The following is a 144,179-nucleotide window of genomic DNA, read 5'->3' as shown; positions in this document are numbered from 1 at the left end:
TTGTGACCTGGATTGCCTGACTACTCTTGATCTTCTGCCCCTGGTTTGACCCTTTGCCTGATACTTGACCACGTCTGTCTGCCGCCTGCCTTGACCCTGCCTGCAACTGGATTACGTCTGCCTGCCGCCTGCCTCGACCTTACGCCTGTACTCCGACTAAACGCCTGCCTGCTGCCTGCCTCGACCTCACGCCTGCCTCTCGACTACGTCTGTCTGCTGCCTGCCCTGACCTTTGCCCGGACCCGGATTACGCTTACTGGATACTCTACACTGAGGTGTTGTTGTTCTTTCAACCACCAGCTGAGATTATCCCAGTAGTGACCTGGTGCACACTAGGCAGCTAAGTCCAGCCTTCCCTTCGGGGTTGTCGGTGAAGACCCGTGGACGCTTAGACCCCACTACTGGGCAACATCTCTTCCTGCGGTGGAAGAATCAACAGCGGCCGAAGATATAACAGATACGAACAGCCAACATGGACACCTCTGGAGTATCAAGTGCTGCGGAACTCTCTCCTATGGATCAGCTATGCCAACAGATTGCTGAACTCAGGATCTCTGTACAACAGGTCCAGCAGGGTTACGTCCAAATGCAGGATCAGATTCAAGCCAGGGCACCTGCTGTCGGCATCCTTCCTCCCGCTACACTACCTGCTCCTGCGCCAGAACCAAGGATCCCGCTGCCCGAGCGTTTCTCGGGGGATCGGGGAAAATTCAGACAATTCAAGAGTGCCTGTCTCCTTCACTTCTCCTTGCTGCCCCGGACTTTTTCGTCTGAGCCAATTAAGGTGGGAACGGTCATCTCCCTTCTGCAAGGAGAGCCTCAGGTCTGGGCTCTGCAGCTGAGAGACCAGCAACATGCATCTCTTAGTACCTTGGAAACATTCTTCACTGCCCTGGCCGAACTGTATGACGATCCAGGACGAGCTGCCTCTGCAGAATCGGCTCTACAATCCCTTCGACAGGGTAGACGCCCTGTGGAGGAGTATGTCACTGACTTCCGCCGTGTGAGTCCTGATACACAGTGGAATGACGCTGCATTAAAATTCCAGTTCCGATTGGGTCTTTGTGATTCTCTTAAAGATGAGCTGGCCCGAGTGGGTATTCCCGAGACTCTTCAAGAGCTTATAAAACTAGCCATTCAAATTGATCGTAGATTAAGGGAGAGACGTTTGGAGAAATCAGGTGTATTCAGATCCGCCTGGAGTCCGTCAGTTCCTGTTATCCCACCAGTTCCGGTGGTTAGTGGTCCTTCCTCTTCATTAGAAGAGCCCGAGCCGATGCAGATTGGGCTTACCCGTTCTCCATTAACTACTGAGGAACGCCAACGTCGACGTACCGCTAACCTATGCCTTTATTGTGGAGCTACCGGTCACTTCCTCCAAGCCTGCCCTGTAAGGCCTCCAAGTAAGTCTACTATAAGTAAGGATTACTTCTCACAGGTCTCTTCAGGATCCTCAGCTCATATCTCCTTATCTCTTTCCCTGCAGGGTCCAGGAGGAGTGATCGTACTTAAAGCCATTGTCGACTCCGGACCATGCTCTTGTTTCATGGATACCAACTTAGCCCAGCAACTACATCTACCAGTTCGAAACAAGAGCCAATGTCTTCCTGTACAATTAGCCGATGGATCGGCCATTAGTTCTGGGCCTATTACACAAGAAACCCTACCTTTACTGGTTACCCTCTCTTCTGAACACCAAGAGTATCTCAGCTTTGATCTGCTCCCATCTCCCTTATTTCCTGTGATTCTGGGTATACCATGGCTGCAGGCACATAATCCCAGCATTGACTGGACAACAGGCAGGATCAACTTCTCATCATCATACTGTGCACAGTTTTGCCTTCCTCAGATGGGACGTCTCTTATGCATTAGTTCAGAGATCAAGTCCACAGTTCCTGCCTGTTACCATGACTTCCTAGACGTCTTTGATGAAAGGGCAGCTGAGACTCTACCCCCACATCGAGTCTATGACTGTCCTATAGAACTTCTCCCAGGTTCAGAAATTCCATTTGGACACATCTTTCCTCTGTCTGACCCTGAAACCAAAGCTTTGAAAGATTATATTGAAGAAAATCTTCGGAAGGGATTTATTCGACATTGTACCTCACCCGCAGGCGCAGGCATATTTTTTGTGGAGAAGAAAGATGGAACTCTTAGGCCGTGTGTTGATTACAGAGCGTTAAATAAAATCACCATTAAGAACAGATATCCTCTGCCCTTGGTACCCGATCTCTTCCAACGTCTTCGTACAGCCAAAGTGTTCTCTAAGTTGGATCTCCGGGGAGCATACAATCTTGTCCGCATCAGGGAAGGAGACGAGTGGAAAACGGCATTCCGGTCTCGCTTCGGACATTATGAGTATCTGGTGATGCCATTCGGCCTGTGCAACGCCCCAGCAACCTTTCAGCACTTCGTGAATGACATCTTTAGGGATTTTCTGGATACTTTTATGATCGTTTATCTGGATGATATTCTTATCTACTCTTCTTCCTTGGAGGAACATCGGAAGCAGGTTAAGAGTGTGCTAGGGCGCCTGAGAGTTCATGGTCTTTTTGCAAAACCTACAAAATGTGAGTTTGAAAGATCAACTGTTCAGTTCCTGGGATTTCATATTTCTCCCGAGGGTATAGCCATGGATCCTCAGAAGATCTCTGCTATTCTTGACTGGCCAGTTCCCACTGATAAGAAGGGAATACAGAGATTCATTGGCTTTGCCAACTTTTACCGGAAGTTTATAAAGGGGTTCTCGGCAGTGGTGGCACCTATCACTCAACTCACGAAGGCTCACATTAGTTTCTGTTGGACTTCTGAGGCACAAAGAGCTTTTGAACAGTTGAAGATTCTGTTTACCTCCGCTCCAATTTTACACCATGCAGATCCTACTCAACCATTTATAGTAGAAGTGGATGCTTCAGAAACTGCGGTTGGTGCAGTTTTATCACAACGCTTTGGACCAAAGAATCTCCTTTACCCAGTGGCTTTCTTTTCCAGGAAATTAAGTGGGGCCGAGAAAAATTATGATATCGGAGATCGAGAACTTTTGGCAATTAAGCTGGCATTAGAGGAGTGGCGCTATCTACTAGAAGGTGCCCAACATCCATTCATTATCTACACCGATCATCGGAATCTGGAATACCTCCGTACTGCTAAACGTCTCCGCCCCAGACAGGCCAGGTGGGCATTATTTTTCTCCAGGTTTGAGTTTCACTTAACCTATCGACCCGGTTCCAAGAATGTTAAAGCAGATGCACTTTCCAGAATGTATCCGGGGGAAGTTGACCTCCGGACATCTGATACAATTCTCTCATCTCGGCACTTCCTCTTAATCCAGACAGATATCATATCTCAAATCAAACAAGTATCAACCTCCTGGCAACCCGATCCTTCTTTAAGTCTTCAGTTTAGGGATGGACTCTTTATGCATGAAGAGAATATTTTTGTTCCTGAACCACTAAGATGCTCGGTTTTGCAGTTATTTCATGACCATAAGATGGCCGGTCATGGTGGTGTGGCCAAAACAGCAGAGTTACTCCAAAGGAACTTCTGGTGGCCCAGTCTGAAGAAAGATTGTTGTGAATATATTTCTTCCTGCTCGACATGTGCTAGGTCTAAGAGTCTGAGGTCAAAACCATGGGGCTTGTTATCTCCACTTCCCATCCCATCCCGCCCTTGGGACATGATCGCGATGGATTTTATTGTAGAATTACCATCTTCCTCTGGTTTCACCGTGATCTTTGTGATCGTGGACCGTCTCACCAAGATGGCTCACTTTATACCATTAAAATCCATTCCAACTGCGGCCATTACAGCTGAGGTCTTCATCAGAGAGGTCGTGAGGCTTCATGGACTTCCTTCTGACGTTGTCACTGATAGAGGGGTGCAGTTCACTTCCAAATTTTGGCAAGAGTTATGCAAGAAACTGGAGATCCGTTCTTCATTGACATCAGGATATCACCCACAATCTAATGGTCAAACGGAAAGAACGAACCAGACTTTAGAACAATACCTTCGTTGCTTTTCTTCAGTAACACAAGATGACTGGTCCTCTTTACTTCCTGTTGCAGAATTTGTTTATAATAACAACATCCACTCTTCTACAGGACAGTCACCATTTCTAGCAAACTATGGTTTTCATCCTACAGTATTCCCAGATGTTAAAGTGCATTCTCAGGTTCCGGAGGTTCAGGCAAGGATGGAATGGCTTGTTGAAAATTTTAAATTACTCCAGGAAAATATTCAGCAAGCTCAGGCAAGAATGAAGACACAGGCTGATAAGAGGAGAAAGGAAAGTCCTGACTTCAAGGTGGGTGATCAAGTCTGGTTATCCACAACTAATCTGAAGATACGATGTCCTTCGAAGAAACTGGGGCCTAAGTATGTTGGTCCTTTCCCTATTATTAAAAAGATTAATGAGGTTGCTTTTAAAGTTGCATTGCCGGATTCAATGAAGATCCATCCTGTTTTTCATGTTTCTTGTTTTAAGGCAGTAGTTCGGGACAAATTTCCTGGAAGGTCGGTCGGTCAGCCTCAGTCGGTCTTGGTTGATGGTGAGGAGGAATTCGAGGTGGAGAGGATTTTGGATTGCAGGAGACGGGGAAGATCGGTTCAGTATCTTATTAAGTGGAAAGGTTTTGGTCCGGAGGAAAACTCTTGGGAACCAGCACGGAACGTTCACGCACCTAGGTTAGTCAATACGTTTCATAGACAGCATCCAGAAAAGCCTTGTCCTGAAGGCATTCGGAGACTGCCCGTAGGGGGGGGGCAGTGTCATACTCACGTGGCTCTGCTCCGTCCTCGGCGTCCTCCGCGTGTTACTTCCGCGTTGCACTGGCGTCCTCTGGTCTCTGTGCGCGCGCGCGTTGCCGGCCGCGGTTTAGCGACGGCTGCCGGGGGCGTGCGTACGTTTGTGCGGAATGGCGTCAGACCTCGCGTACGCATGCGCGGGGTTTTGGCGGACGTTCGTACGCATGCGCAGCGGCCAGGATTACGCGCCAAAGTGCAGCCCTGCCCCTATAAAAGGCCTGCTCTCCCAGCAGTCGGTGCTGTTCGTTCTGACAGCTAGTGTGTGGTTCGCCTGTCTAGCCCTTGAGCTCCGGCCAGCCTTTTACTTGTTTGATCTGCCGTTGTGACCTGGATTGCCTGACTACTCTTGATCTTCTGCCCCTGGTTTGACCCTTTGCCTGATACTTGACCACGTCTGTCTGCCGCCTGCCTTGACCCTGCCTGCAACTGGATTACGTCTGCCTGCCGCCTGCCTCGACCTTACGCCTGTACTCCGACTAAACGCCTGCCTGCTGCCTGCCTCGACCTCACGCCTGCCTCTCGACTACGTCTGTCTGCTGCCTGCCCTGACCTTTGCCCGGACCCGGATTACGCTTACTGAATACTCTACACTGAGGTGTTGTTGTTCTTTCAACCACCAGCTGAGATTATCCCAGTAGTGACCTGGTGCACAGTAGGCAGCTAAGTCCAGCCTTCCCTTCGGGGTTGTCGGTGAAGACCCGTGGACGCTTAGACCCCACTACTGGGCAACATCTCTTCCTGCGGTGGAAGAATCAACAGCGGCCGAAGATATAACAGAGAAAAAGTAAATTGAATAAGGCCCCCAAATACAAATAAATGGATAAATCCACTAGTGGAACAAATGATTATTTTAACCACTTCACTACTGAGGGATTTTTCCCTTTCTGTACCAGAGAAATGTTCACCTTTCAGAGCTCCTTCCATTCATGCACCTACAACTTTATCACTACTTATCACAACGAAACGATCTATATCATGTTTTTTTTCGCCACCAATTAGACTTTCTTTGGGTGGTACATTTTGCTAAGGATTATTTTATTCTAAATGCATTTTAACGGGAAAAATAAGAAAAAAATTGTAAAAAAAAATAATAATTTCTCAGTTTTCGTCTATTATAGTTTTAAAATAGTACATGCTACCGTAATTAAAACCCAAATTATTTCACATTTGTTAGTATAACATTTAAAATATTCCCTAGTTCAATGTATTCTGCCAATATTTAACCACTTCCGGATTCTCGGAGCGTATATACACGCCCCTGAATCCTGAAGTGTATACCATGGAAACGGCCGCTCGTACGAGCGGCCGTTCCATGTCAGCTCACGGAGGGTGTCTCCGTGAACACCCTGCGAGCCGATCGGCGGCTCGCAGGGTAAATGTAAACACACGGGGAAGACCTTCCCCGGTGTTTACATGTATACGGCGCTGCTGCGCAGCAGCGCCGTAGAGGAGATCGGCGATCCCCGGCCTCTGATTGGCCGGGGATCACCGTCATCTGATAGGCTAAAGCCTATCCCATCAGGCGCAGGACGGAAATCCGTCCTGCGCCGCTCACAGGGGGAGGGAGAGCGAGGGAAGGGGAAGGAGGCCAGGAAGCGCTGCGGAGGGGGGCTTTGAAGAGCCCCCCCCGCAAGCGCAAGCAGCCGGCGGCGATCAGACCCCCCCAGCAGGACATCCCCCTAGTGGGGAAAAAAGGGGGGAAGTCTGATCGGCCTGGCTGCTAGCTGATTGGTGCTGCGGGCTGGAGAGCCCACGCAGCACCGATCAGCACAAAATAGCGTGGTAGGGAAGTGGTTAATTTGGAAATAAAGGTGCATTTTTTTAAGTTTTGTGTCCATCAGTAATTACAATCCCATAATTTCAAAAATAACAGTAATATACCCTCTTGACATATATATTAAAAAAAGTTCAGTCCCTAAGGTAAACTATTTATGTATTTTTTTTAATTGTAATTTTTTTTGCAAATATTTTATTTGGGTAACTATGAGAGAGTGTTGGGGGTATGGGGTTAATTGTAATGGTATGTGTGGTTTATGGGTGTATTTAAGAAAAAATGTATATAGGTGTAATCTTACTATTTGGCCACAAGATGTCCTTGCTCATTATTTTCCTGAGTGTGTTACTTCATTAGTTACGATAACTGCAAGCATCTCATTGATGCCAGCGATCGTTGACGCGGCCCATTCATTGATCTCCCCTCTAACGGGTGGTGGCGAGAATGCACACAGGAGCAAGGCCAGGAGTGGCGAGAATGCACACAGCCATCCGCCACAATAGACAAATATCAACATCTCTGGGCAGGAACTGAAGTATTGCGGGATGTAGATATACAGTCTGAAAATGTATCAGTGGTTAAAGTGAACCAGAGACGAAGCACCCTCATGTATATTTAACCATATATATCAGTGGGAACATTAAAGAAAGCACCTACCATGCTTTCCGTTTCATTCTTCACTGCTTAGTCTGCTTGTTAGCAGCCCTGATAAAATCCCCGACTGAGCAGTCAGTCTGGCTTTGCTCAGGAATCATTATAGCTGAGTCATTATAGCAGAGCCAGAAGGGGGCAGGCTTGGGCTTCAAAATACATCAGAGAAGACAGACTCAGCTATAATGATTCCTGAGCAAAGACAGACTCAGCTATAATGATTCCTGAGCAAAGCCAGACTGAATGCTCAGTCGGGAATTTTATCAGGGCTGTTTAGAAGCAAGCTGAGCAGTGAAGAATGAAACAGAAAGCAGGGTAGGTGTTTTCTCTAATGTTCCCACTGATATATATGGTAAACTACATGAGGGTTCTTCGTCTCTGGTTCACTTTAAGATAATAAAAAAAAACTGAATAAAGAATAAAACAATACAACTTTAGAACCCAGAATAAAGAATTAAATGAAAAAAAAACTAAGAGAATTAAAAAAAAAACCTTTTACTGTAAAATGTATGCATTTTGAACTGCTTAAAAAGTCCTTTGCGGTAAATCATAGAATTCATCATCTATTCCAGAGCTTTATAAAGTACAAGAGATGGTATTTCACTGCGTAAATAACATTTGGCAGCATTATGTAACAGACAAAAAGCTTGACTAGACAGCATCCTGGATATTGCTGCGTGCAGTACACTGTATGTCTTTGCAGTCACCGATCTGTCATTATTTATGGGTTCAGTAATATGGATCAGCAGGTTCTGATGATATACTGCACAGCTGAACCATCATTTCACTGTGCCATCCACAAATCCACATTGGATAGAGCAGCCTTTTTGCGCATCAGCAAACACTGCTCTATAGGGGCTACACTTTGTACAATGTCTTAGCTGTGCCTTTCACACAGCTATGGGGAAATGTGAGCAAAGTGAAAAATATGAGCTGAAAATGGAAAAGCACAGAAAAAAATTTGCATTTTGTTGCTATTATCATTATTGTGCATTTATGTATTGCTGAAATCTTCCACTGCACTTCAAAGGGACTTAACCTGTTAACGACCGCTCCACAGCAATTGGCGTGGATGCGGCTTCAGCCCCAGGACCGCTCAACGCTAATTGGCGGGAAGTCCTGGGACAGGGTTTTGCAGGAGGTCGTACGCGCATGATGTGAATAACGGAGCGGTTGAGACTGTTAGAGGGCGAAAAAACACCGTCTATTTACATGGTACAGCGCTGCAATCGATGGCAGCGCTGTACTGGGGACAGCCATGTGACACTGCTGTCCCCTCTGGAGGCAGATAAGCGATCCGCTGACATAGGCTGAAGCCTATGACAGGCGATCTCTGTAATTGGCTGGGGGAAGGGGGGGGAGGGTTAGAAAATTATTTTTTAAAATTGCAAAGTTTATTTAAAAGAAAATCAAATAAATATTTATAAAAAAATAAACACCCCAGCAGCAATTAGAGGGGAGCGGATTTAAAGCCTGCGGTCGTTAAGAGGTTAAGAAAAAAAAAAAACATCTTGTTCTCACGCTTTCCTTCTGAGTCCCTCCGTCCGTCTGCAAAGCTGGCCGGTCGCTGACAATCGTCGGCTACTGCGGATGCGTGTACCCGAGCCACGCGCACCCTGATCATGCTCTCTGCACATGCCAGTAGCTTGTGGGGTTTCGCTGCTGCTGGCCACAGGGACTCAGAAGGGAGGCGAGGGGACAGGATCTTTCTAGTAGTGTTGGGCGAACACCTGGATGTTCGGGTTCGCAAACGTTCGCCGAACATGGCCGCGATGTTCGGGTGTTCGCGCCGAACTCCGAACATAATGGAAGTCAATGGGGACCTGAACTTTCGTGCTTTGTAAAGCCTCTTTACATGCTACATACCCCACATTTACAGGGTATGTGCACCTTGTGAGTGGGTACAAGAGGGAAAAAAAATTAGCAAAAAGAGCTTATAGTTTTTGAGAAAATTGATTTTAAAGTTTCAAAGGGAAAAATGTCTTTAAAATGCGGGAAATGTCTGTTTTCTTTGCACAGGTAGCATGCATTTTGCCGCCATGCAGTCATAAATGTAATAAAGATAAGAGGTTCCATAAACAGGGACCGGCAACGCTAACCCAGCAGCAGCACACGTGATGGAACAGGAGGAGGCGCAGGAGGAGAAGGCCAAGCTTTGAGACACAACAACCCAGGCCTTGCATGAGGACAAGAAGCGTGCGGATAGCATGCATTTTGCCGCCATGCAGTCATAAATGTAATAAAGATAAGAGGTTCCATAAACAGGGACCGGCAACGCTAACCCAGCAGCAGCACACGTGATGGAACAGGAGGAGGCGCAGGAGGAGAAGGCCACGCTTTGAGACACAACAACCCAGGCCTTGCATGAGGACAAGAAGCGTGCGGATAGCATGCTTTTTGCCGCCATGCAGTCATAAATGTAATAAAGATAAGAGGTTCCATAAACAGGGACCGGAAACGCTAACCCAGCAGCAGCACACGTGATGGAACAGAAGGAGGCGCAGGAGGAGAAGGCCATGCTTTCAGACACAACAACCCAGGCCTTGCATGAGGACAAGAAGCGTGCGGATAGCATGCATTTTGCCGCCATGCAGTCATAAATGTAATAAAGATAAGAGGTTCCATAAACAGGGACCGGCAATGCTAACCCAGCAGCAGCACACGTGATGGAACAGGAGGAGGCGCAGGAGGAGAAGGCCACGCTTTGAGACACAACAACCCAGGCCTTGCATGAGGACAAGAAGCGTGCGGATAGCATGCTTTTTGCCGCCATGCAGTCATAAATGTAATAAAGATAAGAGGTTCCATAAACAGGGACCGGAAACGCTAACCCAGCAGCAGCACACGTGATGGAACAGGAGGAGGCGCAGGAGGAGAAGGCCACGCTTTCAGACACAACAACCCAGGCCTTGCATGAGGACAAGAAGCGTGCGGATAGCATGCTTTTTGCCGCCATGCAGTCATAAATGTAATAAAGATAAGAGGTTCCATAAACAGGGACCGGCAACGCTAACCCATCACAGATGGTCATTGTTCATGTTACTTGGTTGGGGTCCAGGAGTGTTGCATAGTCGTTTCCAATCCAGGATTGATTCATTTTAATTTGAGTCAGACGGTCTGCATTTTCTGTGGAGAGGCGGATACGCCGATCTGTGACGATGCCTCCGGCAGCACTGAAACAGCGTTCCGACATAACGCTGGCTGCCAGGCAAGCCTGCACCTCTATTGTGTACATTGCCAGTTCATGCCAGGTGTCTAGCTTCGATACCCAATAGTTGAAGGGTGCAGATGGATTGTTCAACACAGCTACGCCATCTGACATGTAGTCCTTGACCATCTTCTCCAGGCGATCGGTGTTGGAGGTGGATCTGCACGCTTGCTGTTCTGTGGGCTACTGCATGGGTGTCAGAAAATTTTCCCACTCCAAGGACACTGCCGATACCATTCCCTTTTGGGCACTAGCTGCGGGTTGTGTTGTTTGCTGCCCTCCTGGTCGTCCTGGGTTTGCGGAAGTCAGTCTGTCGGCGTACAACTGGCTAGAGGAGGGGGAGGATGTCAATCTCCTCTCTAAAGTCTCCACCAGGGCCTGCTGGTATTGTTCCATTTTGACCTGTCTGACTCTTTCTTCAAGCAGTTTTGGAACATTGTGTTTGTACCGTGGATCCAGAAGGGTATAAACCCAGTAATTGGTGTTGTCCAGAATGCGCACAATGCTTGGGTCGCATTCAATGCAGTCTAGCATGAATTGAGCCATGTGTGCCAGAGTCCTGCCAGAATCCTCATCATCCTCTTGTGAGCGTTGTGATAGTTGTTGTGATGCATCATAGTCGTCACCTTCTTCCTGGTCTGCTTCTGCTGACCATTCGCGCTGAATTGTGGAAGTCCAAGGTGCACCGCTCTGGCCCTCGTCAGTGGTGGCATGAAATTCCTGCTCCAACTCCAGCTGTTCCTCCTCCTCTTCTTTTTTTTCCTGAGGCGGATGGCCTGATGTTGGTACCATCACGCTGATCGTTTTCTCCTTCAGATTCCCCCAGTTGCATCATGACAGCTGTTTCCTTGATTTTCAACATTGACTTCTTCAGTAAACACAGCAGTGGTATGGTAATGCTGACTGAAGAGTTGTCACTGCTCACAAGCAACGTGGATTGCTCAAAATTTTGGAGGACTTGGCAGAGGTCCAACATGTTGGCCCAATCGGATCCACAGAAGCTTGGCAGCTGTCCGGATGCGCCTCGGTACTGCGCCGTCATGTACTGGACCACTGCACTCTTCTGCTCGCAAAAGCGGGCTAGAATGTACAGCGTAGAATTCCAGCGCGTAGGGACATCACACAGCAAGCGATGGTGGGGGAGATTGAAGCGCTCCTGCATCTTGGCGAGTGCCCCCGAAGCAGTACTGGAATTTCTACAATGTTTGGCCACTCGTCGCACCTTCAACAGAAGATCGGCCACGCCTGGGTATGTCCTCAGGAACCGCTGAACTACTAGGTTTATCACGTGTGCCAGGCAAGGGATGTGTGTCAGCTTAGCCAACCTTAAAGCGCGAATGAGATTACTCCCATTATCACACACAACCATGCCCGGTTTCAGGTCCAGCGGTGCCAGCCACAAATCCGTCTGTTCCTTTATTCCCCTCCAAATTTCCTCCCCTGTGTGCTGCTTATCCCCAAGGCAGATCAGCTTCACCAACGCTTGCTGACGCATGCCAACAGCTGTGCTGCACTGCTTCCACGATCCTACTGCTGCTGGGTTAGCGTTTCCGGATGAGGTACAGCTTTGAGATGCGTTGGAGGAGAAGGAGTCAGAGAGGTAGGTGCTGCTGTTGTTATCCAGTGGGAGGGACGGCGGTGCAGCTGTTTGCGGCAAGGGCAACACCCGCGCCGTAGCAGGTGAGGAATCGCTGCCAGGCTCCACAAGGTTCACCCAGTGCACGGTACCGGGGGTCATTTGCTGGCAATTTCCTCTTGCGCTCAAGCATCTCCGAGACAGACAACTGAACCGTAGGGCTGCACACTGAACGGCTGTTGGTTGTTGTGTTTGATGACTGGGAGACCTCAAGAGCACTATTCCGGAAAGTGACAGTGTCAGCGTCGTCTGATGTTTGTGAATGTTGTTGTGAACCACGCAATGGCTGGGCTACTGCTGCTGCTGAGGAGGGTCTGGTGGTGAGTCTGGTGACCCCAAGGGAGGCAGTGTTGCTGCTGGTACCCTGTCCTGGCGGCCACAGAGTGGGATGTTTGGATACCATGTGGCGGGTCATGCTGGTGGTGGAGAGGTTGTTAATATGTTTCCCCCTGCTCAGGCGGGTCTTGCACACCTTGCAAATCACCATGGTACCATCCTCACTGCCGTCTTCAAAGAAAGGCCAGACTTTGGAGCACCTGCCTTGCTGGCGATTTCTGTTTGCGCCTCTGTTTGCGCCTCTTTTTTGTCTCACTTGAACTTCCACGCTTGTGGTGCCTGAAATTTCGCGCTGCCTACCTTGTGGCACAAGTCGAACTCGTGCAGCAGTGGGTTCTTCAACAGACTCATCTGTGCTGCTGCTACGACGGCGATGTTCTCCTTCACATACAAAATCTGGGTCTCTGTCAACATTGTCCATACCCTCCTCCTCCTCTTCCATCTCCTCAAACTCGTCATATGTGATTGTGGGCCGCCGCCGTGGAGTAGAGCTCCCCACAACAACCTCTGCGCAGCACACTCCAACGTTGTCTTCAAGATCTTCTCGGCTGACCTCCTGCAATTGAAACTGCTCCTGCCCAACTTGCTCTGGGATTTGGGTTTCCGAGTCCTCCTCGGACTCGCCTTGCATTTCAGTGCGCGGTGCATTTCCCACAGTCATTGGTTGTGAATCCGGGCACAAAATTTCTGGCAGTTCCATTGACCTTTGAAAGGTGGAAGTTTGTTGGGCTGGGAATAGCTCCTGCGAATACCCCATTGTGTCCTGAGGAAATTCTTCGGACTGGTTATTTGGCAGTTGTGTGCGTGGTGTCGCTGCCGGTTGTGTCTGCTTTGTGCCCACTGGCTCCTTGTAACTGGCTGAGGACTCGGACCTCGTGCGTGATGTGCTGGTGCTGCTTAACCCACTGCTGGACGCTTGAGAGGTCATCCAATTAATTATCTGGTCCTGTTCTTTTGGATTTGTGAGGGTTGATTTCCTGGACAACATGGGCGGTATTGAGTGGGTTTTCTTCGGTGCTCCACTGTGGCCTGTATGTGAACCGTCAGGGGGAACACCTCTTCCCTTGCCCCTCCCTCTTTCACAGGATTTCTTCTTCATTTCACTTATCCGTAAAAGTACACGCTGACTGGCAGCAGTACAGTGGCAGTACAGAAATGCTATACAGTGGCGGGTGAGCGGTGTACTACTATTCCCAGCAGCGACACAGAGCACAATGCTATACAGTGGTGGGTGAGCGGTGTACTACTATTCCCAGCAGCGACACAGAGCACAATGCTATACAGTGGTGAGTGAGCGGTGTACTACTATTCCCAGCAGCGACACAGAGCACAATGCTATACAGTGGTGGGTGAGCGGTGTACTACTATTCCCAGCAGCGACACAGAGCACAATGCTATACAGTGGTGGGTGAGCGGTGTACTACTATTCCCAGCAGCAACACAGAGAACAATGCTATACAGTGGTGGGTGAGCGATGTACTACTGTTCCCAGCAGAGACACAGAGTGGCAGTAAACACAATGCTATATAGTGTGGCTGAGCGGTGTACTACTGTTCCCAGCAGCGACACAGAGCACAATGCTATACAGTGGTGGGTGAGCGGTGTACTACTGTTCCCAGCAGAGACACAGAGTGGCAGTAAACACAATGCTATACAGTGGTGGGTAAGCGATGTACTACTGTTCCCAGCAGCGACACAGAGTGGCAGTAAACACAATGCTATATAGTGTGGCTGAGCGGTGTACTACTATTCCCAGCAGCGACACAGAGCACAATGCTATACAGGGTGAGCGGTGTACTACTGTTCCCAGCAGAGACACAGAGTGGCAGTAAACACAATGCTATACAGTGGTGGGTGAGCGGTGTACTACTGTTCTCAGCAGCGACACAGAGTGGCAGTAAACACAATGCTATATAGTGTGGGTGAGCGGTGTACTACTATTCCCAGCAGCGACACAGAGCACAATGCTATACAGGGTGAGCGGTGTACTACTGTTCCCAGCAGACACAGAGTGGCAGTAAACACAATGCTATATAGTGTGGCTGAGCGGTGTACTACTATTCCCAGCAGCGACACAGAGCACAATGCTATACAGGGTGAGCGGTGTACTACTGTTCCCAGCAGACACACAGAGTGGCAGTAAACACAATGCTATATAGTGTGGCTGAGCGGTGTACTACTATTCCCAGCAGCGACACAGAGCACAATGCTATACAGGGTGAGCGGTGTACTACTGTTCCCAGCAGACACACAGAGTGGCAGTAAACACAATGCTATATAGTGTGGCTGAGCGGTGTACTACTATTCCCAGCAGCGACACAGAGCACAATGCTTTACAGGGTGAGCGGTGTACTACTGTTCCCAGCAGACACACAGGGCTTGATTCACAAAGCGGTGATAACTCAGTTATCACGCCTAAAAGACTTTAGGCGTGATAAGCGGTGCAAAGCTGAGTTATCACCGATTTGTGCTGCTCTTCGCGCGAAGCTCCCGCGCGCAAAGTTTTGCGCGCGTAGCGCACCGCGCTGCGCGCGCAAAGTCCCATAGGGCTCAATGGACGCTGCGCGCGAAGCAGGGCACACTGCGCGCGCAGCGCGGTGCGCTACGCGCGCAAAACTTTGCGCGCGGGAGATCGCGCGAGTTTCTTCTTATCACTCCTAAACTGAGTTTAGGCGTGATAAAGGGCTTTTCACAGGCGTGCAAACACTTTGCACCGCTTTGTGAATCAAGCCCACAGAGTGGCAGTAAACACAATGCTATATAGTGTGGCTGAGCGGTGTACTACTATTCCCAGCAGCGACACAGAGCACAATGCTATACAGGGTGAGCGTTGTACTACCGTTTCCAGCAGACACATAGAGTGGCAGTAAACACAATGCTATATAGTGTTGCTGAGCGGTGTACTACTATTCCCAGCAGCCACAGAGCACAATGCTATACAGGGTGAGCGGTGTACTACTGTTCCCAGCAGACACACAGAGTGGCAGTAAACACAATGCTATATAGTGTGGCTGAGCGGTGTACTACTATTCCCAGCAGCGACACAGAGCACAATGCTATACAGGGTGAGCGGTGTACTACTGTTCCCAGCAGACACACAGAGTGGCAGTAAACACAATGCTATATAGTGTGGCTGAGCGGTGTACTACTATTCCCAGCAGCGACACAGAGCACAATGCTATACAGGGTGAGCGGTGTACTACTGTTCTCAGCAGACACACAGAGTGGCAGTACACACAATGCTATATAGTGTGGCTGAGCGGTATACTACTATTCCCAGCAGCGACACAGAGCACAATGCTATAGAGGGTGAGCGGTGTACTACTGTTCCCAGCAGACACACAGAGTGGCAGTAAACACAATGCTATATAGTGTGGCTGAGCGGTGTACTACTATTCCCAGCAGCGACACAGAGCACAATGCTATACAGGGTGAGCGGTGTACTACTGTTCCCAGCAGACACACAGAGTGGCAGTAAACACAGTGCTATATAGTGTGGCTGAGCGGTGTACTACTATTTCCAGCAGCGACACAATGACCGGGGGACCCTGGCTAGCCTGGCTGGAGAGAGAACTACCCTGCCTGCCTACCCAAAGCTAAACCCACAGACAAATGGCGGAGAAATGACGTGGATCGGGTATTTATTTACCCGAACCACGTGACCCGTTCGGCCAATCAGAGCGCGTTCGGGTCCGAACCACGTGATCCGTTCGGCCAATCACAGCGCTAGCCGAACGTTCGGGTAACGTTCGGCCATGCGCTCTTAGTTCGGCCATATGGCCGAACAGTTTGGCCGAACACCATCAGGTGTTCGGCCGAACTCGAACATCACCCGAACAGGGTGATGTTCTGCAGAACCCGAACAGTGGCGAACACTGTTCGCCCAACACTACTTTCTAAGGGGGCTGTAAGAAGCCCCAGGTAAGTTAAACTCATTTTTTTTGCCCCCTTCATACCCAGAATTGTTAGTTTGCGGGTTTGCCAGTCGGCCACTGAGCCGCACTGTCACGGTCAATACACAAGTCCAGATGAGGCAGCTGGCAGAAACAAATGTCTGCAGGTGTCCTGGTGCAATTAGTCGGATGCCTAGGCATGGAGCCCTGGTGATTTATGCGCACGCGTATTGCGTAACACCAAATATGCCTTGGCGCTGTAAGGCACTGGGGTCGCACTGTGTGCGGTCGTAACCTTCTTGGTCACGTGCCCAGCCATCATCCTAAATGATCCCACTGGTTCCTGTACCAACTCCAGGGCCTGTGGGTGATAAGTCGTAGAAGAGGCTGCGCCCTACATTGTGGTCTCATCTGCTCCACGTACATAGTTATTCTTGTGACACGCATGCAGGCAATATGTCCCAGCAGGAAAACCACACCGTGCCAATTTTGCCCAAAGCTAATGAGGATGTATAAGTCTGAGTCACTGTGTATTTCTGCATTTGAAGGGAACAGGGGTGTGATGTTAGTAAATCTCTCCCTGAGTTTCTGACACTCCAGCCAGTGCCGTAACTAAGGAGCTTGGGGCCCCAGTGTAAATTTTACATTACCTTTTTAATTACAGTACTGTATGCTTGTATGACTGTTGACCCGTTTGAAATAAAATACAATGATAAAAGTCCATAAAAAAGTCAATAGTTCATAGATTTTAGCTCTCAGAGACACAAAAGTCATTGAGCAGTGACAAAACAAATTTACTTTTTTGAGTTTTTAAACATGACATAAAACTGTGAGATATTTAAAAAAAAAGGTCATTTTTAGTAGTAGGATGGGGACACTTGTCTATCTCATCAGTTTATTTTCACTTAAAGGACAACTGAAGTGAGAGGGATAAGGAGGCTGCCATATTAATTTCCTTTTAAACAATGGACTTTGCCTGACTGCCCTGCTGAGCCTCTGCCTCTAATACTTCTAGCCATAGACCCTGAACTAGCATGCAACAGATCAAGTGTTACTGACAAATGCTGCATGCTGCATACACATGTGCGATTCAGACACTACTGCAGCCAAAGAGATGAGCAGGACTGTCAGGCAACTGGTATTGTTAAAAGTAAATAAACATGGCATCCTCTGTGTCCTTCTCACTTCACTTGTCCTTTTAGGTTTACCTCAAGCTATGCAGTATAGAGTATAAACGAAGAATGTTTAAAATATTTATACAATACAATACAATACAATAACATTTCTATAGCGCTTTTCTCCCATAGGACTCAAAGCGCTTAGGCTCTCTCAGATTCAGTAATTAGTAGGATGAAGTATTCACACAACAAAAGTTATATTTCTGCAAATGCCAAACTGAACAGGTGGGTTTTCAGTCTGGATTTAAACACGTCCAGGGATGGAGCTGTCCTGATCTGTTGAGGTAAGGAGTTACAAAACGTAGGGGCAGCATGACAGGAGGCTCTGGGACCAAAAGTTTCCAAGTGGAAACTATTTTTTATAGTGAAGGCTGTTTAAGTACACACAAGATTTGCATGCTTGTTACGTCTATATTATTTGAAATAAGTTTCCCTTACAGCAAATTACTGCATCCTACAGATGGTCTTATACCATTGCTGCCCAACCTGGACCCATCACTTAAGGGCTGTACCCACGACACGCTTTATACAGTGATTTTTCCAAGGACCGGTCATTTTTTGAGCAATGAGCCATCGTTTTCAGAATCTCCCGACGTGGGTAGATGCACATGATTACACGATTGTCATAACAGATCCTCAATGACTCCTGTGCAAACTACCGTGATTGTTTAACCCCTCATTTGCATCTGTTGCGTGCTCGAACCTCATTCGTTGGGAGGCATCGCTGTGAGGTTCCCACGATCCATCTTCAGTTGAGTATTCAGCTTCATACCATGTTGATAACCCACTCTAGTCATTTTGTCACTCCAGGCAAGAAAACCTGTTGCGCCCCCCATGAAAATAATCGGAATGCAGCAGAGTTTCACCAGAAAATAGTTGTAATGCAGCATCGTTTCACCAGAAAATAATCATAATGTGGCAGCGTTTCACCAAAAATAATCGCAATGCGGCAGCGTTTCACCAGAAAATACACATATTGCAGAAGCGTTTCACCAGAAAATAATCATAATGCAGCTGCGTTTCACCAGAAAATACACATATTGCGGAAGCGTTTCACCAGAAAATAATCGTAATGCGGCAGCGTTTCACCAGAAAATACACGTATTGCGGAAGTGTTTCACTAGAAAATAACCGTATTGCGGCAGAATTTCACCAGAAAATCCATGTAATGCGGGCAGCGTTTCAGCAGAAAATACACTTTATGTGTGCAGGGTTACACTAGAAAAACACCTAAGCAGGGCTTCTCTTCCCCCTTCACATTAGTTTCCCTAATAGCCCTGGTACAGTGCTAGTGCTGCTGCATCTGTAAAAGAAAAACATTTACTTACCTGACAGAAGACTACTCTCCCGGCGCGCAGCTCCCCCATTGATCTTGCTGCATCAACTCTGGCTGCAAAACTCCTGCGCTGAAAGGCAGAGCAGGGTCACGTGAAAATGGTGTCGTGTCTAAAGCCCTGCAGTGGAGACTATTTACGTCTCCAGTGCAAGGCTTCAGACGCCATTTTCCCATAGCCCTGCTCTGCCTGCCAGAAACCACAGGTGAACTCTCCCTGCAAGCCAGTTCACCACCTGGGGGGGGGACGGACATACCACCTGGCGGGGGTGGCTGCAGTCTGCCCCGCTCCCCCTCTCCTTACGGCTGCGGTCTGCCCTCGCTCCCCCCTGGACAGCACTTCAGACGACCACCTTTTTGGCCTGGCGCACCAGTCGCCTGTGTGATAACCGGTACCTAAACACAACTAACATGCCCAAGAGCATGTTAATTCCCCCTTCTTCTATAAACTTCCCCCTTCTCAGTTATTTATGGGATCCCAGTGGAGGCAAAAAGGTCTTCTAAAGTCACCATTCTTTTTTCTGATGGGGAATCTCAGTGCTTTTTTCATTTCTCTGAAACCGAGTCTCTCAGCGGTGTTAGACCTCTCACTTCCTTCTCGTATTCTGAAATTGAGCTAATATTGGTTTTAAGCCTCTTCAGAGCCATTTAGGACAATTTTCACATTGGTAAGTGGATTAGTGTTTTGTAGTCTCAGAGAGAATAACGTCTGGCAGGGAGGCAGCCAGAGACATCCATAAAACACATGGCACAACTTGTACATAATTGATGTGGAGAAGAGGGATGTGCTGTTTTTGTGAGAGGTTGCATCAGCGGATGGCCCTTGTCACATTCTGTCACTGGCAGAGCTGGTGATTATCCCTGAGCTGTTGTTTTTAATGTATGTGAAACAGGGAGAGGTTTGCAAATCTCTTAAATAGATTCCATTGTCTGCATATAACACCCCTGCCACATAGGACCATAATACATTCATTCAGACTACAGGGTATACAATGGGTAATGATGATGCAGGTGGGCAGAACCACTGGTATAGTACATTCATCCTGAGACTTAAAGAGAAACCGTAACCGAGAATTGAACTTCATCCCAATCAGAAGCTGATACCCCCTTTCCCATGAGAAATATTTTCCTTTTCTCAAACAGCTCATCGTGGGGGCTCTGTATGGCTGATATTGTGGTAAAACGCCTTCCACAGTATGATGTCAGGACCATGGTCCTGACATTTTCCTGTCTGTGAACCTCATTGCATTGTGGGATATAGCTGTTTACAGCTGTTTCCAACTGCCAAAAAAGCAAGTAGCATCTCCTTCCACTGACATCCCCTGCCAGCAGTAAAAATGTCAGAATGTAAATCAGGGAGAGGAAAGATTTTACAATAGGCAAACACTAACTAAATCATTTATAAATAATTATTGTAAAAATGAAGCATTTTTTTTATTACATTATTTTCACTGGAGTTTCTCTTTAAATGACCACTAGTGTAAAAAAATTTTAAAATTTAAAATAAACTTGAATATATAGAAAATACAACACAAAGGGGGTAACGGTCGGTAAGTACACCTGGCTTTTGAAACCCTTCTGCACTTTATTTGGCCCGTGAAAGTGGCAGTAGAGTATTGTACTGTGCTAGTAATTAGGAAAAGCAAGAATCAGGATGATACTATTTATTGGCTAACTTAAAAAAAATATATAGAAGAGTAACTGTTGTGCCTTCATCAGACTTGAATCCTGTCTGATGAAGGCACAATAGCCAAAAGCTTACTCTTATATTTTTTTTTTAATTTAGCCAATAAATAGTATTATGGCCAGCTTTTAGAGTAAGGAGATTTTTGGGGATAAAACTAAATTTGGGATTACATTTTTTGGTTCTTGAGGACGGGTCAACATTGAGTGTTTTTCATTTTAGGACTATGTTAAAAAGATGTGTTGGGAAAGTAGGTTTAGCTCATGTAAACATGCTAGGCACTGTTTTAGAATAGGGCAGTATTGCTTGTGAACCTTGGCCAAAGTCATTTTCGCATCAAAAATGCAATTTTCGATTTAACCTTTTGCCGACCGTGTCACGCCGATGGGCGTGGCCACGGAGGCAGCCCCAGGACCACCTAACACCGATCGGTGTCCAGTCCTGGGACTGTGCTTTGCAGGAGATCGCGCATGCCAATGCGCACGCATCCCCACTTGGATGACGGAGCTCCGCTCCGTCATCAGTCTTCCAGCGGCGATAAATATCTGTAAAAATAAAGTAAACATCCTGGGAGCAATCATTACCTACCAACAGAAAGCTCTGTTGGTGGGCAGAAAAGGGGAGGGGGGAATCACTTGTGTATTGAGTTGTGCGGCCAGGCCTTAAAGCTGCAGTGGCCTATTTTGTAAAAAATGGCCTGGTCTTTAGGGGGGTTTAAGCCCGTGGTCCTTAAGTGGTTAAAAAAAATTCACTAAAATACATTGTATTTTCACAATTTGGTCACTGAAAAAATGTTTTCTTTGTGATTCGAAAAACAATTATTTCACAAAAAGTATGCAAATCATTTATTTTAGCATGAAAATTCGCAAAAACTGTGAAAAATCACAAACTTATTGCAAAATGACTTTTAATTGCATTTTTGCTCAACAGTCAAATTTTGCATTATTTTTGCGAAAATGAATGTGAAAAGAATATCAACATTTTTGCTCATCACTGGAATAGGGGCTGCCATGGAGGCAGCTAAGATGGGGTTATCTGAAAAGATTATTAAAAAATTGGGCATGAGTGGGAGTCTAATTGATTGTATATTCGTCTACATTGTAATATGTAATTTTAGGAAATAAGATCATCAGGATAGCAGGTCATTGCTTTATCTATTAGGCCCACAGAAAGCTGGAAAAAAATATGTTATTCATCAAATGTTAAGGGACCGTTCACATGACAAACGCGGACGGCCGCGCATGCGAACGCAACGCATGCGAACGCACGCCATCCGCGTTTGTATGTGTTGCGTGGCTGATCCCATCACTGAAAAGTGAATGGGACAGCCGTGCGTTTTTGCAAAATCTGCGTGCAGCATGCGTTCCCGCACCGCACAGGTCCGGAACGCATGCAGTGTGAACATCAGACATTGCACTCTATGCACTGTCTGATGTCGTGCGTGTCGGCCTCCTGCACGCGTTTCCAAAACGCGGCTGGAAACGTGTGCAGTTTGAACGGGCCCTAAATCCTGATTTGTTTTCTGTAATTTGGGAAGGTATATGAGGTTTACAATGGCAGCAGGAACTTATGGCACTTTTGAGAAGCAAGTTCACACCTTATTCACTACCTAAAATTTTAGTTTTAGGAGGGAATGGTATTGGTAAGGTTTAGAGTCAATTTAGGAGGGAACGGTATTGGTTAAACTTATGAGTCTATGGCCCATATGCAATTCACTTTTTCTCCTGAGTTTTCTCCTAGGAAATCATTTTTCATCTTTAATTTAAAATAACTTCTTAGCACTTCACAACGGAAAAAGCTCCAAAAAGTAGGTGAAAAAGTACTGACAAAATTATTCTCAGTATGTGTTTGCATGCTGGGGGTTCAAAAGAATTTTATTTACAAGTTGTGAAAATATCATCTAGAAGAAAACTAACAGGTGAAAAAGTGAATTTCATATGGGCTCTTGTCATAAAATTATTTTTAAACCCCCGGCAAGCAAGAAAATGCGCAAAATGATTTTAATAGTACCTTTTTTTTTAACCAACTTTTGGGTACTTTTTCAATTGTAAAATGCTTAAAAGTTAATTTAAAGAAAATAAGAAGATTATTTCCTAGGAGATAACTCAGGAGAAAACATTAACTGCATATGGGCCAATGTTTCAGATGAAACTTAATTTTTTTCAGTTCCAGATATTCTTTACCAGGGGTTATTTTTTTTAGAAAGTGGACCCAGGCTGGATTCGTTGACATATGAGAAATTAAAGAGAAGACTAAATGTCCAGTTATTAACATTAATGGGATTTTTTACAGGCACAGGGATTTGAAAGGTTGATTGTTAGGCTAATACCATCGAGACGGAGTACATTTGTCTGATGTCGGTCTAAACATTTTCAATTTAGGATTGCAAAATGGCATTGAAATAGCCATGGAATTGGTGGTGCCAGGCCCTTAGCCTGGCTTGTGGGGATTTTATGGGTGTTGGGCTATCTGGGCCGCGGTGGTCGGGCAATTATTATTATATTAATGTACAGTACTGAGTTAAAGTTAATGAAGGTTATTGACTTCTCAAGTGCTATTTATAAAACCAATGGATGGGTCCACAGCCATTTCTTATGCCAAAAGTAAATGGTTTTTGGTCATTTTTGAGTATTAAGAATTGCTGCCTACCATTCTAGAAATTAGGTACTGAGAATCCCCCATAAGAAGATGGACTAGTTTGAAATCCTGTTAGTTTTTTTTACTGTAAGTGACAACAACATAGGTAATTTACAGTGCATTTTAATCTGAGAGAAATATACTTCTTATAAGTATGTGTAAAAATTTATTTTAAAATCTTTCAGGAAGAAAGTGTCATTCGAAGTCATAGCAACGTGAAAGGATTTTTCCTTACATTTCTAAAGGGAAAGAGTAGTCATTTCAATTTTAAATGCAGATTATTTTCAAACAGAGATTTATAAATTTTTCGGCATATATAAAACACTCCGGACTATAAGACGCACCTAGGTTTAGAGGGCAAAAAACAGGGAAAATATGTACTAAACCTGGTGCATCCATGGTCCAGCTGCATCTTGTACATGTTATCCCCCAATTATTGTGCCCCCTCGTACCTCATGTGCCCTCCTGTGTCCCCATGTGTCTTCCTGTGTCCCCCATGTGCCCTCATGTGTGCCTTTCTGTCCCCCATGTGTCCTCCTGTGTTCCCTCCTGTCCCGCATGTCTCCTCCACTCCCCCTGAATAAATACAAGCAGCAGCAGAGACCTCTCCTCTCCCTCACTGCTCCTCTAGTGACAGCTTCTACTGATCGCGTCATCACCAGAAACTGGCACTAGGAGAGCAGTGGGGGAGAGGAGAGGTCTCTGATCACTGCTGGAGCTGCCGGATTAGGTGAGCCGTGCTACTGCTGCTTGCATTTATTCAGTGGGAGCGGAGGAGGACACAAGGCGGGAGTGGGGGACACAGTAATGGGAGTCCCCTTGATCACGGCAGGTTGACAGTTCGTATCAGCGGGCGTTCATAAGTTGGGGACTCCCTGTATTTTGCATATGAGACACAGTGACTTTTGTTCTCCATTTTTGGGCGAGAAACAATGCATTTCATATGTTGAAAAATATGGTAGTCTAATTCTGAAAGCCAGGCACCTAGAGTTCCCCCTTTACCATCACGTTTTGGTGTAGTTACAGTGATTGATGCGCAGTCTTAATATAGTCTACGTTTCCTCCACAGAAATGTGAAGCACTGTCTACTTTTGACATTGGACGAGTGACTTGCGAGATTAGATCACGTTCACCCATCCAGTATGTAATCAAGTATTTTAATTAGAGCTACATATAGTCAATTTAAATGCATATCTAACCCACAGTCAATGCCGTGCATTTTAAATCCCAGTATATCAAGGAGTGAAATATAGTATAACGATTATCTAATCATGTGTATAATAAAATAACCTCATAAATTATTATGTGTTCTAATTTATGTCAGCGCTCCACTTACACGAAGGCTCCTTTTCAATCTGCGCCGGTGGAATAAACCTTTTAAATGAATAATTTTAGTGTCTGCAAAGGTTATGCCAACTGAGCGGTGTTTTTTTGGCACAGCGTGATTTGCAGCTTCACTCCGAGAAAAAAGAGCTTTGAGAAAAGCGCACGGGACAATGGACCTCTAATTATGCAAAAATTCCCATTCTAAACAGCTCCGATCTCACCCACGCAATTACCACTGCAAGACAAAATGTCAAGCTGCAATCCCCGGCCAATGTACCACCAACCTAGATAAGACTGAAGAACCCACAGGGAACGTGGCCTGATCTGCTAGTAATCAGGGGTAGAGGATGGCTCGTGCAAAATGTTCCAATGATTTTATTTCTTATTAGCTAGAAATAGCATAACTTAAAAAAAAATGGGGGGTCCTAGAGGTGCTGCTAAGGTTTTTGTGGCCCCAAGCAGCACATCCTTTGTGGCCCTTCTCCCCCTCCCAGTCAAAGGCTCCATCTTCTGTAATAATAGGTAGCCAAAGGTGCCCCCCCAAATAGGTAGCCATTCAGTATAGGTAGGTAGTCACAGGTCTCCACCAGCAAAAGTAGCAACCCCCAGTAGAGGTAGCCAAGGTTTCACCTCTCCGTGATCCAGCGCTACTATTCTTCCTCCTGCCATCTGGGTGGCATTCTACCCCTATTGCAAGATCGCCCTCTGTTGTCATGTGACAAACGGCAATCTCACATGAGGGCTTGATAGCCTCCGAGGTCTGCAGGAAGACGGGCAGCGAGTGTCCAGATCTCTGGGGAGGTGAGTTACAAATGCCGCTCCACTGCCGGCTTTGCATAGACCTCCCGGCGGCTACCCCGACACAGGCTCAGGTTTAGGGTTCCCTTTTTTTCACCCCGAGCCTGGGACGGGAATACCCCAAAGGAGGTTAAATTGGCCCTAGACTATGATGGACGTAGGACTGTGATAGGGATTAGATTGTGAGCTTCACTGAGGGACAGCTAGTTACAAGACTTTATATACTCTTTAAAATGCTGCGGAAGATGTCATTGTATTGTAAATATCAAATAATAATAATACTCCACCAAGGCTTCCCATTGGTTCATTCATTTGTATTAACGATGCAGAAAATTCAAATAAGCCCCAGCAACGGATTCAGATTTAGATTTCCCACTGACGTTAAATATGGCATTGCTTTAAAGAACACCTAAACTGAGAGGAATATGGACGCTGCCATATAGTGATGATCATAATCTGCTAAGCAGAGCTGCATAAATCTGGATCCGGGAGATACCTGGATAGTTGCTATCCAGATATCTCCCAGTAAACCTGTGCGGGGTGGGCGGGTCAATCTTACCTGTCTGACGTCTTCTTCGTTCGTCTCTCGGCGCCTCCCACGATGTGCGTCACATGATTACAAATACTTCCTCCTTTAACCTGGACAGAGGAAGTGTTTGTAATCACGTGACAGCCGATTGGACCGCATCGTGGGAGGCGCCGAGGGACGGACCGAAGAAGACGTCAGACAGGCAAGATTGACCCCCCCCCCTGCCTACCCCGCACAGGTAACTGGGAGATACCCGTATAGAACTATCCGGATGTCTCCCGCATCCGGATTTGAGTAGCTCTACTGCTAAGTAGTGTTGGGCGAACACCTAGATGTTCGGGTTCGAGAACGTTCGCCGAACATCGCCGCGATGTTCGGGTGTTCGCGCCGAACTCCGAACATAATGGAAGTCAATGGGGACCCGAACTTTCGTGCTTTGTAAAGCTTCCTTACATGCTACATACCCCAAATTAGCAGGGTATGTGCACCTTGGGAGTGGGTACGAGAGGAAAAAAAATATTTGAAAAAGAGCTTATAGTTTTTGAGAAAATTGATTGTAAAGTTTCAAAGGAAAAACTGTCTTTTAAATGTGGAAAATGTCATGTTTCTTTGCACAGGTAACATGCTTTTTGTCGCCATGCAGTCATAAATGTAATACAGAGAAGAGGTTCCAGGAAAAGGGACCGGTAACGCTAACCCAGCAGCAGCAGCAGCACACGTGATGGAACAGGAGGAGGCGCAGGAGGAGAAGGCCACGCTTTGAGACACAACAACCCAGGCCTTGCATGAGGACAAGAAGCGTGCGGATAGCATGCTTTTTACCGCCATGCAGTCATAAATGTAATAAAGAGAAGAGGTTCCATAAACAGGGACCGGTAACGCTAACCCAGCAGCAGCAGCAGCACACGTGATGGAACAGGAGGAGGCGCAGGAGGAGAAGGCCACGCTTTTTGAGACACAACAACCCAGGCCTTGCATGAGGACAAGAAGCGTGCGGATAGCATGCTTTTTACCGCCATGCAGTCATAAATGTAATAAAGAGAAGAGGTTCCATAAACAGGGACCGGTAACGCTAACCCAGCAGCAGCAGCAGCAGCACACGTGATGGAACAGGAGGAGGCGCAGGAGGAGAAGGCCACGCTTTCAGACACAACAACCCAGGCCTTGCATGAGGACAAGAAGCGTGCGGATAGCATGCTTTTTACCGCCATGCAGTCATAAATGTAATAAAGAGAAGAGGTTCCATAAACAGGGACCGGTAACGCTAACCCAGCAGCAGCAGCCGCACACGTGATGGAACAGGAGGAGGCGCAGGAGGAGAAGGCCACGCTTTGAGACACAACAACCCAGGCCTTGCATGAGGACAAGAAGCGTGCGGATAGCATGCTTTTTACCGCCATGCAGTCATAAATGTAATAAAGAGAAGAGGTTCCATAAACAGGGACCGGTAACGCCAACCCAGCAGCAGCAGCACACGTGATGGAACAGGAGGAGGCGCAGGAGGAGAAGGCCACGCTTTGAGACACAACAACCCAGGCCTTGCATGAGGACAAGAAGCGTGCGGATAGCATGCTTTTTACCGCCATGCAGTCATAAATGTAATAAAGAGAAGAGGTTCCATAAACAGGGACCGGTAACGCTAACCCAGCAGCAGCACACGTGATGGAACAGGAGGAGGCGCAGGAGGAGAAGGCCACGCTTTTTGAGACACAACAACCCAGGCCTTGCATGAGGACAAGAAGCGTGCGGATAGCATGCTTTTTACCACCATGCAGTCATAAATGTAATAAAGAAAAGAGGTTCCATAAACAGGGACCAGTAACGCTAACCCAGCAGCAGCAGCAGCACACGTGATGGAACAGGAGGAGGCGCAGGAGGAGAAGGCCACGCTTTGAGACACAACAACCCAGGCCTTGCATGAGGACAAAAAGCGTGCGGATATAGCAATGCTTTTTGCCGCCATGCAGTCATAAGTGTAATACAGATGAGAGGTTCCATAAACAGGGACCGGCAACGCTAACCCAGCAGCAGCAGCACACGTGATGGAACAGGAGGAGGCGCAGTAGGAGAAGGCCACGCTTTTTGAGACACAACAACCCAGGCCTTGCATGAGGACAAGAAGCGTGCGGATAGCATGCTTTTTACCGCCATGCAGTCATAAATGTAATAAAGAGAAGAGGTTCCATAAACAGGGACCGGTAACGCTAACCCAGCAGCAGCAGCAGCACACGTGATGGAACAGGAGGAGGCGCAGGAGGAGAAGGCCACGCTTTGAGACACAACAACCCAGGCCTTGCATGAGGACAAGAAGCGTGCGGATAGCATGCTTTTTACCGCCATGCAGTCATAAATGTAATAAAGAGAAGAGGTTCCATAAACAGGGACCGGTAACGCTAACCCAGCAGCAGCAGCAGCACACGTGATGGAACAGGAGGAGGCGCAGGAGGAGAAGGCCACGCTTTTTGAGACACAACAACCCAGGCCTTGCATGAGGACAAGAAGCGTGCGGATAGCATGCTTTTTACCGCCATGCAGTCATAAATGTAATAAAGAGAAGAGGTTCCATAAACAGGGACCGGTAACGCTAACCCAGCAGCAGCAGCAGCACACGTGATGGAACAGGAGGAGGCGCAGGAGGAGAAGGCCACGCTTTGAGACACAACAACCCAGGCCTTGCATGAGAACAAGAAGCGTGCGGATAGCATGCTTTTTACCGCCATGCAGTCATAAATGTAATAAAGAGAAGAGGTTCCATAAACAGGGACCGGTAACGCTAACCCAGCAGCAGCAGCAGCAGCACACGTGATGGAACAGGAGGAGGCGCAGGAGGAGAAGGCCACGCTTTCAGACACAACAACCCAGGCCTTGCATGAGGACAAGAAGCGTGCGGATAGCATGCTTTTTACCGCCATGCAGTCATAAATGTAATAAAGAGAAGAGGTTCCATAAACAGGGACCGGTAACGCTAACCCAGCAGCAGCAGCAGCAGCACACGTGATGGAACAGGAGGAGGCGCAGGAGGAGAAGGCCACGCTTTGAGACACAACAACCCAGCATGACCCAGTCCTTGCATGAGGACAAGAAGCGTGCGGATAGCATGATTTTTACCGCCATGCAGTCATAAATGTAATAAAGAGAAGAGGTTCCATAAACAGGGACCGGTAACGCTAACCCAGCAGCAGCAGCAGCAGCACACGTGATGGAACAGGAGGAGGCGCAGGAGGAGAAGGCCACGCTTTGAGACACAACAACCCAGGCCTTGCATGAGGACAAGAAGCGTGCGGATAGCATGCTTTTTACCGCCATGCAGTCATAAATGTAATAAAGAGAAGAGGTTCCATAAACAGGGACCGGTAACGCTAACCCAGCAGCAGCAGCAACAGCACACGTGATGGAACAGGAGGAGGCGCAGGAGGAGAAGGCCACGCTTTGAGACACAACAACCCAGGCCTTGCATGAGGACAAGAAGCGTGCGGATAGCATGATTTTTACCGCCATGCAGTCATAAATGTAATAAAGAGAAGAGGTTCCATAAACAGGGACCGGTAACGCTAACCCAGCAGCAGCAGCAGCAGCACACGTGATGGAACAGGAGGAGGCGCAGGAGGAGAAGGCCACGCTTTGAGACACAACAACCCAGGCCTTGCATGAGGACAAAAAGCGTGCGGATATAGCAGCAATGCTTTTTGCCGCCATGCAGTCATAAGTGTAATACAGATGAGAGGTTCCATAAACAGGGACCGGCAACGCTAACCCAGCAGCAGCAGCACACGTGATGGAACAGGAGCAGGCGCAGGAGGAGAAGGCCACGCTTTGAGACACAACAACCCAGGCCTTGCATGAGGACAAGAAGCGTGCGGATAGCATGCTTTTTACCGCCATGCAGTCATAAATGTAATAAAGAGAAGAGGTTCCATAAACAGGGACCCGTAACGCTAACCCAGCAGCAGCAGCAGCACACGTGATGGAACAGGAGGAGGCGCAGGAGGAGAAGGCCACGTTTGAGACACAACAACCCAGGCCTTGCATGAGGACAAAAAGCGTGCGGATATAGCAGCAATGCTTTTTGCCGCCATGCAGTCATAAATGTAATACAGATGAGAGGTTCAATAAACAGGGACCGGAAACGCTAAACCATCCCAGATGTTCATTGGTCATGTTACTTGGTTGGGGTCCTGGAGTGTTGCGTAGTCGTTTCCAATCCAGGATTGATTCATTTTAATTTGAGTCAGACGGTCTGCATTTTCTGTGGAGAGGCGGATACGCCGATCTGTTACGATGCCTCCGGCAGCACTGAAACAGCGTTCCGACATAACGCTGGCTGCCGGGCAAGCCAGCACCTCTATTGCGTACATTGCCAGTTCGTGCCAGGTGTCTAGCTTCGATACCCAATAGTTGAAGGGTGCCGATGGATTGTTAGATACAGCTACGCCATCTGACATGTAGTCCTTGACCATCTTCTCCAGGCGATCGGTGTTGGAGGTGGATCTGCACACTTGCTGTTCTGTGGGCTGCTGCTGCATGGGTGTCAGAAAATTTTCCCACTCCAAGGACACTGCCGATACCATTCCCTTTTGGGCACTAGCTGCGGCTTGTGTTGTTTGCTGCCCTCCTGGTCGTCCTGGGTTTGCGGAAGTCAGTCTGTCGGCGTACAACTGGCTAGAGGAGGGGGAGGATGTCAATCTCCTCTCTAAAGTCTCCACAAGGGCCTGCTGGTATTCTTCCATTTTGACCTGTCTGACTCTTTCTTCAAGCAGTTTTGGAACATTGTGTTTGTACCGTGGATCCAGAAGGGTATAAACCCAGTAATTGGTGTTGTCCAGAATGCGCACAATGCGTGGGTTGCGTTCAATGCAGTCTAGCATGAATTGAGCCATGTGTGCCAGAGTCCTACCAGAATCCTCATCATCCTCTTGTGAGCGTTGTGATAGTTGTTGTGATGCATCATAGTCGTCACCTTCTTCCTGGTCTGCTTCTGCTGACCATTCGCGCTGAATTGTGGAAGTCCAACGTGCACCGCTCTGGCCCTCGTCAGTGGTGGCAGGAAATTCCTGCTCCAACTCCAGCTGTTCCTCCTCTTCTTCTTCATAGCTGCTGGGGCCAGCGTTTCCTGAGGCGGATGGCCTGATGTTGGTACCATCACGCTGATCGTTTTCTCCTTCAGATTCCCCCAGTTGCATCATGACAGCTGTTTCCTTGATTTTCAACATTGACCTCTTCAGTAAACACAGCAGTGGTATGGTAATGCTGACTGAAGAGTTGTCACTGCTCACAAGCAGCGTGGATTGCTCAAAATTTTGGAGGACTTGGCAGAGGTCCAACATGTTGGCCCAATCGGATCCACAGAAGCTTGGCAGCTGTCCGGATGCGCCTCGGTACTGCGCCGTCATGTACTGGACCACTGCACTCTTCTGCTCGCAAAAGCGGGCTAGCATGTGCAGCGTAGAATTCCAGCGCGTAGGGACATCACATAGCAAGCAATGGTGGGGGAGATTGAAGCGCTCCTGCATCTAGGCGAGTGCCCCCGAAGCAGTACTGGAATTTCTGCAATGTTTGGCCACTCGTCGCACCTTCAACAGAAGATCGGCCACGCCTGGGTATGTCCTCAGGAACCTCTGAACTACTAGGTTCATCACGTGCGCCAGGCAAGGGATGTGTGTCAGCTTAGCCAACCTTAAAGCGCGAATGAGATTACTCCCATTATCACACACAACCATGCCCGGTTTCAGGTCCAGCGGTGCCAGCCACAAATCCGTCTGTTCCTTTATTCCCCTCCAAATTTCCTCCCCTGTGTGCTGCTTATCCCCAAGGCAGATCAGCTTCAGCAACGCTTGCTGACGCATGCCAACAGCTGTGCTGCACTGCTTCCACGATCCTACTGCTGCTGGTGCTGGGTTAGTGTTTCCAGATGAGGTACAGCTTTGAGATGCGTTGGAGGAGAAGGAGTCAGAGAGGTAGGTGCTACTGTTGTTATCCAGTGGGAGGGACGGCGGTGCAGCTGTTTGCGGCGTGGGCAACACCCGCGCCGTAGCAGGTGAGGAATCGCTGCCAGGCTCCACAAGGTTCACCCAGTGCGCGGTAAGGGAGATGTATCGACCCTGGCCGAACGCACTCGTCCAGGTGTCAGTGGTGAGGTGAACCTTGCAGGCAACGGCATTCTTCAAGCTTCGGGTTATTTTGCTGACCACGTGCTCATGCAACTCAGGCACTGCAGAGCGCGCAAAGTGGTAGCGGCTGGGAACCACGTAACGTGGGATGGCCACTGACATCATGCCCTTGAAGCTGTTTGTCTCCACCACTCGATATGGCAGCATTTCGCAGGCCAGAAGCTTGGCTATGCTGGCTGTTACTGCCACGGCCCGGGGGTCATTTGCTGGCAATTTCTTCTTGCGCTCAAACATCTCCGAGACAGACAACTGAACCGTAGGGCTGCACACTGAACGGCTGTTGGTTGTTGTGTTTGATGAAGACTGGGAGACCTCAAGAGCACTACTCCGGAAAGTGACAGTGTCAGGGTCGTCTGATGTTTGTGAATGTTGTGAACCACGCAATGGCTGGGCTACTGCTGCTGCTGAGGCGGGTCTGGTGGTGAGTCTGGTGAACCCAAGGGAGGCAGTGTTGCTGGTACCCTGTCCTGTCGAGTTTGCCCACAGAGTGGGATGTTTGGATAGCATGTGGCGGCTCATGCTGGTGGTGGAGAGGTTGTTAATACTTTTCCCCCTGCTCAGGCGGGTCTTGCACACCTTGCAAATCGCCATGGTAACATCCTCAGTGCAGTCTTCAAAGAAAGCCCAGACTTTGGAGCACCTGCCTTGCTGGCGATTTCTGTTTGCACCTCTTTTGCCTCTCACTTGAACTTCCATGCTTGTGGTGCCTGAAATTGCGCGCCACCTACCTTGTGGCACAAAGCGAACTCGTGCAGCAGTGGGTTCTTCAACAGACTCATCTGTGCTGCTGCTACGACGGCGATGTTCTCGTTCACAAACAAAATCTGGGTCTCTGTCCACATTGTCCATACCCTCCTCTTCCATCTCCTCAAACTCGTCATATGTCATTGTGGGGGGCCGCCGCCGTGGAGTAGAGCTCCCCAGAACAACCTCTGCGCAGCTCACTCCAACGTCGTCTTCCAGATCTTCTCGGCCGACCTCCTCGGCCGACCTCCTGCGATTGCAACCCCTCCTGCCCAACTTGCTCTGGGATTTGGGTTTCAAAGTCCTCGGACTCGCCTTGTTGTATTTCAGTGCCCGGTGCATTTCCCACAGTTAATGGTTGTGAATCCGGGCACAACATTTCTGGCTGTTCCTCCATTTAACTTTGAAAGGTGGAAGTTTGTTGGCCTGGGAATAGCTCCTGCGAATACCCCATTGTGTCCTGAGGTAATTCATCGGACTGGTTATCTGGCAGTTGTGTGCGTGGTGTCGCTGCCGGTTGTGTCAGCTTTGTGCCCACTGGCTCCTTGTAACTGGCTGAGGACTCGGACCTCGTGCGTGATGTGCTGGTGCTGCTTAACCCACTGCTGGACACTTGAGAGGTCATCCAAGTAATTTTCTGGTCCTGTTCTTTTGGATCTGTGAGGGTTGTTGTCCTGGACAACATGGGCGGTATTGAGTGGGTTTTCTTGGGTGCTCCCCTGTGGCCTGTACGTGAACCGTCAGGGGAAACACCTCTTCCCTTGCCCCTCCCTCTTTCACCGGATTTCTTCCTCATTTCACTTATCCTTAAAGTACACGCTGACTGGCAGCAGTACAGTGGCAGTACAGAAATGATATACAGTGGTGGGTGAGCGGTGTACCACTATTGCCAGCAGCGACACAGAGCACAATGCTATACAGTGGCGGGTGAGCGGTGTACTACTGTTCCCAGCAGACACAGAGTGGCAGTAAACACAATGCTATATAGTGTGGCTGAGCCGTGTACACACAGTGGCAGTAAACAATGCTATATAGTCTGGCTGAGCCGTGTACACAGAGTGGCAGTACACACAATGCTATATAGTCTGGCTGAGCGGTGTACACACAGTGGCAGTACACACAATGCTATATAGTCTGGCTGAGCGGTGTACACAGAGTGGCAGTAAACAATGCTATATAGTCTGGCTGAGCGGTGTACACAATGCTATATAGTCTGGCTGAGCGGTGTATACAGAGTGGCAGTACACACAATGCTATATAGTCTGGCTGAGCGGTGTACACAGAGTGGCAGTACACACAATGCTATATAGTCTGGCTGAGCGGTGTACACACAGTGGCAGTAAACAATGCTATATAGTCTGGCTGAGCGGTGTACACACAGTGGCAGTACACAAAATGCTATATAGTCTGGCTGAGCGGTGTACACACAGTGGCAGTACACACAATGCTATATAGTCTGGCTGAGCGGTGTACACAGAGTGGCAGTACACACAATGCTATATAGTCTGGCTGAGCGGTGTACACAGAGTGGCAGTACACACAATGCTATATAGTCTGGCTGAGCGGTGTACACAGAGTGGCAGTACACACAATGCTATATAGTCTGGCTGAGCGGTGTACACAGAGTGGCAGTACACACAATGCTATATAGTCTGGCTGAGCGGTGTACACAGAGTGGCAGTAAACAATGCTATATAGTCTGGCTGAGCAGTGTACACAATGCTATATAGTCTGGCTGAGCGGTGTATACAGAGTGGCAGTAAACAATGCTATATAGTCTGGCTGAGCTGTGTACACAGAGTGGCAGTACACACAATGTTATATAGTCTGGCTGAGCGGTGTACACAGAGTGGCAGTACACACAATGCTATATAGTCTGGCTGAGCGGTGTACACAGAGTGGCAGTAAACAATGCTATATAGTCTGGCTGAGCGGTGTACACAGAGTGGCAGTACACACAATGCTATATAGTCTGGCTGAGCGGTGTACACAGAGTGGCAGTACACACAATGCTATATAGTCTGGCTGAGCGGTGTACACAGAGTGGCAGTAAACAATGCTATATAGTCTGGCTGAGCGGTGTACACAGAGTGGCAGTACACACAAAGCTATATAGTCTGGCTGAGCCGTGTACACACAGTGGCAGTAAACAATGCTATATAGTCTGGCTGAGCGGTGTACACAGAGTGGCAGTACACACAATGCTATATAGTCTGGCTGAGCGGTGTACACACAGTGGCAGTACACACAATGCTATATAGTCTGGCTGAGCGGTGTACACAGAGTGGCAGTACACACAATGCTATATAGTCTGGCTGAGCCGTGTACACACAGTGGCAGTAAACAATGCTATATATAGCGTGGCTGAGCGAGGTACACAGTGGCAGTACACACAATGCTATATAGTGTGGCTGAGCGAGCGGTGTACTACTGTTCCCAGCAGCGACACACAATGACTGGGGGGACCCTGGCTAGCGTGGCTGGAGCGCGAACTACCCTGCCTGCCTACCCAAAGCTAAACCCACAGACAAATGGCGGAGATATGACGTGGTTTGGGTATTTATTTACCCGAACCACGTGACCGTTCGGCCAATCAGAGCGCGTTCGGGCCGAACCACGTGACCCGTTCGGCCAATCAGAGCGCGTTCGGGGTCCGAACCACGTGACCCGTTCGGCCAATCACAGCGCTAGCCGAACGTTCGGGGAACGTTCGGCCATGCGCTCTTAGTTCGGCCATGTGGCCGAACGGTTTGGCCGAGCACCATCAGGTGTTCGGCCGAACTCGAACATCACCCGAACAGTGGCGAACACTGTTCGCCCAACACTACTGCTAAGTACGATTATGCTAAATTTTGTGTAATTTTTCGCAATTACGTACTTACGTAATTCCGGTTTGGACATTCAATTGAGTGTGCCTAATCCATTCATAATTTTGCGCAATTAGGCAAAATTTCACTTAATTTTGTGCCAACTTTAGCAGTTAACAGCAATGTCTCTATACATGCTATCGTCACCAAAATTGCTACGTTACCCTTTTTCCTTTGCATATTCAAAATCGATTATCTAAAAAACTACAAGGTCTTTTTGAAAAATTCCTTTTTATCTTGTTTCCACTATTCTGCTTAACATATGTAGCAATTTTAGGGACGATAACATCTATGGCTATTCACTGCTAAACATTCTTGGCTATTCATTGCTAAATTTGTCAAGAAACTATGCAAAAATTATGTGAAATTCTGGTTCCTGATTACGTTTAGATAAAAAACTAATTACAATTTTCCACTAAATTTCGCATTACGATTTTGCATTGCAATTGTGAATTACAATGCAAAATTACGATTATGCGATACTATGGCCATATTTATTTCCTCTTAAACAATACTAGTTGCCTGGCTGTCCTGCTGATCTTTCTGGCTGCCTGAATTACATACCTGAAACAAGCATGCGGCAATTCCAATCAGACTTCAGTCACACATCTGATCTGTATGCTTGTTCAGGGTTTATGGCCAAAACAATTAGAGGCAGAGGATCAGCAGGATAGCCAGGCAATGTGGATTGTTTAGAAGGACACAAGCACGGCAGCTTCCATATCCCTCTCAGGTCAGTTGTCCTTTAAAGGGAACCTGAGATGGGTGATTACCAATAAAATATCCATACCTAGGGCTTCCTCCAACCCCTTCCAGCTTCCCCATGGCATCCTCATCTCCCTTATCGTTCACCTGCAATTGGCCCTGGAAAATCCTCCATTCCTATGCATGCGCTGCCTGGCCGTGCGCGGGTCCCTGCAGTTTTCACGTCACCTGGAGCGTTCTGTGCTTGCGCAGTAGTACTGTGCAGACACAGAATGCTCCCGGCGATGGGAGCAAGATGGGGAGCACGCCTGGCCGGACTGCGCATGTGCCGAATGGCACCGACTGACGGATTTTCTGGGGCCAGTTGCGGGCGAGTGGAGAGGAAGAAGAGGACGGTGAGGGAGCGATCAGGCCGGAAGGGGCTGGAGGAAGCCCAAGGTATGTATATTTTATTGGTAATCACCCATCTCAGGCACACTTTAAAAAGAAACCGTGACCAAGAATTGAACTTCATCCCAATCAGTAGCTGAGACCCCCTTTTACATGAGAAATCTTTACCTTTTCACAAACGGATCATCAGGGGGCTCTGTATGGCTGATATTGTGGTGAAACCCCTCCCACAGAAAACTCTGAGGACCATGGTACTTCTGGCAGTTTCCTGTCTGTGAACCCTGTTGCATTGTGGGAAATAGCTGTTTACAGCTGTTTCCAACTGCCAAAAAAGCAAGCAACATCTCCTTTCACTGACATCACCTGCCAGTAGTGAAAATGTCACCATGTGATAAATGTCAGAATGTAAATCAGGGAAAGGAAAGATATTACAATGAGAAAACACTGACTAAATCATTTATACATAATTATTGTAAAGATGAAGCACTTTTTATTACATTATTTTCACTGGAGTTCCTCTTTAAATAAAAAAGGAGAAATGAAAACCCCGCTGATATGCTGTATCTAACTATACATGGAATATATTTTCCACTCTATATTGATCTTTCCAGGTCTGCATAGCCCCAATGAACAGCACAACTGCATTCAGCCGAAAAAGACGAAACGGCCTATCAGGTTTTTAATAAGTCTGTGGTGTGGGTCTTTAAATATTGAATAAACATAAGACCAGAGAACCTGCATCATCCGTTCATTACATGGCTTAAATAATTTAGGATTAGTCATGGCGTTTAGCTTCAGGAAACTTTAATTTGTATACATTATCCTGTCGAGGAACGTACGCGAGAGAGGGAGCGGTAATTTGTCATTTCTCAGGATTTCACATTCATTACAGGAACGCTTCCATTTATTGTCTTTTATTTCTCTAAATGAGTCAGAGCGATCATAGCGGGGAACGGGAATGTAAGCTGCTAATGCATTTTCCGCTGTTAAGACAGAGAAATGCTGCAATGTATGGCAAGCTTCCCAACGCCACTGTTATATAGGAAGACAGGATAGGAGAAAAACAAGGTCCGTCTTCTTCCCTGATCGGAGTGCAGAAATGGGGCTCTGAGGTTACTGTATAGCTATAATGTCAGCCCCCCATGGGGTAACTGCAAGTAAAGGTGGGCATGGCTGAGAGTCTGTAATTCGTGTTTGGAAAGATTTCCCTGGACTTAAAGTGTATCAGAGATAAATATAAGTAAAAAAATTCATACATACCTGGGGCTTCCTCCAGCCTCCTCCAGCCTGATTGCTCCCTCTGTGCCATTCTCCGCCTCCTCGATCTTCCATAAGGGGTCCCGTTATCTTTGGCCAGTCGAGAATAGTCGGTGCATGGCAGTGCGACTATGTGCGCTCCGCCTCATCTCGCTCCTGTCTCCCACAGCTCATAATTCTTCTTATCTCCGTAAAAAAACAGCCTGTGCCATTGGTTTGTTCCCTTTCTTCTGGGCCCATAACCTGTTGCCATTTTAGATTTAAGAGGTGGGATAACCTGCCTGATGCTGCTTTCTAATCTTATCTTGAGAGATACAGCAGATCTCTGACAGAGGATAAACTGCACACAGACACCATGCTTTGGTTTCTCTTTTCTTTCTTTTCTCTATGCTCTCTAAGTAAACTTTATTTAACACTTCCTTGGTTAACAAACAGACAACATTGTCACATCACTCTAGATCAGTGAATAAGCTGTATAAGGGCATTTGGATCATCACATATCTTAACCATTTTCTTGCAATGCTCCCCATTTTCAGCCTCCTCTTTAACATGTAGCACCTCCCCTTTCATGTTCTGGTGCCTCCTTGGGCTGCAGCTGCCCAAGGTCTAGACATTTTTGGCCTTTCCAGAAATCCAGCACTGCAAGCAAAGCCCCCAGTGACCTGGTGACCAAATTGCGACCATCCCAGTCCACCCCTGGCCACTGGGATCAGGCCCTCTGGCAGCAGATATTTATTTTCAAAACTTTTTATGCATAACCACGGTCAGCTGATCGGCGGGCCTAGGTGTTAAGTGGTTTTACATGGAAACGGCCGCTTGTTCGAGCAATCTTTCCATGTCAGTTCACGGAGGGTGTCTCCGTGAACTGCCTGCGAGCCTCCAATTGTGGCTCGCAGGCGAAATGTAAACACGCGGGGAAGAAATCCCCGCTGTTTACATCATATGGCGCTGCTGCGCAGCAGCGCCGTAAAGAAGATCGGTGATCCCCGGCCTCTGATTGGCCAGGGATCGCCGGCATCTGATAGGCTGAAGCCTATTAGAGGCGGTGCAGGACGGATCTCCGTCCTGCGCCGCCCAGGGGAAAGGGGGGGGGGGGGGGAGGGAAGGACAGGGAGGCCAAAAATCGCGGCGGAGGGGGGCTTTGAGGAGCCCCTCCCGCAAGGCAAAAATAGCCAGCGGCGATCAGACCCCCCTTCAGCAGGACATCCCCCTAGTGGGGAAAAAAGGGGGGAAGTCTGGTCGCCCTGGCTCTATCCTGATCTGTGCTGTGGGCTGGAGAGCCCATGCAGCACAGATCAGGTAAAAATGGCCTGGTCCTTAAGTGGTTAAAGTATGTTTGATCAAATGCCTATAAAAAGCTGTACCTGAGAAGGAGCTGTAATTAAACATTTTACTGCTTACCATTATGCGCCGTCTGACTGGTGGTTTGTCTAGCTGTATTTGTTTTCTTTTTATACTGGTGACACTCACTGACAGGTGCTGCATTATGGGTAGTGATTGTTAGTAAATACACACAGGCATTTTAAGGAAAGGACAATACCAACGCTCAGATGCACCGAATGTTCGACGCATTTCACAGATGCTTTCCCCATTCTTCAGCTGTCAGTCTGCAGTTTTGTCGATGGCATTCTGTGTTGACATAAACACAATATAATGCAAAATGTACATTAGTCCATGAGATCTACTTTCACATTCAAAAATCCTTCAGAAAGATATATTTCAGAAGCAAGAAAAAGCTGAATAATTATGCAGTGATGTGTCTCTGACATATTTCTAGCATCATTTTACTATACTACATACTATACCACAATATACTATATACTATACTAAACTACAATACTAAACAGGTAGTCCACGATTGACTGACGCCCAACTTACAAACAACCTGCCGTTACGAACAACAAGTAAATGGGAACAAGTCAAAACATTTCAATTTTCTATTTTCAGATAGACCTTATAGTTTTTGAGAAAATCAATAAAAATAATCTAAGAAAAATGTTTTTTTTTTTCAAACTCAGTAAAATCACATTTTTCTGTGGTGTACTATACTATATACACTCACCTAAAGGATTATTAGGAACACCTGTTCAATTTCTCAGTAATGCAATTATCTAATCAACCAATCACATGGCAGTTGCTTCAATGCATTTAGGGGTGTGGTCCTGGTCAAGACAATCTCCTGAACTCCAAACTGAATGTCAGAATGGGAAAGAAAGATGATTTAAGCAATTTTGAGCATGGCATGGTTGTTGGTGCCAGATGGGCCGGTCTGAGTATTTCACAATCTGCTCAGTTTCTGGGAACCATTTCTAGTGTTTACAAAGAATGGTGTGAAAAGGGAAAAACATCCAGTATGCAGCAGTCCTGTGGGCAAAAATGCCTTGTTGATGCTCGAGGTCAGAGGAGAATGGGCTGACTGATTCAAGCTGATAGAAGAGCAACGTTGACAGAAATAACCACTCGTTACAACCGAGGTATGCAGCAAAGCATTTGTGAAGTCACAACATGCACACCCTTGAGGCGGATGGGCTACAACAGCAGAAGACTCCAATGGGTACCACTCAACTCCACTACAAATAGGAAAAAGAGGCTACAATTTGCACAAGTTCACCAAAATTGGACAGTTAAAGACTGGAAAAATGTTGCCTGGTGTGATGAGTCTCGATAGAGTCAGAATTTGGCATAAACAGAATAAGAACATGGATCCATCATGCCTTGTTAAACTGTGCAGGCTGGTGGTGGTGGTGTTATGGTGTGGGGGATTTTTTCTTGGCACACCTTAGGCCCCTTAGTGCCAATTGGGCATCGTTTACATGCCACGGGCTACCTGAGCATTGTTTCTGACCATGTCCATGCCTTCATAACCACCATGTACCCATCCTCTGATGGCTACTTCCAGCAGGATAATGCACCATGTCACAAAGCTCGAATCATTTCAAATTGGTTTCTTGAACATGACAATGAGTTCACTGTATTAAAATGGCCCCCACAGTCACCAGATCTCAACCCAATAGAGCATCTTTGTGATGTGATGGAACGGGAGCTTCGTGCCCTGGATGTGCATCCCACAAATCTCCATCAACTGCAAGATGCTATCCTATCCATATGGGCCAGCATTTCTAACGAATGCTTTCAGCACCTTGTTCAATCAATGCCACGTAGAATTAAGGCAGTTCTGAAGGCAAAAGTCAAACACTGTATTAGTATGGTGTTCCACTTCCTAATAATCCTTTAGGTGAGTGTAGAGAGTTCCAAGTTCTACATTCTACACATTTTCCACATTTTAAAACAGATAAGCCCATTTACAGATACGCACAGGATGAATACATATTAAAACAAAACATACATGTTACAAAACCAAAACAAACATACATATTAAAACAAAGCTTAGTCCCTCTGATAACTATTTATGTATTTTTTTTTACATGGCATTTTTTTTTTAAATAAATCTACGTACATTTTTTTTGGGGTGGGGGGGGGGGGGGGGGGACTAGGAGATTGGAGGAGGTAAGGGGTTAATTTTATTTGTAAATGTATTTATTTTTATTTAAATAGTGTATGTAGGTGTAATTTTACTTTTTGGCCACAAGATGTCCCCCACATTACCTTCCTGTGCGTACTAGTAGTACGCTATTAGGAAGTAACACGTGGATGTGTTACTCTTTTTACTGCAATGAACGCAGGCATCCTATTGATGCTGGTGATCATTGATACCGGCAATTAGATCGGTGAATGGGAACTGTGTCCCCATTCACTGATTGGTGTGCTAGCACACCGCTACGGAGGGCGGACGCACTCATTAGAATCAACAGACGAATATCTACGTCCCTGGAACGGGAAAAGTCTTCCTGCAGGGTGTAGATATACTGCGGCAAACGCGGCTAATGGTTAAACAATACCAGTTGCATGGCTGTCCTGCTGAGCTTTCTGATGTCACTAGTGTCTGACTCACACTTCTGAAACTCATGCAGCTAATCTTTTCAGATTTTTGTCACAAACATATGTTCTACTTGCTTGTTCAAGGTCTGTGCCTATATTTATTAGAGGCCCAGAGTCAGCAAGACTGCCAGGCAACTGCCATTGTTTAAAATAAAAAAATGAGGCGAGCAGGATAACTATAGGAACATTACAAATGGTGAAAACAAGTTTTAATGTATGCTGTTATGCCAGACTGTAACTCTGCAACTAACTGTAGTAATTGTAGCATGATGGACAAAAATTATACCTCCAAGAGGTTTCTTTTAAAGGACTACTATTGCGAAAATCATACAATTTTAAATATATATAAACACATACAAATAAGAAGTACATATCTTCCAGAGTAAAATTATTATTGATTTATAAAACATATTCCGTGGAGCTGTACAAAGTAAGAAACAAACATGGGGTACATAATAATACAGACAATGGTGCACACCAAAATACAAGATACATAATTAGTGACAAAATACAAAAATGATACAAAATACAGAATACATAATACAGAATTAGTAATGACAGTGATAAAAGTAACATGATAAATAAAATGTATAATAATTTTCAAGACACAAGACATAAATTAATTTTCCCCTATGTTGCTGTCACCAGGGCCGGTGCTAGACCTTTTGCGAGCCCCCACCTGATGCAAATGTTTCACCTTGCCTCATGAGATAACCGGCCCTGGCTGTTACTTACAGTAGGTAGTAGAAATCTGACAGAACCGACAGGTTTTAGGCTAGTCCATCTATTCATGGGGGATTGTCAGCCTGGCCTTTATTCTTTATAAAGACACTCACTGAAAAGAATTTACACAAAGATGCTGGCCAGCCTCCCTGCTTGCTGCACAATTTTTTTTGGGCAGTTGGACGGAGCAACTGCTATTTACTATGAGCTTTTAAAAATAAAGAAAACCCTGAGAAAACCCCATGAGGGGATAGGCTACTCCCAAACCTGTCGGTTCTGTCAGATTTCTACTACCTACTGTAAGTGACAGCAACATAAGAGAAAAGTAATGTATGGCTCATTTTACTCTGGAAGAAATGTACTTCTTATTTGAATGTGTTTACATGCATTTTAAATTTTACAATTTTCGCGATAGTGGGTCTTTAAGAGTAACTACTTTCTTTCCCAGCAGAAATATCCCATGCAAGGCACATTTTAGATACATTTAAGCGTACGCTCGTGAAGTCACCTCATGTCCCCCATTATAATTGCAGGGAGATGAAACATAACTACGCCACAGACAGGCAGAACTTTTCCACAGCTTGAGTTTATTCTTAATGAAAAATGAATGGCTTTAGAAGCAAATTAGTCAAAAACCATATTGGCACACAGAGAGGAGCAGCGAGTGCTTAATCTTCCTGATAGAGTTTCAGCCTAGGTGTCATTCCTAAATCAAACACTGTCATAGCACCTTATTGCTCCTGCTGAGAAGTAAAGAAGCCAGATAGTGCTGGCTTGCAGTTTATTTGATGAATGTCTTCTACTCCTTTTGACTTAAGAGTGTGACACACATTTCATCTAAGTCACAGAAGGCCAGAATGTGCCAGCCACCTGCTGCAGGCCAGAAGCTCCCATCAGACCCCACCAGGCCGTGTAGACCCGGAGAGTTCACCGACTACATCAGGTATTACTCATACTGAATCATATTTAATGCCTTCCTCCAGGAACCTTGCCCCAAATAATTCTGTGTACTGAAAGGGGATTATTATAATAGCAACTCGGGAGGTAGCTGGATGCTTCAGTTGTAAAAAGGGTTGTTTGAGTTTGCATAGATGTTAACCATGTAAGTACCAGCCCCCTTAAGGACCAGAGACAGCTGGTACATCTCCATGATGGTAGAGTTTCTGTGAGCCGGTCAGGAGCTGCTTTCATTGGCTCATGACTCTGCCTATCAGTGTGAGCCAATGGGAGATGCTTACGTTGATAGACAGGGTCAGAAGCCAATGAAATCAGCTCCTGACCCGCTCACAGGGCTCTGCCGTTTTTCATAGACGGCAGAGCGCGAGTGAGTTGCGGCGGGAAGACAGCGGTGAGATCGTCGAGAGCGACAGAAGCGGCAAGAACGAACGGCGTCAGTGTATTGAAATCTATGCCCTGGCAGCCATCAAAACAGAGCGTAGATTTCAATTAGCGCAGTCCTTAACTAGTTAAAGTAAACTTGTAAGTCAAAAAATGCCCCAGCCCGGGGAAGGGGTGGGGGAGGGGAAACTTACCTTGGGAGGGGGTAGCCTCTGGGTTCTAATGGGGGTTTCCTGTCTCCTTCCACCAGCCCGATCCAGCGCTGGCAGGCGGCCATGATATCTACATCTGCACTCCTACGCAGGCACAGTAACAGCTCTCTGCTTGGGCTCCAGCGGAAATAGCCAAGCCTGATTGTGTCTGCTCTACTGTGCAGGTGCAGATGACTCGCGGCTACACAATAGAGCAGACCCAATCGGGCGCTGCTATTTCCTCCTGGAGTCCAAGCGGAGAGGTGCTACTGTCCATGCACGCACGTCAACAAGCACCAACAAGGAGATCTTAGAAGGGTCTCAGCGCTGGATCCCCCTGCTTCAGAGGATGGGGGAAGCCTCTGGATTCTAGACTGCAGGATATTATGACACGCATTCAAAGGAGCAGAAGAGAAAAAATCGGCACCAGATGCAATGACAGGCAGAAACTTGGAGCGGGTTACTGGGAATTCCTACATGTGCCTCCAGCATACAGCAGCATCCAACAATCCACAGAAGAGGCAAGCCGGGCACCAATAGTTTGCAATTCACCAGTTTATTTCATCCCATCCATAGACATGACACAAGCAACAAATAGCTGGTCTGACAGCCGTTTCGCAAGCTAAAACTGCTTGCTTCCTCAGAGACCAGGGTCTCTGAGGAAGCAAGCAGTTTTAGCTTGCGAAACGGCTGTCAGACCAGCTGTTTGTTGCTTGTGTCATGTCTATGGATGGGATGAAATAAACTGGTGAATTGCAAACTATTGGTGCCCGGCTTGCCTCTTCTGTGGATTGTAGGATATTATGACATATGGTTTTCTTTGGGTTTCTTTCCCCCTACCTTTCATAATACATGTCTGAAGTGTCCTAAAAAAAAAAAAAAAAAAAAGTTAGATACAGTACCTATTGTGCAGGAAGCCTCCTGGCCTTCTCTCTGCGTCCTCATTCACCTGCTCTCCAGCGTTCAAATTTGCTGCGTCCGGGAGTCCTCAGAAGTCTTCAGAAGAACTCATGTCTCCATGCACTTCTGAAGATAGATGGCTCCATACTGCATCCACGTTTGGAAGCACTCGGGCCCCACCAATGCCTAACTCTAACTGATCCCCTAACCGATGCCTAACATAAACTGACCTACCCACTGATGCCTAACCGGCCTCCCACCGATGCCTAACATTAACCAACCCTCCCACTGATGCCTAACCCTAACCGACCTCCCACTGATGCCAATGCCTAAAATTAACCGATCCTCAAATGATGCCTAACCCTAACCGACCTCCAACTGATGCTTAACATTAACTGACCACCCACTAATTCCTAACATTACCCGATCCCCAAATAATGCCTAACCCTAACTGACCCCCCCACTGATGCCTAACCGTAACCGACCACCCACTAATGCCTAACATTACCCGATCCCCAACTGATGCCTAACCCTAACTGACCCCCTACCAATGCCTAACCCTTACCAACCCCCACACTAATGTCTAACCCTAACCACCCTCCCTCACACAAACCTGCTAATAACCGCACTACCTTGACTGCAGTACACAAAAATTAGTGAGCGCCACGCAGTGGCGGACACAGCCAGCAGTGGGCCCCTGTGCAAAATTGTAATTGTGGGCCCCCTATGACCTGCGGCGCGCGTAGTGGATAGAGCCGCGGCAAAAAAATGGGCGTGGCAATGACCGAATGAGGGCGGAGCTAACTGTAACTTAAAGCGAACCCGGGGTGAGGGTTTATTTCCTTTTAAACAATACTAGTTGCCTGGCGGCCCTGCTGATCTATTTGGCTGCAGTAATAAACTGAATTACACCAGCAACAAGCATGCAGCTAATCTTCTCAGTTCTGACAATATTGTCAGAAACCCCTGACCTGCTGCATGCTTGTTCAGGGTCTGTGGTTGAAAGAATAAGAGGCAGAGGACCAGCACGGCAGCCAGGCAACTGGTATTGCTTAAAAGGAGAGAAATATGGCAGCCTCAATATTATTCTCACCTCAGGTTCCCTTGAAAAGTGCAACGCAAAGACAGTGGGCCCAAGTTTGGTGAACCTTTCCCCAGAAAATTCACATAATTGTGCAGGTTTTCTCAAGAAAATACACATATATGCCCAGAAAATACGTGCAATCATGTCGGCAGATATGCCCAGAAAATACGTGCAATCATGTAGGCAGATATGCCCAGAAAATACGTGCAATCAAGTCGGCAGATATGCCCAGAAAATACGTGCAATCAAGTCGGCAGATATGCCCAGAAAATACGTGCAATCAAGTCGGCAGATATGCCCAGAAAATACGTGCAAACAAGTCGGCAGATATGCCCAGAAAATACATGCAATCAAGTCGGCAGATATGCCCAGAAAATACGTGCAAACAAGTCGGCAGATATGCCCAGAAAATACGTGCAATCATGTCGGCAGATATGCCCAGAAAATACATGCAATCATGTGGCAGACCTGCCCAGAACATACACCTGCTAATATAAATAAAACAAAAACATTTACTCACCTGCAGCAGCAGACCTCCTGTCCCAGCCTCCATCCGGCGCGCAGCTCCCATGGGTGGTTGGGTGGATAGGTAGCCTAGTGGGTAGGTGAGTGGGTGGGTGGGTTGGTAGCCTGGTGGGTGGGTGGGTAGGTAGCCTGGTGGGTAGGTAGCCTGGTGGGTGGGTGGGTAGGTAGCCTGGTGGGTGGGTGGGTAACTAGCCCGGTAGGTAGGTAGGTAGCCCGGTGGGTGGGTAGGTAGGTAGCCTGGTGGGTGGGTGGGTAGGTAGGTAGCCTGGTGGGTGGGTTGGTAACTAGCCCGGTAGGTAGCCGGGTGGGTGGTTAGGTAGGTAGCCTGGTGGGTGGGTAGGTAGGTAGCCTGGTGGGTGGGTTGGTAACTAGCCCGGTAGGTAGCCGGGTGGGTGGTTAGGTAGGTAGCCGGGTGGGTGGTTAGGTAGGTAGCCGGGTGGGTGGTTAGGTAGGTAGCCTGGTGGGTGCGTGGGTAGCCGGGTGGGTGGGTAGGTAGCCTGGTGGGTGGGTTGGTAACTAGCCCGGTAGGTAGCCGGGTGGGTGGTTAGGTAGGTAGCCGGGTGGGTGGTTAGGTAGGTAGCCGGGTGGGTAGGTAGGTAGGAAGCCTGGTGGGTGGGTAGCCGGGTGAGTGGGTAGGTAGGTCCCCGGGTGGGTGGTTAGGTAGGTAGCCAGGTGGGTAGGTAGGAAGCCTGGTGGGTGGGTAGGTAGCCGGGTGGGTAGGTAGGTAGCCGGGTGGGTAGGTAGGTAGCCGGGTGGGTAGGTAGGAAGCCTGGTGGGTGGGTAGGTAGCCTGGTGGGTGGGTAGGTAGCCTGGTGGGTGGGTTGGTAACTAGCCCGGTAGGTAGCCGGGTGGGTGGTTAGGTAGGTAGCCGGGTGGGTGGTTAGGTAGGTAGCCAGGTGGGTAGGTAGGTAGGTAGCCTGGTGGGTAGCCGGGTGGGTGGGTAGGTAGCCTGGTGGGTGGGTAACTAGCCCGGTAGGTAGCCGGGTGGGTGGTTAGGTAGGTAGCCGGGTGGGTGGTTAGGTAGGTAGCCGGGTGGGTGGTTAGGTAGGTAGCCGGGTGGGTAGGTAGGTAGGTAGCCGGGTGGGTAGGTAGCCGGGTGGGTAGGTGGGTAGGTAGCCGGGTGGGTGGTTAGGTAGTTGGGTGGGTGGTTAGGTAGGAAGCCTGGTGGGTGGGTAGGTAGCCGGGTGGGTAGGTAGCCTGGTGGGTGGTTAGGTAGTTGGGTGGGTGGTTAGGTAGGAAGCCTGGTGGGTGGGTAGGTAGCCGGGTAGGTAGGTAGGAAGCCTGGTGGGTGGTTAGGTAGTCGGGTGGGTAGGTAGGAAGCCTGGTGGGTGGGTAGGTAGGTAGCCGGGTGGGTAGGTGGTTAGGTAGCCGGGTGGGTAGCTATCCGGGTGGGGGGCCCGACTCCTATCCTCCCTCCCTCCCTCCCTTCCTCACCTCGGGGGGCCCCCCTCCCGATATGCGCGGCGGGAGAGCGAGCGGCAAATGCAGGAAGTCTTCAGGGCTCTCCAGGCATCCGCTAGAGGCCCAGCCGCTGAGTCTCCAATATGTCTCCAACTGGAGACATATTGGAGACTAAGCGGCTGGGCCTCTAGCGGATGCCTGGAGAGCCCTGAAGACTTCCTGCATTTGCCGCTCGCTCTCCCGCCGCGCATATCGGGAGGGGGGCCCCCCGAGGTGAGGGAGGGAGGGAGGATAGGAGTCGGGGGGCCCCCCGGGGGAATAAAATAATAAAAAAAAAAATATAAAAAAAAAAAAAAAATAATGGGCCCCTGAAGAAAACGGAACTTCAGGGGCCCTCGTGCGGCGGCACGGCCTGCACGGCCGTATGTCCGCCACTGCCACCACGGAAGATTGGAGACCTCAGGGGCTCCCATGTTAAAGTTGGCAATTCAGAGAAATTTAGGCACCAGTCGCACCCACTATTTGTAGCCACAGTTTGCATAGTGAGCTGCCCCAGCATCCACCAATTTTTCCTGTGACCCACAGGCTCCCAAATTTCCCTTGACTGCCTAAATTAACATAGATGCCTATGAGGCATCCAAACTTCCATGAACCTCCTGCGCCCAAATTTCCTGTAACCAAATAAAATGTCTGGTTTACTCAGTGCTTTCAGTTGTAGTTTCTAAATAAGTCATCTACTATTTCTCATTAATCTCCTCATCTCCATCTGTTTACTTGTCGATTTCATCAAATAAACACTCAGCTGTTCTCAAAGCCACTTATCAGGGCCCCACGCTGCTGCAGCTCGCTTGCACAGGGTGGAACATTGTTTATCTGAAGCTCCTCTGCCGTCTCTATTTCAGGAGAAAGACGATGGCGTCACCGGGTGACTATGAAAGCGTCTCCTAAAATCTCTGTGGGGGAAGCGATTGTTTCCTCACTTAACTCTGGTGTCAAATAGATAGTTTTTGGCATTGTCAGCTGCATGGTTTTTATTTACAGCAGGTGAACTCCATCTCCATCTCCAAGATTGTAAAGCTGCTCGGAGCTCTCCCGCCTCTGACATTCTGAATGACTTCCTTAGAGATTCCTGACAGTCTGTCACATAGCTGCAGCCGACACCCTGTCTCCTCGCATTTTCTTCGGCCTCCGCCGTCCTCCGTGTTCATTAGCCGGGATGACAACGCAGAAAGCCGCTCGCCTCTCATGCAGATCTTCCACCACGGAAAATAAATAACCTTCTACTCCTGTAGCGCGATCTTTACTGAAACCGCCAAAAGTCTGCACGCTTCTTCAGCCGTCATCATGTAGAGGAGAAAAACAAGTCTGTTAATGGTTTAAAATTGATACCAGAGGGAAAAAATAATTTAACCTTTAAATGTGGGTATCCTCTCTGTTATAAGAAGACCAATGTGAAGGTGTTATTCCTCCTACGTAGCATAAACACCGTTCCACATCACAGCAAGTGCCTGTTAAAAGGAACTCATGCAACCAGAAGTCTCAACTAACCGGCATGCCTGAGGGGATAACAGGGACTGTGTTTTAAGGGGTTTGGGGGGGGGGGGGGTTTGTGGAACATTAAATACTTACTGAGGGTCTGGCACCGTCTTTTAACCATCCATTCTCACTAGGCTGGTCCCCACATGCAAAACGCAATTGGGGATGCTCATTTGGATTTCGCGGAACTGAAATGACTGTATTTCCGATTGGAAATTGAATTTTTCAGTCTGAAAACTGAAATCGGAAATCAGATTTCTGCAGAAATACCACATCACCGCAACTCGGTAACTTTAGCCTGATCACAGAACTCGGAAGCTTTGGACCATCCAGAGAATACAGACTCAACTTATAAGTATCTGGACAATCAGAAAATGCAACAAAATAACCATGAAAAAGACTTCAGAAAATGGAAAATGGATTTCTGCAGAAATACCACATTACCAAAACTCAGTAATTTTAGCTTAATCACAAAACTCATAAGTATTTGACCAATCAGAGGATGCAAAAAAAAAAAAATGACCAAAAAAAAAGACTCCTCGTAAATTTGAAAACAGAAATCGGAAATCCACGCAATTGGTATTCAGCATTGGCGGAGATCAGAAATCCGAAGGAATCGGAAATCGGTATTTCCCACCATCCATAAACACAATACTCCCATTGTTTGATATATACAGAGGTGCCAATCAAGAATAAAATATATTAAAATCAACTTACAAATCGGGGGTATGGGTGGACTTACCTCCCCACACATGACACAACTTATCTTATAATAAAGACAGCAAAACATTTATTTATTCCTTAATGATAATGATAAGATAAGTTGTGCCATTTGTGGGAGATAAGTCCTCCAATACCGCCCATTTTTAAACTGATTTTAATACATTTTATTCTTAAGTTGGCGCTTCTGTAACAAACAATTGAATATCCACCCTGGCGGATGGGTGTTTCTTGCCCTATTTACTTTCCTCTGGAGAGTGACATCTTAGCCTGAGCGAGGACAGGATAATCTCCCCACCTGCACTTACAGTTTTTGCTTTTGGAGGCAACCTATCTTTGTGAGTACATTTTCCAGGTCACGCAGCACAGTATGAGTACAAGGTAATGCTTAGTCAGTCACTGGATGCAGCATGGAGATTAGGCAAGTCGAATTCACTCAGATCCATAGGATAGGTGTACGGTAATGGAGGTGTGTGATCAGGTAGGAGACATAAGGAGGAGGGCCCTGCCCAAAAGCTTACAATCTAGAGATCTGTTTCCGATTTGTTCCCTTTTGTTTTCACAATACTCTCATGTCCGCGTTCTGCCGCTGCTGACTATTTTGCTCCGTCCCAAAGATTGTTGCCCATCAGAAGCATGGGGCTCCCAATAGAATTGCAAAATACCAATAGTAAACCTCTGCAACAGGGAGGATTCTCATTGGTTCATGGAGGACAAATGAAAATCCTCCCTGGTGCTAGGGAGAATTGGTCTGTTGTAAACCAATGGGGAGCCCCAGGGGTGTAACTAGGGGGAAGCAGCCCCTGCGACTGCTGGAGATCCTAGAGGTGTGGGATGCCCCCCTATCTACTGGGGGGACCCGATCTACTAACCTCTCTTTCTCTGATACTCCAGATCAGGGTTTTTATGGCTACACATGTTATGGTTGTGAAGATCCTGATGGCCACACTTGTTACATGAGCCTTGTGAGATGGGCCTCCAGGCCATGAGGGTCACAAAGAAGGTGAGGCAAGGGAAGGGTTGTGAACATTAAGGGACCCCAGTTTTGCTGAGGGTGGCTCTTGATTTGTAGTAACACCCCTGCCCCTGGCAGCCTCCAGTCTGTACCCCCGATTTAGGGGTTGCAAATTGTCCACTTTTGTAGAGAAAAGCAAACAGTTTTTGAACAGTGTGGGATATAAAGAATATGAAATTAGATCTTATATCAATTGTAAAATAGAAAGGGTCATCTATATGATCAAGTGTATCTGCAAATTGAAATATGTCGGTAAAACTAAAAGAATGCTAAAAAGATTGAGTCCTTGAATATTTCAGACTCATAGAGGATAACAATGAAAAGAGTCAGTTATTATGCAAAGTTTCATAAAAGTTCCCTAAAAGATACAAAAGTAAAAGGTAGTGCTTTTAACACTGATTTAAAGGGGCACTATGGTGAAAATGTTTAAATTTAAAATATGTGCAAACATAGACAAATAAGAAGTACTTTTTTTCCAGAGTAAAATGAGCCATAAATTACTTTTCTCCTGTGTTGCTGTCACTTACAGTAAGTAGTAGAAATCTGACAGAAGTGACGGGCTTTGGACTAGTCCATCTCTTCATAGGGTATTCTCAGCATGGCTTCAATTCTTTATAAAGATATTCCCTAAAAAGGATTTAAACAGTGATGCTGGCCAGCTTCCCTGCTCACTACACAGCTTTTTGGCAGTTGGACAGAGCAACTGCCATTCACTAAGTGCTTTTGAAAATAAATAAAACCCTGAGAATCCCCCCATGAAGAGATGGAGTAGTCCAAAACCTGTCGCTTCTGTCAGATTTCTACTACCTACTGTAAATGACAGCAACATAGGAGAAAAGTAATTTATGGCTCATTTTACTCTGGAAAAATGTACTTCTTATTTGTCTATGTTTGCACATATTTAAAATTTTACAATTTTTTGCCATAGTGCCCCTTTAAGCAACTGGCCAGCACATGTACCCGCCTGTGCCGGACCCAGGGCTACATTTCTGGAAAGGCCACAAAGGCCCGGGCCTTGGGCACCTGATCATGAAAAAGGATTTTTACATATGAAAGAGGAGGCTGAAAAGGAGGAGCAACACATGGAAAAGGGAAAGTGATCCCTAAGTGAGCTGTTCATGAAAGAGAGGGGCTGCTGCTATACATGGAAGACACGCATGGAAGAGGGGACGGCACATGGAATGGGAGGGGCGCTGCAGCACGTAAAATGGGAGCCACAACATACTTGGCGTAGGGCACAAAAAGTATCAATCCAGCCTTGGCCAGACCAGAGGTGTTGGTGTCTTTTTCTTCTGTAAAGCCTTAGAAGCTCACCTGACTTACTCCCGCCTGCCAACCTTGCAGTGTTATTTGGGCATTTGGAATTACATCTTTTCCACCACTTAACGTCATGCATAGGTTTATTCTTTTTTAATTCATCATTATAATTTAATGATACACTTTATTGGGAATAGTTTGTTGAATTATTATTTCTTCCAGCCTGACTGACCTAATTATCTCAGACTGTGCTTAAAGGTACTTGAACATCATTTTTCCTTCTCTGTGTAATTGTGTGTGGTGCGGGGCATGGAGTATACTGTACCGCGCATAAGTTATGTTCTCAGACTGCGCTGGGAATTAAACATCTAAAATCTGATCTTCTGCTTCTGCAGCGTTCTGTGATATTCTGATCCCTGTTTTTTGACTGAATAACGTCACACTCACCACAAAAGAAAATGCGGACAAACGGTAGATTCTTGCATAGATACCTGCTGATCTGAATTTTCAGGAACTTTTGTGGTTGGGAATTTTTTCTCCTGTGATATGGAGTACCCAGTAAAAGATATTTAAAGAGACACTATTTGTACTTCTCGGACAGCACACCTTTCCTGCTTCAATGGCCGTGCCAGGTCTAGTCCGTGTGCAGGGGCGCCTCTAGCCATTTTGTCACTCCAGGTGAGAAAACCTGTGGCGCCTCCCCAGGGCTGAGCTCTCGGATTCCGAATTTCGAGTTTGCCATCGGAATTTGGCAGTTCCGAGTAAGCACTCGAAACTCGAAAATTCTGCAATTCCGAGTACCGATTTCGTGTTTACATTGAAGTCAATTGTGCTAAATTCCGTGGTGAATTGTGAAGCCCCCTTACATGCTATCATCACCAAATTTGGCATGTATATTAAGCAGATGAGTACTAACATGGTAAAAATTGTGAAAAGAGCTTATAGTTTTTGAAATAAACGATTTTAAAGTTTCATAGGAAAAATGTTTTTTAAACTGTGTAAAATGACACTGCTGCAGAGCAGGTTACTGCATTCCGAGTTCTGTATACATATTGTATACATTTCATGAAAACAGACAGCGTGGGGTCCCCCCTCCCAAGCCTCCTTAACCCCTTGTCCCCCATGCAGGCTGGGATAGCCAGAATGCGGAGCCCCGGCCACGTGGGGCTTCGCACCCTGAGCTATACCAGCCCGCATGGTCCATGGTATGGGGGGGGCTCTGGAGGAGAGGGGCGGCCAACCTCCCTCTCTCCCCCAGAGCCCTTGTCCAATCCATGGACAAGGGGCTCTTCCCCACCTCCGGTGCCCCAGGGGGAGGTGGGGGCCGCCGACGTCCTGGGGGGTTCATGGTGCCATCCGGGGTTCCCCTTTAACAAGCGGACCCCGGAAGCCGCCCCCTCCCCAGGAGAAATGAGTATAGGGGTACACGGTACCCCTTACCCATTTCAGCAGAGTTAAAAAAAGAAATAAAAACACGACAACGAAAAAAGTCCTTTATTGTTCTAAATTAACCAGGGATACTTACCTTGCAATAATCTCACGCCAGTAACCTCAGGAGTGGTCCCACGCCAGTATCCTCTTAGGACATCTCACCACCCTCCCACACTGACTAACTCCCACCACTGAATGGTCACAGTCAGCCTCTGCATCTGTATAGCAGAGGCTGAGAACACGAAAATTTTGCCTTTAAAACAAGAAATTTCGGCAAACAGTGATGCAATCAAAATGGCCACTGGGAAATCCCCGATCGCTGGAGGCCACACTAGAGTGGCGAAACCAGTGATTTTTCACATAGATGGTGGGTCCAGGTGACCAGAGCAGGAGGTGCCCTAATCCCCTGGACCCACCCATTCATGTGAAATAACGCGTATTCTGACACTCTGAGGTGGCCTCCGGGGAACGGGGATTCCCCAGCAGCCATTTTGTTTATGACACTGTTTGCCGAAAATTCTTGTTTTAGCAAACAATTTTCGTGTTTCTAGTTTATGCAATACAGATTGCAGAGGCTGTCTACAGCCATTCATCCCCAGGAGTTCTGCAGGATCGGCAGGTGTGCGGGACCTCCTAAGAGAATAGAGGGGGGCACAGCGCAGAAAGGTGGGAAAGTGGGCACAGAGTGGCGGGGAGGGGGGGAAGCCTTCCCCAGTCCCTCACCTAGGGTCAACCTTCCGTGCTCCCCGTGCTCCATGGATTGGACAAGGGCTCTGGGGGAGAGGGGGAGGTTGGCCGCCCCTCTCCTCCAGAGCCCCCCATACCATGGACCATGCGGGCTGGTATAGCTCAGGGTGCGAAGCCCCACGTGGCCGGGGCTCCGCATTCTGGCTATCCCAGCCTGCATGGGGGACAAGGGGTTAAGGAGGCTTGGGAGGGGGGACCCCACTTGCTGTCTGTTTTCATGAAATGTATACAATATGTATACAGAACTCGGAATGCAGTAACCTGCTCTGCAGCAGTGTCATTTTACACAGTTTAAAAAACATTTTTCTTATGAAACTTTGAAATCGATTTGCTCAAAAACTATAAGCTCTTTTCACAAAAATTTTTTTACCATGTTCCTACTCATCTGCTTAACATACATGCCAAATTTGGTGATGATAGCATGTACGGGGGCTTTACAATTAACCGCAGAAGTTAACACTATTTAATTCAATAGAAATGCACTCGGAACACCAAAATTCGGAACACGAAACTCGGTTTTCGCATGCGGTACACGAAATTTCGACGAAATCGGAATTCAGCTGTTCCGCTCAGCCCTACGCCTCCCCCCCCCATGAAAATAATCATAATGTGGCAGCGTTCCACCAGGAAATAACCATAATGCGACAATGTTTCACCAGAAAATAATTGTAATGCGGCAGTGGTTCACCAGAAATTACACTTATTGCGGCAGCGTTTCACCAGAGAATACATGTGAGAAAGAAAATACATGTAAGAAAGAAGCCACACAGGGTGACATAGGGAGGCAAAGGGGGACAGAAGGAGGCACAAGGGTCAGAAGAAGTCACAAAGGAGGACAGAAGGAGGCACAAGGGGACAAAAGGAGGCACACGGGGACAGAATGAGGCACAATGGGGGGCAAAAGGAGGCTTAATAGGGGACAGAATGAGACACAAAGGAGGACAGAAGAAGGCACAGGAGGACAGAAGGAGGTACACAGAGGGGCAGTGAGAGGTACAGGGGGACAGAGGAAGGCATGAGGGCCAGAAGGAGGCACAAAAGATGACAGAAGAAGGAACAGGGTGACTGAAGGAGGCACACAGGGGGACAGAAGGAGACACAAAGTGGGGGAGAAGGAGGCACAAAGTGGGACAGGAGGCAGCACAATGGGGACAGATTGAGGCACAAAGAGGGGCAAAAGGAGGCACAGGGGGTGCTGAAGGAGACACACAGGGGACAGAAGGAGGCACAATGGGGGACAGAAGTATGCACAAAGGGGGACAGAAAGAGGCACAAAAGGGGGACAGAAGACAGTAGAGGGGGGTGTAAGGAGGCACAGGGGGACAGAAGGAGGCACAAAGGGGGACAGAAGTATGCACAAAGGGGGACAGAAGGAGGCACAGGGAGACAGTAGGAGGCACAAAGGGGGACAGAAGTATGCACAAAGGGGGACAGAAGGAGGCACAAAAGGGGGACAGAAGACAGTAGAGGGGGGTGTAAGGAGGCACAGGGGGACAGAAGGAGGCATAGGGGGACAGAAAGAGCCACAGGGAGATAGAAGAAGGCACAAAAAGGCACAGAAGGAGGCACAGGGGGACAGAAAAAGGTGCAGGGGACAGAGGTGGCTCATGGAGACAGAAGGAGACACAAAGGGAGACAGAAGGAGGCACAGGAGGACAGAAGGAGGCAGAGTGGGACAGAAGGAGGAAACGGGGGCAGAGGTAGCACCGGGGGACAAATTAAGGCAAAGGGGACATAAGGAGGCACATGGGGACAGAAGGAGGCACAAAGGGGAACAGAAGGAGGCAGAGGTGGCACAGGGGAACTGAAGGAGGCACATGGAGACAGAAGAAGGCACAAAGGGAGACTAAAGGACAAACAGGGGGGGGTCAGACATGGCACAAGGGACTGAAGGAGGTTCAAAAAGAGACAGAAGGAGGCACAAAAGGGGAAAGAAGGATGCACAAAGAAGAAAGAAGCACAGGAGTGGCAGCTGCCTGCAACTTACGCTAAGAAGATGCAACAGAAGCAAGTAATAGAACACCCAATGGGCGGGGCTTGGCCTGGGGGTGGGGCTTAATTCAGCAACATGGCGCCCCCCAGGACCAATGGCACTCCAGGCAATGGCCTGTACTGCCTATGCCTAGAGGCGCCCCTGTCCGTGTGGCTAGCACAGACTTGACATAGACCACAAGAAAAAAATGACCAGCACCATCCATTTCTTAAAAAGCAGGTTGTTTATTCAACAAAAATGTGAACAAAACATCGCCATGACATCCACAAACTTCCTGAATGTAACTATAGCTCAGTTGTAGTAATAGCTCTTTGCTGCATACAGGTGGATGAAGGTCCCCTCAGACATAGGTTATGCCTTCATTGCAGCCAAATCTGCCCACACAACGGATAGTCGCCGTTTCGAATGGATCAACCGATCTTTGTCAAGGGATGCTATCATCGGTGCTGGTCATCATTTTTCTTGTGATTCAAAGAGACACTGTAATGAACCCTCTTCCCATACTTACCTCGGGAGGGGGAAGCCTATGGATCCTAATGAGGCTTACCCCATCCTCTTCTCTCCCTCCGTTCCAGCAAGGGCTGCTCCGAAACCCGGATCAGTGAGTAATGGCGCGCAGCGCCTATGCATAAAAATGGCGCCGCATTCAAAGCTTATCGCTATTTATCGTTAGTACCGCATAATAATGGCGCACAGGGAAAAAAGAAGAAAAACGGCACACAGTAACCTTATTTATCAATAGTGCCGTTCATATGCCAAACAGCAGACGTTATTGCGCACAGTAACGTTATTTCTCAATAGCTAACCTACATAAGCCAAACTGCAGAAGTAATTTAACTGCAAAACAGTGAATGGATTTAATGTAACACTGTCAAGGTTAGGGGTAGGCACCACCAGGGGGGTCTCAGGGTTAGGCACCACCAGGGGAGATTTAGGGTTAGGCACCACCAGGGAGATCTTAGGGTTAGGCACCTCCAGGGGTGTGGTTAGGGTTAGGCACCTCCAGGGGGGTGGTTAGGGTTAAGCACCACCAGAGGGTGGTTAGGGTTAGGCACCACCAGGGGGGTGGTTAGGCACCACCAGGGGGGTGGTTAGGGTTAGGCACCACCAGGGGGGTCTTACGGTTAGGCACCACCAGTGGGGTCTTAGGGTTAGGCACCATCAGGGGGGTAGTTAGGATTATGCACCACCAGGGGGGTCTTAGGGTTAGGCACCAACAGGGGGGTCTTAGGGTTAGGCACCACCAGTGGGGTCTTAGGTTTAGGCACCACCAGGGGGGTGGTTAGGGTTAGGCACCAACAGGGGGATTTAGGGGTTAGGGATAGGTACAGAGAGGGTTCTGTGTGTTAACGCTAAATAACGATAAGGCATTAACACTAAATAACGATAAGGCTTTAACGTTAAAGAGACACTGAAGCGAAAAAAAAAATATGATATATTGAATTGGTTGTGTACTATGAATAATTACTAGAAGATTAGCAGCAAAGAAAATATTCTCACACTTTTATTTTCAGGTATATAGTGTTTTTTCTAACATTGCATCATTCTATAATATGTGCAGATTACACAACACTCGGTATTCAAAATGAGTCTTTCAGAGCAGTCTGTGAAGTAATGAACTCTCCTCTGGCAGAGGAAAAGTAAACAGTTCAATTACAGTTGAGATAATAAAAGTCAGATAACAGCCCTCTCCACGACTAACTTAGTCGGAGAGCTTAATAGCTTTTTTGCATAGAGATAACAACTGGAGTTTCTCAACTCTTCCTGTACTGGAAACAATTAGACTGATGTATCTGATCTTAATGTTTTATTTCTTAGCTGTACTACACATACAAATCATAATATCATCATTTTTTTTTCGCTTCAGTGTCTCTTTAAATAGCGATAAGCGACAAATTGGATTAGTGGCAACACCATGCGCCATTATTCGCAGGTGCCATTTTCAGATGGATCCCCGAAACCAGCAGGCGCTGCTAACATTTACCTTTCCCGGCTCCAGTGCAGGCACAATAGCGACTTTCTTTTCAGGCAGAAATAGCCGAGCTTGATCAGGTCTGCTCTACTGTGCAGATGCAACTCACCCGCGCCTGCGCAGTAGAGCGGACCCAATTGGGCTCAGCTATTTCAGCCAGAGCTAAATGGAAAGCCACTGTGCCTGCGCTGCATTGCGGTAGGTAACTATTTACCTTCCCAGTGTTCCCCAGGTGCTTCAAGTGCTGCAATGGAGGGACGGAGGAGGACAGGGGAAGCCTGATTTGGATCCAGAGACTTCCCCCTCCCGAGGTAAGTACCCCCCAGGTGTGGGCTTTTTTCATTACAGATTTAAAAAAATGTATAAATGAAAGTTCATCCTTCCTACAGATGAAGTAGTGGCATAGTGGACTGGCTAGCACTCTCATCTTGCAGTGCTGGGTCCCCGGCTTGAATTCCAGCCACAGCACTATCTGCAGGGAGCTTGTATGTTCTCCACCATTTCTGCCTGAGTTTCCTCCGGTCACTCAAGTTATCTTCCTCATCTTAATATAGATACGAATAAGTTAAAGAGTACCTAAAGTTTAAAAGACAGAGCTAGTCATACCAGGCAGAATTGGGGGGGGGGGGGGGGGGGGGCTGGGTCAGGGTTAATTACTTACCCGATACGGTGTAATTCAGTTAGTCAGGGGAGCTTTCCGCCCCCTCAGACATTTGACGTGGTGCGTATTTTTCAAACTTCTGCTGAGGCTTTAGCCACCCCCATCTGCGTTGCTGCGGCCCACCCCCAACTCAACAGCTGTGGCCTCATTGGTGGCTGCTGTGCTAAGGGCGGACAGCTAAAATGCAGGTGTAGGTTTCCGAGAAAGCTTTAGACTTCGAAAACATGGCCGTAGCTGCGTTCTCAAGGAGGTGGGAAGAGCGCCACCTGCATCCAAATCATGGCTTTTCAGATGAGTAACTCTGAGAACCTCCATTTCCTCATCATTAAGCTCTGCCTTTTATACCGGAGGTACTCTAAATTGTCCCTATGCTATGATGGACATATGGCTATAGTATTGATTAGGCTGTGAACCCCTCTGTGGGACAGTTAGTGACAAGACTACGTACTACATAAAGCACTGCAGAAGATGTGAGCTGTATATAATAGTAAATAATAATATGAGAATACCAATGTGAAATGCTGTTATCAGCAGAGTGTGAGCAGTGTTTTAGCAGTTAGCACCCTTCCTTGGGGATTGCCATACACTCCTTGGCTAACCTAGTGTGCTTCAGCTCTCCCATGCATGCATAAGGTTTTGGAGCATGTGCTAAAGAGCATGATCGGGGCTGCCTCTAGCCTAACCTCTACAGTGCCTGACTTATTGCGGCCTTAAAGGACTTTCAATGCGAAGTTCAAAATCTATTTTGTACTCACCTGGTGCTTCTTCCAGCCCCAAGCAGCAGTCTCAGTCCCAAGCCGCAGCCCTGGTCCTCTTCGGTGTCCAGCTGGTCACCCGCAATGATGGCGACCTGCCGGCTGGGTTGGCTCTTCTGGGCACATGTGCCCATGCGTTCACGTCATCTGGCACATACTGTGCCTGCACACAATTACTGCACAGGTACAGTACAGGCCAGATGACACGGATGTGTGGGCACGAATGCCTGCGCAGGCGCAGAAGAGCCAACCTCACTGGCGGGTTGCGCTCTTCACGGCTGGCCAACGGGGACACCAAGGAGAACCGAGGTTTAAGGGACTGAGACGGCTGCGAGGGGCTGGAAGAGGCCCCAGGTGAGTAAAAAAATCATTTTTTAACTTTGCATCGGAAGTCCTTTAAGCAATTGCCCAGTTTGACCCTATCGACGCGCCAGCCTTAAATAATCTTAAACTGGTAGAAAAAAAACCTGTGGTCTAATAGGCTTCAGCCAAGCTGGGGGTGGGCTGTGGCAACACAGTGGGGGTGGCAATAGAGCGCCAAACTTCAATGGAGAAACTTCATGTCTGCGCAGGCGGGGAGGGGCAGGAGGCTTACCAGTTATGGTCATATCCCAGAAAAACAGCTGATTTATATTGCCATTCGCCAGACCTGCATTAGAGGACTATAAGGGGAAGGTAAAGTGCTTTTATTTGGTTAATTAATTACACTGGTGGTACTCTTCAAGGACAATAATGATAACTCATGCAAGTCGTAGCGAGGCAAGTAGGGCAGCTGCCCTTTATGATTCCAAAAGGACGTCAAGAAGTGGAGACCCCCTCCACGTTTCCTACATATGACTTCACGCAGGTGTCCCTATCTAACCGTGGATTTTTATTATCCTCGGCAATTCCCTTCTAATAAGTTTTAGTTCCGATGTTCCCTCAGCTGTGCGGCTTCTTCTCCATCTTCATAAATTACCCTCTTGAATGTTCCTGATTTTGACTTCTTAAATAGAAGCCGCTATTTGTATCTGGATGGCGCTAGCAGGCTCTTCTCATTCAGCCTTGTTTCCGTGAATATAAACACAGCACAATGCCATCGCCAACTTCAGAATTCTATGTACCATTAAAGCCCGAGACGAAGATGCTCTTAAGATATGAAAACCCATTACACTCTTAGCAAAACAAAATGATAGCCTAGAAATTCATAAAGAATCCTTTGCATTGCTGACAGCCCCGGCTTTACGGTTATTATTATGTCGGCTGTAATGCACTTAGCGTGGCCCGGACAATGAATCTCTCTTTGCCGTAAATACAGATGATGGCAAGCAGCTGGGACCAATTCGAGGAGCTCATTTTGGTGATAGCACGGAGTTATCAAACGTGAGGAAGAAGAAGAAAAAAACAAAAAACGCATTCTTCACATCTGGCCGGTTATGCAAAGGTCAAAAATAATTAGCTATGTCTGACCCCAATTAGCAGTCGAAGCAGGTGACCTGTGTTTAAAATGCACTTGCAGGAGGAAACTGGGCCGCGCTCCCCGGTGGCTCGTAAGAGTCGGATAGGCCGCTCCGCTGAGGAACAAAAGACTGCATTTATTAAATTTCATGCATTTGACAAACTGTAACTGCCAATTTGCAGCAGTAAATGGAATTCACATCCTCCCTTTAAAAGCTTTCTGATGCACACAGGCTCGGAGTACTACGTGCGCTCTCTAACTAACAACAGGATCAGGCTTAAAAGCTCAGCTTGTGCTCCGTTCACCCCTCTGCCATTTCTGTACGAGTACGCCAAATGGACTCGGTCTGCAAGATGGATTGGCGGCTTTGCTGCTCCACTAAAATAAGAATACTTGATTTCGCCAAGTACAAAGAAAGGGAGTTGTACCCAGAATTGTTTTTGGCACATACAAGTTCTGGAAGAGGGAGGGGGGTTGAATAGTGTGAGTAAAGGGGGGGGGGGGATATCCAAAAGCCGAGGCTGCCATACTATGGCGCCACCAGTCACACTTGTCAATCATTTGTTATCACTAAGGAGACATCGAAGGGGGAGGGTTGACAGAGGGATGCAAAGGTTCAGCAGTGACAGCCCAGAAATCGGCGGTGATGGCTGATGCTGCTGAGGATCCCAATAGCTAACATCTGGCAGTGTTGGCCAACCAAATGTCAGCAATTGGGATCCTCACCCAGCAGCGTCAGCCATTACCGCTGGTTTCTTTCATGAAGAACTAGGCCATCACTGCTGAACCTTTGCTTTCCTCTGCCCTCCTCCCCATTTTTGATGTCTCCTTAGGGATAACAGATGAACAACACTCACTAATAAGTCAAGAAAGAAGGTTCCTCATTAGAAGATCAAACTGATATTATTGTCATGCTCGATAGATATTTTATGTGACTGATGCACAATTATCTATTGATGAATGTCTTTGTTTTGTTTCATCAGATCGTTTCCAACCAACACTAATGAGTTTAGCAGAAATGGTGTATTTTTAATCCATTGGTATCATGATAAAAGCCAATGAGGGAGTGGCACCAGGGACCTCTTTGTCATAATGGACAATTATAGAGCCTTGATAAAGGGGGTCCTGGTGGCTTTTATTATGACATTGATGGATTAGAAATACACTATTTCTGCTGTATTTATGTGTGTGGGCAATAACTGATTCAATCCTGGATGGCTGAACTCTGCCTTGTACCTGCATGATAAACAGTTGTCCTAAAGAGGTCTATGTGCTGGAAGGCTACCCTGTGGGCATATTTGTCTCTTGTCTTGAAGGATCAATCCATTCAAAGTCCAATAGGGGAGGCTAGATATTTCTTGTTTCTAAACAGTTATGCTAAACATATAGTACACTTATAATGTATGATATCAATACACAATTGCAATGTGACATTATTCCCAATCAATAAAGCAGTTATAATGTATTGGCCACAGTCATACGTACACTCACCAGGCGGTTCCCAGATCCCGCTAGGAGGGCACCCCTATGTACGAGTGTGGTGCTGATGAACTGGGCTCTGGTGTTACTTGGGTCAAATACTAAAAGCAGAAATGTTGTAATTGACTGGTTTTGGGGTTCTGTTACTACTTCTAAACTTACCTCAACCTCCTTACCTAGACTTATTTTAAAGAGGAACTATAGTTAAAATAAGTAACGTAAATAATAACATTGTTTATTTATTTTTCTGTACAATATAGATTTATAGATTATTTAGTGAGTATTTGCCCATTGTAAAATCTTTACTCTCCCTGCAGAATGTTGGTTTACTGAGAGGTCTATGTACAGAGGGCGATACTGCTGTCTTGGTCGTTGGAAACACCTGTTATTTCCCACGATGGAACAAGGCTCTCATACAGCAAACTGTCAGGGCCATGGCCCTGACATCACACTGTGGGAGTGGTTTCACCGCAATTTCAGCCACACAGATGTCCCTGATGATCTATTCAAGAAAAGGTAAAGATTTCTCATGGGAAAGAGGGTATCAGTTACTGATTTGGATGAAGTTCAATCCTGGGTTAAAGTTCCTTTTTAACATCACCCTCTTGGCTCATACCTAACACTCCTAAGCTGTGTTTTGTGCTGTGTCTAAGCGACTGAAACTCCTTCATCCCCAAGCATCACCAAGCACTGCAAAAGTGCTCCCAGTGGGTGACAGGCCTAAAAGTCCTTCCTGTGTAGTGGGAGAAAAGCCTGGAAATACTCAAACCCTGAATTCCCTGAGAGGACAGTAACAGGAGAAGAAGAGTATTGCCCACCGTGTCAAAAGCAAATACAAATCAAGGAGAACAAGAAGAGAATAAAAACTGCAGTTAGTAAGTCATTGGTGACTATAAGGTCCATTCTTGTGAAGTGACAGAGACCAAATGGAAGGCGATCAAACAGGAAATTAGCCTTGAGATGCTTCCACAAGTCATAGTAAATGTTAAATTACTTGTATAGCTGACAGTTAACTGGTGGTTGATACTGCTGTATACTGACCACCACAACAAGCCAATAATAGACTTATAAATACACACAACAGATAACATGTGTCACTGTAATTTCTTTATGTGGAGCCAACAATGGCCTCAATTCACTAAGATCATGCTGGAGATAATAAGGCAAGAGAAAACGTACCACCACACAGTGAGAGAGTTATCTTATCTCTTCATTCCTTAAGTTACCTCCTCTGTAGTTAATTTACCTCCTCTGTAGTTATTTTCACATGCAGTTATTTAACAGCCTGTTTTTAACTCTGGAGTTATTTTAAGGATTGAAGAGTTAACTTAAAGCGGATCCGAGATGAAAAACTAAATATAACAAGTGACTTGTCTATATATCTTATCTAAAGTTTAGATAGTTTACACAGCAAATCTATCTTCAAACAGCTTCAACAGTATATTAATATTTTTTCCTGTGATATAATGGGAGCAGACATGTTTTCTGCTTGTCACTATTACACAATTACACACACAGGCAAGCTTATCTGTATCTAGGCATGCTAATCTGCATATTCTGTGAAAACTCCACTCTTATCTCCTCCATTACACAGGCAACTGATCTGTATCTGCACTGCAGCTGTGAAAACTCTGCCTCTGAAATCTATAGCTAGTAACACCTTTTTCACCTGCCCAGACTGAAATCCCACAATCCTTTGCAAGCGCCAAGGCACTCTGGAGAAGCTGTGGGTGTGGTTTGTTTAGTTTATAGGAAATTAGGGTATTAAAACAAAACAAAACAAGTATTTGGCTTGAGGAATGCCCTATAAACTATATGTAAGGAACACAATTATGCAAGGAGTAAAAGTTCATCTCGGATCCACTTTAAAGACAGAAGAGTTAACTTTAGGTTTGCCTGAGGTAAAATGTTTCCTGAATACTACACGCCTTATCACCATGGTGACCACTCTAGAAACGTTATTAAAGACAGGAGATAAGTGTGAGAAAACGCGGAAAAGCCGCCGCTTGCGCTCAGAGCAAGGCGGCTGATTCCGCGTCCAACGCGGCGGTTTGCACGCGTAGGCCTACATCTGCCAGTATGGCTGAACGCAGAGAAACCGCCACATGCTCTTGATAGCGGTGCGGCGGGCTCCGCGTCCAGCGCGGCTGGTGGTACGCAAGACATGTCTGGTGTGGCTGGGACTGATAGTCCACACAGGTTCAGAAGGACGCGCGCGCGTTGAGAGGCAGAACTTTTATGACAACCAGAAGGGAGTCAGCTGACCAAGCCGGTCAGCTGACGATTGTACCAGTTCCCATTGGTCCAGCACTTAGTGGAGGCGCTGGAGAGCGCTGGGCTATATATACTGGGTGCTGGTCATTCACTGGTTGTCTGCCGTTGCGATCACTACGTGGAAGCACTCAGACCTTATTGTCAGAATCTGTGTTATCATTCTGTTATACTTCAGACTAGTTCCAGGGTGTTGATGATCAAGGACCTCACACCCAAGATTAGGAATCTGTGTTATCATTCTGTTATACCTCAGACTAGTTCCAGGGTGTTAATGACCAAGGACCTCACACCCAAGATTAGGAATCTGTGTTATCATTGTGTTATACCTCAGACTAGTTCCAGGGTGTTGATGATCAAGGACCTCACACCCAAGATTAGGAATCTGTGTTATCATTCTGTTATACCTCAGACTAGTTCCAGGGTGTTGATGATCAAGGACCTCACGCCCAAGATTAGGGACTTGTGTTACCATTCTGTTATACTTCAGACTAGTTCCAGGGTGTTGATGATCACGGAGCTCACACCCAAGACTATCTGTTATGACTTTCTGCTTTCCTGACCACTCTTCTGTTCACTGATTTGGTACTTCGCTATATCTGATACTCTGTTGCCAAACCTTGCTTGCCTTTGGATTACCAAATCAGCCTTCTGTCTTTGTACTGTGTATGTCCGTGTGTTGCCGACCTGGCTTGTCCGACCTTGAGAGCTATCTCCCCAGTTAAGAGATAGTTCACAGATCAGTCAGTGACATCCTTCTATTGGTGTCACTCACGCTCTGGTCCTTCCCTCTCCCAGTCTGACTCCTCCCTGCGGGAGAGTCTCGGGCTGCTGAAAGGTACTTACTCTAGCAGTATTCCTTACTGCCTTGTACCTGTCCTCCTGGTATTTATCTCAAAGTATTACTGTTGCACCAAACACTCATATCTCTCAGGTGTCCAGAGGTTAGTAATATATCTGATTATCGGTGATACTGCAGATCATCAATAATCAGGTATATATCTGTATTTTTGGTGATACTGCAGATCACCAATAATCAGATCCTCTCTGTGTTACACCGATCGTGTTACAATAAGCTCAGCGAATTGAGGCCAATGTTGTTTTTTTGAGGTGAGGTTTGGTGAGGTTTTTGAGGTGTTGTGTGCATCCAGTAGTGTTGGGCGAACATCTAGATGTTCGGGTTCGGGCCGAACAGGCCGAACATGGCCGCGATGTTCGGGTGTTCGACCCGAACTCCGAACATAATGGAAGTCAATGGGGACCCGAACTTTTGTGGTTTGTAAAGCCTCCTTACATGCTACATACCCCAAATTTACAGGGTATGTGCACCTTGGGAGTGGGTACAAGAGGGAAAAAAAATTAGCAAAAAGAGCTTATAGTTTTTGAGAAAATCGATTTTAAAGTTTCAAAGGGAAAACTGTCTTTTAAATGCGGGAAATGTCTGTTTTCTTTGCACAGGTAACATGTTTTTTGTCGGCATGCAGTCATAAATGTAATACATATAAGAGGTTCCAGGAAAAGGGACCGGTAACGCTAACCCAGCAGCAGCACACGTGATGGAACAGGAGGAGGGTGGCGCAGGAGGAGAAGAAGGCCACGCTTTGTGAGACACAACAACCCCGGCCTTGCATGAGGGCAAGAAGCGTGCGGATAGCATGCTTTGTACCGCCATGCAGTCATAAATGTAATAAAGATAAGTGGTTCAATAAACAGGGACCACGCGGCAACGCTAACCCAGCAGCAGCAGACGTGATGGAACAGGAGCAGGCGCAGGAGGAGAAGGCCACGCTTTGTGAGACACAACAACCCAGGCCTTGCATGAGGGCAAGAAGCGTGCGGATAGCATGCTTTGTACCGCCATGCAGTCATAAATGTAATAAAGATAAGTGGTTCAATAAACAGGGACCACGCGGCAACGCTAACCCAGCAGCAGCAGACGTGATGGAACAGGAGCAGGCGCAGGAGGAGAAGGCCACGCTTTGTGAGACACAACAACCCAGGCCTTGCATGTGGACAAAAAGCGTGCGGATATAGCAGCAATGCTTTTTGCCGCCATGCAGTCATAAATGTAATACAGATGAAAGGTTCAATAAACAGGGCCCGGAAACGCAACACCATCCCAGATGTTCATTGGTCATGTTACTTGGTTGGGGTCCTGGAGTGTTGCGTAGTCATTTCCAATCCAGGATTGATTCATTTTAATTTGAGTCAGACGGTCTGCATTTTCTGTAGAGAGGCGGATACGCCGATCTGTGACGATGCCTCCGGCAGCACTGAAACAGCGTTCCGACATAACGCTGGCTGCCGGGCAAGCCAGCACCTCTATTGCGTACATTGCCAGTTCGTGCCAGGTGTCTAGCTTCGATACCCAATAGTTGAAGGGTGCAGATGGATGGTTCGACACAGCTACGCCATCTGACATGTAGTCCTTGACCATCTTCTCCAGGCGATCGGTGTTGGAGGTGGATCTGCACGCTTGCTGTTCAGTGGGCTGCGGCTGCATGGGTGTCAGAAAATTTTCCCACTCCAAGGACACTGCCGATACCATTCCCTTTTGGGTACTAGCTGCGGCTTGCGTTGTTTGCTGCCCTCCTGGTCGTCCTGGGTTTGCGGAAGTCAGTCTGTCTGCGTACAACTGGCTAGAGGAGGGGGAGGATGTCAATCTCCTCTCTAAAGTCTCCACAAGGGCCTGCTGGTATTCTTCCATTTTGACCTGTCTGACTCTTTCTTCAAGCAGTTTTGGAACATTGTGTTTGTACCGTGGATCCAGAAGGGTATAAACCCAGTAATTGGTGTTGTCCAGAATGCGCACAATGCGTGGGTCACGTTCAATGCAGTCTAGCATGAATTGAGCCATGTGTGCCAGAGTCCTACCAGAATCCTCATCATCCTCTTGTGAGCGTTGTGATAGTTGTTGTGATGCATCATAGTCGTCACCTTCCTCCTGGTCTGCTTCTGCTGACCATTCGCGTTGAATTGTGGAAGTCCAACGTGCACCGCTCTGGCCCTCGTCAGTGGTGGCATGAAATTCCTGCTCCAACTCCAGCTGTTCCTCCTCCTCTTCTTCGTCATAGCTGCTGGGGCCAGCGTTCCCTGAGGCGGATGGCCTGATGTTGGTACCATCACGCTGATCGTTTTCTCCTTCAGATTCCCCCAGTTGCATCATGACAGCTGTTTCCTTGATTTTTAACATCGACCTCTTCAGTAAACACAGCAGTGGTATGGTAATGCTGACTGAAGAGTTGTCACTGCTCACAAGCAACGTGGATTGCTCAAAATTTTGGAGGACTTGGCAGAGGTCCAACATGTTGGCCCAATCGGATCCACAGAAGCTTGGCAGCTGGCCGGATGCGCCTCGGTACTGCGCCGTCATGTACTGGACCACTGCACTCTTCTGCTCGCAAAAGCGGGCTAGCATGTGCAGCGTAGAATTCCAGCGCGTAGGGACATCACACAGCAAGCGATGGTGGGGGAGATTGAAGCGCTCCTGCATCTTGGCGAGTGCCCCCGAAGCAGTACTGGAATTTCTACAATGTTTGGACACTCGACGCACCTTCAACAGCAGATCGGGCACGCCTGGGTATGTCCTCAGGAACCGCTGAACTACTAGGTTCATCACGTGCGCCAGGCAAGGGATGTGTGTCAGCTTAGCCAACCTTAAAGCGCGAATGAGATTACTCCCATTATCACACACAACCATGCCCGGTTTCAGGTCCAGCGGTGCCAGCCACAAATCCGTCTGTTCCTTTATTCCCCTCCAAATTTCCTCCCCTGTGTGCTGCTTATCCCCAAGGCAGATTAGCTTCAGCAACGCTTGCTGACGCATGCCAACAGCTGTGCTGCACTGCTTCCACGATCCTACTGCTGCTGGGTTAGCGTTTCCGGATGAGGTACAGCTTTGAGATGCGTTGGAGGAGAAGGAGTCAGAGAGGTAGGTGCTGCTGTTATCCAGTGGGAGGGACGGCGGTGCAGCTGTTTGTGGCGTGGGCAACACCCGTGCCGTAGCAGGTGAGGAATCGCTGCCAGGCTCCACAAGGTTCACCCAGTGCGCGGTAAGGGAGATGTATCGACCCTGGCCGAACGCACTCGTCCAGGTGTCAGTGGTGAGGTGAACCTTGCAGGCAACGGCATTCTTCAAGCTTCGGGTTATTTTGCTGACCACGTGCTCATGCAACTCAGGCACTGCAGAGCGTGCAAAGTGGTAGCGGCTGGGAACCACGTAACGTGGGATGGCCACTGACATCATGCCCTTGAAGCTGTTTGTCTCCACCAATCGATATGGCAGCATTTCGCAGGCCAGAAGCTTGGCTATGCTGGCTGTTACTGCCACGGCCCGGGGGTCATTTGCTGGCAATTTCCTCTTGCGCTCAAACATCTCCGACACAGACAACTGAACCGTAGCGCTGCACACGGAAGGGCTGTTGGTTGTTGTGTTTGATGAACACTGGGAGACCTCAAGAGCACTACTCCGGAAAGTGACAGTGTCAGCGTCGTCTGATGTTTGTGAATGTTGTGAACCACGCAATGGCTGGGCTACTGCTGCTGCTGAGGCGGGTCTGGTGAACCCAAGGGAGGCAGTGTTGTTTCTGGTACCCTGTCCTGACGCGTTTGCCCAAAGAGTGGGATGTTTGGATAGCATGTGACGGCTCATGCTGGTGGTGGAGAGGTTGTTAATATTTTTCCCCCTGCTCAGGCGGGTCTTGCACACCTTGCAAATCGCCATGGTAACATCCTCAGTGCAGTCTTCAAAGAAAGCCCAGACTTTGGAGCACCTGCCTCCTTGCTGGCGATTTCTGTTTGCTCCTCTTTTGCCTCTCACTTGAACTTCCACGCTTGTGGTGCCTGAAATTGCGCGCCGCCTACCTTGTGGCACAAGGCGAACTCGTGCAGCAGTGTGTTCTTCAACAGACTCATCTGTGCTGCTGCTACGACGGCGATGTTCTCGTTCACAAACAAAATCTGGGTCTCTGTCCACATTGTCCATACCCTCCTCTTCCATTTCCTCAAACTCGTCATATGTCATTGTGGGCCACCGCCGTGGAGTAGAGCTCCCCACAACAACCTCTGCGCAGCACACTCCAACGTCGTCTTCCAGATCTTGTCGGCCGACCTCCTGCAATTGCAACCCCTCCTGCCCAAATTGCTCTGGGATTTGGGTTTCCGAGTCCTCTTCGGACTCGCCTTGTATTTCAGTGCGCGGTGCATTTCCCACAGTTAACGGTTGTGAATCCAGGCACAACATTTCTGGCTGTTCCTCCATTGACCTTTGAAAGGTGGAAGTTTGTTGGGCTGGGAATAGCTCCTGCGAATACCCCATTGTTTCCTGAGGTAATTCATCGGACTGGTTATCTGGCAGTTGTGTGCGTGGTGTCGCTGCCGGTTGTGTCAGCTTTGTGCCCACTGGCTCCTTGTAACTGGCTGAGGACTCGGACCTCGTGCGTGATGTGCTGGTGCTGCTTAACCCACTGCTGGACGCTTGAGAGGTCATCCAAGTAATTATCTGGTCCTGTTCTTTTGGATTTGTGAGGGTTGTTGTCCTGGACAACATGGGCGGTATTGAGTGGGTTTTCTTGGGTGCTCCCCTGTGGCCTGTACGTGAACCGTCAGGGGAAACACCTCTTCCCTTGCCCCTCCCTCTTTCACCGGATTTCTTCCTCATTTCACTTATCCTTACAGTACACGCTGACTGGCAGCAGTACAGTGGCAGTACAGAAATGCTATACAGTACCACTATTCCCAGCAGCGACACAGAGCACAATGCTATACAGTGACGGGTGAGCGGTGTACCACTATTCCCAGCAGCGACACAGAGCACAATGCTATACAGTGACGGGTGAGCGGTGTACCACTATTCCCAGCAGTGACACAGAGCACAATGCTATACAGTGACGGGTGAGCGGTGTACCACTATTCCCAGCAGCGACACAGAGCACAATGCTATACAGTGGCGAACGAGCGGTGTACCACTATTCCCAGCAGACACAGAACAGTACACAGAATGCTATATAGTGTGGCTGAACGAGCGGTGTACCACTGTTCCCAGCAGACACAGAACAGTACACAGAATGCTATATAGTGTGGCTGAACGAGCGGTGTACTACTGTTCCCAGCAGACACAGAACAGTACACAGAATGCTATATAGTGTGGCTGAACGAGCGGTGTACTACTGTTCCCAGCAGACACAGAACAGTACACAGAATGCTATATAGTGTGGCTGAACGAGCGGTGTACCACTGTTCCCAGCAGACACAGAACAGTACACAGAATGCTATATAGTGTGGCTGAACGAGCGGTGTACCACTATTCCCAGCAGACACAGAACAGTACACAGAATGCTATATAGTGTGGCTGAACGAGCGGTGTACTACTGTTCCCAGCAGACACAGAACAGTACACAGAATGCTATATAGTGTGGCTGAACGAGCGGTGTACTACTGTTCCCAGCAGACACAGAACAGTACACAGAATGCTATATAGTGTGGCTGAACGAGCGGTGTACCACTGTTCCCAGCAGACACAGAACAGTACACAGAATGCTATATAGTGTGGCTGAACGAGCGGTGTACCACTATTCCCAGCAGACACAGAACAGTACACAGAATGCTATATAGTGTGGCTGAACGAGCGGTGTACTACTGTTCCCAGCAGACACAGAACAGTACACAGAATGCTATATAGTGTGGCTGAACGAGCGGTGTACTACTGTTCCCAGCAGACACAGAACAGTACACAGAATGCTATATAGTGTGGCTGAACGAGCGGTGTACCACTATTCCCAGCAGACACAGAACAGTACACAGAATGCTATATAGTGTGGCTGAACGAGCGGTGTACTACTGTTCCCAGCAGACACAGAACAGTACACAGAATGCTATATAGTGTGGCTGAACGAGCGGTGTACTACTGTTCCCAGCAGACACAGAACAGTACACAGAATGCTATATAGTGTGGCTGAACGAGCGGTGTACCACTGTTCCCAGCAGACACAGAACAGTACACAGAATGCTATATAGTGTGGCTGAACGAGCGGTGTACCACTATTCCCAGCAGACACAGAACAGTACACAGAATGCTATATAGTGTGGCTGAACGAGCGGTGTACCACTGTTCCCAGCAGACACAGAACAGTACACAGAATGCTATATAGTGTGGCTGAACGAGCGGTGTACTACTGTTCCCAGCAGACACAGAACAGTACACAGAATGCTATATAGTGTGGCTGAACGAGCGGTGTACCACTATTCCCAGCAGACACAGAACAGTTCACAGAATGCTATATAGTGTGGCTGAACGAGCGGTGTACTACTGTTCCCAGCAGACACAGAACAGTACACAGAATGCTATATAGTGTGGCTGAACGAGCGGTGTACTACTGTTCCCAGCAGACACAGAACAGTACACAGAATGCTATATAGTGTGGCTGAACGAGCGGTGTACCACTATTCCCAGCAGACACAGAACAGTACACAGAATGCTATATAGTGTGGCTGAACGAGCGGTGTACTACTGTTCCCAGCAGACACAGAACAGTACACAGAATGCTATATAGTGTGGCTGAACGAGCGGTGTACTATTGTTCCCAGCAGACACAGAACAGTACACAGAATGCTATATAGTGTGGCTGAACGAGCGGTGTACCACTATTCCCAGCAGACACAGAACAGTACACAGAATGCTATATAGTGTGGCTGAACGAGCGGTGTACCACTATTCCCAGCAGACACAGAACAGTACACAGAATGCTATATAGTGTGGCTGAACGAGCGGTGTACCACTGTTCCCAGCAGACACAGAACAGTACACAGAATGCTATATAGTGTGGCTGAACGAGCGGTGTACTACTGTTCCCAGCAGACACAGAACAGTACACAGAATGCTATATAGTGTGGCTGAACGAGCGGTGTACCACTGTTCCCAGCAGACACAGAACAGTACACAGAATGCTATATAGTGTGGCTGAACGAGCGGTGTACCACTGTTCCCAGCAGACACAGAACAGTACACAGAATGCTATATAGTGTGGCTGAACGAGCGGTGTACTACTGTTCCCAGCAGACACAGAACAGTACACAGAATGCTATATAGTGTGGCTGAACGAGCGGTGTACCACTGTTCCCAGCAGACACAGAACAGTACACAGAATGCTATATAGTGTGGCTGAACGAGCGGTGTACTACTGTTCCCAGCAGTGACACACAATGACTGGGGGGGACCCTGGCTAGCGTGGCTGGAGCGCGAACTACCCTGCCTGCCTACCCAAAGCTAAACCCACAGACAAATGGCGGAGATATGACGTGGTTCGGGTATTTATTTACCCGAACCACGTGACAGTTCGGCCAATCAGAGCGCGTTCGGGTCCGAACCACGTGACCCGTTCGGCCAATCACAGCGCTAGCCGAACGTTCGGGGAACGTTCGGCCATGCGCTCTTAGTTCGGCCATATGGCCGAACGGTTTGGCCGAGCACCGTCAGGTGTTCGGCCGAACTCGAACATCACCCGAACAGGGTGATGTTCTGCAGAACCCGAACAGTGGCGAACACTGTTCGCCCAACACTAGCATCCAGTGGCTCTCTGTGAGTTTGAGCCGTACCGCTAAACCCCACAGAAAACCAATGAAAAACTAAAATTTTCCCAAATACTCACCTCCTGCAGAGTCAGCCCAGCATCCTGTCTTGCTCCTCCATGGTCCCGTTTGGCTGCTATTGGGGTCAGTGTTTCTACATCCACACATCTTATCTCTCTCTGAGCACTGAGAGCTGGGACGCGATACTAAGAAGAGACAGGAGCATGCACCGAGGGGAAGAGACTGGGCAGTAAGGGGGCGGATACTGGGTGGGAAAGGGCTGGAAACTAGGAGGGACAGGGCGCAGACAGGCAAGGAGGACTGCCTCTTCCTCATCAACAGTATTTGATGGGCTTTCCAGTAGAATAATTAAAAGAAAAATTGTGAGGAACGGGAAGAGGGGGTGGGTAAGCGGTGGGGGGGCTCTTGTTGAAAGGTTTATTTTTATATATATTTTCTCCATTCAGGGGTACTTTCAATTGTGTTTCGTATCTCTGCCAAGCCTCCTGAGCTCTTCCTCACATGTCAGGTAGCAGCCTGATTGAGTAACTACCATTTTTAGAAAATGTAAGGTGATCATCTTTGCTCATAGTAAGTTGCTTATTGAGAGAGGAAAGCAAAGCCAGATCATCCACAAAGCAATTCTAGGCAGTTACCTATGGCCTGGAGAGAGTCTAGGGGCCTGGTGGATGCAAACCTCCACCAAATCTTACAAGAAAAAAAAAGCCAGGTGATCATCAGCAGTGGGCAAAAACTGCTATCTAGCCTAGGGCCCCATTTCATCTTAATCCATTTTTGGAGGAAGTTAATGGCTTATGTGTATTATATACACTATAGGCTACCCAGGTTTGGAGTATGGCGTATGTCATGTTCTTCTGGCCTTCCTGTGTCTGATGACTCCTGGCAGAGAAGTGTCTATCTGATTTTACTCTTGATGATTGTTCTTCTTGTGTCGTACTGGAGTCCTGTTTTCCTCTGAGGTGAGAAGTACACTGAGGGATATGCCAGAGAATGATTAGGATACTTTGCTAAACTGCATGCATACTACAGCTACCTACTCTGCTTCACCTATTTCTGTCCAACAAGGCAGCAAGAGGACATGTCATTCAATCAGAGGTTATAGGAGTGCTCATTAAATCTGCTTGGTCACAGGGATTACGTTTCTGCGATTGGTTAATAACATAGATGGGTACTTATAATCCTGTCTGTGTGGAAAATGCAATACCGTATATATTAGTGCTATTCCTCTAAGTATACCTTCTGATAAAAGAAAGCAATTAGAACAGCTGTCTGCAGTAACCCCAAATGCTGGACTCTAAATTAATCCTTTACAATATTACCACAGTGCAAAACCAACACGATGGCGAGCTTCAGTTTCTCAAAATAGTAGTAAAGATAGTCCAATCAACACTCTGCTGCGCATCAGTGTGGGGAGATAGTCAGATTATGTAAGTAGGGGAATAGCTAAAGGGGAGCACCACCTGTGATCGCCTTTTCTTCTTCTGATACAGGGGACTATACTTCAGAACAGGTGTTTTTGTGGCTACACTCATTATGGTTGTGAAAATCGTGATGGCCACACTTCTTTGAACGTGGCGGCAGCCCCAGGACCACTCCACGCCGATTGGCGTGAATGGCTTCCTAAGGGGCTTGCAGGAGAGCATGCACGCTGGTGTGCGCGCATCTCCGCTATAATGACTGAGCTCTGCTCCGCCTTCAGTCTCCCAGTGGTGATCGCCGTCTAATAACTAAGTGCAGCGCTGCGATCTAAGGCAGCGCTGTACTGGGGACAGCCGTGTGACCTGGTTGTTGTGTGAATTTTGGGCCACGGTGTATGGTGGTGAAGATCAAAATATCCATGCAACAAAGATAAATTACGGCAAGAGGAGAAAGTGAGCCCTATGCAGTAGGGACATTACTCATCCCCCATATCAACAAAATTGATAAGGAAATTGTATCTTGACCTACTTGGTGATTTCACTAAAGTCTGCAAGAAATATATCATATAACTAAAAAACAAAGAAAAACAACAAAGAGCCTATTTACCAGAACAAGAAAGTACATTTAGCTCTCCTCAGGGTTCCTCTATTCACAATAGCATCAGGAATTTATAAACCTTCTGCTCAACCACAGCAGGTACCCTCACAGACACCCAACACCCCCACCAAGAGACCAATATTCCCAAAATCCTCCTCCTCATTATTAAAGTAGACACAATCCAAGATTCCATAATCTTCAACATTCCCAACAGTGCTACAACAACCCACCAGAACTGCTTTTTACTGTTTGGACCACATGAGTAGGATGAATACAAACATAGAAATCTTTATTATAAAAATGTTTTGTTGTTTTTTAAAACAGTATGTTGTTTGTAATCTTTTCAAAGGAAACCTGAGCAGAGGCCTAAAATACAAAGCTAGATCCACATACTGTACCTGTGTGGGTTGATTTTTCCATCTCCTTCTTCCTTTAGATAACTTTAGATGGTCAAGAGTCCGGGTTCCTTATGTTTTTGAAAAGTTATTATTGAACGGGAAACAAGGATTGTTTGCTTTCTAGCCTTCTCTAGGGATGCTCATTCAGATGACGCATTTCCATTTGGTTATTTTAGCCCAATCACAGAATTTGGAAGCATTGGACCAATCAGAGAATGCATAACTTATCAGTGAAAATTGGATTACCGCAGTAATTTTAGATCATTCACAAGACTCGGATACTACCAAGTATTCCCGAGTCTTGTGAATGGCCAACATTTCTGTGGTATCCCAATTAGCCTGGTGAAATGCTGCATTCTCTTACTGGTCCAATACTTCCGAATCAACTCAGAAGTATTTAAGCAATCAGAGAACGCAAAAAAATGACAAATAAGACTCCTCAGAAATCGGCATAGGCGGAAATCAGAATTTCCTCAAACGGAAATCGGCATTTCCGCTCATCCCTAGCCTCCTCCTAGCTTCATAGTTGGCATACCTATGATTCAGCCGCCGGGAGATATGGGCGCAGTATAAAGCCGATATACGGCTCACCCTGCTCCTGCACAAGTCCCGGCGGCACTAATTACTATTTCTCCTCCAGGCTGCTATGGATAGTGGGGGAAAGATATCATTCTGCTTCCAGCTATTGCTGGCAGCCCAATTGCAGTGTTTTTGTAGTAATTTGTGCTCTGTCTTTTCACAGCACCCAAATTACTCACTGAGCGCTGCTATAGCTGTAATTCCTGTTATGACCTATGGTGGCATCGGCTGCGCCTAAATCTCTTGAGCTATTTTTACAACGCTAGAATCATGAAAAGGCCAGTGTTAGAATTGGTTTTGTGTGTAAGGTCAGAAGACCTAAGGCCTCGTTCACATCTGCTGCGCTGAAAAACGTGTTAAAGCGCATGGTAAAAAACGCATGCGCTTGTGCGCGCTTTAGTCCGCATTTCTGTGCGTTGCGCTGCGCTTCTTTAAAGCACGTTTTGTTTACTGTAGCAGCAGCAGTTGTCAATAAAACTTTGTTTTTGTATGTAAATGTATTTTTTTCTCCAATTAGGGGTAAAAAACGCATGCGCTTCTATGCGCTTGTACGCGCTTCTATGCGCTAAAAAAGCGGACCCATTCACTTGCATTGCTGTGCGCTTTACAGCTCAACGCACAGAAATGCCTGCAACACTACGTTTCTGTAACGCTGCTCAGCGCAGCACATAGATGTGAACCAGCTACATTTAGTTACATGGAAAAATCAATACCTTGCTGAACGCACAGGGCAGTGCGCTGTGGAAAGCGCACAGAAACGGCCCTGATGTGAACGAGGCCTTACCCTTACTTCTTTACGTATGTTAAGTCCTACTTCATGTTGAAACTTTTTTTTTTTTTTTTTACATTGTAAAACAGTGTTGCGCTATTAAATGTTCCTAAAAGACATTTCACTTTTTTTTTTTTTAAAGTTCCTTTACAAAAGATAAAAAATAAAGTTTTTGCCAACTACATAGAAATTGTCCAATCTTTTGCTAAAACAGCGGCATAGAGATCACCATAGCAGGCTTATTTATTTATTGTATTTATAAAGCGCCAACATATTACGCAGCGCTGGACATTAGTTTCGGTTACAGACAATATTTAGGGGTGACATACAGCAAAATGAGAATACAGGAATACAAGAAAGACCAGATCACGCAGCACAGTATGAGTACAAGGTAATGCTTAGTCAGTCACTGGATGGAGCATGGAGATTAGGCAAGTTAGGTTCACTCAGATGCATAGCATGGGTTCACAGTAATGGAGGTGCATGATCAGGTAGGACATAAAAGGAGGAGGACCCTGCCCAAAGGCTTACAATCTAGAGGGAGAGGTAGAGACACGAAAGGTAGGGGACCAGAGTTCAGCTGTGGGTTTAGAGTACTTGTGAGGGATAGTAGGCCAGAGTGAAAAGGTGAGTTTTGAGGGCCTTCTTGAAGATGTTGAAGGAGGGGGCTGCCCTATTGGGTGGAGGTATCGAGTTCCATAGTGTTGGAGCAGCTCTTGAGAAGTCCTGGAGGCGTGCATGGGACTGGGTGATGCGGGGGGCGGTTAGGCGAAGTTCATTGGAAGAGCGGAGTGAGCAGCAAGGTGTGTACCTATGAGTAAGATCAGAAATGTAGGTTGGACAGGTTTTGTGGACAGATTTGTAGGTCAGACACAGTATCTTGAATCTGATTCTGGACTGGATAGGAAGCCAGTGGAGGGATTCATGGAGGGGAGCCGCCATGGTGGAGCGATGGGAGGAGTGGATAAAGGCTTAGTGGCTGCAAAGGTGGCCCATAGCCACGGGTGGCCAATGGAGTGGAGCATGACGGAGCAGCACGGGACAGGATGAGAGGAGAACAATGACCTCGGCTCACGCTCAGACGACATGATCTGGAGGTCTGGATCCCTCACCAATGCATCTAGGCCACAGTACACACACTATATTATCGGCAGAGGCAGCACATCCGCTGAGAACTATATATTGTGTTTAAAAGGCTTTGGTGAATCAACCCCACTAGGTTAGTAGATAGCTTATGTCAATGGGTCCTGTGATTGTAACAACACCAGGCTCATCTAAAAGACTAAAGGAGACCAGGAGCCAAATGGTGCAGAATCGTGTAAGATTCAGAAAAGTGAAATGTTAAAGGGAACCAGAGAGGATTCAGTATACATACCTGGGGCTTCCTCCAGCCCCATACGCACGGATCGCTCCCACGCCGCCATCCTCCGCTGCCTGGATCCGCCGCCACCGGGTCCCGTCATTGCCGCGAGTCGGCAAGTCGGCCGGCGGACGCGGCCAATTCTCCGCATTACAGGGTGCTCTCTCTCCATACAGATACGCATGTGGCTGCTTACTGCGCTGCCGCATGCGTACATGTATGGAGGGAGCCCCTGTGATGCGGACAATTGGCCGCGTCCGCCGGAAGTGACGGGCCCGGTACCGGCGGATCCAGGAAGCTGAGGACGGCGGCGTGGGAGCGATTCAGGCTTATGGAGCTGGAAGAAGCCCCAGGTATGTATAACATCATTTTCTTTTTTCAACCCCCCGTTCCTCTCTGGTTCCCTTTAAAGGGAAGGTTCAGGGAGGGGAGTGAAAAAATAAAAATCAATTTCCACTTACCTGGGGCTTCCTCCAGCCCGTGGCAGGCAGGAGGTGCACTCGCCGCCGCTCCGCAGGCTCCCGGTGGTCTCCGGTGGCCGACCCGACCTGGCCAGGCCAGCTGACAGGTCGGGCTCTTCTGCGCTCCAAGGCCCGGCACTTCTGTGTCCCACGCGGGCGCGCTGACGTCATCGGACGTCCTCCGGGCTGTACTGCGCCCTCCCTGAACCTTCCCTTTATTATTATTTATTTATTATTTATTTGTTGTATTTATAAAGCGCCAACATATTACACAGCGCTGGACATTAATTTAGGTTACAGACAATATTTAGGGGTGACAAACAGCAATATGACAATACAGGAATACAAGAAAACCAGATCACACAGCACAGTATGAGTACAAGGTAATGCTTAGTCAGTCACTGGATGGGAGCATGGAGTTAGGCAAGTTAGGTTCACTCAAATGCATAGCATGGGTGCACAGTAATAGATGTGCATGATCAGGTAGGACACAAAAGGAGTGAGGACCCTGCCCAAAGGCTTACAATCTAGAGGGAGAGGTAGGGACACGAGAGGTAGGGGACCAGAGTTCGGCTGTGGGTTTAGAGCAATTGTGAGGGGTGGTAGGCAAGAGTGAAAAGGTGAGTTTTGAGGGCCTTCTTGAAGGTGTTGAAGGAGGGGGCTGCCCTAATGGGTGGAGGTAGGGAGTTCCATAGTGTCGGAGCGGCTCTTGAGAAGTCTTGGAGGCGTGCATGGGACTGGGTGATGCGGGGGACGGTCAGGCGAAGTTCATTGGAGGAGCGGAGTGAGCGGCTTGGTGTGTATCTCTGAGTAAGATCAGAAATGTAGGTTGGACAGGTTTTGTGGATGGATTTGTACGTCAGACACAATATCTTGAATCTGATTCTGGACTGGATAGGAAGCCAGTGGAGGGATTCACGGAGGGGAGCCGCCCTGGTGGAGCGATGGGAGGAGTGGATAATTCTGGCAGCCGCATTCATGATGGACTGCAGTGGGGCTATTCGGGTCTTAGGGAGTCCAGACAGAAGGGCATTGCAGTAGTCGAGGCGGGAAATTATGAGGGAATGGATGAGGAGTTTGGTGGTGGCAGGGGTCAGGAAAGGGCGAATCTTACAGATGTTACGAAGGTGGAAGTTGCAGGACTTTGTGAGGTTTTGGATGTGGGGAGTGAAGGAGAGTGCGGAGTCCAGGGTGACACCCAGACAGCGGGCTTGAGAGGTAGGGTGAATAGTAGTGTGGTTAACAGTGACCTGCACATCTGGGAGGTCCAGGGATGACCGAGGTGGGAAGATCATAAATTCCGTTTTGTCTAGATTTAGTTTTAGGAACCTAGCGGACATCCAGGAGGAGATGGCAGATAGGCAGGAGGAGACCTTGTCCATGGTAGTGGTGGATATGTCAGGGGTGTGGAGGTAGATCTGTGTGTCATCTGCATACAGATGATAGTTAAAACCCATGGAGGAGATAACCTTGCCAATGGAGGATGTGTATAGGGAGAACAGTAGGGGGCCAAGGACCGAGCCTTGGGGGACTCCCACTGAGAGGTGGTTGGGGGTGGACGAGGACTCATTGAAGGAGGTCGTGAAGGAGCGGTTGGAGAGGTAGGATGAAAGCCAGGTCAGGGCGAGATCGTGAATGCCCATGGATTGGAGGGACTGGAGGAGTAGGGGATGATCTACTGTATCAAAAGCTGCTGAAAGGTCAAGGAGGAGGAGAATGGTGTATTTACCTTCAGCTTTAGCTAAGGCAAGGTCATTGACCACTTTGGTGAGAGCCGTTTCGGTTGAGTGGGCAGGCCGAAATCCAGATTGCAGTGGGTCTAGTAGTGAGTTGGCATTGAGGTACTGGGTCAGGCGTTTGTGAACCAGACGCTCAAGGAGTTTTGAGGCGAAGGGGAGGAGGGAGATCGGGCGGTAGTTGGAGGGTAGCGAGGGGTCGAGGGAGGGTTTCTTGAGCAGAGGCAGTACAGTGGCCTGCTTGAAGTCTGAGGGGAAGGTGCCTGTGGATAGGGAGAGGTTAAACATGGTAGTGAGGACTGGGGCCAGATCCGTGAAGTGAGGCTGAAGTAGATCAGAAGGGATAGGGTCAAGGGGGGAGGTAGTTGTATGGGAAGTCTGCAGTAGGTGGTTGACCTCCTCAGTGGTAGTAGGAGTGAAGGAGGTGAGGGGAGGATAGGGTGGAGAAGGAGTAGGTTGTGAGCAGGTGGGAGGTGAAGATTGAAGATTGGATATTTCCTGACGGATGGAGACTATTTTGTTGGTGAAGTGGGTGGCTAAATCTGTGGCAGAGAGGGAGGAAACAGAAGGTGGGGGGGGGGGGTGGGTTTAAGCAGGGAGTTGAAGGTGCTAAAAAGACGCCGGGGATTGGAAGCTTGTGCTCCGATGAGCTTGGTAAAGTATTCCTGCTTCGCATGAGCAAGGGCAGTGTGGAACTGCTGCAGGTTAGTCTTGTTAGTCTTGTCAGGTTAGTCTTGTACTGTTAAGGATGTATATACAAGGATGTAAATACTCACAAAGGTGGGTTGTAAATCCTTGCACGTAGAGGTGCACATGCTTGCTACACAGCCATAGCAGTTAAGGCACCTGGTTTTTCAGTGACCTGAGGAAGCGGGCAAGCACCCGCAAAATGCATTGTCAATTTTATGTGCTCAAATAAAAGACCTTTTTTCAATAAACTGGTCCACATTCTTCAAGAGAGGTAATATTATCTCTCTGTTTATAAGATTAACAGATTCTTCACCAATCTTTTACACATTGGGGGCCTCCACCTCTTTTTAAGTGTCCAGTAAGTAAGTACCAGTGTTGCTGCCACACGTGTATCTGCTCTGATAGAGACTGAATTCCTGGGAATAAAAGACGCGGTCACTGCTGTGGATTTTCATGAAGAGTCATGTGCATCTAGAAGGATTTACAGCCGTTGCAGTTCAGTGCACATTTTATTCATTCCCTATATTTATATGGAGATAACATATTACAGAGTGCTTTAATACATCCACCATTCACAATCCAATGCCTCTATCATAGTCATATATTCACAGCAGGGCCAATTAAAATAACCCGGGTGCTACTGAAGCTAAGTGGTTAGCATTCCTGCCTTGCACCACTCGAGTCTGGAGTTCAAAATGTTCCTTAAGACACCATCATCCAGATTTATAAGTCATCTCTGAAGATCTCCAAGCATCTCCGGTGAGGGGGTTGCTAGCGATCCTGCAGGCATGCATGGAATTTGTAAAAAAATGCCTGATATTATATGGTAAAACATTGCCACTCTCGTGTGGGTCATATTAAAACATAGTGGAGGCTGTTGAAAGGTGAGCAAATTAGATTAGGTTGTGACGCACGCTGAGTCTCCACGTGGCCGCTATTCCGCTAAGCAGCGGACTTACAGTAAATGGCACAGTCCAATCTGATGCTCCAGTGATTATACAGTTGCTCCTATGGCTGTTTTGAACTGTGGTACATCCAGTATGGATGAGATATATTGAAATGACCAAGACAACCTACATTCTGAGCCTAAAAAGCCAGGAAACAGCTCCTGAGGAAGTGAATGAAACTCCATAAAAAGTTCACGAAACATGTTGGCCCATAGGCAATTCACTTTTTCTACTGAGTTTTCTCCTAGGAGATCATTTTTCAACTTCAAGTAGCAAAACGTGGGTACAGCGGTACTATCAAAACAAACTATTTTTTTTTTTGCTTTCCGGTGATTTAAAAGACATTTTATTGACAAGTATGAAAATATTACCTAGGAGAAAACTTAGGAGAAAAAGTGAATTGAATATGGGTCATTAAGTCTAACCCTTGGCTATTTGCAATATATTGATATTGATACTGTGATATTATGCTATGGGCACTGGCTCCTAACTGCGGCCAAAAAAGGTTGGACTTGGTGGATCACATTATTGAATGGAGCCGAACTTGCAATTTTCTGCATTACATTTATGACAAAAGTATGTCTTGATATGTATCCTTCACACAATATTTATTTTGTGATAATGGCAAAGTCCCCGGCATCTGACACAAAAGGAGATTGCTTGATGCCTGAGACATGTGCTTGAGGGATGCTTGACGCGCTAGAACAGCACTAAACCCCCGCCCCAGCAGCAGGAATAACTTACTGATCATCCCGGTGCCATCTGCTACACATCCTGCAGCTCCCAGCATGCTTTCCGGCATCCTCTGCCTATGGCTCTTGGCATGTCACCTGACCCGCTGGGAGCTTTACACGGAGCTGCAGGAGGTGCATCAGATGGTGCCCAGATGATCCGTAAGTTTTTTCTGCTCTCAAAACCACTAAAGTTCTGCCCCCATTATTACCCCCAGGCATGCCAGTTAGTTGAGACTTCTAGATGCTTGAGTTCTGGATAACGGGCACTTTGCTGTATTTTTTATCGATTTGTGATGTTTTGTCTACTATTGTCTATTGTGAATAAAGCTTACGTTTTTTTAATTATGGACAAATGACCTGACTAATGACCTTCATTTAACCCATTCAGGTTCCGTCGTTTTCACGTGAGAAATGTTCACCTCCCATTCATTAACCTATAACTTTATCACTACTTATCACAATGCACTGATCTATATCTTGTTTTTTCCTCCACCAATTAGGCTTTCTTTGGGGGGTACATTTTGCTAAGAGCCACTTTACTGTAAATGCATTTTAACAGGAAGAATAAGAAAAAACTGAAAAAATTCATTATTTCTCAGTTTTCAGCCATTATAGTTTTAAAATAATACATGCCTCCATAATTAAAACTCACGTATTGTATTTGCCCATATGTCCCGGTTATTACACCGTTAAAATTATGTCCCTATCACAATGTATGGCGACAATATTTTATTTGGAAATAAAGGTGCATTTTTTCCGTTTTGCATCTATCACTATTTACAAGTTTAAAATAAAAAAAATATAGAAATATTTCATCTTTACATTGATATTTAAAAAGTTTAGACCCTTAGGTAAATATTTACATGTTTTTTTTTTATTGTAATGGTGTTTTTTTTTATAGTAAACATTTTATTTGGGTAGTTTTGGGAGGGTGGGAGGTAAACAATAGATTTATAATGTAAATGTGTGTTAATTTTAATTTTTTTTTTACAGGTGTAGTATTACTTTTTGGCCACAAGATGGCGGCCATGAGTTTGTTTACATGACGTCACTCTAAGCGTAACATACGCTTACAGTGATGCATCGGGAAGGGAACGGCCAGAAAAGGCGCAGCTTCCGAGAGAAGCTGTCGCTTTTTCAGCGAGGAGAGGAATCAATGATCGGGCACCTTAGCTCGATACATTGATTCCCTGGCTACTGAATCCGTGGCCGGGAGTGCGCGTGCACGCGCGCGATCGGCCGCGGGAGCGTGCGGTAGCGCGCATGGTTCCTGGACGTAGAAACTACGTCCAGGAACCAAAATAGGTTAATGTTTATTTTTTTCAGCGTTGCCCCTTTTTTTCAGATTTCTAAACCATGTGAGATTACAGACCTGAATGCTGTGCGCATCAGGAAGAGGCAAAGTGCCCATTAGCAGCCAGTGTTAGATTTAATAACATTGCTTAAACTGCAGTATAGTAAAGCAACAACAAGATGTCACTGTCTGTAATGTGCTGTGATGATCTATATGGTATTGTGATTTCCTCCTGTATTCATTTTTATTGTTCCCCTCTGTTCTAAGTAAGCGGCATCACCTGATGGTGGAGTATGATTTATGTCTGCAGGCTTTGTTCAGTAAAGAGTTCTAATGTAAGGCTTGGTGGTGTATTCTCCACAGTCAGCATGCAACGCATGAGCTGGCGTGGAGGAGGTACACACACCAGCACCAGGAAACAGGCTATCCCTAGTATAGTGGAGGGGAGGACTGACTGCAATAGGAGATTGTGGCGCACAGAGCCGGTGCAGATCTGACAGCCACAAACAATGCTTTCGTTATAACGTCTCAGCGCAAAGTAGCGCTGAGCGCATAAACCAGAACTGAGGAGATCAGGACAGGTAGACAGAATGAACGCTTGCTAGCTAGCGGCTACTTAGCGACAGCAAGCGTCCAAAACCAGACAGACTGGAATGAGGCAGCCAATGCGATGCGGCGATGGCGTGCCTCACAAAGACAGGACAGGACAGTCAGAAAATAGCAGGATTAAGATAGATGAACGTAACACAGATAAATATACAATAAGTATGTTTTCCTAGCGTATTACAATTACAGCTATCAATGAAACTATTAGTAACGTCTGACTAACATATGTATATATCGGCAATGAACCGATATATGACATAAGCAGGAACGCTGACTAACACTGGAGCAAAACAGGGAACAGGGCTCAGAAGGATTCGCTATCTCTTCGCAGAGATGAACGCAATCCACAAACGGTAACAGAACAGGATTCAGAAGGATTCGTTATCTCTTCGCAGAGATGAACGCAATCCACCAACAGTAACAGAACAGGATTCAGAAGGATTCGTTATCTCTTCGCAGAGATGAACGCAATCCACAAACGGTAACAGGACAGGATTCAGAAGGATTCGCTATCTCTTCGCAGAGATGAACGCAATCCACAAACAGAACCAGGAGCAGGGTAACTACCTCAGCACGGGTGGTCACGGTACGCGCAACCTACCAAAACGTGCTGGAAAGCTGACTAACTGCACACAGGATATAAACAGTTCGTGTACGTATACATCAGCGACACTGATGTATTAACGTATCACAAATACAAGGAAAATAATAAACGTGCTGGTATGCATATATATTGGCAATGAACCAATATATGATGCAAAGACCAGCAAAGTATCTTTAACAAGAAACACGATCGGGGGCTAAAGCGACAGCAAGGCAGGCTTAAGCTGAAGCTATGAAAACCCAAGGAAACCCTGCAGGAAGCAGATCTTTATACTGAGGTCATCCAATGGGAGCAGACATGCAGATTCCCACACAGGTGAATGATAATCAGTCACAAGCTGACAGCAGGGAAAGACAGACAAAGCTATGCAACTTGCATGGAAATAGATCAGAACTGCCTGAGCTGCAGCACTAATACTTCCAGTAATAGCTGCTGCAGCAGCGATCATTACAGTACCCCCGCCTTTAAAAGTGGATTCCAGACGCTTTTCAAAACTGAAATTTCCAACAAAACAGTCTGACTGATAATTCATGATGACCGGGACAGCCCGGCAAGACCGAATTCCAGAATCAGTCCCCACAAGACTGGACCCATCAGAACCAGAACCTACAGAACCATGCCCATCAGTACTACAAGCCCCAGTGTGACACCCATCAGAACCATGATTTCCAGAAGAAAGCCCTCCGAAACTCCCTGAGCGATACCCACCGCCTTCCAGGAACAGTTCAGAAACGCCAAAGCCTTTGCAATGCCCACCGGTACTGTCTTTACCAACACAAAACCCACTGTTGACCCAGTCCAAGGCACCAGGACAAGTTTTCTCAGAGACCTCCCAGAACACCTTGAAGCTCCAAAGAGATCCCCATAGGCCAGAACGCCCCTTAGGCTCACATGGAGAACTATCAAGAACCCCTATGGAACCTAGGGCAATTCCCGAGTCAGGGCCACAAGGACAAACATCAATATCAGGGCTTTCAGGGACCAGAACCATCTCTGGGCATGCAGGCAGACTGGCAACATCAGAACGTGTTCCCACTAAGGAAGCATCAGAGCACGCTAACACCTTAGACACACTTGGGCATTCTGGCACACAAAGAACATCTGGGCACACCGGCACAAGAGAAACCTCTGGGCATGTCAAGGAACTGTGAGCCTCAGGGTCAGCCAAGACAGGACCAAAACCAGGACCGGCCAAAAAAAAATCATCATGACTAAACTTTGCAACTACTGGACTTTTACACGAGAATGCTGGATCAGACTTAGATGTCGCTGATTCCAGCAAAGTCAGTAACAAATCAGATTCAGGGGCACTAACAAGACAGGACAAATCTTCTGATGTATGCACTGAACCAGACAGGGACTCCACAACTACCTCTGGACTGGACAGAGACTCATTTAATACACTGGATTGAAGCTCATGAGGCGCTGCAGAACAAGTCAGTATTGCAGCAGCCCCCACTGGACTAGGCAAAACTGAGGAATTCCCTGGACAGGAAGGGAACTCTGGAACCTCTGCCACAGCGGCCAGAGAACCAGAATCTTTCAGGATACAGGGCTGGGTTTCAGGAACACTCATCAGACCGGACTGAAATTCTGAGATTTCTATTATTTTGACCAGAGAATCAGAATTATCCATGTTACAGGGCAAGACTTCTGAAACATTCAGAGGACAGGGCTGGAGTTCCTCGGCTGTTACAACACTGGAGAGGGACTCAACATTGGTTAAATCAGACTGTGTACAGGGCAAGGTATCTGACACACTTGCTGACGAGGACAATATTTCAATGGCTTCTGCTTTGCTGGGCAGAAATTCATCAAGTTTTATTAGAGCAGACTTTAATTCCAAAACAGCTGCTAGACAAGTGAATATTACTGCAACACCAACTGAGGTAAGCAGTGCTTCAGCCTCCTCTGCTAGAGGGTTTAAAGTATCCAAAGTACTGGGTGAAGCATAAGACTCTGCGACCACAGCTTCACTGGACAGGATCACTGAACAGTCCATATTGCAGGGCAAAACCATGGAAGCACCTGCTGGACAGCATAATGATTCTGTGACCTGAGTTTCATTGGAAAGATCTACTGCACAATTCATGGTACAGGGCAAATTTATTGGAAAATTTTCTGAACAAGGTAATAATTCTGCGATTTCAGGTTCACATAGCAGATGCTCTGAGCTATTCACGAAACTAGAGCGAGGTGTAGAAACAGGAAGATCAAGACACAATGTTTGCGCATCTGAATCACCATTCATTTGTAAAATTGGAAAATTCAGATGCTGGGGTTCTGAGTTTACTAGACAGGATTGCTGGGACTCGGAAACTGATGCAGTGCACCTACTGGCATCTGCTGGATCAGACAGGAGTTGAACTTTATTAACACAGGTAATTTCTGCAGAAGTGTTTGCAGAGACAGGCAAGATTTTTCTGGTGTCTGTTTCACTAAACAAAGAGTCATGAGTACTGGCTAGACTGGACTCGGAAGTCAGCAGGACCTCTGGATTCTCTGCTGAGAAATTTGCGCAGGGCAAGGTTAAGAATGTATCAGTGGCTTCTGTTTTACTGGGAAGTAACACTGAGTTATCCCTGGTACAGGGTGGAATTGCAGGAACTTCAATTTCACACAAAAAGAGCTCCGAATCACCTGCTGAATCAGCCAAAGGTGCTGAAGCAGGCGGGTCAGAACGCCAAATTTGCGAATTCGGAGTCACATAAAAATCATCCAAAATCAGTTCCCACACATCAATCAAGGGAGCCACACGGTCATACCTACACACACCAGCCTCTATTAGGTTATAGGCTGACTTAATGCATGCGTTCAATACCATTTCACTTTTTGCACTGTAAAATTGACAAAATGAACTTGAATCATTCTTCCATTCACAGACCAGGGCTTCCATCTCTCCCCTCTCGAATGGAGGATCCCATGCATACTTAACAGCGAAACATTTAGGCTGATCACAGTCTGCAGATATGATTGTGGCAGGCACATGTATAGGGTTAATTAGCAGGTGATTGGCAGATTCCTTATTCTTAAGAATTTCCAATACCTGTAGCAAGTGTTGAACTGTAGTGTATGCAAACTTCCCTTGGTTCACAAATAAGTTGATTTGTTCAATACTCTGTAATATCTCATCATAATCATACTCAGATAATTCTTTTAAACAAAAATCTTTATTTTCCCTAGCCAGGGAGGAAAGTTCATTAGTAGTTTCATAAGTCCATTTAACTCCCCTGAAAGACAATTGCATTTCATTATCTGTTAATGGCAGAATCTCATTATAGGTCTCAGTCGCTAAGGATAATGATTCTGCAGATTGGACACGTTTCTTAGAACGTTTGCGTTTTGCCTTTGACCTTGCGGTTTTTGGTGATTTATTCAAAGCTGCAGGAAAATTATCAGTAACACTTTCTGCTTGCTGCTCATTCTTGCAAGCAATTGAAGGAGCAGCTGATTGGCCTGCTGCTAGGAGTTCATTAAGAGGAAAAGGCAATGGATCTATGCGCAACCAGTTATGGATCACAAACGCTAGAAATTCCAGCGGTCTATCTTTCAAATCGGAATGATTGAGAACATCAAATGCCCACTGGAATAATTCCCCTTTAAACAAAATATAACTTAGTTGGAGTGCCCAGGTTGAAACAGGAGTCGCTTGGAGATCAGGATTGGTCAGGAACCTGGCACATTCAGAGAAAAACTCATTTTCTGTTTCAGAGCTAAGTTCTTCAAATTTCTTAAAGGAACAGGAACCATAATTAACAGTGTCATACTTTCTGGGAATCCCCCCCACAATGGGGATTGGTAATGGGGTTTTCATAATGTAAGGCTTGGTGGTGTATTCTCCACAGTCAGCATGCAACGCATGAGCTGGCGTGGAGGAGGTACACACACCAGCACCAGGAAACAGGCTATCCCTAGTATAGTGGAGGGGAGGACTGACTGCAATAGGAGATTGTGGCGCACAGAGCCGGTGCAGATCTGACAGCCACAAACAATGCTTTCGTTATAACGTCTCAGCGCAAAGTAGCGCTGAGCGCATAAACCAGAACTGAGGAGATCAGGACAGGTAGACAGAATGAACGCTTGCTAGCTAGCGGCTACTTAGCGACAGCAAGCGTCCAAAACCAGACAGACTGGAATGAGGCAGCCAATGCGATGCGGCGATGGCGTGCCTCACAAAGACAGGACAGGACAGTCAGAAAATAGCAGGATTAAGATAGATGAACGTAACACAGATAAATATACAATAAGTATGTTTTCCTAGCGTATTACAATTACAGCTATCAATGAAACTATTAGTAACGTCTGACTAACATATGTATATATCGGCAATGAACCGATATATGACATAAGCAGGAACGCTGACTAACACTGGAGCAAAACAGGGAACAGGGCTCAGAAGGATTCGCTATCTCTTCGCAGAGATGAACGCAATCCACAAACGGTAACAGAACAGGATTCAGAAGGATTCGTTATCTCTTCGCAGAGATGAACGCAATCCACCAACAGTAACAGAACAGGATTCAGAAGGATTCGTTATCTCTTCGCAGAGATGAACGCAATCCACAAACGGTAACAGGACAGGATTCAGAAGGATTCGCTATCTCTTCGCAGAGATGAACGCAATCCACAAACAGAACCAGGAGCAGGGTAACTACCTCAGCACGGGTGGTCACGGTACGCGCAACCTACCAAAACGTGCTGGAAAGCTGACTAACTGCACACAGGATATAAACAGTTCGTGTACGTATACATCAGCGACACTGATGTATTAACGTATCACAAATACAAGGAAAATAATAAACGTGCTGGTATGCATATATATTGGCAATGAACCAATATATGATGCAAAGACCAGCAAAGTATCTTTAACAAGAAACACGATCGGGGGCTAAAGCGACAGCAAGGCAGGCTTAAGCTGAAGCTATGAAAACCCAAGGAAACCCTGCAGGAAGCAGATCTTTATACTGAGGTCATCCAATGGGAGCAGACATGCAGATTCCCACACAGGTGAATGATAATCAGTCACAAGCTGACAGCAGGGAAAGACAGACAAAGCTATGCAACTTGCATGGAAATAGATCAGAACTGCCTGAGCTGCAGCACTAATACTTCCAGTAATAGCTGCTGCAGCAGCGATCATTACATCTAACTTGTTATACTGGATGCCTATCTGCGTGTTCCTATTACTCTTCTCCCTCAGCCAGTCCCATACCCTGCAGAAGCTGCCTGTTCAGACCTCGGAGCAGCAACCTGCCTGTCCAGAATAAAAAGCAAAAACCTGCCTATCCAGAACCCACAGCAGCCATCTCCTTTTCTAGACCTCACAAAAGCCACCTGCCTGTTCAGACCTCATAGAAGCCACCTGTCTGTCCAGACCTCAAAGAAGCCACCTGCTTGTCCAGACCTCACAAAAGCCACCTGCCTGTTCAGAACCCCCAGCAACCACCTGCCTGTCTAGACCTCACAGAAGCCATTGGTCCTGTCCAGAACCCACAACAGCAACCTGCCTGTCCAGAACCCACAACAGCCACCTGCCTGTCCAGAACCCACAACAGGCACCTGCCTGTCCAGGCCTCATAGAAGCCATCTTCTTGTTCAGACCTTACAGAAGCCACCTGCTTGTCCAGGACTCATAGAAGCCATCTGCCTTTTAATGTAACACACTGATAGGTTCTTGTGAAATTGCTCCTGTTGGACCCATGAGTAATATTCTGTAAAGTCTGGTAAAGTTGCTGTGCACAACCAGCTCACGGCAATATTACTGTTACTTCCACAGACTACTATGTGCACATTGCACAAGTAGCGCAACTTACATAGCTCAAGTGATTCTAGCAATGCACGCGTTAGCCATGTAGTGTGGGTTTTGCTAACTGCGCAATGCGTACATATTAGTCTAAGGACTTAAGAGTAAAGTTGTCATGCACTGCAATTTTACCAGAGTTTGCTGAGTAGGGCCCCCTTGTCACAGTAAATCCACTAATGCTACATACACACACAGCAATTTTCTGGCAGATTTACAGTCAGATCGATATTTCCATTATGACTGATCTGATTTCCGGACGACACACACAGCAATTTTCTGGCAGATTTACAGTCAGATCGATATTTCCATTTTGACTGATCTGATTTCCGATCGATCTTCCATAGAAGTGAACGGAAAATCGAATGGAAATCAGATTGGACATGTTGAAAAAAACGGTCTGATAGTAAATCTGTCAGAAAATTGCATCATGTGCACCTAACATAACATTCCATATTTCAGAGCATTTTAGTGCGGGATCCCCATCTATTTGCAACTATCCTCATATTATTTGGAGTTTGTGCTTTATCTACCTACTGCATCTTGATACAACTCATTATGGCTCTTAATGTGATTAATACTATTTTAGATTCGGTGCACTTATTTTTGATTAAGCAACATAACCATTAACATCTGAATACATGTTGATTGCCCCAATGCTCATCAGTTCCGAACTAGCAATCATGAGACCCCATAGCAAAATTTTGATTAGTCCTCCCGTAAAGTAGGGATGTTGAACGCTTCAGTCTTCAAGGCTGAGGCCTTCACACATTGTTGGCAGGGCTGGAGCTACCATAGGAAAAAATGGGCAATTGCCCCAGTGCCCCAGAACCTGTAGGGGCCCCCAAGTTGTCCCTACCCCATCTTAACTGTTTCTCCCCAGGGACTCTGCAGAGTCTGGTATGTTGGGAGGTGATTGGGGGAGGGTCAGCAGCCAGCTCAGGGGCCTAGGAGGGAAATTTGGCTGCAACAAAGGGCCTCTAATGACGCTTTTTGGTCGGGGTGTCTGTTGGGGGGCCCCCAGGCTAATTTTGTCCTAGGGCCTAATTGTTACTTGAACCGGCACTGATTGTTGGCACAGCTGAAGTGAATGGATGGGACTGAATGGTGTGGATCATCAAGTAGAATACATTTCTCTATTTCTCAGTCCATCCTAAACACTGGCATGGATATGGCCCTTGAGGACTTGAGTTTGACACCTGTGCCTTAAAGGTTCATGCACACATTAGCTAGCGTTTAATTCTAGATCGGTTAGATCGGACCCCTAGCAATGTCCAGACCAGTCATATGGCCCTTGGTCTGAAAAATGTGGACACCCCTACTCTAGGGTAAACCATTTCCTGGCAGGGGAGCAGAAGAGGTCAAGATAACCCCTTTATTGTCTACAGGAGCTGCTATGATGTATCGTTTAGACACATCAGCTTTGCAGGTAGGAACATTTTCAGAATTTACAAAATCAGGATGGCAGCCTCCATGAAACAGAAAAAGCAGAATCTGGACTTCTGGCCGGCCACTTAAGACAACGCTGCATTAATAAAATGTTATTCAGGTAAATGGAACATGGCAGAGATGTGACTAAGTGGAGGTAGGTTTAGTTCAAGTTTGCTTTAACCTATTTTGGTTCCTGGATGTAGAAACTACATCCAGGAACCATGAGCGCTACCGCGCGCTCCCGCGGCCGATCGCACGCATGCACGCGCGCTCCCTGCCCGCGGTTCGTTAGCCAGGCAATCAGTGTATCGGGCTATGGTGCCCGATCACTGATTCCTCTCCCCCGATGAAAAAGCGACAGCTTCCCTCAGAAGCTTTGCTTTTTCTGGCTGTAACGTACCCCATAGTTACGTCGCTCTAAGCATGTGTTACGCTTAGAGTGACGTCATGTAAACAAACTCATGGCCGCCATCTTGTGGCCAAAAAGTAAAAAAAATTAAATTCAAACACACATTTACATTATAAATCACATGTTTACATCCCACCCTCCCAAAACTACCCAAATAAAATGTTTAATATAAAAAAAAAAAAAAATACAATTAAAAAAAACAAAAACATGTAAATATTTACATAAGGGTCTAAACTTTTTAGATATCAATGTAAAGATGAAATACTTCTATATTTTTTTTTATTTTAAACTTGTAAATAGTCATAGATGCAAAACGGAAAAAATGCACCTTTATTTCCAAATAAAATATTGTCGCCATACATTGTGATAGGGACATAATTTTAACGGTGTAATAACCGGGACATATGGGCAAATACAATACGTGAGTTTTAATTATGGAGGCATGTATTATTTTAAAACTATAATGGCTGAAAACTGAGAAATAATGAATTTTTTTTTTCGTTTTTTTCTTATTCTTCCTGTTAAAATACATTTACAGTAAAGTGGCTCTTAGCAAAATGTACCCCCCAAAGAAAGCCTAATTGGTGGCGGAAAAACAAGATATAGATCAGTTCATTGTGATAAGTAGTGATACAGTTATAGGCTAATGAATGGGAGGTGAACATTTCTCAAGTGAAAACGACGGAACGCGAATGGGTTAAACACAGTCAACTGACCAACCTTAGGGGTGACTGATAATTCCACCATGAGCATTCCAAGGTGACCTTATAAGGATTTTAATTGAAAGTATCTGAGTGGTTATAATGTGATTGCTCTGCAGTTCAGTACTGATCTTACACGAGGCTGCTTTCATGCACTCTATGCAGACAAGCACAATACAAGCATGAAACCACAAAGACAGAAACCATACAATTCAGGACATCTTGTGGTCGCCACTTACAGAAAAAAATAGGTCAACAGACAAGAAGGTTAAAAGTCTAAAGTTTAACACGCTAATTTCTCTCCGGTAAACAGCATCAAATCTTGGTGTGATCATGCTTTAGCGCTATCAATTCTCCGAGGTATACTTGCAAACCGTTCTTAAAGGAGTTCAGGAGACAGGTTGTTCCAACCAAACATTAGAACTAACCACAGTTCCTTTGTGAATTTAGGCAATTGCTTCATCTCTTCTCATCAGACAGATCAGGACTCTGAGCTGGCCGTACTATTACATTTTTCAACTTTTTAAATGGAAAAATGGTTCTTTATAACTTTAGCTATATGCTTGGGGTCATTGTCCTGCTGAAGAATGAATTTGGGACCAGACGCCTCATCCATGGTACTGCATGATGAATACTTATCTGTAGTTATCAACATTTGATCAAATTCCCTCACTCACATGTGCAGAAGTGCAACCGCAAATTCGAGAGTTACCTCCGTCATGCTTCATGGTTGTCTGCAGAGGTTCATCCTAGTAGGAGCTTTGGCATCCCGCATTTGGAACCCGATGCATCTGGATATATAATAGCCAATCTCTGGGCCCATTAATGAAAGGTTATCTATCGTAAAAAAATGTAATATTGAATAATCATACATATAAATGTACGTTTTATCCAGAGCCCCATAAATTATTTTTTTTCTACATAGCTGTCACTTATAGTAGGCAGTGAAAATCTGACAGATCTGACAGGTTTTGGACTAGTCCATCTCCTCTGGGGGATTCTCATACAATGCTGCTGTTGTGTTGTGTTTCAAGATGATCTTAAATTTTAATGTATCAAAAAGTTCTTTTGTAAAAACAGAGGTCACAAGCGAATTCATCTTTGCAAACAACATCCCATTATCAAGTACCAAAAACTTATGTTGAAATATGCAATTGTAAAAAAAAGGCGACAACTCCTGGTACATCTTGCCTGTGTGCTGTCCAATGTTGGTCTAAGTGGTGTTTCCTGGCTTGATTTTGTCCAAATGGTACCCGTCCCAAATTTTCAGAATCAGAATCAATTTTTATTTCGCCAAGTAAGTTTGCACCTACAAGGAATTTGTCTTGGCAGTTGCTTAACAAACACAAACAAAAACAAAAACAATACAAGGGCAAACAGTGTGTATATTACAAGTCAAGGACATTATAAGTATAGTGGCAGTAAGCAGTGTGAGAATTGTTCATTTACAGTTCTGTGCTGATTACTATCAAGTCCTAGCAGCTCTAACGTGGTTCAGCATTAAGTATGGCTACCGCTTGAGGAAAAAAGCTGTTCCTGTGTCTGGAGGTTTTGGTAGCGATTGACCGGAATCTTACTCCTGAAGGCATGCGCTGGAAGATGAAGTGAGCTGGGTGAGAGGGGTCAGAGGCAATTTTGGTTGCTCTTTTTCTGCACCTGCTAGCGTAAAGATGGTGCAGGGAAGGTAAGCTACAGCCAATTATCCTTTCCGCTGTTCGGATGATGCGCTGCAGCCTCCCCTTTTCTAATGCTGAGCAGGAGCTGAACCATACAGTCATAGATGATGTTATGGTGGATTCAATAATTGCAGTGTAGAACTGCACCATTACATTTTGAGGTAGGCCAAACTTTTTCAGCTGCCGTAGATGGTACATCCTCTGTTGCGCTTTCTTGACAATAGTGACCGTATTGTTATCCCATTTTAGGTTGTGTGAGATCGTGGACCCAAGAAACTTGAATGACACTATCTGGGTTATTGTGGATCCATTTATGGTTAAGGGGAGGTGCTGGGGGGGAGATCTCCTAAAGTCTATTATCATCTCCATGGTATTGAGAGCGTTTAGTTCCAAGTTGTTGCTGCTGCACCAGTAGGAAAGCTGTCCCACCACATGCCTGTATGCAGATTCATCCCCGTTTTGTATGAGACCAACTACTGTTGTGTCATCTGCAAACTTCAGAACCTTAACAGATGGATCTGTGGAGATGCAGTCATTGGTGTACAGTGAGTAGAGCAGTGGGGAAAGCACACAGCCCTGGGGTGCACCAGTACTGACGGTCAGAGAGCTTGATGTGTGTTTAACAAGTCTAACACGCTGTCTCCTATCGGTTAGGAAATCGGTTATCCATTTGCAGATGGATTCAGGTATGTGTAGCTGGGAGAGCTTGCTGTGTAGCAGAGATGGCATTATGGTATTAAATGCAGAGCTGTAATCTATAAATAAAATCCTGGTGTAGGTTCCTGGGGTGTCTAGATGCTGTAGTACATAATGCATACACATGTTCACGGCATCATCTGCGGATCTATTAGGCCTGTAGGCAAATTGCAGAGAGTCCAGCAGGGGATCTGTGATAGATTTCACATAAGCCATTAACAGTTTTTCGAATGCTTTCATGACCAATGATGTCAGAGCAACAGGCCTGTAATCATTTAAACATGTAGGTTTTGAATTTTTTGAGATTGGTACAATAGTTGAGCATTTAAAGGGACTCCGAGCTCAGCAAAAAAAGTAAAGTTGTACTCACCAGGGTCTTTCTCCAGCCCAGTGCTGGTCGGGAGGTCCCACGCCGGCGTCCTGGCTCCTCTCCTTCACCCCGCTCCGGTATGGCTGACAGGCCGCAGCCCGGGCGACACTCGGTGGAGTGTCGGGCTGCAGCTTCCGCGTATGACGCGGATTACGTCACACGCCGGCCGCCTCGCGTCATCACGGCGGCCGGCGTGAAAGTACTGCGCATGCGCGCTTTAATCGCGCATGCGCAGTACTTTCACGCCGGCCGCCGTGATGACGCGAGGCGGCCGGCGTGTGACGTAATCCGCGTCATACGCGGAAGCTGCAGCCCGACACTCCACCGAGTGTCGCCCGGGCTGCGGCCTGTCAGCCATACCGGAGCGGGGTGAAGGAGAGGAGCCAGGACGCCGGCGTGGGACCTCCCGACCAGCACTGGGCTGGAGAAAGACCCTGGTGAGTACAACTTTACTTTTTTCGCTGAGCTCGGAGTCCCTTTAAAACAGGCCGGAACAATTGAGAGTTCGAGAGATGCTTTGAATATGTCTGTGAATACAGAGGCTAATTGATCGGCACAGAGTTTCAGAGTTTGTCCTGTATATTACAGATTACAATTGTTTGTGAAGGCCTGAAGAAGGTTACTCCGAAACAAGTCGACATTGTCGCCTTTTTAAACAATTGCATATTTCAACATATGTTTTTGGTACTTGATAATGGGATGTTGTTTGCAAAGATGAATTCGCTTGAAGATTTGTGAACTCTGTTTTTACAAAATAACTTTTTGATACATTAAAATTTAAGATCGTCTTGAAACTTTTTTGTCTCTTCAAAAATACTTTTTTTTTTTTACTATATATCCTTGTACAGTACTTATATAGTTATATTATTGGTGGTGTGGCGCACCACTGAGGATATGGTTTTTGGTCTCTCAATTTTTACAACTGCATACAGTGTTCAGCCAAGGCTAGTCTGCTGGCTGGTTGCCGAATTATACATGGACGTGTGTATGATGTCACACACGCCCACATTACTCTGGCAACCACATAGGGGTGCATGTATGCAGATTGGGGCAGAGCCCGGAGCCAGCAGTGGATGTGGACAGGTAAACTAAAGTGCACTGGTGAGTGGCACATTTAACACGGGGGGGGGGGGGGAGCACCAGGGGTTTGTCGCATTCGTTGCTTATCGCGATATGGTATATCTATACCGTCGCACACATGATCCACCATGGCTACCCTACATCTTGCATTATGTCAGATCAACATGCTCAGCCTGAAATTGGTTGCATCGTTGATCAGGCATGTGCTTGGCAGCACCGATTTACATCTGATTCAATAATTGATCAGTCACCAAGTTGCTAGACGCATGGGTACCTTTTATATTTCTATCCATAGACAAAAATCTGACAAGATTAGCTGCATGCAGTGGCATAACAATGGGGGGTGCAGAGGTAGCAACCGCACCAGTGCCCCTGGACTAGAGTGGCTCACTAGGGGCTTCCCTTCATCCATCTTATTAGCTTTTCATTGGTGCTATGTTGTTAATGAACACCTCCATACGTGCATTGCACAGTGGTAATCCTTAAAGGATACCCGAGGTAACATGGTGGAAATAAAAGTTGCCAATTGCTTATTGGGGTATGCTACAGACCACCTCATATTAATGAAGCTGCAGAACTGCGATTACTACAGCAAATTGAAAAAGCTGCAAGTAAAAATGAGGTCATAGTTATGGGCGACTTCAACTTTCCAGACATTGACTGGAGTTTTGAGGCTACCCATTCTGGTAAAAGCAGCAGATTTCTGGCAGCACTACAGGACAATTACTTGACTCAAATGGTAACGGAACCAACTAGGGGGAATGCGTTACTGGATCTGATCATTTCTAATAGACCAGATAATGTATCAAATGTGCAGGTTCAAGAACATTTGGGAAATAGTGATCACAACATGATAACGTTTGATCTGATGACTGATAGGCCACAGCGGGACCACTAAAACTATGAATTTTAGAAAAGCAAAGTTCAATCAAATTAGGCAGGCACTAAGTTTGGTGAACTGGGATAATGTACTACAAGGGGAGGACACTGAAGCGAAATGGCAAGCTTTTAAACTTATTCTCAATCAATATTGTAGTATGTATATCCCATATGGAAACAAAATGTCTAGGAATAAAAAAAGGCCTCTATGGATGAATAGAAAGATTAGGGATAAAATGAAGAGGAAAAAGAATGCCTATAAGGTCCTAAAACAGGAGGGGACAGAGGCTGCACTAAGCAATTATAAGGAGTGCAATAAAAATTGTAAAAAAGAAATTAGGCTGGCAAAGATCGAAGCTGAAAATCAAATCGCTAGGGATATCAAATCTAACCCAAAAAAGTTTTACAAGTACATCAGCTCTAAAAAAAGAAAGGTTGACTGTATAGGACTCCTAAAGGATGAGGGTGGTAACTCAATGGTGGATGATCAAGGTAAGGCAGAGTTATAAAATGCTTTCTTTGCTTCTGTCTTCACAAAGGAAACAGCACTGTTGCAAATTACAGAGGCAGAAGAGTCTCAATCTTCTAACTGTAATATTAAATACTTAACGCAGGAAGAAGTGAAGGCAAGACTAAATAAATTAAAAACAGACAAGGCACCTGGCCCGGATGGCATGCATCCTCGGGTCCTAAGGGAATTAAGTTCAGTTATAGATAAACCCCTTTATCTTATCTTTTGTGACTCTCTTTCTACTGGCAGAGTCCCAGTGGATTGGCGTACAGCCCACATTTTCCCATTATTTAAGAAGGGCAAAAAATCAGATCCAGGAAATTATAGACCTGTAAGCTTAACATCAGTTGTATGCAAACTATTTGAAGGGTTACTAAGAGATACTATACATGACTTCATAGTAGAAAATAATCTTATTTCTCAGCATCAACATGGGTTTACTATAGACAGGTCCTGTTTGACTAACATGCTCAGCTTTTATGAGGTAGTGAATGCTAATATGGATATTGGGAATGCTGTAGATATGATATACTTGGACTTTGCAAAGGCCTTCGACACTGTTCCCCACAAAAGTCTGGTGCAAAAGATGAGGATGCAAGGACTGGGGAAGAGTCTGTGTGCATGGATAGGGAACTGGCTAATGGGCAGAAAACAAAGAGTTGTGATCAATGGATCGTACTCAAAATGGGAGACTGTTAGCAGTGGGGTCCCACAGGGGTCTGTACTGGGTCCAGTGTTCTTCAATTTATTTATTAATGACCTAGTAGATGCAGTAGTGAGCAATGTTGCTATTTTTGCAGATGATACAAAATTGTGCAGAATCATCAACTCTCAGGAAGATAGTGTCATATTACAACAGGATCTGGATAGGATGGCTATATGGGCACATAAATGGCAGATGAAATTCAATGTTGAAAAATGTAAAGTCATGCATTTTGGTCGTACCAATGGTCTAGCACCATACAAAATAAATGGGATACAGTTGGGGACATCAAACTTGGAGAAGGACTTAGGAGTACTCATCGACAACAAGTTAAATAATCGTACTCAATGCCAAGCCGCTGCAGCTAAAGCTAACAAAATTTTGGGATGCATTAAAAGGGAAATAAAAACTTGAGATGCTAGCATAATATTGCCCCTGTTTAACTCTCTAGTAAGGCCACATCTGGAATATGGAATTCAGTTCTGGGCACCACATTACAAAAAAGATATTGCAGTTTTAGAGCAGGTGCAGAGACGAGCAACAAAATTGATACGTGGTCTGGAAGGTCTCACTTACCAAGAAAGGTTAGATAAACTGGCTTTATTTAGTCTAGAGAAAAGACGCCTTAGAGGAGATCTAATTAACATGTATAAATACATCAGAGGGCAATATAATAGCTTGGCGGTTAAGCTTTTTGTCCCTAGGCCTTCTCAAAGGACTAGAGGACATGATCTGCGCATGGAGGAAAAACGTTTTAGCCATTTATTTAGGAAAGGGTTCTTTACAGTAAGAGTGATTAAGATATGGAATGCATTGCCACAGGAAGTCGTTATGGCAAACTCTATACCTGCATTTAAAGGGGGCTTAGATGCTTTCCTTGCGTTGAAAGACATCCATGGCTACAATTACTAGGTAATGCCTAATGATGTTGATCCAGGGATTTTTATCTGATTGCCATCTGGAGTCGGGAAGGAATTTTTCCCTTTTGGGGCTAATTAGACCATGCCTTGTAAGGGTTTTTTCGCCTTCCTCTGGATCAACAGGGATATGTGAGGGAGCAGGCTGGAGTTGTACTTTGTACTGGTTGAACTCGATGGACGTATGTCTTTTTTCAACCATAATAACTATGTAACTATGTAACTATGTGACATGATGAGACAGACATGGGTATGTACAGTGCCTAGCACATAAATAACTATGCTGTGTTCCTTTTTTCTTTCTCTGCCTAAAATAGTTAAATATCAGGTATGTAAGTGGATGACTCAGTCCTGACTCAGACAGGAAGTGACTACAGTGTGATTTTCACTGATAAGAAATTCCAACTATAAAACACTTTCTTGACAGAAAATGACTTCTGAGAGCAGGAAAGAGATAAAAAGGGTCAATAGTTCATAGATTTTAGCTCTGGCATACTTCAATGAATGTGTCATTGAGCAAAAAATATAAAACAGTTAAAACTTAAAAATTAATAAAATTAATTAATTAAAATAGATTTCAACATGAAATAAAACTGTGAAATATCTTAAACAGTCATTTTAAGGAGAAGGAAGATAGATACAATTGTTTATTTCATTAGTTTATTTCCACCTCAGGTGTCCTAAATACACCTCACTGGCACTGCAGCTGCCCTTGGTAGGTTTTGAGGGTCCATATCAATAGAGTGCTTGAGGTCCCATGTAAAACTCAATCCCCAAGGTCCTTAGCTACGCCACTGGACACATGCTTGTTTCAGGTGTGTGATTCAGACACTACTGACCAGAAAGATCAGCAGGACTACCAGGCAACTGGAATTGTTTAAAAGGAAATAAATATGGCAGCCTTCATATATCTCTCTCACCTTGGGTTCCTTTTATACTCCTCTGACTAAGTATAGGCAACGCAAAATATATCCGAGAGATTTGTGCCCGAATCCCTGTTTGTGTGGTTTGATTACAGTCATGACCTTCCCTTCAGAGCTCATCCCTGTGACTGTAAATGAGGAATCAGAAAGCCGGGACAGATTTACTGGCTTAGGTTCCTTATTGTCTTTTATATAGTCTGACAGCGCGGGAATGGTAATTAATATCATATCATGCAATGTATCTGTGCCAGTACCGCATAACTCCTCCACATAAATAAACATGGAATGGCAGAGGAGCGGCAGCAGCTAGGAGCCGCCAGTAAACAGAGCTGAGGGTGATGGACGGGTGTTGTTTGTCCATATCACAGTGTAAACACAAGGGAAATATCCCTAAAGTAACGTATAAAACATGTGATAATATTACATATAGAATGAGTGAATAACACCCCCAGTGGCATAGCAGCAATGGGGGATGCAGAGGTTGGGACTGGACTGGGACCTTTGCGCCAGAGGCGCCCTCCCTCAACCGCAGTGGAGGTTTTGGGGGCCCTCCTCCTCCCTCTCCCCAAACGCAAGTGCATTTAATTAGCAAAAAGCCATTTGCTTACAAAAGCCATCCTTGCCACCTCCTCCCGCCATGTAGAGTAGCAAGTAGTGGGAGCACATGTAATTTTTTCTTGTTTCTAGACGCTGCTTCACAGCAGAACACTCCCTGCTGCCATTCGCTGGCTCCCAATCATATGACCCTCATGGAGTTTGGGGACCAAGGGGGCCCTATACTATCATTTTTGCAGGGGGGCCCTATTAAGTCTAGTGTCGCCACCTGATAGTAGTAATCATTAACACACTGTTCCCCACCCCCTTCTTGCTCCTCTGACACTGTGGTTGTCCTTGCCAGGTTTTGGTGTGCTATATCAATTGTTATGTATAGAGTGTTTTGGGGGGGGTCCCAATGAAAAACCTTTACTGAGGCCCATAGCTACATCACTGAACCCCCTCTTGCAGGGGAGTGATTCTGCCTGACAGTGCCTCCCTGTGAAGATTTTAGGGAGACCCCCCTTCCTACATTCAGACTCCTCCCCCCCTTTGCCCCATGTTCAGCAAGGAGGAGGGGCCCAGACTTCTTCTTCCCTTCTCCAGGTGTGGTTCTGAAGTTGTATGCACTTCCCGTCGGTATGCCCACCCAGGTTGGATGCAAAAGCTTATTTACCCACTTACTCAATGGAAAGTGGGTATTTGGCTGTCCCTTTATTAAGGGGGGGGGGGGGGAGATGAGGCTATAATAAACTTTTTTATTTTTTTAAAATCACCTGAAAAAAAATCGTAATGTTTCTAACCACCTTTTTTATATGCTGCACACACTTGTGCACATGCATACAAAGTGTTTAGTGAAAAAAAGGTGTTCACCAGCCACTGCATAGCATAGCTACAGATACATTTTCGCATGCAAGCTTCCTGCAGCATTGCCTAGAATAGAAAAGGGGGCATCTAAAAGGGTATAAAATATTTTAACAGTTTAAAAGTGAAGTGTTGGCTTACCTCCAGAGACGGTAGGGGACGGGGGAATTCAGGCCGCTGTTTTCAGTAAGGACCTGTGATCCATAGCAGATGCGATATACATTTTAATATTGCAAAAATAAATCATTTTTGCAATTTTTTATTCTAGTTTTTATTATTGCATTTTTAAGGATTTACTGTATAAATAAGAGACACATCTTTCTCTGATCGAATCTAATTAGAGAGAGATCTATTGGCTGTCCATACACCGCAGGCAGATTCCCTATCGATTTCTGCATATTTCTTTGGAATTGTCCAAGTCTGCCGCATCCGCCGCTGTACCCTAGTGTATAAATGTACCGGGTGTTGTGCATTTATACATTACCTGTCTTATGTCACCCACCGCGCAGTGCACATCTGTCTTCGCAATCCCGCTCCTCTATTAGCGCTTTACACGCCTCGTGCCATAGTGCAAATGTAGGAGTGGAATTCCGAAGACTGATGGGCACAGCATGGTGGGTGACATAAGACAGGTAATGTATAAATGCACATATGGGGGGCACATTTATACACTAAAGGGAACAGCGCCATGGGTTTTGTCTCGTTCGTGTCTTGTCCCGTTACCGCTGCGCACCTGATCGACCATGATGGCCTGACATCTTGCAGCATATCCAATCAATAATGCGACCAATTTCGACCTGAAATTGGTTGCATCGTCAATCGGGCATTCTCTTGGCAGCACTGCTTTTTATCAAAAATCGAATAGTCGATTGGCCGTCAAGTGGAGAGTATGGCCACCTTTACTGACAAGACTATAAAGCGCTGCAGAAGATGTCAGCACTATATAAATAGCAATACATCCTGAGATCTTATTGTCATGGCTGATATAGGCCGAAGGACGCGTCCGTGAGAAAGGGAAATAATTGCTCTATATTTTAATGCAGGATATTGACCACACTTTGCTCTGTCCAGCACCTGCATTGTGTAAGGTCAGCAGGTTACAGAATTTAACACTGCACATTAAATGCATAATTTACTTTGTCTTCCATGACCCTCTGATGACTCTCTTCAGCCATAAAGCCATTGATTGGGTGTCCTCTCCTGCAGCTGGCGTAAATCTTCCAAATAAGATTCTAAATTACTACATGTAAATTACGTATGTAAGCGTCTTTAAAGTTGAGGCACAAATAATTGCCTGTACAGTGGCTTGGCAGCCCTTTCAATTAATACACACACTTATTTAATGCTTAGAGCAAGAAAATAAAAATATACTATATTAATACACTACACAAACTCAACATCATTGAATCCTCATCTCTGGGCTCACCACTAAATACAGTATAGTACAGTGGCATAACTAGAAATCACTGCCCCCCCCCCTGCAATACTTTGGATGGGGTCCCCCAGCTGTCTTTGCTGGAGGGGAAAGCGCTGATGGTAGCCTGAGGTGAGGGAGGGGGGAGTTGGGCCCCCTCCCTGCTGCTGTTTGTGCCTGCTGCTCCCCTTCCTGCACTGCACCCCCTGCTGCCCCTAAAAACCATAGCCAGGGACCCCCTCTCAGGCTTCTCCCCCTAAGGGCCCCCCTGCATCTGCATCCCTTGCAGGGGCTTTTGTTACGCCCCTTGCTGTGGCATAACTACAATTCATGGGGCCCCTAGCGAACTTTGACAGGGCCCACAATGTCCACACTCTCTCCCTTGCCTCCCCATTGCGCCCTTCATGGCCTGGGGGCCCATCGCACAAGGGTCATAGAACAAGTGTAGCCATCATGATCTTCACACCCATAACACCCATGTAGCCTCAAAAACACCTGATCTGAAGTATTGTTAGTAGTTGGAGCATCCCACAGCTCTGGGCCTCCTGCTATCGCAGGGGCTTCTCCCATCTAGTTCCGCCCCTGTAGTACAGCATCCAATAGCTAGAGTGCCCAAATGTTCCCTAATGTAGCTAGATACCTACCCAAACAGAGTTGTAACCTGTAAAGGTGGCAACCAGCCACACACGATACCACTGGTCATATGATTGACATTTTGTGTGTTGCGATTCAATGCGACAGGGGTGGGGCATCACACCGCAAACGAACAGGCCAGGCGTGAAACCAGCCTCCAAGGTCAACTTGGACCACTAAAAATTTCTGTAAAAACAAGATTTATATAGTTTTTTAAATTTCAAATTGAAATTGAGTTTGCACATATTGGCCTCAATTCTGGTAGGTTTTATCAAACAAATTACCTTATGTGAGGTAATTTACCTCATGAGGTAATGACGTTTAGCATTTCTGGTAGGTTTTAGTCATGTTTTACCTCATGAGGTAAATTATGAGGTAATGCATGAGGTAATTTGCATTAATTTTACCGAAAATAGCTATTGTCATGGAAATTAGGGGGCATTTTAGCACATAATTTACCATTCAGTTTAAGACCTGCCTGTACCTGGAGGTAAAGTCAATTTGTATGCATTTTGCAGTTTTTAGTAGTTCCTATTGCTGTTTTAGTGTCGTTCCTATTCAGGATGCGTAATAGAAAAGAATAGTAGAAATAAAGCTCCAAATATTTACTGGATTTTTTTTTTTATAAGGGATGCCTATAAATATACTTTTCATAGGTTGCTACATACACCTTCCCGCCTGAAAAAAAAAATCTTCCAAAGACTATCCTAACTTATGGAAGACAATAATTTATTTACTGCATGCTTACTGCTGAAATACCTCATGTTTAACCTCACTTTATTCATTTACTTCATGTTTTACCTCATGTTCAGAAATGGAGAAAAATCTTTCAGAATTGCTAAAAAAAAAAAAGTTGAAAATACCGCATGTGGTATTTTACCTACAAAAAATATTTACCTCACATAGCCACCAGAATTGAGGCCTTTATGAGCTTTTCTCTAATGAATAGTTACGTGCAAGCCTCCTTCCTGGTTCACTAGAAGCATTTGGTAGCTTTCAGCAGAATTGTATAGAACTATAGGGAATGAGGCATCCTGGCACTGTCCCGGGTGCTGAAGCTTCCAGGACAGGAGGAGATGAGGACTTCCTGGCTCTGTGCATCCAGGAAGACAACAGGCAATGTGCTACAGTGCAGGGCCGGGCCGACACATAGGCTCAGGAGGCTGGAGCCTCGGGGCGGAGCTCACTGCTGTGTAGGAGGGGCGCAAGGAGCAGGTCTGTGTATTGCCTGGCTTGGCTTGCCGCCCACTACCCCCGCTGTGTATGCTGCACTCACCACTTTGCTGGCTGCAGTGCTGGCTGGCTGCTGGGGAAGACGAGCGGAGCAGATGAGCTGTTTATAATCAGCTTTCTGCTGCTCGCTGTCCCCAGTCTCTCCTGGCTGCGTGTGTGTATAGAGGAGCGCCCCTCCCCTCCTCTCTTCTTCATGTGACACTGAGGGGCGGGGCTGAGCACTGTAACCCGGGCATTTCGATCTAGAATGAAGACTGTGGAAGAGAAGAGATAGCTATGCGGGGGGAAGGGGGAAGAGACACTGCACTGCAGGGAGAGGGATGTTCAGACCAGAATATGCACACATGATTCTGCTCTTCTCCAGCCCACACACTGCCTGTGTTCCTGGTGCTTGCATGATAGATCAGTTTCCCTAATGCTGCCTTGTTTGTGCACTACAGGAAACACTCAGCTGAGCTCTCTCTCTCTCTCTCTCTCTCCTTCCCTGTCCCTGAAGCTGCTGCATCAGTATGTCGAGGTTGTAAGATTACAGGAATAACTGCAGCTTTTTAACACCCCAGAGCTGGGCAAAGGAGAGCACAAGGGGGAGTGACTATGTGCTGTGTCAGGTGTGTGATAATGCTGGCTTCTATGTCACCAACTCCCCTGCCCCTCTCCCATTCCCTATCACTCTATTTCTCCGGCATCAGGTTATATTCTGTGGGGGTGTCCTGGGGATAAAAACACACTTACCTGGGGCTTCTATCAGCCCCCTGTAGCAGTAATGTCCCACACCGTCCTCCTCCGATCCACCGTTCTCCCCCGCCGGCTCCGGGCAATTATTCGTCTGACGACAGACGAATAATGCGGGCTCTCGTTCGTGTCAGTGGAAGCTTACTGCGCAGGTGCAGTACAAAGGTTTCTCGTACTGCGCCTGCGCAGTAAGCTTCTGATGATGCCGGCGGAAGCGAGCAGGCGCGCGGCCATTGGCGCCCAGCCGCAGTTGAAAGCGTGCCGCGCTGGACTGGAGCCGGCGGCGGAGAATGGCGGATCGGAGGAGGACTGCGTGGGACATTACTGCTACAGGGGGCTGATAGAAGCCCCAGGTAAGTGTCTGTATTTAACCCCAGGACACCACCACAGAACCCCTTTAACCTCCCCCCAAGGACAAAGGAAAACAGAGAAATGCACCCTGTATGTATTTAGAGAGTTTAGCCTGTCTAATTCCCCCTCATCTGTGACTAATCACAAGTTGTAGTTTGATCTCACCCCTGTGCCACCTGATTGCCATGGCAGATAAGACATATAAGCTCATTTAAAAGCTCAGGATATTAGCAATGTCTGCTTCCATGAAAGCAGGAAGTAGACACACTGCAGATTTATTGCAGGATTTGTATCAGCTGTAACATCGAAATTTTTTTCTTTAAAGGTTATTATACTGTTGCCTATCTTTTAGAGCAGAGAGGAAGTTCAGGTCCGCTTTAAAGTGCCCACTACCGATACAATTTTCCGGACAATCAGTCATCCTAGACCACTAATGACAGCTTGCTGGTATATCTAATTCGATCAAATTGATGGAATCGATCCAAAAAAGTATCAATTCCATTAATCTGAGCAAATTGGATAGCAGCTTTTCTTTCATTAGTGGGTCCGAAAGATCGTTTCTGATCAATGTTATCAAATCAGACGATCAATCATCTGGAGAATTGTATAATTAATGGCCACTTTAAGTATTTATATAGTGATGATGCCCTCCATAGCACTTTGAAGAGTACATAGCAATATTGCTGATTATTCTCAGAGCTTAAACTGTAATCCTACCATAGTTATAGTGTAAAAAGTCTCTACCATATTAATATGTATTTATATAGCACTGACATGTTCTGCAGCACTTTACAGAGTACATAGTCATGTCACTGACTGTCCTCAGAGGAGCTCACACTCTAATCCTACCATAGTCATAGTCTAATGTCCTGCCATATTATTATTATGTATTTATATAGCACTGACATCTCCTGCAGCACTTTACAGAGTACATAGTCATGTCACTGACTGTCCTCAGAGGAGCTCACATTCTAATCCTACCATAGCCATTGTCTAATGTCCTACCATGTTATTTATGTATTTATATAGCACCGACATCTTCTGCAGCACATTACAGAGTACATAGTCATGTCACTGACTGGCCTCAGAGGAGCTCACAATCTAATCCTGCCATAACCATAGTCTAATGTCCTACCATATTCACATTATTATGTATTTATATAACATTGACATGTTCTGCAGCACTATACAGAGTACATATTCATGTCACTGACTGTCCCCAGAGGAGCTCACAATCTAATCCTACCATAGTGTAATGTGTCCTACCATATTATGTATTTATATAACACTGACATCTTCTGCAGCAGTACTGTATACAGAGTATATAGTCATGTCACTGACTGTCCTCAGAGGAGCTTACAATCTAATCCTACCATAGTCATAGTCTAATATCCTACCATATTATTATTATGTATTTCTATAGCACTAACATCTCCTGTGTTGGATTCAATGTGTTTGATCTTTGTAAGCTTACTGCTCACTCAGTCATCAGAGAGCTGCACATGCGCAGTAAGCTTACGGAGCAGGGGGGGCGCACTTGGGCAGCTCAGCCTCTGTTGATTGTGGACCTTGTCCCAGCCCTGCTACAGTGATTGGTGAGATTGTCATCATACAAGACCTATGTAAAATGCCTATTCTGGACATTGCCATTGCTGCATTACTGTTATTTAAAGGGCATCCCAAGGTTTGTTAAAGCGGTATAAAAATCAAATTTCAACAGCCACTGGTCTGAGTGTATTAAGCGATAAAGATGCTAATCCTGCATTCAAAACTTGCAAACATTTTTCTGCTGTTATGGTTTGGAGTTATCACATACTTTAGGAGCACTGGCCCTAGTGCCAAACAATGCCAAATAGTTGAATGCTGGGAGTTCTTTTTATCTATAATATATTCCTCCTCTTCCATTTATTTCCCTGCCTAGCTGCTTATCAAAAAAACCTCTGCCCACTTGTGTTTACAAGCAAGGCTGAGGTGACTCAGTGATTGGATGTGTAAATAAAAAAAAGACAGTGTAGTTGTTAGTATACACCTCGGTGGGAGTGTCTGAAGACTCTGGGAAGAGGGCAACTAATGAATACACAATGAGCAAGAGAAGGGAGGGGGGAAAACAAGAGTCAGGATGGATATGATGTCAGCATTAGCTTGGCAAGATGGCCACTGCCACTGATTTTCTGCTTTTCCTTTATAAAATTCACAGGAATCATTACGTGGATAGCACAATACATCTGTTATGTAAGTAGAAGTAGTATTTATCTACTTATAAATGTGTTTTTTATTTCTAGGTTAGCATGGGTGTCACTTGTTCTTTAACCTCCTTAGCGGTACGCCCGTGCACTTTGCTAGCTGCATGTTTGTTGCGATCGCCGCCGCCCGCCCCCGATGCGCCGCCGCCCGCTGCGATACAGGGCCTCCCCCCGCATACCCCTTGCGCAGCCTGGCCAGTCGCCGCCAGGCTGCGCTATGGTGTGAAACGGGACTCCCTGTGACGTCACAACGTCGAAGACGTCGATGACGTCACTCCCTTTATCGCCATGGCGACGGGGGAAGCCCTCAAGGAAATCTCGTTCAGAACGGGATTTCCTTATGGGCAAGCGGTGCCAGCGGCGATCTGAAGCTACGGGGGGACGCCACAGAGAGGGGGGAAGCATGTAGCTAGCGCTAGGCTAGCTACATGCTAAAAAAAAAAAAAAAAAAAAAAAGGTGAGAAAAACCCTCCCGCGGCCGCGCAGGCCGCCAGGAAGGTTAAATATTATAATAATACATATAATTGATGCATAAGGCTTTATGGAATTTAATGTTTGTAAAAAATACCTTACATTTAAGGTACACATACACTTAAAGAAACTGATGCAAATGTGGAATAGTTGCTTGTCATTCATTATGGAATAGCAACACATGGTTGTCAACGAATTCCTGGAATCGCATTGCCAAAATTCAAGTTGGAACGTGAGTGCCATGAGTTGCACGGCCACCTGCAATTCCTGATGCGCTTTAGTGAAGAGGGGGCCTAACAGTCAGATTTTAGCTGTTAAAGTGGACCCAAACTAAAAATACAAGATTTCAGAAATAAAATCTATTTTCTAAATTATAATAATAAATAGCAGCCTTTTTTCAGCTGCATGATGACAAATATAAAATATTTTACATTTATTGGAGAAACCCCTCCCTTCCTTTCATATTGCTGGGACAGAATCTGGCAAACTGGTGGAGTAGATGGTGTCCAGCAAAGGAGGAATTGCTAATGGCTGCCACCTGTATAACCCTAGTTATGCAATGAGGAGGGTGAAAAGCATGCACTGAAATGCTCATAGGCTTGAAGGAGTGTTTATTTATCTTTGTATGTGTCAGAGTGGTGCAACTAAATATTTTGAATTAAAAAAATGTTTGGTTTGGGTCCACTTTAAATGAAACAAGGATTTAAAAAGGAACTTTAGCGAAAAGGGGAACAAATAAATCAATACATTGAAAAGTGAAAATTAAAAAAATAGAAGAGAGATGAAGAAATGATTGATATTCGCCATTTCATTTGTTCATGTTGTTTGATCCACAATCAGCCTACAGATCATCATCTTTACTACTGGCAGACATGGAAAAACCTAGAGAGCACCAACTGCCATTATCTAAAACCACACCCCCTAACAATGCAATAGGCTAAAAGGTTTCTTTTTTTAATACATATACACAGAGGGAGATATTGGTTGCATGGCAGTTGCAAACAGCTGTTATTTCTCACAATGCAACAAGATTCACAGACAGGAAACTGTCAGGACCTGGGTTTCTGACATCACATTGTGGGAGAGGTTTCACCACAACAGCAGCCATACAGACCCCCCTCATGATCTATTCAAGAAAATGTAAAGATTTCTCATGGGAAAGAGGGCAGGGGTCGAGTCCTGCGTGAACGCGGGGGGACGACGTCCACTTACTTTTTTTGGACAGTGGATGCCATCACCCCTAGTACCCTGGAGGGTAGCAGCGCAGCAGAGAGGAGCATTGCGCGCAGCGTGGGGAAGGTCGGACGTTTCCCCCCCATCCCTCACCTTGGGGCTCCTCTCCCTGGCTCTCCCCTCCATAAAGATGCGGCGGCGGCGGCGGTGACTGGCAGCGGCATCGGTGGGCGGGACTTACCTCCTCCAGTGTTCCGGGTGGACGCTGTGCGTGCTGCTACTCTGGTCTAGTGAAGACCAGAGCAGCGGCACGCACCGCGTCCACCCGGAACACTGGAGGAGGTAAGTCCCGACCACCGATGCCGCTGCCAGTCACCGTCGCCGCCGCCGCATCTTTATGGAGGGGAGAGCCAGGGAGAGGAGCCCCAAGGTGAGGGATGGGGGGGGGGAAACGTCCGCCCTTCCCCACGCTGCGCGCAATGCTCCTCTCTGCTGCGCTGCTCCCCTCCAGCGGGGGGGGGGGGGACTCTGGCTACATATACTGGGGGCCACTATATACCTGGCTACATATACTGGGGGCCACTATATACCTGGCTACATATACTGGGGGCCACTATACACCTGGCTACCTATACTGGGGGCCACTATACACCTGGCTACATATACTGGGGGCCACTAAACACCTGGCTACATATACTGGGGGCCACTATATACCTGGCTACATATACTGGGGGCCACTATATACCTGGCTACATATACTGGGGGCCACTAAACACCTGGCTACATATACTGGGGGCCACTATACACCTGGCTACATATACTGGGGGCCACTATACACCTGGCTACATATACTGGGGGCCACTATACACCTGGCTACATATACTGGGGGCCACTAAACACCTGGCTACATATACTGGGGGCCACTAAACACCTGGCTACATATACTGGGGGGCACTAAACACCTGGCTACATATACTGGGGGGCACCAAACACCTGGCTACATATACTGGGGGCCACTATACACCTGGCTACCTATACTGGGGGCCACTATACACCTGGCTACATATACTGGGGGCCACTATACACCTGGCTACATATACTGGGGGCACCAAACACCTGGCTACATATACTGGGGGCCACTAAACACCTGGCTACATATACTGGGGGCCACTATACACCTGGCTACATATACTGGGGGCCACTATATACCTGGCTACATATACTGGGGGCCACTATATACCTGGCTACATATACTGGGGGCCACTAAACACCTGGCTACATATACTGGGGGCCACTATACACCTGGCTACATATATTGGGGGCCACTATACACCTGGCTACATATACTGGGGGCCACTATACACCTGGCTACATATAATGGGGGCCACTATACACCTGGCTACATATACTGGGGGCCACTATACACCTGGCTACATATACTGGGGGCCACTAAACACCTGGCTACATATACTGGGGGCCACTAAACACCTGGCTACATATACTGGGGGGCACTAAACACCTGGCTACATATACTGGGGGACACTAAACACCTGGCTACATATACTGGGGGCCACTATACACCTGGCTAAATATACTGGGGGCCACTAAACACCTGGCTACATATACTGGGGGCCACTATACACCTGGCTACATATACTGGGGGCCACTATACGCCTGGCTACATATACTGGGGACCACTATACGCCTGGCTACATATAGTGGGCACATATACCCCTGGCTACATATACTGGGGGCCACTAAACACCTGGCTACATATACTGGGGGCCACTATACACCTGGCTACATATAGTGGGCACATATACCCCTGGCTACATATACTGGGCACATATACACCTGGCTACATATACTGGGGATACCTATACACCTGGCTACATACACTGCGGACACCTACACACCTGGCTATACTGGGGACACCTATACACCTGGCTATACTGGGGACACCTATACACCTGGCTATACTGGGGACACCTATACACCTGGCTATACTGGGGGCACCTATACACCTGGCTATACTGGGGACACCTGAACACCTGGTTAGATATACTGGGGACATCTATAGACCTGGCTACCTATTCTGGGGACATCTATACACTTGGCCACCTATTCTGGGAATATCTTTACACCTGACCACCTATTCTAAGGACATCTATACACCTGGCTACCTATTCTGGTGACATCTCCACATCTGGACTCCTATTCTGGGGACAACTATACACATGGCTACTTATACTAGGGACACATATAGACCTGGCTAGCTATACTGGGGGTACCTATTTTGAACTGCTGTCAGATCTGTATTTTTGGGGAACCGCTGATGCCAGATTACGTGTATTTTGGGGAACCGCTGCCAGATTGTGTATGTTGGGGACCACTACTGCCAGATTACATGTATTTTGGGTGTTACATGTATTTTGGGTGATCCACTACCAGGTTTCACGTATTTGGGGGAACTGCTTCCAGATTATGTGTATGTTGGGGAACTGCTGCTGCCAGATTGTCTATTTTGGGGGAACCACTGCCATATTATCTGTATTTTGGAGGAACCTCTGCCAGATTGTGTATTTTTGGTGAAATGCTGTCAGATTACATCTACTTTTTGGGGATACTCTACGACAGAGCTCAAACTTCCCCTGGCAGACCTTTTATACCACTGCTAAGGCCATGTATATTTTGGCCCCACCCATGACCACGCCCACGCTATGCTTAACCACGCCCAGAGGTTTTTAGGGTGAGTCCACTCAATTCTTTTTCCAGGACTAGGCCCCTGAAAGAGGGTATCAGCTACTGATTGGAATGAAGTTCGATCCTTGCTTACAGTTTCTCTTTAAATTCTCTCAAGTACCGCTAGACTTTTGCTCCAGCTTTCTGTGCATTGATCCGGGCCCTATTGACATTCTTATGTGTACTTATGTTTGAGAATTATATTAAATTAGTGCTCTTCTATGATAACCAAAACAAACAATGATCCATTACCACCGCATGAGATTTCCGCTGGGTAAAATTACGTAAGCTGAAACATAAGGCAGGACTCACAAACATCCATGCAATCAATTAACAAGTCAAGCAAGGATACCTGGCCGCACTCCCCTTACCACAGCTGAGGTGCATTCACCATCAAGACACCAGAGCACTCGGTGGCAGCACAATCTCTGTATTCCACAAGGATCAGCACACTCAAAAGATATGTTGGAAAAATTATAGCTCTTTTAATGAAAAAACAGAATCCATAAAAAAAATCACGTGTCAGACAAGGACCAGCAACCTGCAATAGATAGGTATCATAGACACCCACAGTCCATCAAAATGCCGGTTGTATGGGGGCATTGGGAAGCCTCCCCGTGGCGCTCCTGGATAGTGCTATGTAGCATGAACTAATTCCCGCAGGGCAACCGCTTCGCGGTATTAGTTTTTGACCCTGCAAAGTTTGGCATGCGAAAGCAAATGCAATTTTGCATGAGCAATGCCTCATGATAAGCCAATTTAGCCAGATTTGCACAGCCAGACTTGTAAGGGTTAAGCTTGGTGTTGAGCACGCATACATTTTCTTGTGGTTACCATCAAAATGCCAGCTGGTAGCCTTGGAATAGATAATCCATGAGGTGATAGAGTCCAAAGTCCACAATACAGCATATAGTGTGTCTTAGTGGTGACAGACACTGACCTAGAGCTGTTTCGGGCATCCGCCTATCCTCAAGCCGAAAAATGTTCACATATGTATGTGTACATCAATTAACAAGTCAAAATGATCAAGTGATTATGAGTCTTCTGCTTCTGCTTTCTATTTTATCTTACTTGATTCCACCTAGGAAAAATCATGTGAGAGAAACTAATGATCATCTCCATTAATCATAGAGCCTTTAGATTGTATTCTATTCGCAGTTGGCTGATGGTGTAATGGTTAAGGGCTCTGCCTCTGACACAGGAGACCAGGGTTCGAATCTCGGCTCTGCCTGTTCAGTACGCCAGCACCTATTCAGTAGGAGACCTTTGGCAAGTCTCCCTAACACTGCTACTGCCAATAGAGCGCGCCCTAGTGGCTGCTGCTCTGCTCTGGCGCTTTGAGTCCGCAAGGAGAAAAGCGCAATATAAATGTTATTTGTCTTGTCTTGTCTTGTCTTGTCAGATTGTTACTAGAAAGAGCAGTTGCAGAGAACTCCCAGAAACTACACAGATTCAAGCTAGGTACACATGCTGGATTAAACTCGGCTGAGGTGAAAGTCCTTGGACGAGAATTTGCACAGGTGTCCACCGACGTTGTTTGAAGATCTGGCATTCCAGGTCCTTAGTGAGGAGGAAGACAGACTGACCCTCTAGAGCATTGTTCTCCTTGCCTCTCCCACAGAAAACCCTGCTATTGTGCGCTGCGCATCATCCCTCCTCTCTCTTTGTAACAACAGACATGTTGAAAGCCTCCAGGCTAGCAGTGCATCTGTATGGCATGCAGCAACTGTTGCCTGTGACATCCCAATTTCTGTGGATGGCAGTACTCATACACATGTACAAAGATTCAAAGTTTTACTGTCTAAAGGGCATCTTCAAGTGAAAAAATGAAGATACGGGCCCATATGCAATTCATTTTTCCTTCTAAGTTTTCTCCCAGGAGATAATTTTTCATCTTCTGTTTAAATAACTTGTCAGCACTCTGAAATTAAAAAAAAAAATATAGGTGAAAACGTACTATCAAAATTATTTTGAGTATTTTCTTGCTTAGTGGTGGTTTAAAAGGCATTTTATAGACTAGTTTGAAAATATCACACAGGAGAAAACTCAGGAGAAAAAGTTAAATATATATGTGCCCTGGTGAGGGCCGGTAAGAGCTGCAGGAGAAAGTCAGGTTTTCTTTTGCCGTACATGTAAAAAAGGCACCTGGAAAAAAGGTCACGGAGCATTGCCGCTAGAAGAATATCGGTAAAATTACCAATATTCTACTACTTAATTTGAACAGTAAAATATCAGTAATCTTTACCGATATTTAACTATGACCTAACCCTACTCTCACACAGAACCCTCCCTCTACCGATGCCTAATCCTCCTCTGCCGATGCCTGACCTAAAGGCCTCCCTCTACCGATGCCTAACCCTAAGACCTACCTCTACCGATGCCTAACCCTAAGACCTCCCTCTACCTATGCCTAACCCTAAGACCTCCCTCTATTGATGCCTAACCCTAAGACTTTCCTCTACCGATGCTTAACCCCAAGACCTCCCTCTACCGATGCCCTACCCTAAGACCTCCCTCTACCTACGCCTAACCCTAAGACCTCCCTCTACCGATGCCTAACCCTAAGGCCTCCCTCTACTGATGCCTAACCCTAAGACCTCCCTCTACCTATGCCTAACCTTAACACTTAACCCCCCTGCATAACACCTAACCCCCCTTCCTAATCTTAACCCCCCCCCCCCCTCCCAACACTAAGCTGAAAATCACAGAAAGGAATGTAAATTTGGGGGTCCAGGGGTGCACTGCAAAACAAAACTGCAATATGCGGCAAAGAAACAAAGTTTTGGTGCTTGGAGGTGGCACTGCAAAGCCATCATTTACAGCAAAGAAGGTGGTACCCTTTTTACTGCAAGGGCTCCTACATCCTATTTTCCTTCTTTGCTTTTTTTGTTCCCTTTGACAAGCCTACTCCATAATGTCATTGTTTAGTGTATTGCAAAGTACCCTTGCATGTCGCAGTTTAAATCCAGGATTCCTGTCCGTATCCTCATCGCCAGTGAAGCAAAAGAGCTAGAAATTGATTGCTGTATCTGATCTCAATTAAATGAGTCTGACTTATTATGGTAAATCAATTAATATACTGGAGTCCAGTAAATTGCAAGTGAGTCATGCTATGTAGAAGCAGCTGTAAAGTGTTTTATGTAGCCTGTCATTACTTGCAGTCACAGCTAACAGGTAGTCAGTTTAATAGTTTTGTTGTGAAAAGCTTTGAAAAACTCAGATATTTAATGCAGACCTCAAATAAATGTGATGTCATGTGCATTTTGTAGTACCAGACATACCACATGAGCCACTTCCACTGTACCATCCTTCTCTTCAGCTGAATTTCTTCCATGGGAGATTACACTTTTTCTGGTGATGTCAGCGCTATGCGCTGGTGGTGAGTGCCACACCTCTGGCCACTGCTGGTGTACAGAAACAGAGAGATCACAGTGCCGTTTTATAGCATTTAAATAGCCACAGAGCCATTTTACACTGACTGACTGACCATTTGGTTGTGTTACAGAAACAGTGTGACCACAGGGCCATGTTACACAGACCAATACACAGAACTACTCTATGCAGGTGGACACAACTATGATGACATGTGTTCCCATCTGACTGGGCATTGAGCTCTTAGTTCCATGTTTGTCATGTGATGTTGGATGTCACTTCACTTGTGCATGGCACATGGTACATGATAGCTCAACGAGAGCTGGAGTTAAAGTACACTGAGCATCTGGGTGCTCCTAGCTTCAGAAAACTTATCAAATGAACCTCCACCTATACTTATAGCCAAGTTCCAGAAATAAATTATTTTAACTAGTCCTTCTTCCCAATAACTTATCTAGCATTGTAAAGTCCCTTCCACAAAACTTCTCCATACTGACCTACCATGGACGTCCTCAGCTGCAAGGATCATGAGACCACTCCGGCTGGGTGGAGACAGAAAGCCACAATCTTCAGGGCCACTTCAACTTAGATTGTGCTTTCCCAACCACACCCCTTTCACAACATCCCAGAAACCCTAGCTTACATACAACAATAGTGCAGCCCTCCCATCATACAGCCACTGCTTGCTGATAAACTGGGGGCGAGGTGAGTGGTTGCAACAGCTGTGATTCCCTCCAACAGAGACAAAAGGAGGGCATGAGCAGCTTCGCACGTGGACAGTGCAATACATATGCTATATAAGTAGAGCAAGTATTTATCTACTTATATGTGTTTTTTTTTCGCAGATAATATGGCTGACAGCTCTACTTTAAGAGTGCCTACATCTGAGGGCCCCATGAAAGCTTTGCTATGGGGCCCCATGATCTCTAGTGACGCCACTGATCATAAGGCTGATCATTTGCCATGACGTAGCAGCCTACCCCCAAAAGCCATGTCAATGCTACATTGGGAATACTGTATATCAAGGGTTTAATATTGCTTAGGACAGAAAGCAGAGTTAGGCTTTGAATCCTTCCTAATGAATATCGTGTAGACATAAATTGGCCACAATACAACTCATTTCCTTTTTTTTCATAAATTTGGACTACAATGTATTCAGTCTGTGGTCTTGATGGAGAAGTTTGCTATTTGGTGCTTGCTACACTTGAAATTGAATTGGTCACTAGCAGTGACCATTGAGAATGTAGATGTAGTATTTTCAAGTGTACATAAGATGAAAATGAAAGAAGAAATCATGTATTTGCTACTAACAACAGATGCAAACTAAAAGCCAGTGTTTGCCGTTGTTGGTTGTTGTTGTTTTTTCTTCGTTTGTATTTTTCATGTTTTCATCAGCCTGAGTGTTTCTGGTGATTGATGTTAGATGTGTTGTGTTCTGTTCAGCATGTTGTGTTCTGTTCCCTTTTCCATTAAACACAGCTAAGAGCTACTAAAGGCAGCTGAGAGTGCTGCTGCTGCTTTTATCTGTGTGCTTTTTACTTTCAAACCTGAACTCCAAGCACAAATATTTTGCTAGACTTTTGTTGACAATGAGAGGCAGGGCTGTTTTGATTTGATTCGCTGTTGTTAAATACATATTTTTTAAAGCACATCTGTACTAAAAATACATTTATGAGGTCACACCTGGGGCTTTTTCTGTGCCCCCCAAATCTACGTGGCCACACAGTTTTGCCAGCCTCTTCTGACTTTATGCTTCCCCCCCCCCCCCCCCGTTCTTCTGTAAAAGGCGTATGCGCTGTCCTCTCTGCGCACCGCCTTTGGATTGTGTGGATTGTGCTCTCGAATGGTCGTGCACAGCAGCCGAGGCCAGGCGTGCCCTGTGCATGGGCAGTTCCTAGTCACACATCTCTAGAATGCTCCCGGCTGCTATTGTTGTGTACAGCAACCAATGGGGATGTGCGGAGAGGACAAAGCATGTGTTCTTGCTCCAAATGGGCTCAGTCAGAGGTTTAAATGGGGTGGAGGACAGGAAGCTGAAGGGCCACGGAGCTTATGGAGACACAGAAGAAGCCTCATGTGTGATCAGATAACATTTATTTTCTTAATTTATGTACCCTTCAAAATACCCGGTGAAAAGCCCCTCTACCAGCCACTCCATTACCATAGACCTCTGCTGCGGCAGGGCTGCAGTCTTCTAAGAGATCTGTGTCTATGCCCCGCCCCTTGCAGTTTTTACAGCATAATAATGCTGAGACAAGCAATAGCCCCACCCTATAAGAAATGAGTACAGGGTGGCTGGCAGTTTAATATTGATTTGCACTATGCAAGAAACATTGCCCCATATGCATTTAACTTTTTCTCCTGAGTTTTCTCCTATGTGATAATTTTGAACTTGTCAATGAAATGCCTTTTAAGCCACCAGAAAGCAAGAAAATACTCAAAATAATTTTGATAGTACTTTTTCACCTATTTTTTGGTACTTTTTCAGTTGAAAACAGCTAGAAAGTTATTTTAAATAGAAGATGAAAAATTATCTCGTATGAGGAAACTCAGGAGAAAAAGTTGATGGCATATGGGCTCTTATCAATAGAATGTCTTTTAAAACACCAGCAAACAAGAAAATACTCAGAATACTTTTGATAGTATCTTGTTACCTAATTTTTGGTACTTTATCAGTTGCAAAGTTGCACCTATACCTGGCTAAACTATGCTGGGGCAACTCTAGCTGGCTAACCTATATTGGGGCACCTATACCTGGCTAACCTATACTGGGAGCACATATGCCTGGCTAACCTATACTTTGGCACCTATAGCTGACTAACTTATACTGGCACACCTATACCTGGCTTGCAAGTAATGGTCTCAAGCCCACTGGTGGGGGAGGTGCAATTGTTACACCCTCGCCCTAGGAACAATTTAGCCTAGAAACTGCCCTGTTTGGAAGCTTAGCTTCCAATATGCACCTGGATGTTTTATACCAGGCGTGGTGGATATCAGGGTCCTGTTGATCTCTTCTTTATACATTTACAAGTTTAGCAGAGGCTTTTTACCCTACTTCTGAGACCTGCTTGACCGTAGAAATTTCAGGCAGATAAGGACTGATGTAATTATTTTATTGTACACATTAGCAGAGAGCAAACACAAACTTTCATCAGCTGGGTTGGGGACAGAGTACACTGTGCTTCAAAGAGTTTAAAGAAGTCACAGATGCAATCTTCACATCTTCCCGGATAAATAATGGGCAGCTAGAAGGGAAGGGGGAACATAGCAGCTCCTATAGCTATTAGAAACCAAGAGTAAAAAAGTGATGCTTGGTTCCCTTTAAGAATGCTTCTTTTGATTTCATAAAGGTTTCTCCCAGATACAATATACTACTGGGGCACCAACCTGCCTCTACTGGGGTACCAACCTGCCTAAAGATGCAGAGGAAGGCCTGGACAGAAGAATCCCTAGCATGACATCATTACTGGAACTTCTAGGGTCCAGCTTGGTAAAAGGGATGATTTTGAGAAGAATGCACTGACTTAACAATAGGGGATGCAGCCCCTGCAACCATAAGGGGGGGCCTGGGGCCCTTCTCAGGGACCCGCACAGGGCCATTTTGGGGGCAGGAGGGGTCGCAGCATGAGAGTAAAATGTGGCCAAACATCAGCTTGGGCTCTCCCCTCAGTGCTCCCCTCCAGCATCAATCACTGGCAACAGGCGGCAGGCAGGAACACATACCTCCATGCGTTCCACGCGCCGGAGGTTCCGCTCTCTAAGTGTCTGATGCCACTTCCTGTTTAAACAGGAAGTAGCGTGAGGCACTTAGAGATGGACCTTCCGCAGTGGATGGAGGTATGTGTTCCTGTCTACCGCCTGCTACCACTGATTGATGCTGGAGGGAACAGGGGAGCACTGAGGAGAGAGCCCGAGGTAAGGGAGGAGGGGAACTGTCCCCCCTCCCCACCGATGTGTGGCTACGCTTGCCTCTCATGCTGCAGCAACCCCTTGTCCCCAAATGGCCCTGAGTGGGCTTGGGGGGAGCCCCATCAAATTTTTGCAGGGGGGCCCGGTGATTTCTAGTTACGCCCCTGGAAGAGTGCAACCTAACTTAGGCTAGGTCCACACTTGTCCGTTCAGGATCGGATCTGTTTCAAATGAATCCATTTTTCTAAACTTTTTCTTCCCCTTGTTTTGCATCATATGTTTCCAGTCCGTGGAAACGTATGCCTAGCTGTGGGGGGAGAGGGGGCCTCCATGCTGGAGGGAGTAGCAGCCAGGACGGGAGTGACAGCAGTCACCTGAGTCCCCCGTCCCCGCTCCTCCTCCAGCTACTTACGCAAAACTTGTTAAAATGTAAAGTATGCGGCGAGCGGGGAGCTTACCTTCTTCTTCGCTCGCCGCTTGACTTCCTGTAATGCCGCCCTCTATACTTCGGATCGGATGTCAGCATTGCAGGAAGTGACTCGGCAAGCGGATGAAGTGGAGAAGGTAAGCTCCCCGCTCGCCGCATACTGTGTCCAAAACTGCCTGTGTAGAGGGGGATCGCTTTCCTAATGCCCTGCACTACTCCTACGTGTATCCGGATCCATGTGCGGTCTGGGAAAATGCAGCAAATCTGGTGGACCGTCCATCCAGGTTTTTAAAACGTATCCCCCTGAACGCAGACTGATCCGTTTTTTTTTTAAGTAAAGAAGGATGCTTTAACATTGGTATCCGTGGCTCCTTTTTTGATTCGGGCCAAAAAACTGAGCCACGGATATGTTTTTTAAACAAGTGTGTACTTACTCTTAGGGTTTTGTTGTTGTGTTGTTTTTTTTTGGGGGGGGGGAGTGAGGGATCAAAAGACTTTTTAGTAATACTCATTACTGTCTGTGATTACCCAGATTAGGGTTGTAAACTTTTGGCACGTAATCGCAATCAGTGATTTTGAAAAGAATCCATACATTTGGCTCTGTCCTCCGGCTGTGGAGGACCTTAGTAAATCAGGCCCATTATTTCAGCATAGAATATCACCTGTGACCCGGTTACCATCTACACTGAGTCACACAAGTTCTAGGTAACCTCTTGTGAATCTCCCTATGGGAGTGTTATGGACGCAGGCAGCACGCTTCAACCACACGCAACAATACCTGCGGGAGTATTTAAGGGGGGCAATCAACATTAAAGCGAGCCGGACACGGCAGCCTGTGTCTGTGTTTATAGCCCTCATCAATAAGTAGGCGGCATAAAGTCAGTCTTATCATTGTCCGTAAATCCCCTTTTATTGAAAAGCGCTATGAAGCTCATTGGAATGACTGATACAGAAGTAGGCGGCAGCCCTGTGTAGCTGCTGGTCTCCACATTGTAGGAGCGCAGTACAATGAATCTTATGGAAAACTGCAGCGTTAGGAGGCATCCAGCTGCTTGTGTTCTTTAAAGCAGCAGGAACAGCCATATTATCCAAGGAAAAAAACACATGTATAAGTAGATAATTGCTTGTTCTACTTACATAACAAATGTATTGTACTGTCCACGTTTTGCGGATTTCAGTGAATAGTAAATAAAGAGAATTCTGTTCCTGGCATTTTCCATCTTGGTTTCCTCTGACTGAAGCCACTCCTGATGTCATTTCCTCCCTTACTTTTTTTCCCCTCCTAGAAACTGCACATTTATAGCTAGCTTGCTTTGTAAACACATGTGAACACATCATAGGTCAGATTTCAGCAGCTCACTGAACTGCCATCAGCCAATCAGGAGCAGGAATGTGGGAGGGGTGATGACAAGCTTCCTTCTAGTTGGCGATGGCAACAATAGAGCCAGAATGACTGAGATAAAATGTATTACAGCAGAAACATTTCTGAATAAATTGGAGTGCTTGCAATGCAGGGTGAGGTTACAGGCTGTTTAGCCCAGGCTGATTGACTATGTGGAATTCTCCTCCCAGAGCATTCTGATAGACCAGGTATATTTTGTACTGACTTCGGAACTCTCAGTAACCAAACATTCAGCAGAGCTGCATCTGACAGGGCTAGAGATGTTGCCACATGTGATCAATTTCATAATGTAAATTATGGCAAGGAAAGACTTTTAAAATGAGCAAAAAAAAGGTTATTTTTTTACAATATTAATGTATAGACTATTTAGTCAGTGTTTGCCAATTGTAAAATCTTTCCTCTCCCTGATTTATATTCTGAAATGTATCACTGCTTTTGACATCTTAGTTTTACCAGGTGATCTGTACAGAATGTTTGTTACTGAGAGATCTATGCACATAGGGAGATGCTGCTTGCTTGGCAGTTGGAAAAAGCTGTTATTTCCCACAATTCAATGAGGTTTACAGACAGGAAACTGTTAGGACCTAAGTCCTGACATCACACTGTGGGAGGGGTTTCACCACAATTTCAGCCACACCGACCCCCTAATGATCTATTCGAGAAAAGGTAACGATTTCTTGTGGAAAAGGAGGTACCGGTTACTAAATGGACTGAAGTTCAATCCTTGGTATAAGTTCTAAACAGAAACTTTAAAGCATATCCGAGATGAAAAACTAACTATAACAAGTAACTTGTCTATATATGTTACCTAAAGTTTAGATGTTTTACACAGCAAATCTAGCTGCAAACAGCTTTAATAGAATATGATTATTTCTTCCTGTGATACAATGACAGCGGCCATGTTGTTTGTAAACATTACACAGAGGCAGACTTATCTATATCTTGAGCCATCAGCCTAATCCCCTCTCCTCCTCCCTCCTCCCCTCTGCCCCTGAAATCAATGGCTAGTAACACCTCCCCCTCCTCCTGCCCAAACTGAGCTCCCATGAGCCCTTGCTACTGCCTTGGCTCTCTGAAAACCTGTGGGCGTGGCTTTTTTAGTTTATAGGGAATTAGAGTATTAAAACAAAAACAAAGTATTTGGCTTGAGGAATGCCCTATAAACAATAGGAAAGGAACACAATTATGCAATGTGTAAAAGTTCACCTCGGATCCACTTTAAATACAGCCGTAGAAGACATTTGGGGCCATGTGATGAGCAAAAATGTATCTTAGCAGATTTTAACTGAACGAGATAGAGATAATGATGGTGCCTATCAAAGCCTGCATCTGTCCATCAGTTACCTGGAAGCTGGTTAATTAACCAGCATCTGGAGGCTTTGATAGGTTACATTTATTTCCGCCATGTGGGTCAGTGGACAATTATTTGAGCGTTTTGAAGTCACAGATTAATGACCTTAACATGTGGATAGACTCCAGCAGTTTTTTTATATGTGTATCATGAGCATGTCTGATGCGCTTCTATATAATCAGAATGGGAGCAAGATGATAGATCTGTGCGAATCACAACACGCCGCTTTGTGCCGAGAGTCGACTTTTGCCAGCGCCAGTCCTGCTCTTCCATTTACTTGATGATATTTTATTGAGTCTTCAAGCCTGAAGCCACACTAACAATGTCACAGGTTGAGCTGAATTATCGATTAAAGCGTTGATTCTCTCTGGTCTAATTGTGTAGCGGCTGCATGGGGAGAGCTTAGTGTTTCCTAACCCAGGAATCAGTGCACAGATTTTCCTTAGCTGTCAGCTATATGTAATACATCCAAACTGTAGGTGGACTGACCTGAGAATTATTGTTATAAATGTTTATACCAGGATTTGATGCTATTGCGTGAAAGGCTAACATCTGACACTTAAAGTGTATCTGTGACGATGAAAAAAAAATGATACATACCTGGAGCTTCCCCCAGCCCCCCTTCAGGCTGATTGGTCCCTCGCTGTTCTCCCTAGCCACCTAGATCCTCAGCTAGGCGGCACGGTAATTCCGCCAGTTAGGCGCAGGCACAGTCTGGCCGTGCCCACTCCCTGTCCCGCTCCCATGGCTGGCAGTGTTCTGCATCTGCACAACAGAATGCTTCTGTGAGAGCAATAGGGCATGTGCGCAAACCAGCAGTGCATCTGCAGTGCCCCCTCACTGGAGGAATTACCAGGGCACCTAGAGGAGGATCCAGGCGGCCTGGGAAGATGACGAGGGGGCGATCAGCCTGAAGGAGGCTGAAAAAAGTCCCAGGTATATATAATTTTTTTTCAGGGTCTCAGGTTTCCTTTAAAGAGAACCCAGGGCGTTTTTAATGGCAAAAAGTAAATACTTACCTAAGGAGAGGAACGCATCTGGATCCTCTTGCCCACGCTATCCTCCAGTCCTCTCCCGCTGCCCTGGACCCTCCATAACGTCTGGGCCACAATTCTCTTCTAGCAACGAGTGTGACCATGCTGCAGTTGCGCAAGCACAGCCGCGCCTTTGCAGTAGCCCAGAGCACTTGTGCTCAAGCGGCTCCAGCTTACTGCGTAAGGGCAGCCATACTCGTAAAGGCACAGTTCACCTACGCTGGTGCCTGAAGAGGAGCGTGGCCTGGATGTGATTACCAACAGGCGGCTCGTGATCACGGGAACACTCCCATTCACCTTCCACGCCCTCCCGCCGGACCGTGATCGGTGAATGGGAACATGTGTTCCCAAAGACGAACTAAGTGCCTGTAATACAGAACACAATGTAGGGACACCAAGAGCCAAATAAAGTGTAGTATGTACTGGTAGTTGAAATGAAGTATGATAGAGTAATAAGCTATACTCACAAAGCAGGGTTACCTCAAAGGCAACCGCTGTATAGGCAGGTGGGGATATTAGACCTGACCCCACTCAGGATTAAGAAGCTGCTCTTTGTAGATGAGGAAAAAAGGGGGTAACACCTCTCCACCAGGGGTGGACTTAATATAGCGTAGTATGGATACAGAGGGGCCAAAAGGATAAAAGAATCTAAAAAGTTTAAAACATGAGGAGGCAGTGTTGGACTGTTGGACCTTCTCCAAGCAGACACAAAAATTACTAATGTGTTTGTCAAATAGAACAAGTTTATTTACATACTCTGGGGGACAATGCAACGTGTCTCGCAGGTTTGATCCTACTTCATCAGGCAATAACAACGGAGCAATAGCTATGTGGTCAGTAGAAGAGCCTGTCAGCCAGAGGTACCTCTATGCGTTCCACGTGCTGGAGGTTCCGCTCTCTAAGTGTCCGATGCTGCTTCCTGTTTAAACAGGAGCGTGAGGCACTTAGAGATTAGACCTCTGCGGTGGATGGAGGTATGTGTTCCTGCTGCCGCCCGCTGCCACTGATAATTTCAGGAGGGGAGCATTGAGGGGAGAGCCCGAGGTGAGGGAGGTAGGGGAGTGTCCCCCCTCCCCGCTGATGTGTGGCCATGCTCTCTCCTCATGCTGCGACTCTTTTTGCAGGGGAGCCGGTGATTTCTAGTTACGCCCCTGGAAGCATGATATGAAAATTGCTGTGGTTTTCAAGAGGAAAAAAATCGATGCTGGGAAAGTGGTTAAAATATATATATATAAAATTCTGTATGCAAAGCTGAATTGAAAATTAACTTATCTGTAATGAAAATATACTTAGCTGTAGCAGTAATCCTATAGAACTTTCCTGGAGTTCCATATTCCTAGTTAGGGTTTAAAGCAGAACAAAAATGTAAAAAACACTTCCTAGGGCTTCCCCAAGCCCCCACCAGCCGTCCTGTCCCATGCCGGTCCTCCACGATCCTCCATTCTGTCACCGCCAGCTAGTATTGTTACCGTCGACTCCTAAGTCGACGGCAACTGCTCCTGTGCGCCTCGGGCTACGCAAAGCTTTCTTCGTGTTCCAGCCCGCAATAGCGTCCTGCGCCATTAGGACCACAAGGAGGCGCCAAATCATCTACCTTGCCTAGCGCCCCCTTACTTATTAATCCATCTCTGCCTCACGCACACACCTCTCTGAGATCAAGTGTGGACAAAATAAGCCTAAAGGTGGCCACATATGATAGTATAAAATGATCTAGTTCTACAGTTGTACTGAAAAATGTAAAGCTTTTTTCTTTTTATTCATTCAAGAAACCTGATTTCTGTTTTGTTTTTGTTTGTTTTTTTTATTAGTAAAAGAACATGGGGAATGATGGAAATTTCTGATCATTTTTCATGAAAATTGAATGGTGCAGGGTAGATAACAGAAAAAGAGCCACCGAGAGCCCAATATAGTGTAGTATGTACTGGTAATATGGATATGACAAAGTAAGTATATGATATTAATACTCACAAACCAGGATTACCTTCCAGGTAACCACTGTAAAGGCAGGTGGGAGATTAGACCTGTCCCCACTCCCCACTCAGGATTAAGAAGTCGCTCTCTGTAGATTGGAAAAAAGGGGGCAACACCCCTCCACCAAGGTTAGACTTAGAACATTTACAGGCAAACAGAGGCACCAAAAGGATAAAAGTCAGTAAAAAGCTTAAAGTGAACCTCCAGACTAAAAATTGACTCAGCAGCACTGGAAAGGCCTGGTGTTTCTTTAACTGTTTCACAGCATCAGAACTTTTTTTCTCTTATACAAGCCTCATTTTTAGCTGCACAGAAAAAAACTGCCCGGGCATTTTTTTCCTAATGCAGTGCAAAGCATGATGGGATTTCTGATATTGTTGTTCTCGTTCTGCTGTTTTGGTGCAATTTTTTTTTTTTTTACATTTTGAATTTGACATTTGAAGCCTAGCACATGCAGCTGGGAGGGGTGATCAGGACACAGGACAGTTGGAACTGTGTCTCCTGCTCCCTGTCACCTCCTTTCAACCAAAAAGATGGCTGCCCCCATGACAAAGATGGCAGCCCCCATGAATCACAAACATTTGCCTGTTCTTTTAAAACGGGGTGGGTAAGAGATTATATTACCTATCTATTCTAATTAACATAACTAATGTAACTTAATGACAGTATGTTTGTTTAGGCTGAAGTTCCCCTTTAAAAATTGGAGGAGGCCAAGGTGGACTTCCCTCCTCCAACAAACTGTTGATAGAGTTCAACCAAATATTTATTCACATATTCCAGAAAGTGCAACGCGTTTTTCAGGCATATCCCGCTTCCTCAGGCTATGAACGGAGCATAAAGCTCATGTAGGTCTAGTACAAAGCAAACCACCTTTGTGTTGGGGTAGATTGTCAATTTCTTGATGTATCGATCCAAGCAATTTTTTTTCCAAGAGTTTTTAAATATTCATAATTGGAAAAACGTTGCACATTATACGTTGTGTGTGTGTGATTATTTTTTGAAATGTTACAATCAATCAAAATAAAATAAAATAAAAATAATTGTGATTCTTGAATTGAAAAGAAATGTTATAGTGTGTGGCCACTTTTTTTTTTTTCTTTTCGAAAAGTACAATCACTTTTCCAACATTTCAAAATCTGACCAATGTATCACATGTGTGTTCATTTTTTCCCCAATTATGAAAAAAATAAAGAGTGAAAACCCAGAAAAAAATCGTAGTATCTATTAATCAAGAATTTGACAGTCTGTCCTCCACTATTTAATCCTCTAAGAAAATTTTTTAGAACTTCCTTTCACTCCTGATTGGCTTTCCTGTTTTTCACGATAAAACTTGTTCAGATTTCTCGCTCAAATAAACAAAAATAAGCTTTAGATTTGGGCTCTCCGTCTGATATAGGAGACTTGGGTGTGCATCTTGGCTCTTAGGGCCCGTTTCCACTAGGGCGAATTCGCATGCGTGGCCTGCATGCGAATTCGCATAGGCAATGAAAGTGGATGAGACTGTTTCCACTTGTCAGGATTTCTGAGCGTTTTTCTGTGCAGGATTTTTCTGCACGGTAGAGCCTGCAGAATTCGCCTGCGTGAGGAATGCAGGCGATTCGCACATAATGCATTTAATAGGGAAAACGCACATGCGTTTTTTGCCGCGATTTCGCGTGCGAATTCGCATGAAAACTAATGCAAATTGAAGCAGGCAGTGACATGGTTAAATTCGCATATACCCTGCCTATGCGAAATCGCATGCGAAATCGCGGCAAAAATCGCCCGCGGAATCGCATCCGCATGCGATTTCGTCAGCGGTGGAATCCCGGTGATTCGCACCGCACTAGTGGAAACGGGCCCTTCCTGTTCAGTAAGCCAGCACATATTCAGTGAGGAGACCTTAGGCAAGACTCCCTATCACTGCTACTGCCTACTGAGCTCGTCCTAGTGGCTGCAGCTCTGGCGCTTTGAGTCCGCCAGGAGAAAACCGCAATGCAAATGTTCTGTGTCTTCTCTAATTTGTCTGTATTGTGTGTGACCTCATATGTTTGTGCATTTGAATTTGTCTGCATTTGTGTGTGCCCACAAGTGTGTGTGCCTGTGTGTGTATATTTTATTATGTTTGTGTGTGCCTAAATGTCTTTGTATGGGGATTTTTGTGCAGTTGCTTTTGAACATGCATGTGTGCGGTGGAGGAAGGGTGCTGTCAATTATTTCCACATTATTTAGCAACACATGAACAATGCACATATGTGAACGATCAGACCCCTGCGGTGTATGTATGCGGTTGTGGCGTTGCGTCCAGCCCGTGTCTTGGGAATGGCGCCAAGGTCTCCAGTATGACATACTTTGTTCCCGTTAGAGCAGCTATGAGCCCGTGTTCCCTGTGTTTATATAACAAATGTAGGAAGGAATGTGAACCGTTTGCTACTGATAACTTGGCAGCAGGTGTTTCTACAAAGTGCACAGAGTAAGTGGGAGTCCTCAGATGCCCCACAAATGTGTCTGGCACTGTCAGAGAACAGGCCCGCTGCACTGCCAGAGCAATGGATCCCTTCACTGCATTATTTTTTAAACTTTCACAACGTGAACTTTACTTTTTAACAAGTTATTTTAACTTACTTTTGCCTTCTGATGGCTCCCTATGTGGTTGTATTAGGAGAAACAGCAAAATTGGATTTCAAGTAATTTTTAAGTCATTTACTTCAAAAATTAAACAGTAAGGCTTTGCTCACATCTAAAATAGAAATCGCTAGAAATGCGCTTATTTTCCCCACTCCCAGCGCTCCACTGCGCGCTACAATTTTGTACAAATTGCTTTGGTAAGCGCTTTTGCAGAGCGATTCCGTTTTTTCACTTCCTGACATCAGTCAGGAAGGGAACTCTTTCACCCGGAAATGATTAAATACAATGTATCCTCTGTGTAGCTGGTTTGTGCTTTTTGCTACTGCGCATGTGCTCAGCACGGACCCAGCCTCACAGAGACAGGAGGACAGGGCCAGGAAGGCGGGCGGGCATATGAGCGGGCGGCCGGATGTGTGGCAGGTGTAAGCAGCGGGTGCACGCGCAAGCGCAGTAGCAAAAAGCACAAACCAGCTACACAGAGACAGCACACGCAGGGACACAGGGATATTATTATAGAGGATACATTGTATTTAATCATTTCCGGGTGAAAGAGTTCACTTCCTGACTGATTTGGCGGCGGTGGGGAGAAACAGACCCTAGAGCCCGTTTTCAAACAGGCTTGGGTCTACTAGTATATTAACCCCCCTGGCGGTATAAAAAATTCCGCCAGGAGGGAGCGCAGCAGTTTTTTTTAATTTATTTTTTCTTATATCATGTAGCGAGCCCAGGGCTCGCTACATGATAGCTGCTGTTCAGCGGCATCCCCCCGCCCGCTTCGATCGCCTTCGGCGATCTCTGATCAGGAAATTCCGTTCAAAGAACGGGATTTCCTGGAGGGCTTCCCCCGTCGCCATGGCGACAGGGCGGGATGACGTCACCGACGTCAGGACATCATTGGGAGTCCCGAACCACCCCTCAGCGCTGCCTGGCACTGATTGGCCAGGCAGCGCACGGGGTCTGGGGGGGGGGGGGGCGCGCGGCGTGATGGATAGCGCCGATCGAGCGCAGGGCGGCGCCGATCGGTGTGCTGACGCAGCTAGCAAAGTGCTAGCTGCGTCCAGCAAAAAAAAATAAATTAAACAAATCAGCCCAGCAGGGCCGGAGAAAACCTCCTGCGCGGCTTACGCCGAACTACGTTCGGGGTTACCGCCAAGGAGGTTAATAAAAGTGCAAACGCAATCGCCGCACAAAGCAATTTGTGAGCGTTTTGCGTTTTTCCTATACCTCCCATTGCAGCAAAATCGCCCTGAAAATGGTACATGCAGCACTTTGCTGAGCGAAAAGCGGACAAAATGTGCTGATATGAACTGTCCCATAAGGAATCATTGCACAATTAAGGCAATTTTGAAAATCGCTGGCATTAAAAAAAACGCAAAATGCCATAGATGTGAACAAGCCCTAAGTGTGGCATAAAGGCCCCTAAATGATTTTTCATGAACCGTTTTGCCTGCTGAATGATTCTTTCCACAATATTGCGCAACATCATTTAACAATAATTTGCGGCGATCGTTCGTATTAGTATGACCGACATGTCCGATTAAGTGGTTGAGGATCGTTCTGATGTTCATTGACTTGTGCACGGGTTTCACAAAGAGACACTGAAGTGAAAAAAAAAATATGATATAGTGAATTGGTTGTGTACTATGAATAATTACTAGAAGATTAGCAGCAAAGAAAATATTCTCATACTTGTATTTTCAGGTATATAGTGTTTTTTCTAACATTGCATCATTCTATAATATGTGCAGATTACACAACACTCAGCATTCAAAATGAGTCTTTCAGAGCAGTCTGTGAAGTAATAACCTCTCCTCTGGCAGAGGAAAAGTAAATAGTCCAGGAACAGTTGAGATAATAAAAGTCAGATAACAGCCCTCTCCACGACTAACTTAAGCTGAGTACACACGTACGATAACGATCGTTCGAAAACGAACGATAACGACAATCGGAGCGATAATCGTGCGCTCCAAATTTTCCAACGATCGTTTTTTTGGACGATAACGACCATTATCGTTCAATCCGACCGATCCAACCCGGCGGATTTTTTCGAAAGATAATCGTTCAATCGTTGCAGTGTGTACAAAGATCGTCCGATAACGCATGTTCTTATTGCCTGTCATAACGTCACTTCCGTTTGCGCACGCATTTTTTAATCGTTCGTCGTTCAGTACTTTATACTTCTATCGTTCACGTGTGTACACAATCGTTCATTACGAACGATCTTTTCGGTCTAATTTGAATATCGTGTAAACGTCACGAATCGTTCGTAACGAACGATCTTTATCGGACGTGTATACGAACCTTAAGTCGGAGAGCTTAATGGCTTGTTTGCATAGAGATAACAACTGGAGTTTCTCAACTCTTCCTGTACTGGAAACAATTACACTGATGTATCTGATCTTAAGGTAGCCATACACTGGTCGATTTGCCATTAGATCGACCAGCTGACAGATCCCTATCTGATCGAATCTGATCAGAGAGGGATCGTATGGCTGCCTTTACTGCAAACAGATTGTGAATCGATTTCAGCCTGAAACCGATCACAATCTGTTGAGCTGCTCCTGCCGCCTGTCCCCCCCCCCCCGTATACATTACCTGATGCTGGCTCCCGGGCATCTTCTCCGCGCTGCACGGCTCTGTTCCGGCTCCATCCCAGCGCTTCCTGTGTCACTCCGTGACCAGGAAGTTCAAATAGAGCGCCCTCTATTTGAACTTCCTGGTCACTGCAGTGACACAGGAAGCGCCAGGATGGAGCCGGAACCAGAGCCGTGCAGCGCGGAGAAGATGCCCGGGAGCCAGCGTCAGGTAATGTATACCTGATCGGATCGGCCGCCGCTAGCGACGTGCTCCCTACCCGCGGGCGATCGAGGGTAATTTCCCGCACGGCGCGATCGACGGACCCATCCGATTTCGGGAGGAAATCCGATCGGCGGGTGCGTTTACCGCGAACGATTGGCAGCAGATTCGATCCCAGGATCGAATCTGCTGTCGAAACGGCCGCGAATCGGGCCAGTATATGGCCACCTTTAATGTTTTATTTCTTAACTGTACTACACATATAAATCATAATATCATCATTTTTTTTTCGCTTCAGTGTCTCTTTAAACGATCGCTTACATGATCGCTCAGATCATTCACCGCAAACTACAATTGCAGATTCAGACAGACTCTGCTCTTCTCATTTTTATGCTGTGAATCTTATTTCTGAATAACCTATTAATAATTGTCTTTTAACGGGAGGTTTTGTTTTATTTTAAAGAAACGCTCAGCTGTCTCAGCCGTCTCCCGGGATCAGGCAGCTGTGGACGGACATATCGGACGCAGTGTAAGATTTTACTTACAACATCTATCCTAACTTTCTGAAGCTGACTGCAAGACAAAGTTTCTGATCCCATTTTTTTCTCTGATTAAGATAAATATGTTTGTCTATCTCCTCTTAATCTAGTTCCTGAACAGCAGAAGTTGACCCCTTTTAACCCCTACTAGGGATGATCAATGAGATGCAAATTTTTCTGAAATTATGCAAATTGGATCATTGTTAAAAAATTTGCATAAATTTGCATTAACTCAGAATAAATTGCATATCTGTGATCACCCCTACCGCCTACTATTCACAGGTTGAAATTTTCTCCTGGCGGACTCAAAGCGCCAGAGCTGCAGCCACTAGGACACGCTCTATAGGCAGTAGCAGTGTCAGAGGCAGAGCCCTTAACCATTACACTATCCAGCCACCACATATAGTGGTAGGTTTCCGTAATAAGCCCACACCCACTAATTATTATTTTTTTTTTTTTCCCTTGAGGTCTTCTCCATAATTATTTTGAGAGTGTGGTTTTTATTACCTACCTGTGTTGATGAACTTTGAACTCTTGTATTATTCATAATTAATAATTTGCCTGTTAAAGTGTTGTTTTGCTGTCAGACCTGTGCACTTGGAGACCCATCAGTGATATCACCTGGCTGCCAAATATTATTTTAAATTATGCTTATTTATTTTTTGAAAGGGGGACTAGCAAATCCATTTGTTATATCAGTCCTTTTGATCTATACATTTTATCCCACTATTAGTACCGCGGGAACCCCATTGGTTGTAGTCGGCGCTCCACCATGTGATCTGAAAAACAAAAAAAGGGCCCTCCATACCCATGAAGTTTGACAGCACTACCATAGTAGACTATCCTCTGCAAGCAAATTGATTTCATGGTGAATACTGTCTAATTATTTACCAAAATTGAGTTACTTGGTTCACATTTTTTTATATTCAAATGCTTACCTGCTACATACTGTTCATAAATAATAGACTCTGCCAAGGAGTGTCAAAGCAGTTGCCAATCAGTTTGTGCAGTTGAGGAAAACAATCATCAGTTGCTCTTGCCTTGTGCAGCTAACTCCTCCTCCTCCTCCAGCAAGAAGGGGAAAACACAGATCCTGGCATCCCTGAAAATTAATGCAACACAGAGTACAGATCCCAGGTTATGAAACTAATGCAACTTGGGGTGACCATTAGCAATTCATAGCTGGCTGCAAATTAAAATAGAAAAGTCATTTTTAGGCATACCTATTTGGGCGCAGGGTAAAGCCGTAAAATGGCTAACCCAGCTCCTGCAAAAGTCCTGGCGGCGTTAATTACTATTCCCCCTCCAGGTAGTGTAATGATACTACCTGATCCATGCGCCTGCAACGTTCCCAGCTTCTTGACAGACCAGCAGAGGCACGAGCGCCCCAATCGTCGCATGGGTCATACGCGTCATAGTACGCGTCCACCCTATGCGAGCAGGTGGCAGGCGTACCAGTAGGCTATTTATAGACTTCCGAGGCTCCACGCCTGTTATAGCGTGAGCTCCATCATTGCTAGGCACTCTGAGCATTACTGTGTTCTATTTTATTATTAATGTTGATTCCGTGTATGACCCGATCTGAAGTTTGACAACCCCACCTGTCTGATCCTTACAGTATTGATATTGAACTCCTGTGTATGACCCGGTCTGAACTCTGATTACCCACTTGTCTGATCCTTACAGTATTGATAGTGATCTCCTGTGTATGACCCGGTCTGAACTCTGATTACCCATCTGTCTGATCCCTAAACGGTCGAGATTTATCTTATGTGTATGACCCAGCCTAAATCCCGACTATCTGCCTGGCTCGTCCTTGTAGCATTGTGATTGATTTATCGTATATGACTGTGGCCTGAACCTCACTTATTCTTATGGGCTACCTTGTAAACACAGTTAGTCTCTGGTCCTTCATTTAATTTAGATCTACTGGGCCAGTATCTGCAGGGTTATTGGCGTCCGTACGGCCAGTCCGCCATTACAGGTAGTTTGAACAGTGGAGAAATATGTAATTCAGCTTTCAGCTATTGCTGGCTGCCGATTATGGTGTTTGTATAGTAATTTGTCTCCGTCTTTTGATGGTGCCCAATTCACTGCTTCAGCCATAATTCTTATTATGGTCTATGCCGGCGCGCTCTGCCGCCGTTTTCACTTGCTTCGATTTTTAGTGACATTTTATTGCAAAAACATTTGTTCAGCAAAGACATGTTCTTATCAAACTTTCAGTAGAATTTCAAGTGCAATATGTTCCTTTTGTTCCTCAACACAAACTTTCAGTGTTTTGCAAAGAATTCTCATAGCTTCAGCCTACAGGGGGTTAACAAAAAGCGACTTCTCTGGCCAACAGGATTTTAAAAAAGGAACAGAATTGAGTAAATGAAGGTCTTCTTGAGATGTCACCTTAGAAAGTGTCAGCACAAGAGGTGGACTGCGTGTTTCATCTCCCAAACAGCTGCATGCTTTGGCTGACATTTCCTGACCTTTCTTTGTGCACTCTGTCTGACCCCGGAGGTCATTTCCTGGCCCTGTCTGAGCGACCTCTGACCAGCGCCGACCTTTAGCTGGAGCATGTGACATTTTGTTCTCCACTGGCTGACATGTGACGCTCTCATTATTCCAAACTATGTGAAAACAATGACCTCCCTCGACCTCTGAGTTTTTTGCTTTTCCTACTCCAGTCAGCAGAGTGAGCTGAATCATTGGGCTGCAGGAAATCCAGGAGAAGAAGAAGAAATTGTAATCATTTCAAAATGAGGATAAATCAAACAGGAACACATTACGCGGCTGTGATTCAGACGCAACTTATTATGCAGCAGATTATCCTCCTGACACATCGCTTCATTCCAAAACTCTGCAGGCGATCGATGCACTTTGTACAATGCTGGATTATTTCAATAGTCCTGTGTTGTTTTCCAAATGTAATAAGTAGCAAAGACTGAGTGTGGGTAAAATGGATTTTCGTTTGTATGCATTGCTGGCTTTGCCCAGGTTTAATGCTATTGCTCGATGAGTGAAGGTACACAGTGACTTTAGATCAGAGTCATTTATTCATTTCGCCAAGTACAAAGGGGGGAGGGGGTTGTACCCAAAATTGGTTGTGACTCATACAGGTTCAGGAAGGAGGAGGGGGGTTTGGATGGTGAGAGGGGAAATGTCTGCAGGCCTAAGGCTGAGGCTGCCATACTACAGTGCCACAAGTCACACTCACCAATCATCTGTTATCCCTAAGTAGACATTGAAGGGGGGGGGGGGGGGGGGTCCGGGAGGCAAAGGTTCAGCAGTGATGGCCCAGTTCTTCATGAAAGCAACCGGTGGTGATGGCTGACGCTGCTGACGATCCAGATTGCTTGAGCAACATTATAGATGATGGTCTGACTCCACCTGATGTACTGTTTAAAAGTGACCCTGTAGACATATGAATCTACAGTTATATCCTGAATCAGAAGTGTAGGGACCTGTAGGGAAAAAAGTGCCAATTTGGGTACTTATGTAGGTAGAAGCAAAGGAATTTGCTTCAAAAGCATAAGTATACTTTTCCCTTTAAAGGGAACCTGAGATGGGGCCCCTTTAAAAATTTACACATACCCAGGGCTTCCTCCAGCCCCCTGAAAGTTGTGGGAAACAGCTGAAGGAGTTTTTTTCTGAACAGCAGAAGTTCCCCCTTGTACCACCTACTGTGCACAGGAGGAAATAAGGAGATAGCTAAGCCTGTAGGTGGCAGAATCAGGCAGCCTCATAACTGCCCATATCAGTTTCCTGACAGGTGTAATGCCCAGACAGGGTGTAGACAGGTAATTTATAGGTAATATTAAAGAGAAACTCCAACCAAGAAGCTGATACCCCCTTTTACATGAGAAATATGTTGCTTTTCACAAACAGACCATCAGGGGGCGCTGTATGACTGATATTGTGGTGAAACCCCTCCAACAAGAAGCTCTGAGGACCGTGGTACTTTTGACAGTTTGCCACAAGTAACAAGGTTCACAGGGCCAGATTTATCAAAGCATTGCCAACAGTTTTTTCTTCTAAAACTGTTCTAACCAGCAGAAGAACAGTTATTATTATTATTATTATTGATTTATAAAGCGCCAACATATTCCGTGGCGCTGTACAAAGTAAGAAACAAACGGGGTACATAATACAGACAATGGTGTACACCAGGGGTCCCCAAACGTTTTGGGTCGAGGGCCGGGTCAACATACTTCAGACTGCTGGGGGGCCAGAGTATACATAAAATGCGGGCCAGACAATGAAGCATACCTAGGTGACACCCTGCAGTCCAATTGGACAGCAGTGTCAACTGATGTGGAATTTGATCGGAAACCAGCAAATTACTGCTTTCTGGCTTCCATGTGGATGGGTGGTGTCAGCACTGCTGTTCTATATTCGGACCACCAATATTAAAAGATGTAGCTGACCTCATCAACAAGTAATACATTTTGTGTGTGGGGGGCCGGTAAAAAAGCCTCAGGGGGCCGCATTCGGCCCACGGGCCTTAGTTTGAGGACCACCGGTGTACACTAATATACAAGATACATAATTAGTGACAAAATACAAAAAATGATACAGCATACAAAATACAGAAGTGGTAATGACAGTGATAAAAGTAACATGATGAATAAAATGTATAATGATTTCCAAGACACAAAAGGGGGAGAGAGCCCTGCCCTTGCGAGCTTACAATCTAAAGGGAATGGGGGAAACAAGAGGAGGGGTAGTATACGATAAAATATATAAAGGCAGTGTGTTTTAGGATAGCTAGTAGGAGTGCAATTTGGTCTTAGGACAAAGGGAAGTGGCCTAGGGTAGCGCATATGCTTGTCGGAACAAATGAGTTTTTAGAGAGCGCAGAGCAGGGACAAAGTCCTTCAGCACCCAAGGCTGAGACACCAAAGTGCGCCCCTCCATCCCTCCCACCTCAGCTGTCACACACGGATTGCTATTAGACTAAGAGGGCCACAGGGCCCACAACCTCCCCAACACCTTAATATCTAGTTATCTGGCTTGCAGTCACTGCCATGTATCCCCTTTTCTTATTTCTTTCTGCTTCATACCCAATTAGGAATGACAGCTGAATGAATTCTGCGCCCCCTCCTACACTGCGCCCTGAGGCTGGAGCCTCTCCAGCCTCTGCCTCGGCCCGGCCCTGAGAGAGCGTTTAAAAGTAACAAAGGTTGGCGAGTGACGGATGTGTTGTGGGAGGGGATTCCAGAGAAGGGGTGAAGCGCGTGCAAAATCTTGTAAGCGGGAATGTGAGGAGGTGATTCTAGAGGAGGACAACAGAAGATCGTGTGCAGATCTGAGATTGCGATTGAGTTTGTATCTGGAAATGAGTGATGATATGTACCGGGGACAGAGATTGTGGAGAGCTTTGTAGATTAGGGTTAGGAGTTTGAACTAGATCCTCTGGTTAATTGGCAGCCAGTGAAGAGCTTGACAGAGAGGGTCAGCTGAGGAAGATCGAGAAGAAAGATGAATGAGACGAGCAGCTGAGTTCAGTACCGACTGGAGCGGGGCCAGTTTGTTAGAAGGTAGTCCACAAAGTAGTACGTTGCAGTAGTCCAGACGAGAAATTATAAGAGCATGTATTAACATTTTGGTTGTGTCTTAAGTGAGAAAGGGACGGATGCGACTTGCGAGATATATTTTTGAGTTGGAGATGGCAGGAGCTGGTTATGGAGTTAAAGAGAAACTCCAACCTAGAATTGAACTTTATCCCAATCAGTAACTGATACCCCCTTTTACATGAGAAATATAATGATTTTCACAAACAGACCATCAGGGGGCGCTGTATGACTGATTTTGTGCTGAAACCCCTCCCACAAGAAGCTCTGAGTACCGCGGTACTCTGGGCAAACTGCCACAATGTAACAATGTTCACAGACAGGAATTAGCTGTTTACAGCTGTCTCTAACAGCCAAAACAGCTAGGAGCAGCTTCATAACTTGCCCACAGTAAAAATGTCACCATGTAATAAATGTCAGAATGTAAATTGGGGATAGGAAAGATTTTACAATGAGCAAACACTGACTAAATCATTTATACATAATTATGGTAAAAAATGAAGAACTTTTTTACTACATTATTTTCACTGAAGTTCCTCTTTAAGATGAGGAATAAAAGAGAGAGAAGAGTCGTATATTACCCCCAAGCACCGTGCTTTGGGAACTGAAGTTATGGGAGTGTTATTAACATTTATAGTTACTTCAGGCAGAGAGGTGGCCAGAGACGGTGGAAAAATTATTAGTTCCGTTTTACTTATATTAAGTTTTAGGAAGCGAGAGGACATGAAGGAGGATATAGCAGACAAGCAGTCAGGAACACGTTTGAGGAGGGAGTTAAGGTCTGGGTCCGAGAGGTACAGTTGCATATCGTCTGCATACAGGTGGTATTGAAAACCGAATGAGTTGATTAAGTCACCAAAACCGTGCATGTAGATGGAAAAGAGGAGGGGACCAAGGACAGAGCCTTGAGGAACCACGACAGACAAAGCATGAGGAGAAGAGATCTGATCTGAGTAGGAGACTGTGAAGGACCTTCCAGAGAGGTAGGAAGATAACCATGTGAGAGCAAGGCCCTTTATTCCTACATTTGAAAGTATTTGTAAGAGTAAGGTGTGGTCAACCGTATCAAATGCTGATGACAGGTCAAGAAGGATGAGTATGGAAAATTGACCTTTGGATTTGGCTGTAAGAAGGTCATTGGCCACTTTGGTAAGGGCCGTTTCCGTGGAGTGGTTGGAGCGAAAGCCAGACTGGAACTGATCAAGTAGGGAGTTAGCTGATAAATAATGGCTTAATTCTGCATGTATGTGGCGTTCATTTAGTTTGGATGCAAATGGGAGAAGTGAGACTGGGCGGTAGTTGGCGAGTGTGGTAGGATCTAGAGATGGTTTTTTAAGTAGTGGTGTCACAACAGCCAAGATGCCAGTGGAGAGGGACAGGTTAAATAGCGATGTTAGTGCAGGCATGAGAGATGAGGATAGCTGCGGAATGAAATGGGAGGGAATATGATCCAAAGAACAAGTGGTTAGATTAGCTTTGGATATTATAGAGGAGAGAGAATGTTCAGAGAGTGGAGAGAAGGCAGTTAGAGAGCAGTCAATGAGAGGTGTGGAGGTGGGATTTGAGGGCTGCGTGGAGAATTCACTTCTGATTTTGTCAATTTTATCAGTGAAGTATGTTGCAAATTCTTCAGCTGATAAGCAAGATGAAGGAGGAGGAGGATGGAGAACGGAGTTGAAGGTGCTAAACAAGCGTTTTGGATTGTGTACTTGGGCGGATATTAGGGAGGAAAAATAGGCCTGTTTTGCCACAGAGAGTGCATTTCTGAAGTTGTTCAAGGCTATTTTATATGCAATGAAGTCCTCATTGGTGTTACTTTTCCTCCAACGCCTTTCCGCTGCTCTAGAGCATCTTTTTAACAGTTTAGTGTCTTTGGTCATCCAGGGTTGGCGACTGACACAGTGAGGGCGGACATTGACGAGAGGGGCGAAGTCATCCATGACTTTCGTAATGGAGCTGTTGTAGTGTATAGCAGCTGAGTCTGGGTCAGTGAAGGATTGTGTGAGGAGAGGTGCCAGGGCATCAGAGACGGATTGCATGTCTAGATTGCGATAGTTTCTGCGAATATGTGAGCGTGCTTGTGACAGAGTGGTAGGAAGAGAGGAGGAGAGAGAGAAGCTAAGTAGGTTATGGTCAGAGAGTGGTAGTGGATCATTAGTAAAGTCAGTGACAGAGCAGAGACGAGTGAATACGAGGTCAAGCATATGGCCATTAGTGTGGGTTGAGGTAGAGGACCACTGAGACAAGCCATAGGAGGAAGTGAGTGAAAGAAGTTTGTTGGAGACAGCGTTCTTGGTGTCAATAGGAATGTTAAAAGCACCCATAATGATGGTAGGGATGTCAGAGGACAGGAACTGGAGAAGCCAGGCAGAGAAATGATCTAAGAAAACAGAAGCAGGGCCTGGAGGGCGGTAAATAACTGCAATCTGGAGGTTTGAGGGTGAGTATAGTCGGACTGCATGGACTTCAAAGGATGGCAGGGAGAGAGAAGGAATAGGAGTGAGAGGCTTGAAGGAGCATTTGTCTGAGAGAAGAATGCCCACCCCTCCACCATGTTTATTCCCACTTCTAGGAGTGTGGCTAAAATGGAAACCTCCATAGGAGAGGGGGGCAGGTGAGACTGTGTCAAAAGGGGTCAGCCAGGTTTCAGTGATCCCAAAGAATGTGAAAGCATTGGAAATGAAAAGATCATGGATGAAGGGCAGTTTGTTGCAGACTGAACGGGCATTCCAGAGGGCAGCCGAGATAGGAGGGGGAGTAGGGGGGAGAAGTGGAATATTAATAAGGTTACAGTAAGAGGGAGGGAAATTTGATTTGTTGCAAACAGTGTTATTAGCAGAGGGGAGTGGGGGTCCAGGGTTAGGTGAAATGTCCCCAGCAGCAAGGAGGAGGAGAAGGCAGACAGAGAGGAGCAGAGGTTGCGGTATATACTTATATGTAGATGTGGTGCGACACGGAAGGTGAGGCTGTAAGTATGAGAACATTTCATGAGAGGCGAGCTGAGGAGTGGATAGGAGGGATGGTGAAATGTACAGCATATTGCTGACAGCAGGGGGAGGTAGTGTGATAGTGATCCGCATGATATAGCTGTTTACAGCTGTCTCCAACGGCCAAAACAGCTAGCAGCAGCTACATAACATGCCCACAGTAAAAATGTCACCATGTAATAAATGTCAGAATGTAAATCGGGGAAAGGAAAGATTTTACAATGAGCAAACATTGACTAAATAATTTATACATAATTATTGTAAAAATGAAGCACTTTTTTATTACACTATTTTCACTGGAGTTCCTCTTTAAATCTCCATTGGTAGACTTGATTGTAATTGTCTCCATAGTTCTGTTTGTATCAATTGATTGATTGATATGCTTACTGGATCACTTTACAACAGCAAGGTCAGGGGCATCATCATCCAAAGTCACTGCGTACCTTCCTTCACTCATCAATCAAAAACAACAATAGCATTAAACGTTGGCAAAGCCGGTAATGAAAAATGTGGTCTTAGGGACGCCCCTAATTATGTACAAAGGTCATAAAGTATACTTTATTCAATGAAATATCGAAATAAGTAAAATCCTGTGTTCAGTTTAATATTGTTGGTGATTGTATCATCCAACAATACAGATAAATTAATATATAAATTGCCAGACACATGTGTGGGGGTCTTTGCTGATCTCCCACCTCCCATGGGGGTCAAAATGGTGAGGGGTGTAAAAACAATACATATCCATCTCTAATGGTATTTAACTGATGATGTGATCAGATTGACATGTGTTCAGCAATAGGTGGAATATCTAATCACAATGTAATAATAATCAGCCAGTTCAAGGAGTATTTATACAATAGCATTCCGTCATGGGAAACAAAAGGTGCTCAGTATATACAGTGACACAGAACTTCAACATGTTTCACCCCGAAAGGCTTTGTCAGTAAGTGCAATAAAGTGTACCTGTACCATGCAAGACAATAATTTACAGCCAACGACAAGCATCTGAGGCTGGATTTTGTCTGGACCCAGCAGAGGAACGGTAAGGAGGAGTGGACTTTGGGAAGCCTCCGGATTAATCAGAGGCTTCCTTCTACCTACGTAAGTACCCAAATTGGCACTTTTTTCCCTACTTGCGGACGCATAAGGGGGGCTGCTTTACACATGCTAGATTTTTGGCAGAGGTGGACCCAACCAACAGTTCCATCCAAGAACCATCTATTCTGTTTACAAGACTTTCGTTTCAGAAATGTCCAAATTGAAATGATGGCTTGAACCTGTATTTTGAATTATCACCATCAATCATGAATTGTTTGTGTTCTCGTTGAGTACATTTGTTTGTTATGTCATGATGTGCAACATAAAGTTCTTTTTTTATTTACATCTCTGCTCTTATAAAAAAAAAAATCTTCCCTTTCCCAGCTATGGGCTGTAAAATAACATTTTTGCTGTCCTTCAAGACACACAAGGGTTAAGCGTAGAACACTTAAAAGCCAGAAATATAACAATTGTACCAAAAGGAAAAGCCTTTCATTTAGGGGGGACTAGGTTATCTCCAGAGGCTGGAAAAGACCTGAAATTGGTGTTCATGCTGAGCTGTGTATGTAGCAGCTGGTGTTCTGCCTGCCCAGGATTGATCCAGTATAATGATTTAATCATCTC

The 144,179-nt window shown here is 46.1% G+C and overlaps 1 long non-coding RNA gene across 1 annotated transcript; it reads right to left on the bottom strand.

Annotated features, from left to right (window-relative positions):
* Window positions 1-48,824: 48,824 nt before the first annotated feature.
* LOC137545013 (uncharacterized) lies at window positions 48,825-134,993 on the bottom strand. The gene is made up of 3 exons (XR_011025967.1): window positions 134,905-134,993; window positions 61,554-61,657; window positions 48,825-49,347 (listed from the first exon to the last, which is right to left on the bottom strand). It is a non-coding gene; the product is annotated as an uncharacterized lncRNA (long non-coding RNA).
* Window positions 134,994-144,179: the final 9,186 nt, after the last annotated feature.

The sequence above is a fragment of the Hyperolius riggenbachi genome, chromosome 2 (genome assembly GCF_040937935.1).
Source record: "Hyperolius riggenbachi isolate aHypRig1 chromosome 2, aHypRig1.pri, whole genome shotgun sequence".
NCBI lineage: Eukaryota > Metazoa > Chordata > Amphibia > Anura > Hyperoliidae > Hyperolius > Hyperolius riggenbachi.
Note: the sequence above shows the minus strand (reverse complement) of the source record. Positions and strands in the feature narration are given on the sequence as shown.